The sequence below is a fragment of the Calypte anna genome, chromosome 5A, assembly GCF_003957555.1.
Source record: "Calypte anna isolate BGI_N300 chromosome 5A, bCalAnn1_v1.p, whole genome shotgun sequence".
NCBI lineage: Eukaryota > Metazoa > Chordata > Aves > Apodiformes > Trochilidae > Calypte > Calypte anna.
In genome coordinates, this window is record NC_044251.1 from 39,637,001 (window position 1) to 39,781,179 (window position 144,179).

Below are 144,179 nucleotides of genomic sequence, written 5' to 3' on the forward strand. Positions count from 1 at the left end.
TTGGTTTCACTCAGATCAGCTCCTGGGTCAGGTTTCAGGGCAGCCCAGGGAAGGTTTGCAGCAGCACAGGGCAAGGGCAGCTCTGCTCAGCTTGGGGCAAAGGAAAAGTACAGCTCAGTTTACCCTGGCACTAAGCTCACCTGAGATCAAGGAAATAAAAAGCTGTGAGGATAATCCAAGTCCACCCATACCTGATGTGTGATGAGTGGGGATGTAATTACAGCCAAACAGGAGCATCACAGGTACCTGGGCAACATCCTGCCCTTCCCCATCATCATGGGACCTTTTTCCTGGGGCTCTGTCTTGCCCTGCAAGAAGAAAAAAAAAATATATATATAAATCATCATCATCAAGGTCACAGTGTGAGGGCAAACAGCTCCTTTTTGGGCAAGGAGATGGAGGGAGAAGGGAAGGGTGATGGGGAGCACGTCTGGCCCCGAGGGAAGCTCAGGCAGACAGTGATGAATGGGCAGGAGGATGAAAAGATACAGCTGTATTTATTACCACTGGTCATTTCTGACAGGAGACTGTTAATAAGAATACTAATAGTCAATATTTCTTCAGCAGAGGCTTCATCCATTTTTAGCTTGCTGGAGCACCAGTAGATGAGTTTCTTCTGGGCTGTTTCCTGCAGCTGCTGCTGTGATGTGATGAAATCTGAGCCACAGCACAGTGGCACAAACTTTATTGGGCTTCCAGAAATCCAATTTTACTGTGTCCAATATTGTGAGTTGATTAAACCTGATTTGAATCGACAAACATCCCAGGAGGGTGGGTGGGAGGGTGGGTTGGGGGGGGGGGAGCTCGCTGTGAAAGAAGGGAAGGAGTTTTTAATAAACAGGCTGAGGAGATAAAAATCTACTTTTCTTCCAATAAAACACCCGTGGCAGAAAGCTGATGGTAGCGTGAAGGGTGAGAGAGAGAGAGAGAGAAAGAAAAATGTCTCCAAGTCAGTGAAGTCTCAAAGACACAGAGAGCACAAGAGATTAAAATGGAAAAGCAGACAGGAAAGCAGCCCCTGGGTGCAGGACCCATGAGCAGAGGGTGGAGATGGGGTGCAGAGCAAGGGGGGCTGCAGGAAAGCAGCACAAAACACCCCCCCCAACACTGACCACACAAATGAGCTGGGATTTCAGAGCCATCAAGGTTGATCTTGGGGTGGAGCAGCCTCTGGTGAGCTCAGGACAGCACCAACTTTTTCTTCAAGCTGCAAGAACCCAGCTGGGCTCAGACCCAGGCTGGTTCTGGGGTTTAAGGTGATGGATCACAGCACCCAAGGCACTGCTGGTGGTGTGGAAAAGCCTAGGAGGGCAAAAGGACAATGAAGGTGTCATCTGCTCCTGTTCTGCACCTTGATCCAGCTTTGCCCAGGGTTAGGATGAAGCTTTTGGGGTGCTGGGCAACAAAACCCACCCCGAGACTCAGCTCATCTCCCACCTCCTTCCAAGTGCAGTCATCTGGCATCAAATAATTGTGCATTCCCCCTGGATGTGCCCTCCCTACTCTCCAGGAGAGGATGAGGGGTTGTCCAGCCACCCCTCCTCAAGGCAATCCCTCCATCAGCCCTAAAAGCTTTTGCTCCTCCAGGTTAAACCTCCTGAGCCTGGCAGATCCCCAGCTGGCTCCTGCCTTACATTTACACTCCCTATAAACCCAGAAATCCTTCCTCACATGGAGCCTGCCTTGAGTATTAGCTGGCAGCAGTCAGTGGGCTATAAATTTCCCCCCCTTCTCCCTGGTAGAGCTGATGGGTGCTGTCAGAGCTGGGTATAAAACTTTGCTCCAAATGATTTAGGCTGGAGGAGGGAAATCAAACCCAAACAGAGGGCTCTGACGTGGAGTCTCTGCCCCAAAAACTGCAGGCTCCAGGTGAAGGGTTCATCCCTCACCCCTAAACCACCCCTGCCAGGCTGGGATACAGGGCATGTGCTGAGCAGCACCAAACCATGAAATCACAGCATCATTTTTGCTTGGAAAAGACCTCGAAGATCATCAGGTCTGCCCCTTAACCCACTAAACCACATCCCTAACAGAGTCTGGAGCTGGAAATGCCCTTCCTGGAGGTGGGAAGGAGGAGATCAGAACCCCAGCTCCTGCCAGAGCTTGGCACTGAGGAGGTTTTATTGCCCTGATAAAATAGATTGTCCTCTCCTCTGCAGCTGCCAGAGCCCTTTATTATTCAGCCCACATCCCTGCCTCTGGCTCTCTCCCAGGCAGCTCAATATCACAGCCAGGGCTGCCCAAAACGAGGGCTGGGACTTTTTTCTTAAGGAATAGATTGTCAAAACCTTACAAGCTTTTTTTGCAAAAAGGTTTAGAAGAATTTTTACAGCCAGGGGGTGAAGATATAAGCTGTTATTCCCCATCATCCTAAAGAGACCCTGGGCAGGTACTGAATCAGTCTCTGAGATGATGCTCGTGGCTGTTTGAACAAAAGCAGAGGGCAAAATTCATCCAGTGGCTCCCAGATGGCCAGGAAATATTTGGCTTTCCCCAAATCTCTCTGCCTCATCACTTGATTTGAACAAAATCAGCATTTGGCTGTTCCTGTCCCTCACCTTTAGGATTTGGGCATCCCACACAGTGGGCTTTGCTAAAGAAGAGTTTTGGGGTGTGGGGGTATCCAGGCTACAAAATTCCTGGCAGATGGGGCCACCCAGAAAATCCCATCTTGACTTCTTGCAATCTGCCCAAATCCTAATTGCATGGCAACAAGAAGTAGCTTGCACCAACCACAAAGATCCTGGCTGTGGTGGATTTTGGACTCTTGAAAAAGTTTCTGGCTTTAGCACAGGGCTGAGAAGGCAAAGCTCAGGATTTTTTTGGTAAAACTTGCTCTCTGAATGGCAGCCAGCCCTCACCCAGCTGCTCCCCACCATCCCTGCCTCCTCTCCAGCCACCACCTGCATCCAGGCAGCTCCAGGGGAGCATCATGCTGCAGCTTCCCATTTGGTACCTGTTACCCCATCACACACTCTGTCTGACACCCAAACACCCATCAGAGAATCCCAGAATGGTTTGAGTTTGGAGAAACCTTAAAATCATCTAATTCCAACCCCCTGCCATGGTCAGGGACACCTCCCACCAGCCCAGGTTGCTCCAAGCCCCATCCAACCTGGGCTGAGACACTGCCAGGGATGGGGCAGCCACAGCTTCTCTGGGAAACCTGGCACAGGGGCTCAGCACCCTCACAACAAACTATTCCTTCCTCACATCTCATCTCAGTCTCCTTTCTTTCAGTTGGAAACTCTCCTCCCTCATCCCATCCCTCCCTGCCCTTGTCCCCAGTCCCTCCCCCACCCTTTTTCTGGCCCTTGACAGACAAAACAAAACAGTGATTTTGTGCTAAGAGCTGAGGTTTATTTATAGAATCACAGGACTTTTGGGGTCAGAAGGGACCTTTAAAGCTTACATCTAATCCAACCCCACTGCAGGGATGTCCTCAACCAGACCAGATTGCTCAGAGCCCCATCCAACCTCACCTGTAATGTCTCCAAGGATGGGGCATCTCCCACCCCTCTGAGCAGCCTGGGCCAGGTTTCTTCCTAATATGCAGTCTCAATCTCCCCTCTTTCAGTTTAAAAACATTGCCTCTTCTCCTAATGATACATGCCCTGATGAAAAGGTGTCCCCAGATGGTCCTGACTCTGAGTTTGGAGAGATGCCATCCCTGTAAGCATCACCTCCCCACCTTTCCCCTCAGCTGGGGCCACCCACCCAAACGGATGGACCAACCTCTGAGAAAAATATTCCAGTCCCAGGCTCCATCCCAACCTCCCATTTGTTTTATTGCCCTCCTGGCTATCACAACCTAACCACCCAAAGGGATCAGCCTACTCCTCCTCTTCCATCCTCCCCCACCCATTTCCCTCAGCATCATATTTTCCCTCCATCACTTTCCAGCTCCCTCCCCCTTCTCCCACAAAACCAGGAGCATTTCCAAAGCCATCAATGTGGGAGATTGATGATCATAGAATCACAGCATTGGCTGGGTTGGAAGGGACCTCAGAGATCATCAAGTCCAACCCTTGATCCACTCCCACTGCAGTTCCCAGCCCATGGCACTCAGTGCCACATCCAGGCTCTTTGGAAAGATCTCCAGACACGGAGAATCCACTACTTCCCTGGGCAGCCCATTCCAATGCCTGATCACCCTCTCCAGAAAGAAATTCTTCTCATCTCCAACCTAAACCTCCCCTGGCACAACTTGAGACCCTGCCCTCTTGTCTTGCTGAGAGTTGCCTGGGAAAAGAGCCCAACCCCCCCCTGGCTCCAACCTCCTTTCAGGGAGTTGGAGAGAGTGATGAGGTCTCCCCTGAGCCTCCTCTTCTCCAGCCTCAACACCCCCAGCTCCCTCAGCCCTTCCTCACAGCACTTGTGCTGGATCCCTTCACAGCCTCCTTGCTCTTCTCTGGACCTGCTCCAGCACCTCAATCTCCTTCCTGAGCTGAGGGGCCCAGAACTGGACACAGGACTCAAGCTGTGGCCTCCCCAGGGCTGAGCACAGGGGCAGAATCCCTTCCCTGGACCTGCTGGCCACGCTGTTCCTGAGCCAGGCCAGGGAATGCCATTGGCCTTCTTGGCCACCTGGGCACACTGCTGGCTCCTGTTCAGCTTCCTGTCAATCCAGACTCCCAGGTCCCTTTCTGCCACTCTGTGCCCAGCCTGGAGCTCCCCATGGGGTTGTTGTGGCCAAAGTGCAGGACCCGGCACTTGGCCGTGTTGAACCTCATCCCATTGGAATCAGCCCAACTCTCCAGTCTGTCCAGGTCCCTCTGCAGAGCCCTCCTGCCTTCCAGGTAATCCACACTCCCCCCAGCTTAGTGTCATCTCTGATGATGAAGCTTTGACCTGCACAGTACCCACGTGTGTCTCATCCTGACACGTGCATCACCTACAAGTGCAAAGCCCCTGCAGGATGCAGGGCACTCACAGCAATGTGAAATTGTCAGGAATAAAACCCACAGCCCTGGAAGGAAGGTTTAAACACACATGTGCAAAGCCTCCCTGTCCCACTGGTGCTGTGGGGCCCTGAGTTACCAGCTTAGGGATCACACAAAAATTCCAGCTGGGTTCATGCTTCCCCAAAGCATCTCAGAACAGGCACAGGCAGCACCAAGATGCCCCAAGCTGCCTGGGGAAGCAGTCACTCCCCCCAAACCAGCAGAGGGATTTCACAACCCCATTTGTCTGTGTGTTGGTTTAAAGCACTTTTAAAATAAAACCAATTTATTCCAAGATGGCACAGAGCAACGCCCCAACTCCAGGGCAAACAGTTTGCAAAAACACCTTTTCAACCCAGGTTTTCCTGATAACCAGGTTTTCCTCTGGCTGAGGGATGGAAATCTCCAAATGGGACCTTCCTGTTTTCTGTAAGATGAGCATAGAACAAAACCTTTAATTCCCCAGGGATAACGTTACTTCTTGGCATCACTTTGATGCTTCAAGTGTTGCATTTTGGAGGATCTATCCCCAAATCCCTATCAGGGAAAGGCAAAATGAGACAAATCTCCAAATAATTCGACCACAATTGCTCCAGGGCTCAAGTCTCACCTCATCTGAGAACCAGCTCCCATCCAAACACATCAGGTTTTTCCCGGGAAAGCTGCATCTTGCTGCACACCAGTGGCCCCCAGGCCTTCACAGCAACCCCAGATTCTTGCAGCAAAGGGAGATTTGCTCTGCCAGGGAGAGAGAAGAGGGAAATGACACCATTAGCAGCTCTTTTGGCAAGAAGCAGGGAGGTTGCTTCCCCCTCCAGCATCCTCATTTCCCCCCTCCAGCATCCCCCCCTCTTCTTTGCCAAGTCCCAACCACCCAGGAGGTCATTCAGTTCATCCCTTTTTTTTTTGGTTTGTTTCTTTATTCCCTTATTTTATTTTCTTGTCCCCAAATCCCTCAGCATTTTCAAGCCCAATCAAAGCCCTGCTTCAGTTTCAAGTTGGTTGTGCTGTTTGTTTGGTTTTGTTTTTTAATTACTCATAATTAAGTGATTCTTGGCAGGGCAGCCCATAGCAACAGCCTTATCCCACGGGCAGGAATTCAGCTAGGAATTTCCTCTTAGCCCTAAACACATCTGGGAGGGGACAAAAAAATAATAAAAAAAAAAGGTCTAATCATTTTATTTATTACAGCAAACATTTCCTTACCAACACAGCCCCCTCACAGCACCCCAGGACCTTTATCCCAGCAGCCTCCAGCAAGACCTTGAGCTGTGCCTTCCTTATTTGTTGAACTCCACTTCTCCTCAAGCCACTGGGGAAATCCCACACTTGGGGGGGAGTTTGGGTCTATTTTTCAGTGCTGAGACAGCACGAGCTTGGCCTGCACCCACCCAGCAATGTGACTGCAGAACTGAGCATCCCCTGACAGCTCAGGAGGGTTGGACCACTCTCTCCATCCTCCTGATGCTCCCCAGGGAGTTGCAGGCAAACTCCGAGCAGCCCTTGCTGGAAAAGCAGAAGTGGCTTTGGTGAGGGGAGGAAAGCAATAAATCTGCAATGGGAAGCTCCAGGTGCAGCTCTTTTTGGGAACTGGAAAGCTGGAAGGGAGCTGGCTGGGCTCAGAGCCCAGAAACCAAGCGTGGCCTGGGCAGCACCCAAAGAATCATCATAGAATCATAGAATCATAGAATCCTTGGGGTTGGAAGGGACCTCGAAAGATCATCTAGTCCAACCCCCCCTGCCAGAGCAGGGCCACCTAGAGCACTTCGCATAGGAACGTGTCCAGGCGGGTTTTGAATGTCTCCAGTGAAGGAGACTCCACGACCCCCTGGGCAGCCTGTTCCAGGGCTCTGTCACCCTTACAGGAAAAAAATGTTTCCGGATATTCAACTTGAACCTCCTGTGCTCCAATTTACACCCATTACCCCTTGTCCTATCACTGGTCACCACTGAGAAGAGCCTAACTCCATCTCCCTGACACTCACCCCTTACATATTTGAAAACATTGATGAGGTCACCCCTCAGTCTCCTTTTCTCCAAACTAAAGAGACCCAGCTCCCTCAGCCTTTCCTCATAAGGGAGATGTTCCACTCCCTTAATCATCTTAGTAGCTCTGCGCTGGACTCTTTCAAGCACTTCCCTGTCCTTCTTGAACTGAGGGGCCCAGAACTGGACACAATACTCCAGGTGCGGCCTCACCAATGCAGAATAGAGGGGGAGGAGAACCTCTCTTGACCTACTAACCACACCCTTTCTAATGCACCCCAGGATGCCATTGGCCTTCTTGGCCACAAGGGCACATTGCTGGCTCATGGTCATCCTCTTGTCAACCAGGACCCCCAGGTCTCTTTCACCTACACTGCTCCCCAGCAGGTCAGCCCCCAACCTATACTGGGACATCTTGTTGTTCTTCCCCAAATGCAAAACTCTACACTTCCCCTTGTTGAATTTCATCATGTTTCTCTCTGCCCAACTCTCCAGCCTGTCTAAGTCTCTCTGAATGGCAGCACAGCCCTCTGGTGTGTCAGCCACTCCTCCCAGCTTAGTGTCATCAGCAAACTTGCTGAGGGTACATTCTATACCCTCATCCAAGTCGTTGATGAAGATATTGAACAACACCGGTCCCAGCACCGACCCCTGAGGGAATCCACTAGTCACACACCTCCAACCAGATTCTGCCCCATTGACTACAACTCTCTGACTCCTTCCTTTCAACCAGTTCCTGATCCACCTCACTACCTGATCACCAAACCCATACTTGATCAACTTATCTACAAGGAGCACGGACAGCAGAGTGGGAGAGGGGATTGTGCCCCCTCTGCTCCACTCTGCCTTCACAGTTGGTAGATTTTTTTTTAGAAAATCACTCAGACATTGGTGTCATTCAGAATTGTCTTAATATCTTTTCCTTTTTTTTTCTTTTTTCCTTAAATGTTCTATGAAACTGGCTTCAAAGCTGGCAGAGTTTTTTTTAGAATATCACTCACACATTGGTGTTACTCAAAATTGTCTTAATATCTTTTTCTCTCTTTTTTTTTTTTTCTTAAACATTCTATATTTGGCTATTTTTTTGGGATGTATCTTCTCTTTGGGTTTGTCTTTCTTCCTGCACATAGGCTGGGAAAAAAAAAAAAAAAAAAAAAAAGAGAGGAGAAAACAAAAGCTGCAATTCTGAAGCATTCACACAGCTCCAGATGTTAATCCTTCAACCAAAGCAGAATCAGGGGGGGGGAGGGAGGAAATCAATCAGGATGAAGCCACAAGAACTGGTGGAAAGCTCCAATAATCCATCTCTGTACCCAAAACCCCATCCAGCACTCAGGGCACCTCAGAGCTCCATGTGCTGTGCTCAAGAGTGGTGGCAGGGAGCAGGATGGGGTGTGTGGCAGGTACCTCCTTGCTCTGCTGGCTTTGGATGTGCTAGAAAAGCAGGAGATGGCCACAAACCTGCAGGTAAAATCCTATAAAAAAGCACTTTTAGAAGCCAGGGATGTGCTGCTCAGTGCAAGGATGGTGGGAGAAGCATCACCAGGGAATAAAAACTGCTGTAGTATTCTCCAAGGAGCAGCTTTGGCTTACAAATCCTGGAGCACTGGGAGGGGTAGAGGGGGAAAGAGGAGAAAAAAGAAACATAAGAAAGTAAAAAGCCAATGCTTGGGTGCAGATTGCTCGTACATGACCAGACTGGGGGAAGAAATTAATTCCTTACTGGTGTCAGTGGAAGCAGCAGTCGCTCATCCCTGCACATCCCAGCTCCACTCCTGTGAAAACTGGAAGAGAGAAAAACCTCCTGGAGCCAGGAGGGGCTGGCATGGTGCTGCTAAGAATATCCAAACAATTCATAGAATCCCAGACTGGTTTGGGTTGGAAAGGACCTGAAAAATCATCCATTGCCACCCCCTGCTATGGGCAGGGACACCTCCCACCAGCCCAGGTTGCTCCAAGCCCCATCCAACCTGGGCTGAGACACTGCCAGGGATGGGGCAGCCACAGCTTCTCTGGGAAACCTGGCACAGGGGCTCAGCACCCTCACAACAAACTAGTTCTTCCTCACATCTCATCTAAATCTCCTCTCTTGCAGCTGGAAACCCTTCCCCCCCAACCCATCCCTCCTGTCCCTTGTTCCCAGTCCCTCCTCAGGTTTCCTGGAGCCCCTTTAAGCCCTGGAATGCTGTTGCCCTGAGGATGTTTTCAGAATTTTCATGGAGTTGGTTGTTCAAGAGTAAAGTTTAAAATGTTGGGAATTTGGGCAGAAATAACCCTTCCATCTCATCTCCATCTCCCCTCTTTCAGCTGAAAACCCTTCCCCCTCATCCCATCCCTCCCTGCCCTTGTCCCCAGTCCCTCCCCAGCTTTCCTGGAGCCCCTTCAGGCACTGGAAGGTGCTCTAAAGTCTCCCCCTCAGCCTTCTCTTCTCCAGGCTGACCAATTGCAGATAGGACACTCCAAAAAACCAGAAAGATGTTTTAGTGTGGTTCCAGGATCACATAAAGCAAAGAGGGAAGGGGTGGCTGAGCCAGTAGCCCAGGCTGCTTCCCACCCAGTGCCTGTCCCAGGTGGAATCCCACACATATCTGCACAGGATTCAACTGAAAGGAGAAAGAAATGGAAGAAAACCTTGGTTCCACTGGGTGGTTGGAAAGAAGCATCAACCAAACATGCTCTTATTTTTCATGAGCTGATGCTCAGGTTTACCCACAGCCCCAGCATGCTGTAAGGAATGCAGAGAAGCTCCAAACACCCTGATATTTGAAACCAGGATAAAATGTTAATATTTTTGGTGCTAAATGCCTTACAGCATGGCCAATACCAACCTCTGGCTTGGGAGGGGAGGTCCCTGAAGGTCAGTGCTGAGCTGCTGCTTGGGGACCTCGCTATTGAGGAGCTGGAAATCCATCTGAACATCTCTGCTGAGCACATGGAGAGGCTCAGGTGACATCTCTACCACCTTCCCTAACCCTCAGGGAAGGTAGGATGGGTATCAGAACAAACAGGTTCCATTGGCAGGGTGGGCACAGCCCCAGGAATTGAGCTGATGACAGCTGGGGGCTTCAGGGTGAGGGTCTGCAACCAGGGGGTCCCCAAACCCACCCTGAAACCAAACCAGAAACCCCACCACCACCACTTCCCAGCTGTCCAGAGCTTTGTGGGTATGAAGAGGGTGGCTGGAAGGATGGGGTTTGGTCTCCCATCTCCCACTGAGGAGCTCAGGGAGAAAGGACACGTACAGATCTAGTGGAGAAACTTGAAAAAGCCCAGGAAAGCACAAAAAATGGCTTGAAAGCCTGAGAAAATACCTTGTGGAACAGCTTGGAAGGATCTCATCCTGCTTAAGCTTAGGGAAGAGAAGACTGGGAGTGGGTTGATGATGTCTGTGCACCTGGAGAACAAAAAAAAATGGAGAGAAAGGGCTCATGGCTCATTTTGAAAGAGGATGGCTGAAAAGCAGGGCCAGATCTTGTGAAATCAGGAGGTAAAAGTCAGTCATGGAGGGGTGAGGAAAAGCATTTCAGCCTCCAAGGGAAGTTCAGGACAGGTCTCCCCAGATGGCTCAAAAAAAAAGGATGAGGGAGAACTTGGGAGAAACCTGGTGGTCAGATACCAGCTCAATCCAGGCTCATGCAGCAGCCTGGGCTGGGGTTCTGATCCTTTGTGTCCTGGACCTGTGGATCAAAGGTGGCTCCTGAGCCCTGCTGGGAGGTTTGGGGAGCAGCAGGAGTGAGAACCCCATGGGTCAGGCAGGATCTCAGCAACCATCTCCTCCTCCATCAGCTTTGGACAGACCAGGAGGGTGTTGTCTCCAAGTGCTCTCTGCCCTACAAACCTCTAAAGGCAGCAAAACCCCAGCAAAACTGGTGGCAGTGGTTCAGCCCACTTGTGTCCCCCATCCATGCATCCCTTTCCCCTCATTCCTTCCAGCCTCAGCAAGGGAGAAAAATGGAGAGAAAGGGCTCATAGCTCATTTTGAAAGAGGATGGCTGAAAAGCAGGGCCAGATCTTGTGAAATAAGAAACTCCAGGTTTGGGCTCTCCATGCAGGATTCAGCTTTGTCCTGGGACTTGTTACAGGACATTAGGTTGGGAAGTGGATGCTTAGAGACCTGCATGGGGCTTCCAGCACACTGAAACAGAGAGATCCAAAACTTAATTCTGGTTTTTCCCCCCATATAGAATTTTCAGGCACTGGAAGAGATTTATATTCAACTAACTGAAGTTTCCCAGATTCCCTGTGTGTCCCTTGTCATAGAATCATAGAACTGGCTGGGTTGGAAGGGACCTCAGAGATCATCAAGTCCAACCCTTGATCCACTCCCACTGCAGTTCCCAGCCCATGGCACTCAGTGCCACATCCAGGCTCTTTGGAAAGATCTCCAGACACGGAGAATCCACTACTTCCCTGGGCAGCCCATTCCAATGCCTGATCACCCTCTCCAGAAAGAAATTCTTTCTCATCTCCAACCTAAACCTCCCCTGGCACAACTGGAGACCCTGCCCTCTTGTCTTGCTGAGAGTTGCCTGGGAAAAGAGCCCAACCCCCCCTGGCTCCAACCTCCTTTCAGGGAGTTGGAGAGAGTGATGAGGTCTCCCCTGAGCCGCAATCCCCCTGAGCCCCTGAGATGAGGCAGTTCAGGACGTGCTCTAGGGGGTGATACAGATGTTGATACTGAATCTATGATTCTATGATCTACAGCTTTTTAAACACCTCCAGGCACGGTGGTTCCACCACCTCCCTGGGCAGCCCATCCCAGTCCCTGGCTCCTCTTTCAGCAGAGAAATTCTTCCTCAGATCCTCTCTAACTCTCCCCTGCTGCCACTCCAGGCCATTTTCTCTCATCCTATCAACATTTACTTCAGAGAAGAGCTCAGCACCCACCTCCCCACAACCTTCCAGGGAGTTGTAGAGAGCAACAAGGTCTCCCCTCAGCCTCCTCTCCTCCAAACTGAACATTCCCAATTCCCTCAGCCTCTCCTCATTGGAATTGTTCTCCAGACCCTTCCCCAGCTCCATTGCCCTTCTCTGGACTCCCCCCAAGGTCTTTCTTGTAGTGAGGAGCCCAGAACTGAACACAGGACTTGAGGTGTCACCAATGTCACCTCAATGTGGTGACACCCATCAGCATCCACCTCACCTCCATCCCCCTCTGCAATCCAACCCAGACTGAAGGGGAAAGCCCAGGTTGCTCCTCTGGAAGGTTCAGCTCTTTATTTCAAGGGATTCCCAAGTTTAATTTGGGATTTAAGCACAGCTCCCATCCCTTCCCTGCCTCCTGCTGCTGCTCTTGCAGGGGACAGCTCAGCAGAAGGGGCAAATTCCTTGCTCAGTTCAAAGGTTGGGGCCTCCATAAGCTGCTCCAGCCAAGAATTAAGCATTGAGGGCAAAAATGTATTTCCCTAAAATGTATTTCACCACATCCATAATTTTAAAATGGGGTTGGGGTTCTGCTGAGCTCCTTCCTGCTCTTAAATATTTCCCTCATCTTGAGCTTTCAGTGAGTTAAAAAGAAATCTCAGGCTCAGACTCTTGTGTCAAACTTCTGTCTGCTTCACTTTTACATGAAAGAGATTTTCCTCCTAAAAATACACATCTGTGCAGAGAGACTTTGAAAGGGAAAGAAACCCAGTGATGACAAATGCTCTGGAAACCTCTCCCAAAGCTCATTTCCCAGCAGCAGAGTGAAGTAGTGACATTTTACAGCCAGGTAACACAGAGGTAGGAATCCACAAACTCTGTCAGCAGGGGGAAAAGTAAAAACAAAACAAACAAACAATAATAATAATAATAAAAATAAAAATAAAATAAAATAAAAAGAAAAAAAAAGAAAAAAAAAAGACCACAGCATCTTTCATCAGGTGGCTGGAAGAATGAGGGGAAAAGCTGCAAGAGAAGAGAGAGCATTAGGATGATGTTTAGTTCTCTCATCTCACATCAAATGAACTGAGAACAACCTGAAAGCTGTGGGTTTAAATTAAAAAAAACCAAATTTGAGGTATTGTCTGGTAGAACTGAGACCCAATAGTCACCTTCCAGTGTCTGAAGGGGCTACAGGAAGGCTGGAGAGGGCCTGGAGGGATAGGATGAGGGAAAATGGGTTTAAATTAAAGAGTAGATTTATCTTGGATGTGAGGAACAAGTTGTGTCCCATGAGGGCAGTGGCACAATGGCACAGGGTGCCCAGGGAGGGGGTTGAGGTCTCATCCCTGGAGATATTCAAGGTGAGGCTTGAGGAGGCTCTGAGCAACCTGATCTGGGTGAGGGTGTTGGACTGGGGGACCTGCAGAGGGCCCTTCCATCCCAAATCATTCCATGATTCTATGAACTGATACAAAATTGCCCCCACTTTGCATAAAAAGCCTTTTTTAGGTACTCTACGGGGTTGCTTTAGGATCTGAGGGGTGACACAGTTTGTCAAGCCTTTGGGGGACACCACCAAGCACCTCAGCTCTGAATGCTCCTGTTCCATCCTCTCTTGCCTTGGGGTCATCTCATCTAAGGATGAGCAGGAACCTTCTCCCCCACCAATATCCCCAGCAGAACTTCTCTTAGGTCCCCTACACAGAATGTTAGGGGTTGGAAGATTGAGTCCAACCCCCCTGCCAGAGCAGGGGCACCCAGAACACATCCAGGTGGGGTTTGAAAGGCTCCAAAAGGAGACTCCACAACCTCCCTGGGCAGCCAGTGGCCTTCACAGTGAAAAAGCTTTCTTATATTTACACAAATCCTATGGTCCAGCTTGCACCCCTTGTCCTAGAACACTCCTGAGAAGAGCCCTCTCCAACTGTTCTAAAGAAAGTGGGCTCATCCCTATGTTCTCCACACAACTCTTCACTCACAACACTGCTTTCCTTCAAATCTCCACAACTTTCCTCCACAACTCCAAACCCCAGAGCAGAAACTGCCCTGACCCAGCTGCCCAGCACCACTCTGAGCCCATTTCTGTCTCTGAAAGCACAGGACCCCTTCCACCCCTTGTCCTAGAACACTCCTGAGAAGAGCCCTCTCCAACTGCTTTAAAGAAAGTGGGATCATCCCTATGTTCTCCACACAACTCTTCACTCAGAACACTGCTTTCCTTCAAATCTCCACAACTTTCCTCCACATCTCCAAACCCCAGAGCAGAAACTGCCCTGACCCAGCTGCCCAGCACCACTCTGAGCCCATTTCTGTCTCTGAAAGCACAGGATGTCCCGAAACAAAGCTGCTCCCTGTTCCCACACTGCTGATCCTGGAGGAAAAAGCTTTCACTCTCCTAGTGACAAAAGGACCCAGCTACACACAAATAACCCAAAGCTTCTCCTTTTCCTATTCCCCTGGGAGCATCTCTCCTGGAAAATAACATTCTGCAGTGACAAGGCAGGCAAACACATCTGGAGACAGCTGAAGATCTCCTTCATTTCCCTTTCCACCAACATTTTTTCCCCTAATTCACAAAAAAAACCCCAAAACCAAACAAAACCACCAGACAATTCATTTTAGCTCATTAAAAAAAAAATAAAATAAACCAACAAAGCTTAGGTACTGACAGGGACTGCATACAAAAGGGGAATGAATACACAGATGCAAAACAAAACACTGAGTTACCAGGCTGGAAATTAATTTTTAAGAGTCACAAAGTGTATTATTCCTGGAAATTGCTTTTATTTAGCAATTATGTTAACACCACAGGAAGGCAGCTGGCATCAAAACCAAACCATTCAGTTGAAAAATCAGGGAAATGAATGAACTGAAATTTCAGGGCACTCACACATGAATACACTCCACTCCCTTGAATACTCAGGAAACCTCAAAGGCTCTGGGTTTTGTTTGTTGAGAAGAAAGGGGATAAAAGAGAAAGAAAAACTGTTTATTTTTGAAGTTATTTATATGTTTTTGCAAGCCAAACTTAAAGCCTGACATCAACCAGCAGGGAAAAAAACCTGAAGAGTCAGTGACAATACTGAGATATTTTAATATTTTTAAGGTTTGTTTTTTTTTTTTCTTTTTTTCCCCTGTAAAATGGCTTGTTCTTCCACAGGTACAACAGCAAAGAAACTATTGCAGTCCAGTTCACAAGGTGTATAAAAAAAAAAACAACAATTTTACAAATATACCCAGAAGTTTTAGCAGCTGCTAACACTGTTTAAAGGTAAACATCACTTCTCCATCACACAGGGTTTGCTCTCTGAACAAGATTTCTCCTAGGGCTGTGTCACAAGGAGACCTCCACATGGGTTTAATCCAAGAGGAAAGTGCTATCCATCCCTAACCACCATGACCCAAAGAGAAGGGACTTCTCCAGGTGACTCCAAGACTGTTTTGCTCACCAGAAAAGTAGACATATGGCCTGGTAAAAGGAAATCTCACCAGTTTCATCTGGTTGCCCAACCAACATTTATTTTATTTTTTTTTCTGCTGCCAATAACTGAGAATTCTGGTCAAGACAAGAAGTAAAGCTTCACAATCCTGCTGCAGTCACTGGGGTTTACACAGGGTCTGCAGAATTACTGCAGCTTCATCCTAAAATCCTAGGACTTTTCCTGGATCTTTGTCACAAGGAGACCTCCACATGGGTTTAATCCCAGAGCAAAGTGCTATCCATCCCTAATCACCATGACCCAAACAGAAGGGACTTCTCCAGGTGACTTTTTGCTCACCAGGAAAGTATAAAATATGCCCTGGTAAAAGGAAAACTTGAGTCACCAGTTTCATCTGGCTGCCCAAGCAGCTTTTATTTTTATTTCTGCTGCCCATAAATGAGAATTCTGGTCAAGAGAAAAAGTAAAGCTTCACAATCCTGCTGCAGTCAATGGGATGTGATTTGCACAAGGTCTGCAGAATAACTAAAACTTCATCCTAAAATCCTAGGACTTTTCCTGGATCTTTGTCACAAGGAGACCTCCACATGGGTTTAATCCCAGAGGAAAGTGCTATCCATCCCTAACCACCATGACCCAAAGAGAAGGGACTTCTCCAGGTGACTCCAAGACTGTTTTGCTCACCAGAAAAGTAGACATATGGCCTGGTAAAAGGAAATCTCACCAGTTTCATCTGGTTGCCCAACCAACATTTATTTTATTTTTTTTTCTGCTGCCAATAACTGAGAATTCTGGTCAAGACAAGAACTAAAGCTTCACAATCCTGCTGCAGTCAACGGGGTTTACACAGGGTCTGCAGAATTACTGCAGCTTCATCCTAAAATCCTAGGACTTTTCCTGGATCTTTGTCACAAGGAGACCTCCACATGGGTTTAATCCCAGAGCAAAGTGCTATCCATCCCTAATCACCATGACCCAAACAGAAGGGACTTCTCCAGGTGACTTTTTGCTCACCAGGAAAGTATAAAATATGCCCTGGTAAAAGGAAAACTTGAGTCACCAGTTTCATCTGGTTGCCCAAGCAGCTTTTATTTTTATTTCTGCTGCCCATAAATGAGAATTCTGGTCAAGAGAAAAAGTAAAGCTTCACAATCCTGCTGCAGTCAATGGGATGTGATTTGCACAAGGTCTGCAGAATAACTAAAACTTCATCCTAAAATCCTAGGACTTTTCCTGGATCTTTGTCACAAGGAGACCTCCACATGGGTTTAATCCAAGAGGAAAGTGCTATCCATCCCTAACCACCATGATCCAGACAGAAGGGACTTCTCCAGGTGACTCCAAGACTGTTTTGCTCACCAGGAAAGTACAAATATGCCCTGGTAAAAGGAAATCTCACCAGTTTCATCTGGCTGCCCAAGCAGCTTTATTTTTTTTTTTCTGCTGCCAATAACTGAGAATTCTGGTCAAGAGAAGAAGTAAAGCTTCACAATCCTGCTGCAGTCAATGGGATGTGGTTTAAACAGAGTCTGCAGAATTACTGCAGCTTCATCCTAAAATCCTAGGACTTTTCCTAGGGCTGTGTCACAAGGAGACCTCCACATGGATTTAATCCAAGAGGAAAGTGCTATCCATCCCTAACCACCATGATCCAGACAGAAGGGACTTCTCCAGGTGACTCCAAGACTGTTTTGCTCACCAGGAAAGTAGAAATATGCCCTGGTAAAAGGAAATCTCACCAGTTTCATCTGGCTGCCCAAGCAGCTTTATTTTTTTTTCTGCTGCCCATAAATGAGAATTCTGGTCAAGACAAGAAGTAAAGCTTCACAATCTTGCTGCAGTCAACGGGGTTTACACAGAGTCTGCAGAACTACTGCAGCTCCATCCTAAAATCCTAGGACTTTTCCTAGGGCTGTGTCACAAGGAGACCTCCACACGGGTTTAATCCAAGAGGAAAGTGCTATCCATCCCTAACCACCATGACCCAGACAGAAGGGACTTCTCCAGGTGACTCCAAGACTGTTTTGCTCACCAGGAAAGTAGAAATATGCCCTGGTAAAAGGAAATCTCACCAGTTTCATCTGGTTGCCCAACCAACATTTATTTTATTTTTTTTTTCTGCTGCCAATAACTGAGAATTCTGGTCAAGACAAGAAGTAAAGCTTCACAATCTTGCTGCAGTCACTGGGGTTTACACAGGGTCTGCAGAATTACTGCAGCTTCATCCTAAAATCCTAGGACTTTTCCTGGATCTTTGTCACAAGGAGACCTCCACATGGGTTTAATCCCAGAGCAAAGTGCTATCCATCCCTAATCACCATGACCCAGACAGAAGGGACTTCTCCAGCTGATTCCAAGACTGTTTTGCTCACCAGAAAAGTAGAAATATGTCCTGGTAAAAGGAAAACTTGAGTCACCAGTTTCATCTGGTTGTCTAACCAACTTTTTTTTTTTTTTTCTGCTGCCAGTAAATGAGAATTCTGGTCAAGAGAAGAAGTAAAGCTTCACAATCTTGCTGCAGTCACTGGGATGTGATTTGCACAAGGTCTGCAGAAGAACTAAAACTTCATCCTAAAATCCTAGGACTTTTCCTGGATCTTTGTCACAAGGAGACCTCCACATGGATTTAATCCAAGAGGAAAGTGCTATCCATCCCTAACCACCATGACCCAGACAGAAGGGACTTCTCCAGGTGACTCCAAGACTGTTTTGCTCACCAGGAAAGTACAAATATGGCCTGGTAAAAGGAAATCTCACCAGTTTCACCTGGCTGCCCAAGTAACTTTTTTTTTGTTGCCAATAACTGAGAATTCTGGTCAAGACAAGAAGTAAAGCTTCACAATCCTGCTGCAGTCAATGGGATGTGGTTTAAACAGAGTCTGCAGAACTACTGCAGCTTCATCCTAAAATCCTAGGACTTTTCCTAGGGCTGTGTCACAAGGAGACCTCCACATGGGTTTAATCCAAGAGGAAAGTGCTATCCATCCCTAATCACCATGACCCAGACAGAAGGGACTTCTCCAGGTGACTCCAAGACTGTTTTGCTCACCAGGAAAGTAGAAATATGTCCTGGTAAAAGGAAAACTTGAGTCACCAGTTTCACCTGGCTGCCCAAGCAGCTTTTATTTTATTTTTTCTGCTGCCAATAACTGAGAATTCTGGTCAAGAGAAGAAGTAAAGCTTCACAATCCTGCTGCAGTCACTGGGGTTTACACAGGGTCTGCAGAATTACTGCAGCTTCATCCTAAAATCCTAGGACTTTTCCTGGATCTTTGTCACAAGGAGACCTCCACATGGGTTTAATCCCAGAGCAAAGTGCTATCCATCCCTAATCACCATGACCCAAACAGAAGGGACTTCTCCAGGTGACTCCAAGACTGTTTTGCTCACCAGAAAAGTAGAAATATGTCCTGGTAAAAGGAAAACTTGAGTCACCAGTTTCATCTGGTTGCCCAAGCAGCTTTTATTTTTATTTCTGCTGCCCATAAATGAGAATTCTGGTCAAGAGAAAAAGTGAAGCTTAACAATCCTGCTGCAGTCACTGGGGTTTGCACAGGGTCTGCAGAACTACTGCAGCTTCATCCTAAAATCCTAGGACTTTTCCTAGGGCTGTGTCATAAGGAGACCTCCACGTGGGTTTAATCCAAGAGGAAAGTGCTATCCATCCCTAATCACCATGACCCAAAGAGAAGGGACTTCTCCAGGTGACTTTTTGCTCACCAGGAAAGTATAAAATATTCCCTGGTAAAAGGAAAACTTGAGTCCCCAGTTTCACCTGGCTGCCCAAGCAGCTTCTATTTTATTTTTTCTGCTGCCAATAGCTGAGAATTCTGGTCAAGACAAGAACTAAAGCTTCACAATCTTGCTGCAGTCACTGGGGTTTACACAGGGTCTGCAGAATTACTGCAGCTTCATCCTAAAATCTAACCCCTCACCCCCCCAAAAAAAACCCCTTCCTTCCCTTCTAAGTTTTTCCTTTCATTTCTTAACAATGAGAAAACCTCAAGAGACATTTGCAACTCCCTATTTTCCTTGAAGAGATAAGCAAGCCTGAAGGGATCTTTTAAATCCTCTTCCTTGTTTTCTTTCCAAGCTGTATTTACTTGTTTACCTGCAACTTCGTGGATAAATAAAGAGGAACCAAGAATTCACTGAAATCTGAGCAAACGAGGAGGAATTCTTGGCCAGAAGTTTTCCTACCACACTAGAAATGTATTTAAGTGTCTCTGTCAGCTCTGATGTTGGCCACATCACCACCACCAGCTCTCCAAGCTAGGAAAACTGTCAAGACTATGAGTTGGAGGTAGAGAAACATGAGAGTCTTGGAGAAGCCTCCTTCCACTTCTAGAAAAAAGAAAAAATGGGGAGAAAATCAGCTCCTGCAACAGCACTGAAGGGAGTGCTGCCACAGGTGAACCCCACAGTTTCCATCAGGTGGTGAGTGGAGCTGAAAAACAAAAATAAATCAGTTTTATTCAGGGCCTGTTGCAGCTTCTGCCTGGGATGCAATCAGCCAGGCTCTGAAGTAGAACCCTCAAAACTTCAGGAACTGCCACAAAACCACCAAAAAGTGTTTTTTGTTGGGATGATCCCAGTTTTCCATCTCATCCTGGAGCTTTCTAACAAACTAAAGGGAATCTTTGTCAGAACATCAGCCAGGTCTGGAGGAGAGGACAGCTACAAGGCTGATGGATTCCTGCCTTGCCTCTGCTCCAGGGTGGGTCTGTCCCCACTGGGACCAGCCTAACAATGGCTTTTGTCTCTTCTGAGCCTCCTTCCCACCCTCACACAGGAAAAAAGAAATGTTCCTTTAATTATTCTACCAGCCCAGTAGTAGTACTGTACCCTGAGGCACAAAGTGACCATGCTTCCAACAAAAAAAATCATGATTTAAACTCAGTACCATCCTCTTTTGGAGAACTTGGGCCACAATTCCTAAGAGCAATGCTCACCACTCAGGTGTCCATTCAGACTTCAGGATTTTATCAATAAAGGTGCTAAGAAAAATGAGAAGTATATAGCTCCAGTGTGCATGGATACCACACTTTTTTTTTTTTTTTCTTTTAAAGGTGAGGCTTGAAAAATACTTTTAGCTCTAAGTGATGCAGGCAGAGGTGGTTTTGAAGCAATCAAATAGAATCGACAATAGAAGGTGGGGAATAATAAAAATAAAAATTAAAAAAAGCCTTACAGAATACATTTGAAATAGGATGCAAGAAATATTGTCACACTGACATAATGAAATAAACCTTCAAAACAAAGTTTGAGGGTGATGCTCAAGTTTACTCACTCCAAACAGAACCAGTCTCACTTATCCAGAAACAACTTTCTGCTGTTGAGTTGGCAGAGCAGGGAAGGTGTGGGTTTGCCAGGACAAGGGATGGAGAAAAGGGCTGAGCAGCCAAATGGATCCTTTGATGAGAGCAGCAGATGTGGCAGACCTGTCTGAGGAAAAAAAAAATAATGCCACAAACTCATCTTGCCTTCCCAGTAAATCCAGCTCTGTGGGACTCACCCTCTATTTCAATAGAGGTTGATGTCAAAGTACCTGGATTTATGCAAAGGAACTGAGGAAGTTTGTTCCCCAGGCAAGAGGGAAGCATTTCAAGGCAGTATTTCTTGCATGATACAGAACTGCCAGCAGTGAAACAAAAAGCTCCCTTAAAACACAGGCTTGGGTTTTGTGTGGATTGTTCTTTTTTCACAAGAAGACAATTCCTTCAGACACAGCCCATTAGCCAGTCTTGCACCCCAAGCCAGCCCCTTCCCAAGGAAACGATGTGCTAGTGCCTCCTGTGAGGATCCTCTGGTGCTCTCCATCCCCTTTGCACAGGGTGCAACTGGGAAGCCCTGAAGCAGAGATCAAGGGAGTGCAGAACCTCAGTCCCAGAGATGCTTCAAATCCCCCTTACCCTCAGAGGGAGGCAGTTCTGTTCCAGTTCTGCTCAATATCTTTATTGATGATTTAGAGGAGGGGATTGAGTCCATCACCAGCAAATTTGCAGATGACACTAAGCTGGGAGGGAGTGTGGATCAGCTGGAAGGCAGGAGGGCTCTGCAGAGGGACCTGGACAGACTTGAGAGTTGGGCTGATCCCAACGGGATGAGGTTCAACACGGCCAAGTGCCGGGTCCTGCACTTTGGCCACAACAACCCCATGGGGAGCTCCAGGCTGGGCACAGAGTGGCAGAAAGGGACCTGGGAGTCTGGATTGCCAGGAAGCTGAACAGGAGCCAGCAGTGTGCCCAGGTGGCCAAGAAGGCCAATGGCATCCTGGGCTGGCTCAGGAACAGCGTGGCCAGCAGGTCCAGGGAAGGGATTCTGCCCCTGTGCTCAGCCCTGGGGAGGCCACACCTCGAGTCCTGTGTCCAGTTCTGGGCCCCTCAGCTCAGGAAGGAGATTGAGGTGCTGGAGCAGGTCCAGAGAAGAGCAAGGAGGCTGTGAAGGGATCCAGCACAAGTCCTGTGAGGAAGGGCTGAGGGAGCTGGGGGTGTTGAGGCTGGAGAAGAGGAGGCTCAGGGGAGACCTCATCACTCTCTCCAACTCCCTGAAAGGAGGTTGGAGCCAGGGGGGGGTTGGGCTCTTTTCCCAGGCAACTCTCAGCAAGACAAGAGGGCAGGGTCTCAAGTTGTGCCAGGGGAGGTTTAGGTTGGAGATGAGAAAGAATTTCTTTCTGGAGAGGGTGATCAGGCATTGGAATGGGCTGCCCAGGGAAGTAGTGGATTCTCCGTGTCTGGAGATCTTTCCAAAGAGCCTGGATGTGGCACTGAGTGCCATGGGCTGGGAACTGCAGTGGGAGTGGATCAAGGGTTGGACTTGATGATCTCTGAGGTCCCTTCCAACCCAGCCAGTTCTATGATTCTATGAGGCAACACATCCAAGTCCTGATCAGCTCAACGCAAGAGTTGTCACCCCAGAGCTGTGAAGCTGACACGCAGGGAGGTTGTGGCCTCAAGTCACAAGGGATGCTGTGGGGGACACATCCTTGGAGAAGCAAAATATTCCCAGAGATTCCAACCAAGAAGGAGGTGGAGGTGAGGCTGCCTCTCCCAGATGAGGTATGTGCTGAAAAAAAGAGAGAAAAAAGCTGCAGAATGCAGATGGGACCTGAGGATTTGAAGAGCAACAAGGAAGAGGCACCTGCAGGTTTATGGCAGAAACCAGGAGAAGGGACTGAAGGCCAAAGGTTGTTTCTTCCCCATTCCTGGGGAAAATGACCCAGCAAGGTTGTCTTGTGGGAATAAGGACCCAGACTATGGAATCACAAGAGGATCTCACTGAGAAGGCACTAGGGAAGAAGAAGCATATGGTTTTAGGTTAAGAAGATTCATCCTGGTTTCCTATCACTGAGTAGGACAAAAACTGCACAGAGTTTGGGATGTTAGAGAAAATGCTTCAGAGCTTTTTTTTTTTTTTTTTTTAACAGCAAAAAGAAATGTAAAGCTCTTTTCAAATCATTAAAATGCTGAACGTTTATACAGCAAAAATTGTATTAAAAACAGCAGCAGACAAAGTACATCCCATCACCACTGGCAAGGGACATGTAAAATGTTTATAAGGTTAACTATAAAACAATTTTACAACCAAAATATGAACAGGCCAATTCAAGTATATATATATATACAGAATATATTAAAATCATATAAATTATATATTTATACAAAGGGCACAATTATAGCAAAAAGCTATCACTGACTAAACAGAACTGAGCTTGAATTATTAGTTTCACCTAGAGATGTTATTTTCTCCCAAATTAAGTTTTTTTCATTTTTTTTTTAAAACCTGGATAGATTGATCCCTCAGGTACCAAGAGTCAAGAAAGCAAAAGGATAAAAAATAAAAAAAAAAACAACCAAACTGCAAATCAAAGAGTTTTCATCCTGTGTGAAATGAAAGTAACAGTGGGCGGGGTACATCTCTCATGAAATTCTGATTTAATTATTTCCATAGTAAATATTTACCAGCTCTCTGAAAAAGTCAGGAATTTCAAGTGAGCCACCTCAGATGTACCACCCTGGCACAGATATTTGATTACATTTTGAATACTGTTTTGATTTGCAAACATTTGGGGGAAAAAAAAAAAAAAAAGATACAAATACATCTCTATCTAGAAAAAAGAGGAAAAAAAAAAAGGTGACAGATGGCAGCAAGTTGAAAACTGAACAAAAATACTCAGTTGAACTAAAAATGAGGCTCTCCTTACAGCACTTTGGGTAGTAAGTGAGCTTAAAAATCATTTTAAATTGCTTTTTTTTTTTTAAATTCAAAACATAACAGCATATAACCACAGTCCATTCAAGCACTGGCAAAGCTGAACAGTCCCATCCTTGGGCTTAGATTTAAACAGGACCTAAGTGCTTTCCTGAATTCAGGTCTCTGTAAATAAGTTCTGTAGAAGTTGTACCTAAAACTTCTGTCTTGCTGAGGCACTACCCCCCCCTTCATTAATGCCAGTTTTTCAAGGCTCACCACATCTCAATGAACCCAAGGGTATGCAAAAAGCAATCAGAGCAAGTTAATTTAAGCAGAGATAAAAAAGGCCAGACTACACATACCCAGAACATTGACAAACTTAGTTCTGTTTTTTTAAGGAAAAAAAAAAAAAAAGTAAAGAGGTTTCATCAGACACAGGTTAAATGGGAGGGTGGGGAATAAAAGGAATTAAAAAAAAAAACCAAACCAGCCATATACCATACATAATGAACAGTGAATATCTATTTCTCTGAAAGGAAATCAATGCAAACAGGATCTCCTCAGTTTCAAGTAATCCTTGATGCCTTTTTGGGCAGCTGTGTTATACCATAATAGATATTTTAATAGCTTTTATAGTCTACAATTTAGGCAGCTAATTTTTCTCTTACATATCCAATTATCTCTAGTGAACATTCACCTATGGCTGTCCACACATTCTGTATTAGCTCCTTGAGAAACTATTCAAGTTAAATTATACTGTAAATTAAAGACAGTTACATTCTGTATGCTCCTCCTAGGTTTTGAAAAATAGGTTTTAAAGGCTTGTCAAAGTTTAGAAGCAAAAACCTTTCCATTAAAAAATCTCAGCTTAAAAAAATCATTAAGACACCTTGTTCTGATTCCAGGGTACTGATAAAAAGTGTTACAAATATACTACAATTTGACCAAGACAACTTCATGAATATGCTGCCTTTGAGCATGCAACCCCACCGATATCTGTCGAGTTCCAGGTATCAAGGTATCCCAAAACTCCACCACAGTTCCTCACAACTGCCTCGTCAGTTCCCCCATCCCCACCCTATGAAGAACATTATAAAAACCTCCGAGTTAGTGGCCAAAAAAAAAAAAAAAAAATCTTCACAGTAAGTTCAAGAAAAACTTTATTGTGGCAAAGCCTTCCATCAGTCAACCGGCCCCTGAAAAATGAGCTTGATGCAGTTGTGCTCCCCACTCAGCTGTGTTGCACAGAAGGGGCAGGCAGCGTGGAAGGCGTGAGTCCCGTGAGGCAGTGGGATCTGGGACCAGTATTTTGCAGACTTTTCAGAGCAGACGTGTCCACAGGGGGTGAAAGCATGAGTGGGGGGGCCAGCGTCCACGTAAAAACCCGCTTCGCAACCCAGCCAGAGGGGCACGTAGGGCCCAACGGTTCTGCACATGGGACATTCCCTCTCGTTGGCCTCCGTGTCACTACGGTGTCCCCAGTTGTGATAGCCATGGACGTGGCCACAGCTGAGGTAGGCCCAGGGCTGCTTCTCTTCCACCACGTCCTTACGGTTGATGCTGGGAAAAGCCAAAGTGTTCAAGCCCACGGGGCACTGGGGTCTGGCGGCGTTGATCTCCTGCCGCAGGGCTTCGATGTGCTTCTGAGTCGGGGTGTGGAAAAGCCCGTCTGCTGTCCTCCAGAGAAGGGTGGCTCCACACAGGTCGATGAGGGAACCATCCTGGAGGATGTTGGTCTCATTTTCTACCTAGGGGGAGGATATCAAGATAAGGAGTTAAGCCCGAGAGCTTTCACAGACAACTGGAGTTAATTCTAGAAACGCGCGGGGCTTCCTCGGCAAATCGCTGCTACCTGATTTTATTGTTTTCTTTTTTCCTCAGGGCTGAATCTACCTCATGTCTCCTACCCTAAATATTAAATATATTAATGTAATTTAATATTATAATAAGCACGGGTCTCTGCTGGAACAGGAGGTCCTAAAATTGCAGCTGTCCCACAGCATGGCAAGATTAATTATTACACAGCCTTCCTGCCTGAAATTCTTTGGGAAAGGTATTACAGGAGTTGTCACTCCTGGATTTACAAATCCCCTCTGCCTCTGAGCATGCTGCTTTTCCTCTCTAATAGTGATCCTCTGTCTGCCTTTGGCATGTTTCATAGAATCATAGAGTCCTAGAATTGGCTGGGTTGGAAGGGACCTCAGAGATCATCAAGTCCAACCCTTGATCCACTCCCACTGCAGTTCCCAGCCCATGGCACTCAGTGCCACATCCAGGCTCTTTGGAAAGATCTCCAGACATGGAGAATCCACTACTTCCCTGGGCAGCCCATTCCAATGCCTGATCACCCTCTCCAGAAAGAAATTCTTTCGAATCTCCAACCTAAACCTCCCCTGGCACAACTTGAGACCCTGCCCTCTTGTCTTGCTGAGAGTTGCCTGGGAAAAGAGCCCAACCCCCCCCTGGCTCCAACCTCCTTTCAGGGAGTTGGAGAGAGTGATGAGGTCTCCCCTGAGCCTCCTCTTCTCCAGCCTCAACACCCCCAGCTCCCTCAGCCCTTCCTCACAGGACTTGTGCTGGATCCCTTCACAGCCTCCTTGCTCTTCTCTGGACCTGCTCCAGCACCTCAATCTCCTTCCTGAGCTGAGGGGCCCAGAACTGGACACAGTTTCAGGTAGGTTCAGGATGGACTGAAGAGGAAACCTGCCATTCCCTAAGGGCTGTATTCATGGATTGTTCCCCTGGAATTCCCTGCCCATCTAGACTGGCAGAGGCTTCTCATGCAGCAGATTATCTTTTTGGGACTCAAAACTGCTACCTAGGACAGACCAGCTGCCCAGCTACTCTTTTTTTTTTATTTTTTTTGGCTTGTGGAAAATGTAAAGCACTTTGCAGAAGCCTGAACTCCTGCAGGGTTCCTCAGCAGCAGTGAAACTCTTCCACAGATGCATTAGGGATAAATGACAGACCCAGCACACAGGTACTTATGCACATTTTATCTTCACAGCAGAGGGAATTACCAGGGGAATTTCTGATGTGATCAGCTGAGGCCACACAGGCTCAAACTCTGAACAGTTAACCATCCCCACTAGTTAGGCCCTTTATTTAATGAGGTTTTCCATGCAAATACAACCCCAATGTGTGCTGCCTAAAGGCTTTTCTCATCTGACTAAGAGCAGGTACTTAAAACATTTTCAAGGGATTATGCCAAATGCACATTGTACTCTGTTGAAATATTAATTTATTTTAATGCCACAAACATATGAGCAACTCGTGCCTACTGGTCCCAATTCAATAATGCTTAAGATATATTAAAAAGGTTCTTTATGAAATTAAAAGATAACAGACCTACTGCCTGGCTATATACATGGAAACTAGGTAGAAAATACCACTAAGGCAAATCAAATACCCAAACACAAATACATTAAGTAGGTCACATGAAATATTCACATCTGCCTAAGAACACTATGAATTATAACCAATTTGGCATTCAGATTTTAATCCAGTTTAAATTCAGATTACCTGGGGATCACCCTTGCCCCAAACACCTAGATGGTACAATACAGACTAGAAAAAAAAAAAAAAGGTCACCAGCAGAAAAATCCAGTGGTTGAAGTAGAGATGAGGGAAGCATTTGAAGCACCTTTTTGATAATTCCTTCCCAAACAGCAACACAAAAAGCTCTCTCATATGCACTGTGTTCAGTTCATTATACAGTGTGCATTTGGTTTTATGAACCCAATCAAGGAATACTGATCACATCAATACCAGTGTGCCATGTAATTTTATTTAAATGAGGATTCAAGTCATTTTGGATGCAGGGAAAGGAATTTATTTGCTTGACTATTGCCTTTCTTCAGCAGCACTAAAAAAGGTGTTTTGCTAACCAAGTACAAGGGGTGCAATTGCAACATCATCTGTCTCAGTCCCCCAGGCAATATTTGCCTGCCACCATTCAAGTGACAAAGCAATTTATGTACTGCAGGCTGCCTCCTGAAAACAGAGCAGGAGATGCAAACCCCCCCTTCCTAACTCCTTTAAGCAACCAGTTTTCTGCAAAGCTGAGAAGTCAGGTCAGGTGAGGGCATGGGGTACCTCAAACACCAGCAGCCCAGTGGGAAACGCAAGGCACAAAAGCAACTTTGGCACCAAGAAGAGAAGGATTCTCCCCCATCCCATCGTGTGCCCCCTTTCTCCATCCTTAAACCTGAGCAGCTGGGTGAAAGCTGCAAAAGAAAAGGGGTGTCTTCACAGGAGCTGAACATCCTCTGACTTTCCAAATGCTGACACAGAGTACAAGAGGTGAACCATGAAGGTTCTTCCAGGTCTACAGGCAGGACAACAAACCAACCTGCCCAGAGACAAATGCCTTCTGGGTCCTTTGCATGCAAGCAAACTCCCTTTTAAGACATTACTGGAAAACCCAGCTCCCTGTGCAGTTACTTATGTCCCCATATCCCAGATGGACACTTCAGATTCAAGGCCAACATTTATTTAGTTCTTACAGTCTGTGCTATGTCACTTAGAAAAGTGACATTAGTAGAAAACTTAAAGAATGTTCTCCTGCACAAACAGAAACAGAACAAGCAGCACAGAATCTACTGCAACAGGCAGCTACTCAGATGATTTCATTACCCAGGGACAATGCTGTTACTCTGCAGTGACTCTCTGGCTCCATTCCATGCCAGGAAAACAAATATCCCTTGTTTTAGTATCAGTTCTTTTCAGCTCACCAGTTTTCCCCTTTGTTGAGCAGATCTGGTTTCCCGGAGTGTGTACACATCACCACAGACAGAGATCTCCCTCCAGACTCCAGGTTTGGACTCCTCAGTGAATCCTCCTTTTGGATGCATGACCAGAACCCCATTAGTTGTCAATCCATCCATGTGGCCATCAGGATTTTTCCATTTTGCTGCTTTTTCCTGCATGTGACAACCACCCCAGGAGAGGCAAGAGTTTTAGCTAGAAGTTCATGAACTCAAACTTTACACACTGAGGTTTCACTAAGCACTGTCTAAACACAACTCTTCCTCACTGTCCAGCAGTGGGTAAAAGAGATTTATTAAAAAAAACCACATTTTTTCAGAGTATCTTGTGCCAGAGCAGGAATGCTTTTTGACTGCACACCTTCAACTGCTACTCTCTGAAATATTATTATTATTTTAAAATCAGCTGGGTGCCTCTCACTGCAGAGATTAAGGCCTCCAAGGATCCAATCCACCCTGGAAGGGACACATCCTTTTCCACAATGCAGCTGACTTGTTCCTTGGTGCTCAGAACTGCAACTGCAGCTTCTATCACACCCAGCATCAAGAATTTATCAGGCAAACCTAAAGAGAAGCCAGCAGCAGCTACTGAAGGAGAACTGTTAAAGACAATTATGACCCTGAGTCCATCTTGTCATAAATCAAGCCCATAAAAACTGCAATTTCTACTTAAGACTGCAGCTGCTACACTGGAGCAATAAAAGTCTAATGACAGCATATAAGTTACCAACTAGTACAAAGGAATTTTGGGGCTTTGAAGAGAGCAGAATAAATCCCAGAGTTTGCTCATATAGAACATAATTGTTAGTAGTACTTACACCAAGAAATATATTTTTAGAAGAGTCAAAGCCAGCTGCAAAAATCCTTGCTGTGTAAGGTGGGCTCCTGTCACACACAATCCTGCAGGCAAAACGGGATATGGTGCTTTGGGTGATCTGGGTCTCATCATTATTTTGACTTCCAGAAATAGTATCTGTTACTACAAAGTCTATGGGGCTTTCTGTGGACCTCCCAACCTGCAAGAGTATAAAGATAATGGTTGAATTAGAAAAAAAAGCCAGAGAAACAGCAAGCATTAGGAATGGCATTTGGCAAAATTAATGTTGATGGCATCAGTGAGCTCCTTTCTATCAGATTTTTGGATGGCAAGAGCCAAGCAGGGACTGTTCTGTATTTTCACATTTTTCCTTTACAGAAACACATCACTGACTTGGCAAGACAATTTTTCACTTGTACAACTGCTGCACATCCTTGTCCAGCAATGAATTGTTGGGACAGAATGTCATCAACAGCATGAAAAGTATTCTCACCTTGATATTCCATAATCCAGCCACAGCAAATCACTTCCCTCTAGATTATTTTGGCTAAGAAACTCCTAGCTTGAAATGACAAGTTTTATTCACATGTCTAATTCTTAGTTATTTGCCATGAAAAAGGACCCAGAACTTGAGTTATTCTGATGCACCAGAAACAAAAAACTACTCACCTTCATGTTTTCAGAATTTATAGTTCCAGTACAGAAGAGTTTTCAAGTAAAACCCAAAGGATGATTAAATCTATTCCTAATCAGGTGAGTGCATGACTAAAGAAATTAAAACATTTCTCCAGCAGAAACAAAACACAGCTGATCAGTAGACAGCATTTTTCTGTTCCAATACTTATAAATTTTAATTCTAAAACTGCAAACATCTAGGCATCTGGAACAGAAAACTTCATTACAAAATGGACAGAGGAATCTGACTGCCAAGCACACAGTGAAACTTTGGATACTTAAATTACTTTCAACACCAAACTTGAATCTGAGGAACAAGTGGATCAGAATATTAATTTTATAGACACCTTCTGATCAAACAGAAGAAAAATCAAGAATATTCTTTACATGAAACTTCAGTATGAGGGATCTATATTTATATAAAATCACCTCCTCACTAAACATCATCTCACTGTCCCCCCAGAAGTTACATCTTGCTTCTCTTGGGTTCCAAAGGCAGCTGTGGGAACAGATGTATGGTTCCATCATTAACAAGAGTCTCTGCTAATTGCATTTGCTCTGTCTGCTTCAACAGTAAAGAAACATTATTCAAGAGTGATTAATACTTAACCTTGTCACAACATGAAGTGATAAGAGCACAAGGATCTTTTCTGTACTTCTCTCCTGCTTTCCCTTCTGCTCATTTTCTACAGAAAATAAAATGAGTACTAAAATACCCAGGAGACAGAGTTCAGAAACTGTTAAATATAGGAGATTTCTTATTAATCTAACTTGACAAGTTGAAGCTAAGACTTTGGAAGTTTTGTTTCCCCCCTTTCAGTCTTATTTAACAGCCTTCTATTTCCCACCCAATGCAAATCCTGTCAGCACCTCCCAGCAGCAGGAAATAAACAAGAACAAACATGAAGTTGGTTGATAACAAGTTTCTGCCTGTTGCAGGCTCTCAAACAGCCCCCTCTCAAAGCTTTTAGATGCAATTACAAAAACCTGCCTTATTTTCCCTTAAAGGGTGAAAAAACTCAAGTGTGTGCACCTCATCTTCCTCACATCATGTCAGTCAGCATGAAGGCTGAATTTGTTTGGAGATCTAAGCATTGCCATCTAGATATTAAGGTCTTGTGTGGTTTTATATTGAGTATTTTGACAACATAATTACTTTCATTATTTTATCTATTCTATATGACAAAGGTGTCTATATTCCTTTGGGGGAAAAAAAAAGTATTTTGTTTTCTTTTGGGTTTTTCTTTTCTTTTTGAGAAGCCTTCCAGAGGATCAGTCTGGTGTCTTCTGCTATATTTCAACAACATTCATAGAATCATAGAATTGGCTGGGTTGGAAGGGACCTCAGAGATCATCAGGTCCAACCCTTGATCCACTCCCACTGCAGTTCCCAGCCCATGGCACTCAGTGCCACATCCAGGCTCTTTGGAAAGATCTCCAGACACGGAGAATCCACTACTTCCCTGGGCAGCCCATTCCAATGCCTGATCACCCTCTCCAGAAAGAAATTCTTTCTCATCTCCAACCTAAACCTCCCCTGGCACAACTTGAGACCCTGCCCTCTTGTCTTGCTGAGAGTTGCCTGGGAAAAGAGCCCAACCCCCCCCTGGCTCCAACCTCCTTTCAGGGAGTTGGAGAGAGTGATGAGGTCTCCCCTGAGCCTCCTCTTCTCCAGCCTCAACACCCCCAGCTCCCTCAGCCCTTCCTCACAGGAATTCTGCTGGATCCCTTCACAGCCTCCTTGCTCTTCTCTGGACCTGCTCCAGCACCTCAATCTCCTTCCTGAGCTGAGGGGCCCAGAACTGGACACAGGACTCAAGCTGTGGCCTCCCCAGGGCTGAGCACAGGGGCAGAATCCCTTCCCTGGACCTGCTGGCCACGCTGTTCCTGATCCAGGCCAGGATGCCATTGGCCTTCTTGGCTACCTGGGCACACTGCTGGCTCCTGTTCAGCTTCCTGTCAATCCAGACTCCCAGGTCCCTTTCTGCCTTCAAAACGTGGTTATTTCCTCCTGCTTTCTGTCAATTCAAAATTCTGGACTTGAGACCAGCAGAGATGAAAAGACCTTGGGCACAAATGAGGAATTTTATGCTAATTTTAACTCAGTTGATGTTGCAGTCTGACTCCAGTCACTACAGACCTAGTTCTACAATTCAAATTATTCTTTACAGACTATTTCTCAATTTCCTTCTCTTTTCCTCTATAGCACAGAAGACTTTTTTTTTTTAGTTATTTTAGGCTGCACTTTGGGACTCTCCTTGTTAAGTGTGTCATATTCTGTATCATTTCACCAAGTTATTTCTAATAATAAACCATAAATCTTCCAACTGATGCATAAGACAGCTTCTGTTGTCTACACTCCAGGTTACTGCTGGGAGCTGCTTCAAGGCAGGCACTCAATCAATTTGCAAGTGTCTGCTGTCCATCAAAGAAGAGCTATTAAAAATGCTCACTCCTGAGACAAGGCAAGACCAGACAGCCTGCCAGCAGATGATTTAAACTGCTGCAGATTCCTGGACCTCAAAAGAATTGCACTCTGATGATAGGGAGAACTGGGACCATGCATCTTCTGAAGGGCAGAGGAAAAAAAAAATTAAAATCAAATCTTTGTATGGAATGTACTCACTACTTGTATAAACTTGTGGTTTTTAAGGTACTGGCTACACATTTTGGTTTATTGCAGTGGTATAAACATACAATCAACCTGTTCTTGTCTAATCAAACCATCAACAGGTTCTACTCCAACTGATGGATCATCCACAGAATGGTTACTTGGCTCTGAAGGAAACCTTCATTTTTAGCTGCCTATAGAGGCTGCAGCATATAGAGTTTGGGAGATGCCAGGCAGAACAGATTAATACATCCTTTTTGTTATGAAATGAAGAAACCTCTTAGACAAAGTTACATGTTGACACAAATTTCAGGGCTGAATTATATGTAGGAAAAAACCCCACAACTAAACACAACACAGCAGAATAGGTCTTCACGGGTTAGAAATGGTTGGTACCAAAGGAACCAAGCTACAACTTCTCCTTCCCTTTTCCCTGTCTCAGATCCCAGTGACCCAGGTGTTGCTAGGAACTTCCACTCTGAGCTAATTGCATCCCTTACTATGGTTACCTGAGTCAAGTCCTGCAGAACTCCTCTCCCATTTGACACAGGAGGAAGATGGAGATTAAAAAATAAATCTCAGTGATTTTCCCAAGATAACACATTAGCAGCAGCCAAGGAGAGGCCTCAATCCTCAACATAATCCTCCAGACCAGGCATTACCCTTCCCTTTTCAGCTTTCACATCTTTGCTGGTGTTCTCCAAAAGCCAGGAAGGCACACTTGGAAAAATAAAAAGCAACTCCAAGGACTGCCTATCCAAGTGATGCTTGAGCAGCAGGAAGGTTTTACTTGGTGAAGCAATGAAGACAACACAGAATTCACCATCATAGAATCATAGAATTGGCTGGGTTGGAAGGGACCTCAGAGATCATCGAGTCCAACCCTTACCACAGGGCAGCACAAAACAGCCCCCAGGTAACTTCCCTCTGGCCACCCACACTGAGATTACTAATGAAAAGCTAAGGGCTTATCCAAATAACAGACAAATCCTTCAGCTGCTCTGTGGTGTTACTTTAGCAACAAAACCTTGCCACAGTTTAAAAGTCCTTTTCCCATTCTCAGAAGAAAGCAACAGAGAGGGGAAAAAAAGGACACAGTGCTTGAGGAGAGGCTGAGATCAGCCACAGCCTGGCAGTCTACACATCTCAAGAGAGAAGAAACTAAGAGATTTCAGCAATATGGAAGCCTTAACCCTGCCAGAGTTATCTGAGGGGACAGAGACACTTTATGGGCACAAGATACAGCTCAAAAAGTTTGATTGTTATCAAGTGGGAGAGCTTGACCTCTCAGACAGATGTATGGCAGAGAAATGCTTGGAACACAGGTGAAAAAAGCAAGAGTTTTATGGGACACTTCACCAGGTAGCTGAGAGCTGCCAGAAGATGCAAGCAGGATTCAGGTACAGCACCAGTAAGAGATGTGCACCCCAGCAGCAGACAGAGAAGCCCAGCAGCCCTCTGGGTCAGGCAGCACAATTCCTCCTCTGCTGAGCATCAGGGGATCTCAAAGGGGAGCAAGGGAGGCTGTGATGTTACCTGGGCTATGTTATGAGTGACAGTGACATTAAAGTGACATCTCCAACATCCCAACTTACCTAATTCTTTATCAATAACCTCTCCAAGTAAAAGCTGTAACCACCAGTAGTCAATATTATGATATTATGCAGTCAAGAACTGCACTGTCTGTACAATATGACCACAGAAGCAGCTGTTCTGCAACTTTTCTATATTGATTTTTTTTTTTTTGGTGTGTGTGTGTATACAAGTGGAAAATTAACAGCTTTCCAAAATGGGTTTTCATAATTTACATGAAGAAGTTTCACTGGAGATACTCAAGGCACAAAAGCAGCTTGCAGAGATAACAAGTATCACACAGTAACCCAAAAGGATGGCTTGTATTTTCCTGTTACTAGTTAACATGGAGAAAGCTATTTCAGGTCACTCTGGCTGTGGGATCCTTTTCTAGCTACCTATTCATGCAGCACCACCTGAAAAAGACTGTTGGGTTTTTGGGTTTTTTTAATCAATCCCTATTTGGACCCAATTGTTCCCAAGTCACACTACGAAAAATTTTCATGAAGATAAAAAAAAAAAAACAGAATCCACATGAAGCAAAACCACTTTGATCTTGACAGAGCTATTTCCTCTTCTGTTAACAACACTCAACTGCTGACCCTTCAAAATGTGAAAGTCTGAATGAGAAGGGATAACAACTCATGACAAGATGCTCTAATTACAGGGGTCACTGACAAGACAGCCCCAATTAATGTGGATTGGAAAATGCTGCTTGTGTTTGTTTGCCTCAGAGCTTCACATTTAAGTTTGTACAGGATTTCTGCTCTCTCACTGCATATAAAAACAAGCATTGCACAAGAAAATTACTTAGGCTACCAGAATGTTAGCTGATGAGTACATGGCAGAGTGAAAACATCTTGGAGAGGAGGTACCAGAGAAACTCAGCAGTCTTCTACACCATTTAAGATATTTGCACACACTTCAGGAACAGTTTTCTTTATCGTTCTATCACCAGTTTGTCTCCTTTAGAGCACAGCTCCCACATTCCCCACCCTACCTTTGTTTTTTCATTCCTCCCTTCCCCATTCTTTGTCCTACTCCTATCCACTTACTTTTTGCTCCAGCTCCTGGATAAACAGGCAGGTTGGGGGTGTATACTTATGCTCATTCCTGAATCCAAACAGGGCAAACATTTCTTCCCAGTACTCTTGGTAAAGTGGCTACACTGCCCTTGCAGAAAAAGCAGAGCCCAGTGAAAGCAGTGAAGCAGTAAGGATGTTAACAGATGCTTGCACTGTTTGCAGAAGAGCAGATGCAAAATTTCCAATGCTCCCACATTAATGCAGCTGGGTTCCACCATGAAAGTCCCACAGCTCACAGGAAATACCCAGAAGAATATAATACAGAACTGTGGCTCCATATGTTCCTTTAAAAACCAATTTATGTGCTGCAGAGTCTTACCTGAAACATGTCTGTGTCTTTATCATGAGTATATTCCACTACAACAGTCTGGTTTCTGGATAATGTGTAAGAGATACTGTGCTGACCTTTACAGCTGATTGCCTGTTGAAAAAAAGAAATGTCTATTATAACACAGCTGCCACATAAATATTATAATCAAATTCATTTCAGTGTATGAACACCTTTACTACAATCAGGAAAAGCAGTGTATCATAACATTGTGTTACAAGGCTGGGTAAACACAGACAGAAGGAGGTTTTATTGTGTTTTTAATGGAAAACCCCAGGCTGCACTTGTTTGTTTCTAGTTCAGGAGCATTCAATACCTACCACTTTCATAGTTGAGACTCCAAACACATGGGGTTTTTTCTCTCTGGAATCATGTCAAGTTCCTAAACCTCACAGAACTTGTACCCCAAAGATTTGGGGTTTAAGCTTCTTTGTTTGGTTTTTAAAGAAACTGAAGAACACAACTGATCTCTAGTTAAAAGTGCCAGGATTTCAGGAATGTTATTACAGTTAATCAGATTTCTAGTTATATCAAAACCACCTCAACAATTTAATATAAATTATTATGAAGAGCAAGCACATTCAGTGGGTTTTGTCCTCATTAAAGGGTACTTTTTGCTACGTGTCAAAGCAAACTGACCTCTGTAGATATGGGTATAGTAAAGACTAAATACTTTTTAAAAAAAGACAAGAAAATGACAACTCCTGTTACTCTGCTCCATCAAACTAAGACTGAATTCTCTTGGTTAAGACCAAGAATTCTGGTCAAGAGAAAAAGTAAAGCTTCACAATCTTGCTGCAGTCACTGGGGTTTACACAGGGTCTGCAGAACTACTGCAGCTTCATCCTAAAATCCCAGGACTTTTCCTAGGGCTGTGTCACAAGGAGACCTCTTGGTTAAGACTTCCCAGGTTTACATCTGTAGCTTCTCTGCCAAAAAAGTTGATTTGGCTTTCAGACTCAGAAACAGTGAGAACCAATTTTCTGTGATAAACACATAAAGCTGTAAAAAAGGCTCCAGCAATCCTCTCAACCCCCAGAATTCAGCACATGACATCCTTGTGGCACTGATTGCTTCTCAAGCTGCAAGTCTAACACTCACTTAAATGATTAAGCTGTGTCAAAGGGTAATGGCACTGCCTGGAAATACACCAGGATGAGCATAAAAGCTTCAAGACAGGGAAACCAAGCTGAGGAACTACATCTGTGGCTATCAGGGAAATACAAGCAAGTTTAAGGCCCATATAACTGCACACAATTATGAAAGGCAATGATTGTTACTGCTCAGAAAACACTTAGCTATCAAATTAATAAGTTAATTAAAGCTTTCTCCAGCTTTCTGCTATGGGGGGGTAATTTTCTAGAAGAGATTCCCTCATTAGAGCTCCACTCCTTCAAGCCCCTCTTCCCTGACAAAATTCAGATGGGGATTATTGAAGCAAGCAACTAAATGGATTCTATTCATCCCTCTGTCACCTCTCCCAAACCATCCCAAAGCTACAGATCAATTATGAAACAAATCATCAGAAGTCTGACTGAATACTGGAGGTACAAAACCCACCAACATGCATACTAAAAACTACCAAGAGTTAGCAGAAGTGTTTGACCCAGAATTATAGAAAAAACAGATTTTTTTTGGTTTTTTGTAGATTTTGTGCATTTACAGCAACAGATCAGAGATTTTACACCATGCCTCTTGCTCAAAGCCCCCAGCAGCTCCAACACCTGCCAAAGATTTAGGCTTAGGGGATAAAGGAATGGTCAAGATGACCTTTTCCCTGTCCCTTCCAGTATTTTTTTTCCTGCAACAAAGCTTTTATCAAGCCATAAAGTCTAATTTCCCTGATTTTATTCAAACCATTGTACCAACAGCTGAAAAGAGAGGTAAAGATTCCTGGTGACCAGCAGTCCAGAGATTCTAAATTCCCTAGTTTGGATTTATAGTTTCTTTTGTAACAACCATGACCCTAACACGCAGGGTGTTCTGAGATGCCATTCAGCTGCAGCCACCAACAAGGACACTGAACTGGGGGACCCAAGTGGGTGCCAGGAGGTTTCCTTTAGGGGTGTTTGACGACTAACAAGGGGATCTCAAGCCCTGAGCAGGTCCCAGGTGTTCCTAGAATATAAATGAACTGAAGAGATGAACAAGGGACCCTTACACCTGGGTGTTTTCAGCATAACATGGCAATAATAAATTTACAGATTATTGGAGCTCATCATTTCAAACACAGAAAGGAAGAGCTTTCACACACAAAGATTTCATTTGTTTCCACAAAACTGTGTTGCAGCTGAGGGTACAAGAGAGGACAGACCCACCAGCAGCTCTGAACACCATGGTCTTGGCTCCATCTCCAGTCTGTGCAACACTGAGCAGCAGGATCAAAGGAAAATTCATGTTAAAATGCATGCCCTAAGCTTCTGATCTTGTCAGACAAGACACTGGGTCCAATGGGAACTTTGGTGAGACCCAAACTGCAAATTTTCAGGTCTGATGGAAAAAATAAGGGGGGGAATATGAACTTTCAGAATGATTTGGTGAAGTCATGTACTACAACTACAGAACGTGGGCTTAGATATGTTCATAACTCCCATTAGGCTGAGCAGGCTCAGTACCTCCTCTGAAATATCAAAGCAGGATATAATTTTCTGTGTTTTCCTTCCCCTCCCCTTTCTTTTCCACTATTTAAAGTGTGAAATTCCTCATTTCATTTCCTGGAATTGTTTATTATTGTTATAATTATTTTTTTTAATTAAAAAAAAAAGCTAAGAACATCAGGAGAAATGTTTCAACTTAGGTGCTTTCACACTCTGCACACAATTCCAAGACATTTCCCAGGTATTTTAACTTGCAGGTCTCAACACACTTGGCCACTTCCAAGTGAAAGAGTAACAGTACTTCAGGAACTGCATAAAACAGAAGAAATATTCACAATCACTGTGACAATGGACAAGTAAATACCTTAACAAAACAGTACTGTAAGTAGAATGCAGCCACAGGAAGGATTCTGACAGCTTGAGGAGCTAGAGAACCACACAAGCCCCCCAAAAGTCTGGAGATTAATCCCCTTAAAATTAGTCAGTAGCAACCAAAATACTGAGGTCACCTTTTCACTGTTTTTAACATTCAGATGTCTAAACTTTTCTTTTTTTCCTCCTGGTAGGATTCTCCCCTGAAAAGCCCTGATTCTGTCACATTATTGCTGTGAGAGCAGCCCAAGGTCTCACAAAACATACAGCAGCAGCACCAAATCCCAGCAGGTGACTCCTTCCAGCATTTCCAGCTTCCAGGCAGGAATTAAAACACAAACTAAGTGGGCACTGAACCTTTCCTGTCTCTCCTCTCCTCCACTCCAAAGCTGCAAAGATCCAGCAGAGCAGCAGGGTGTATTTTCAAAGCTTGTACACAAGAGTCCTCCACATCTTTGAGTGTGTGGGCCAACAGCAGCTTCATTTGTGAGCAGCTTTCTCGTGGCTTTTAGAAGTTGACTGAAAATCAGCAACTGAGCACAGGAAAAATGAACCAAAACACAGATTAGTTCCCAACAGAAATACATGCTGGAAAAATCTTGCTGATCTATAAAGCCTGAGGCTGCCAAACACAGTGGAAATGGGTGGCTCCAGAGTGGCCAGAGGATATGCCACCTCTTGTCCAGCAGAAATACCACTGGGGGGATACAACCTGGATTAATTCAGTCATCTTACATAAGTTTTATATGAATTCAAGTCATTCCTTTTGGAGGAAACTGATAGCAAAGGGGAGACTTAGCTGACAACAATTCTGTGGAGGGATGGAGGGAACAAATCACAGCAAGCAAGGCATTTCCCCAGAATAATTCCACTGCTAGGACTCCACGTTGGGGCTGAGGGATTTTAAAAAGTCCAAATGCTGCACAAAAGCAAGGTGGGAAACCTCATCCCTCACAGTAAACTTCCCCATACCCCATTCCAGTGATTTGGGGTCATCACAACAGCCATATGTTACCAGAGACTGAAAGGAGCTGCATCTGAGAAGATGCACAATATCAGAGCCCTCTAACATGGCCTAAGCAAGTATTTGTGTCACACTTTACTAATAACTCAAGTTGGCTGCAAATACACTTGGCCTTGGGTTTTTTTCCCCCCTGCCTCCCTTACACACACTTTTCATTCTTGTTCCCTTCTCTCCATTTTAAGAACAAACCCTTGTTCCAGCTCACTGCTCTCCCAATCAAAGCAGCAAGTAAAGGCTATGGCAAACCTGTCTTACAAATCTGTCAGGTCTCAGAGGAGCTAAGATCAAACAGAGATTGCTTTCCTGCAGCCACTCTGCAACTCACCCAGATGCTGGAATATCCCAGCCCACCTGAATTTTTTGGCCTCCCCTTGTTCCCCTGGCAAGTCCCCCAGTTTTATCACCATTTCAAGAAGTGAGAAAGTGTAATACCCTCTTCCTAACACATAAAAGAACCCTTAAAAGTAAGGGAAATAGGAACACAGAAAGGTTTCATTTGAAAACCAGTATTTCTTAGTACTCTGCTTTCTCAGCACAGATACATAAGAAGGAGGGAACTCAAAAAAAAAAAAAAAAAAAGACTGGAACAAGCTCCCCTGGGAAGTGGTCACAGCCCCAAACCTGCCTGAGAAGGTTTGGATGATGCTCTCAGGCACATGGGGTGATCCTGGGGTTGCCCTACACAGGGACAGGAGTTGAACTCAATGATCCTGATCCAACTCGGCAGATTCTGTGATTCTAAACCCACCCAAAACCCCAGCAGAGTGGGCATGGAGCCCACCTCCCAGCAGCAATGCTCACCATCCCATTTCCCATTTGCAAACACAGCATCAAGGACCAGCCCAAGAGATGCCACCTCCCTTTGAACCAAGGAGAGCAAAAGTGCCACTGTCCTGGAAACAGCTCTGAAAAACTTTGTTTCTTGCTGCCCAATGACAGATGAGTGTCAGACATCTCCAGAAATGCCCTTATGGACCAGAAAGCCACAAGGAGGCAAACCAGGAGCAGACCATCCCTTCTGTGAAACAACATGACCCAAGATATTAACTCAGTTAATTTCTTTTTCAAGAAGTTAACTCTACCAGAGGTTAACTATCCAAGAAGAAACCCACATTTTCCTTGCACTCCTTTATGGGCTATTCCTTGAGAGCTCTGCAAGCTCCTGTTTTGCACCCAGTGATGTAGTTCATTGTCTTTAACATTGCCTCTTGCATTAAGAGGCATTGTTTTGACCAACTACAGCCATAAGATGCAACAAACACCCAGACTTAAGGATCAAACCTGAAGGCTTGCAAACTACACACATTTCCCCCCAGACCCCCCACTTACACTGTTTTAGTGAGAGATTTTACATTTATTGACTACACAAACTTTGTAACCCTCAGCCAGATGTTCCCCATCTGGGAGCATCTTCTGGGGTGGTGCAGATCTCTCTCTCCTGCAGGCTGAAGTTGCTCATTTCCCTTATTCATCTTCAGCCCAAGAGCTCAAGAACAGGTCCAGGAGCTCCCAGCATGACTGCATTAACCTCACATTAGTAGGTCAAACCTTTTGCATAAGGCATGTGGGTGAACTGCAGATGCAGGTCCCAAAATTCTCCCAGCCTACAGGCTGCAAGGCTTGCAGGGAGCAGCTCTAACCCACTTCTAGAAATGGAGATTTTACCACTTTGATCTGATCTGCAAGCATTTCCTAGAGAAGAAAAAAAAAACCAACACCCAATACAAAACCCACACAAATCAAGAAAGCCTCAGCATTGCTCTATTTGCAAATTTCAGCCTCACAGTTCACTTGTGCCTGGCTAATTCCTCAAACATTATGAGAGGGAATTAACATTATTATGGTTACCAACTCTTCTGTGCCACAGAAGTGAAGGCTGAAATCCAGGAAGAAAAGAGGCAGATGTCTCACAGGAAAGGCTGCTCCATTAGGATGGGAGTTTGAGCTTAGTTAATTAGGTCGGATTAGGACAATAAAATGATTTATGGGAACACTTTAGTTTTCTTTGTGGGTAGTCAAGCTGACCAACAGCACAGTGATGTGTTTAAAATTAATGCCAGCAGTGCCTCCATGAGTTAAATGCTTTCTTACTTGGCTGCTGGCCTTCAATTTCTTTTATAAAGAGAACATAAGCAAGACTCAGGGACCTCAGACAAAAGGCCTTGCAATTTAAGAGAAAAAAAAAAAAGAACCTTTAGCTGGCAAAGAAATCCTTTTACAGTGAAGAACACATGGCATTGCCACTGGACTGCTGGGCAGGCTGACTGCCAGAGCCAGCAGAGGTTTGGTTACCCTAAGGAGACACCAAAAGAGAGGTTACCCTAAGGAGACACCCATGTTCTGCCCACATCAGAAACCTCTGTTCACTCAGGATGTTTCCCAGCAGATTACACCAGATGTCAATTGATGGAACGAGCACTTTTTTTTGCCATTTTGCTCCATCTCAACCTAAACCCAGCAGCAAGAGAATGAAATGACTTCAACCCCAGGTCTCAGTCACACTGAAAACTGACACTGACCTCTGGCTGTTGATACAGCTGTTACACACAATTCCCCTCCAGCCTTTTGCAAAGAAAACAAGACACGTTATCATGAAAACCTTATGGGCTTCACGTGCCTGAAATGGCTGCACCAACCAGAATCACAAGTCCAGGGGTGGAACAAGTCTGAAGCTGCTTCCTGCACAGCTCTGTTCAAGCCCATCATCCTTCAGTGTTCTTCCTTCCTTTCCTAATAAATAAATGTATGCATTACAACTGCAACATCACATGGACACACAGTTTTTCAATACCTGTCTGTGTCCAATGCTTCAGAGCTGCCAATATTCTCTTGACAACTAAACCAGTGTGAGGAAACAGTCAAAAAAGACCAAGAGTCAGCAAGGTAAAGACATTATTAGATTTTGTACACCTAAGGAGCATTTCTGACAAGACTTTTAAGTACATATACTGGTGTTGCAGCTATTTCTTTATATTTTCTATATTTTCTATAATTTATAATAATTTCTATAATTTATAATTTTAATAACATATTATAATATTTTATGTTTTATATTTATATCATATTTTGTTTAATATTTCATAATTTATACCATAATTTATAACATATTTAGAATATAAGATAATTTATAATAGAATTTTTATATTTCATATTAATATTTTCTATAATTTATATTTTCTATAATTTTCTATTATTTCTTTTTCTTCACTACATGGTAAACTGAAGAGAGCAATGCTTGCCTTCTGAAAAACCCCCACTTAACTGGAAAAAACACAATTACTTACTTGCTGGTTTCAGCTAATTTCTAGTCCATTTATTAAGCGATCCAAGGACTAGTTGCCCAGTTGCCTCCTTTGGACCTGCTCCAGCACCTCAATCTCCTTCCTGAGCTCAGGGGCCCAGAACTGGACACAGGACTCAAGCTGTGGCCTCCCCAGGGCTGAGCACAGGGGCAGAATCACTTAAAGGTAAAGTCTTGATTCACGCCCACCAAAGACTTGGGATTGACAGAAGAGCACCTGAACCCCTGTGTAAAAGCTGTGCCTGTTGCTATAAACTGGCAGCTATTTTGAGCCGCTTTTAATACTTTTGACTTATTAAGTGGAACAACTTGAGGTGGTCAGGAGTCCTAGGTATGAGTCAGGACTTGAGTTTAGTGAGTGGCTGGAACAGTGATGGTTTGGGCTGCTTAACTTGAACCTGTGCATTTTAGTCACCACCCACTGTGCATTTTGCAGACTGCATTTTCAACACTCCCTATTGTCTGAGGAGCAGCCTACTCTGGTATTCTGCTGTTATTCCCCGAAATAACAGCGTGTAGTCAAGTGTCTGTCAGCCCTGACCCAGCTTTACAGTAGCTGAAACAGAAATCTCCTCAGGTTGTTGCTCCTCGCTTGCTGCAGGACTCAGAAGAACTGCGGGAACAAAAGTTATTTTCGCTGCCTCTTGTGGAGAGAGGGCTCTGCGAGCTGGATCGGCTGCTCGGCTACAGTAACAAATTCAGCAAAGGGGGGAAGAAAAAAATCATTTAACATCTGCCTAGCGAGCTGATAAATGGTAAATCAGTGGAGGAGCAGCACACCGCCTCGCATATGTGCTTGGAGCAGATGGCTTTGACGTGAGCAAGAGACAAATGTGTTGTCCCCTCTGCCCCTCTCCCCCTCAAATCTCCAAGCTCAGCAGGAAAGGGTACATAAGAGCACACTTGTGGATGCTTTGAAAGCCATAAAAGCTTGAAGTGTAAATAAACTGGAGTATTTGCTGAAATAGTCTCTGCACAGGCGCTGAGCCGGGGTACCCGGAGTTTCAGGGAGGGGGGGGGGAGAGAGATTTGGATTGAAGAGGAATGGCCTGGAGGTTACACACACATCAGCTCCTTCGTGATGACTGACATGGCAGTGCCACACATACCTAGTTCAAGGCCAAGTGCTGGGTCCTGCACTTTGGCCACAACAACCCCATGGGGAGCTCCAGGCTGGGCACAGAGTGGCAGAAAGGGACCTGGGAGTTTGGATTGACAGGAAGCTGAACAGGAGCCAGCAGTGTGCCCAGGTGGCCAAGAAGGCCAGTGGCATCCTGGCCTGGCTCAGGAACAGCGTGGCCAGCAGGTCCAGGGAAGGGATTCTGCCCCTGTGCTCAGGCCTGGGGAGGCCACAGCTTGAGTCCTGTGTCCAGTTCTGGGCCCCTCAGCTCAGGAAGGAGATTGAGGTGCTGGAGCAGGTCCAGAGAAGAGCAAGGAGGCTGTGAAGGGATCCAGCAGAATTCCTGTGAGGAAGGGCTGAGGGAGCTGGGGGTGTTGAGGCTGGAGAAGAGGAGGCTCGGGGAGACCTCATCACTCTCTCCAACTCCCTGAAAGGAGGTTGGAGCCAGGGGGGGGTTGGGCTCTTTTCCCAGGCAACTCTCAGCAAGACAAGAGGGCAGGGTCTCAAGTTGTGCCAGGGGAGGTTTAGGTTGGAGATTCGAAAGAATTTCTTTCTGGAGAGGGTGATCAGGCATTGGAATGGGCTGCCCAGGGAAGTAGTGGATTCTCCGTGTCTGGAGATCTTTCAAAAGAGCCTGGATGTGGCACTGAGTGCCATGGGCTGGGAACTGCAGTGGGAGTGGATCAAGGGTTGGACTTGATGATCTCTGAGGTCCCTTCCAACCCAGCCAATTCTATGATTCTATGATTCTAAGCATCCTGTGAATCACTGTCCTCTCAATCTCACCTTCCAGCTTTTCCAACCATTAAAACATTTGTCTTCCCCTTTCCCTTTCTTCCACCCGTGTTCAGCTGCATCATATTGCAAGTGATGCTTCATCCACCTTTGAAATCAAGTCTGTAGTTTTCTGCCTTTTAGTCAGTTTGCTCAATTTCCTCCCCCGAGCAGACAAGAGCCAGAGACAGCTCAGAGCCACAACACCAAGCTGAGACATCAACTGCCTACAGCATAAATCATTTACCCCCAACTCCAGAATGCTCCTCTGAGCAAATCACTGTGAGCACATTGCTGCTACACTTTTTATTGCAACTGCTCTGGAGCCCAGGGTTGTGGTAGTGCTGTGCTGAAGACATTCCACCTGCTTTGGAAAGCCAGGACACAAGAGTTTCATCTATTTAAGATGTGACATCAGCTGGTTTGAAACAATTCTTTCAGACTGTTTCAGTCTATGTGTGTATTTCTGCAGTTTTTGCAGTGCATACATAGGTAGCTTACTCACTTGCTCCAAGAGGTTTTATCTTTTCACTATCTCAACTGATCCCTGCAGAGTATTTAGAGATCCACCCAGTGTCTTACAGGTTGTATTTCCATCTACCTGTCAATACAGATGACAACCAAATGATTAAGAGACTTTTTGGCAGACTCATCTTTTCCTCTTTCAGCTCACCATGCAGCCATATGACTATTAGAAAAAAAAGAAAAAGAAACAAGACAACATAGCATAGGGGCATGAATTTACCAAGTGGTTTCACAGAGTATTTTATAGCCATTTGTGAAAATAAGTAAAAGAGTGCAGAAGAGAACTACAAAGTTGATCATATTCCTTCCAGGATACTGCTTTAAAACAAGACCTTTTCCAATAAAGACACTGAGCACTTGAGGTCCTCTGTCTGCAACAAAGAAAGAAAGGGAAAGAGAAGCAGCTGAGCTCTGCTGAGAGCTCCTGGTCGTGCTGCCAGGACTTTGGTAGCACTAAGGGCTGCTACCTTCAGATAATGGAGCTGGTTCTCATCTCCACAGTAAAAAAGCCTAACAAATCTTGTTTAAAAGTAAGAGAAGCTGAAGGGACCAGCAGTCTACTGAAAGAGACTTTGCACAAGGGACAGCTGAGCTACATCCACTTCAGGGAGAAATGAGATTAAATGGTTGACTGAAAAAAACCCATACAATAAGATCTGTGTTGAATTTGATGTTTTAGGTACTCAGATCGAGACCAGTAAGATGTGTCTTGATGTGTGGCCTTCTGAACACAAGATTTCTGCCCCCTTGCATTAGTTCACTAATGGTAGGGGTTTTCTTCTGAAAGATTACAAGCCTATACATCTATACATGAAGGCATAAACATGATTTCACCACTGCAGCTGGAGCAGATCCCCCCCTAAACTCTTGATACACCCACAAAAATATCAGTAATTAGAGAAGGATGCACCAGTGTTTGTAGCTGAACATTCTGGTGCCAGCAGTCTACAATTCCTTTCTATACATCAGGAACAAAAGCAGCAGATGCCTGGCTATACTTCTGTATTTGGATATGCCAAGCCCACAAAATAGCCACAAATTGGAATCCTTAACTAAAAACCAGACAAAAAAAAAAGTATAGTGATAAAATCCCCTCAAGGGCTTCTATCAATACAGAGACTGAAAGATTTGTACACTCAGTGCATCAGCAGGAAAGGCTTCTGTGAATCAAAGCACCCATGAGCACCAACCTGAGCCTGCCTGCCAAAGGAGAGCACGTAATAACAAGCTGAGAAGCTGCAGATCATTCTGTAGCTTCCAGAAACCATAAATTCTATCTGACACAAATCAATTTTACATTAAGACAGCCAAAGACTCTCCAGACAGTTCCCTTAACAGACCTGTTAAGAAGCTGCACAAAAATCTCTCAAGGGGGAGGGGGGGGAAGTTCCTCTTGCCAAAAAGCCATTTAGTGCTTACAGAGAACAGTTCTAACTTATAAAGCCCAGCCAGGGACAGAAGGTGCTTTCTAGGCTTCACATTATAGCTGGAATATTGTCCTGATGGAAAGCACTCTTCCATAGAAGAAATCCCAACCCAATCAGATTCTTTTCTATTGGTCTGAGATTCCTACACAAATTGCAACAAGTCATCATTACAAACTGGAATTTGTAGCATTTCTCTTCCTTCCAAGTTCTGTGAGTCTACAGTAAACAAAACTTACTTCTAATCTTCCCAGTTATCATCTATACAAATCAGCAAGCATCTTCCTGTGGAGAGTTCAGGGCTTAGGTTTGTTAAACACACCTTAGTGTATTTAAAAATACACACATCCTCTTTGTTTGAACTGTTTAACTGAGCTACTTAAGGGATTTAAGTCAACAGGATAACACCACACAGCAGTCACACACATTCATTTGTGCTGCTGCACATGTGTTTAAAAATCAACTTGTTAGCAAGCAGGAATCCTTCACTAGGTGGGAGTTGCCAAGCTCATTCCAAAACCTGACTGACTGTAAACCCCTCTGGTGATGCCTCTGTGCAGAACTGGAAAAAAAGTCTGGCCCTGATTCCCAGACTTTTTTTTTTTTTTTTTAATTATCCAGGAAAAAAAACACAACCCAGCCCTTCCCACAGGAGGTGGCAGAGCTCTGGGAGTAAGCAGTAATTCCATTTTACCACCAAGGATGTGTCCCCTTCTGAGTCACCTACCTGGACAAGTAATAATAAAATTTAGGATTCTTTTATCAGAATGTTTTGTCCCTGGCTGTCCCTCCAAAATTTTTACAGTCCATGTTAACAGCTATGTTTACAAAATACATTCAATACTCAGTAATAAGGAGGTTCAACTGCAAGCCAGGTATTTAACTGCAGCACCTATTTTCTAACTTGAGTGCTAGGGGGAAAAATTCAGTCCCAGCAGTGCACTAGAGAGTAAAACAAGAGTAAAACACAAAAGAACTGAGAGCACTTCAGCCAAAATAAGGGGGATGTTTGCCATGAAATAGCTTTGATACCAGAGCAGAGCCAAAAGAGAACTTGCAGAGGTCAGGCCAACATAAACAGCTACAAAAATGCCCTCCAAAGTTCATTCTCCCTGATCATGCAGCTACGTTTTCAAACCCCGTGGTGTGAAAAGGGGAGCAATTAGCACCCAGGAAAATGAACACCCAGGGAAATTCAAGCCTGAAGACACATTTAACAGAGTGGCCACATCTGTTTCACTTCAATCAGCTAAAGACCACCACAGCCCATTACTATTCCGAGTTGGCAGCAAAATCCCTCTCTTCTGTTGCTTTGGAATGGAATAAATTTAGCTTACTCTATATTGTACTGAAGAAGATTCTGCAGCACAATTCCACGTGTTTAGAGAAAGTAATTAGAGGATTAGTCGCCTCTATTGGTCTCAGTTCCTGTTATTTTCATTGTATTCTCAAATTCAAATCTCCTCTCTTTCTCAGTAAGATTGATTCAGACAGCAGAGGGAGGAAAATTTATGTCCCTAAAATTTAAATCTATCCTGGCAGCTGAAAAATTCAACCCACAAAGATTTAAAATTCGTAATACTGTAATTTCTTCAGTTTGAGGCTTTTTTTTAATAAAAGGTATAGCTTAAGATTAGAGCTGCTGCAGCAAAATTATGGGATTCTGTGAAAAAGACCCAGTACCCAGTGATGTATGGGATTTGGGGGTTTATATTAAATGAAATAAATGCCAGGAAACAATATTAAGCAATGACACAATGCACTTGGCAGGCCCACAGAGTAAATAAGACACAGCTTTAATTAGGCTATAGAATACAAGTGCTTCTGAGTGTTAAGCAGCCCACATTTATATGGAGAATAGAAAAGGCTTGTGAAATTACATAAAGCAAAAAGCACTCTGAGAATTTTACCCCCCACCCCCAGCATGCCTGGGTACAAGTTCTTTCCATACAAATTAATCATATTTCCCAGTATTAACTGATCTAAATCATGTTTTTACTTTGGGTGTTTTAAAGGATTCGATTTCTGAAATGAGTTGTTTGCACCAGGTTTTAACAAATTGGAAAAATCTTTGCTGGGCTGAACTTTTCTCTCCTGGTAGAGCCTCAAATCTCAGCCTTGTGACAGTTCAGAGCACTGAGCAATCAGAACTCTTAGGCTGCCCCTAATAAAGATGATAAACGAGTTGAAAATTATTGCTTACATTTAAAGAGCTCATAAATTCACATACATGTTGCTGCGAGTTTTAATGGCAGCCTTTGACACGTTTAAGAGTGAAACCACCTCACCATCCACCATTTTACAAGTTGGCAGAGGAGGAGGCATAAAACCCCAACCACCCCAGTGGTTTATCCCTTCACCTCCCTCCACTGCAGCACAAACACCCGTGCAGGGTGAGACTGCCCCGAATGACCCCGAGCTGCGTTCCAGTTCCAGCCCTGTCAACTGCCAGGAGAGTTTGCCCCAAGTTTCACACTTGTGACTGAGCCATTCCTTGTTTTCCCTTGCCAGCAGCACGTGAGCTGGAGATGGGCAGCTGGAAAGGGCTGCTACAGATTCTGACACGTTTTGCACACAGCTGAAGAGATCACTGCTTACTCAGTCCTCTCTTTGCAGCCCAGGATCACAACTGCTTGGGGAGGAGCTCCTGATGCCCACCATTTAGTGTATTTTAATCACAGAATCCCTGACTGGTTTGGGTTGGAAGGGACCTAAAAAATCATCCATTGCCACCCCCCTGCCATGGTCAGGGACACCTCCCACCAGCCCAGGTTGCTCCAAGCCCCATCCAACCTGGGCTGAGACACTGCCAGGGATGGGGCAGCCACAGCTTCTCTGGGAAACCTGGCACAGGGGCTCAGCACCCTCACAACAAACTATTTCTTCCTCACCTCTCATCTCTCTTCCATCTGGAAACCCTTCCCCCTCATCCCATCCCTCCCTGCCCTTGTCCCCAGTCCCTCCCCAGCTTTCCTGGAGCCCCTTCAGGCACTGGAAGGTGCTCTAAGGTCTCCCCATTGCAGCCTTCTCTTCTCCAGCCTCAACACCCCCAACTCTCTCAACTTCCTCATGTCCAGCCTCAATCTCCCCTCTCCAAGTTTTAACCCATCTCCCCTATCCTCTCCCTACCCCCCCCCCCATGTCCAAAGCCCTCCCCCAGCTTTCTTGTACCCCCTTCAGATATTGGAAGGTTGCTCTGAGCTCACCTGGGAGCCTCCTCTTCTCCAGGCTGAACAACCCCAATCCCTCAGCCTGGCTTCCCAGGGAGCTGCTGCAGCACTCCCAGCATTTCAGTGGCTCTGCTCTGGATACCTCCCAGGAGCTCTGTGTCCTTCTGATGTTGGGGACTCCAGAACTGGACACAGAGCTCCAGGTAGGGTCTCAGAGGGGGAAATTTTTGACAAATGTAATTTGAAGGACAACCTTTCATCCCCACACCCAGGTGTGAAGCTTACTGTGTTGTCTATTCACATTACACAGTTTTTTTAAGCTCATTTGGCAGATGAAATGAATGCATTTTAACTGCTGTGTATTACAGACCAAGAGTTTGATGACTCCAGAATAAAAATCACACTGCAGAGAAGAAAAAAAAATTTCCCAAACAGCCCCAGCACCACTTTTTAGAGAGCTGCTGAATAAAAGCATTCCCAGAATTTTCTGTATCAGCTGCACTGTCTCTTTCTTCTGCACCCTCCTTCACCTCCAGACTTGCCTGTCCTTTGGGTTCTCTGGACCAAATATCTCGTAACATTTGGAAAATGTATGAATCACATTATATATGTGTAGTATAGAATTAGAAACACTGAAATCATGTTGCTTTAGGTCAAACGTTGGGCAAATTCCAGTAGACTCTTGGCACATCTGGATGGCTTCCAAAGGAAGCCTCAGGACACTGTACAAATAAATGAAGTCAACTGTGTGTGGGTGAATCAGAAAGCAGCTATAGGGACTCCTTGGAGTAGACATGATCTACAAATAAATGATCAGATTATCTAATGCAGGCAAAAGTAGAAAAATCAGGAACAGTTTTAAATAAATAATAGTAATAATAATAATAATAATAATAATAAAGAACAAAAAACCCCAAACAGCAAACAGCAGAGACCATGAAGACCAAGTTGCAACAACTGATCAGCCCCCACCTCTCTTGAGCTAAAATACACCAAAAAAAAAAGTATTTTAAGAATAGTTAATGTGGGAATCCACACTGAAACCACTTGATTCTTTCACAAGGTATGAACTGTAAAGCTGTAAAACCCAGCAGGAAGCCTAATTAATGACAACAGATGAAAAGGGCAACAAATGGCAGATAAAGGAGTAATTAAGAACCTGTGTATTTTTAGAGCAGGTAAAATAAATGCAAATCCAAAGAGCATCTTGAAAATCAATATAACTGAAGAATGCATCCAAATTCAGATTTAATAACTGAAAAAAGCTTATCAGTTTTCATAACAGAGTAGTAGAGATTCACCTGAAAACCAGCAACTAAACAGTTGGAGAAACTGTCATGGTTTAACACTGGCCCGGCAATTAAACCGAATAACAGAGGCTCTCTATTAATCTCTCTCTCCTTGATAAAGAAAGGAGAGAGAATAAGGGAGAGAGACTTATGGGTTGGAAACTAAACTACACAACTTTAATGAAACAGTAATGATAAACAGGAAAAATTACTAAATATATACAAATATACAGGAAAATGGAAACCACATTCCTCCCCCCTTTTCCCCAATAACTCTCACGTCACCACCGAGGCTGCAGGGCAGCCCTGGGAAAGTCCAGGCTGGACTCCTGGAGTCGGCAGCAGTCGGGAACCAGAGGCAGGAACACACAGATATGGGCTGGGATGGATCAGGACCACAGGCAGACGAACGGACGGGATCCTTCCAGGATGCCGAGAAGGAAGGGAGGAAGGGAAATCAGGAAATCCAGAAGTCTGGAAATCTGGAAATCCGGAAAAGATCTGGCTCGGCCCTCGTGATGCCTCAAATTTATACTGAGTGTGACGTATATGGGATGGGATACTCTGTTTGGTCAATTCTGGCATCTATCTTGTCTGTTCCTCCCCAAAGAAGGGCTCAGGTGGGACCTCTGTATCCTCCTGGACGGTAAAATGTTTTCCTCAGAGCTGAGCAGTGTCCTTGGCTCTGCACACCAGTCTCTAGCAGTAACTATAAACATCAAGTGTTATCAATCCTAGAAACACACATTGTCTGAGAAACTTGCTGTTAATTTCAGCAAGTGCAACTACTTACAAGAGACTTAGCTAAAAGCAAAAGTACAAGACAGAAAATCACCTTTATCCTGGCCCAAACCAGGATACAGAAACACAGTGTAATGCCAACACAAAAATTCAGTTTCTGTACAGGCTGTAGACAAGTAGCCAGTTTTACGTAAATAATTCCTTTCCTAAAACAAAGAACCCTTACTCTGTTCTTCTATAAACAGGTAAGGGAAGGGTTTAATCTGGCTCAATAACTTCATGCACTCTGCACCTGCAACATGACTTCAAACAACTTACTGCCTCAGCATGTCCTGTCCTATCAAAACATTAATTTTTATATTGCCAATCCCATGCTTTACTTAATCTCTGGGATAATGGCATTCATTCATTTACCAAAAGTCTAACAAGGGAGGTCATAAGCAGGAAATATTTCACAGTTAAAAGGTTTGGGTTTGGTTTTTTTTTTCAGCTACATCAATTCATCCTGCTGCATCAACCTCTATTATTATTAGAGCCATTATATGCAAGTAATTTAGAAGAGCTTTTATCAAAGCATCTCATTTTGGCCTTTTGGTTTCTGTACACAGCAATTAATTTAAAATTACTCTCACTCAAGAGATTCACCCTCTGACTGTAAAGTTAGGTCAGCAAGTGGGGATAACACAGGGGTTTAAAATGATGGCAGAAGCTGTAAACCAAAATTTGCAGTCGATTAGAAACCACTTCTTTACTTTCCATCCAGTATCATTCCAAATTACAATTCCACAGATTAAATACCAACTTCTTGGTATTTAAATACCAACTACTTGAGTATTTTTTGGTATCAGGTTTTGCTATTGAGACTCTGTAAGAGCAGCCAATAATCCCTTAAATCTCTACTCCATTAAAAAGGGATGGTACCTGCTTTGTCTAATGAAGAACCAGACACAAAAAGCCCTGGAAGCTGAGAGGGTTTCTCCACATCCATGAAGGCACAAGGCTTTTACCTCCTTCCCTGCCAGATGATTCCTCTGCAGACAGAGCTGAAGCTACAAATCACAGATGGGCAATAAATCTGCTTTCTTCCTTTAATCTTCCAAGACTATTGCTTCCCAGGTTTTCTGTTCACACTGTATGCACAGACACTCCTCTCTCAGGAAGCACTATCATTTTCAACACCTAAAAAAACCCCAGGACTCTAAAGTTTGGTCTTTACTCACCAACAGCTCCACAAGCTGCTTTTACAAGACCCATTGCCCTCCACCTCTGGTTTCACACACAGCAAACAGTGGCTACTGCAACACACATGAACATTTTCCATCATTCTCAAGACACCACCTGATCTGCCTGTGACACAACTTACTTCACCCACACCCTGACTTTAAAGAAAACAGTGAACACTGCCTTCAGAATTACCAAATCACTTTGGAAACGTCTAATTCATCTCTCCAATAGACCATCGAGTTTAAAAATCTTAATTAGCCTTTCTTCATCAGCTCCAATTTACCCCTTAGAATCATAGCATTGGCTGGGTTGGAAGGGACCTCAGAGATCATCAAGTCCAACCCTTGATCCACTCCCACTGCAGTTCCCAGCCCATGGCACTCAGTGCCACATCCAGGCTCTTTGGAAATAGCTCCAGACACGGAGAATCCACTACTTCCCTGGGCAGCCCATTCCAATGCCTGATCACCCTCTCCAGAAAGAAATTCTTTCTCATCTCCAACCTAAACCTCCCCTGGCACAACTTGAGACCCTGCCCTCTTGTCTTGCTGAGAGTTGCCTGGGAAAAGAGCCCAACCCCCCCTGGCTCCAACCTCCTTTCAGGGAGTTGGAGAGAGTGATGAGGTCTCCCCTGAGCCTCCTCTTCTCCAGCCTCAACACCCCCAGCTCCCTCAGCCCTTCCTCACAGGAATTCTGCTGGATCCCTTCACAGCCTCCTTGCTCTTCTCTGGACCTGCTCCAGCACCTCAATCTCCTTCCTGAGCTGAGGGGCCCAGAACTGGACACAGGACTCAAGCTGTGGCCTCACCAGGGCTGAGCACAGGGGCAGAATCCCTTCCCTGGACCTGCTGGCCACGCTGTTCCTGATCCAGGCCAGGATGCCACTGGCCTTCTTGGCCACCTGAGCACACTGCTGGCTCATGTTCAGCTTCCACCTTCATCCTGTATTGGTTCTTCAGCACACTGGGTTTCACTAAAATCTTTCAGTCTGCTCCATGCTAATCTGATTTCATCCAGATACTAAAAATCTTCCTAACTCTCTTGGTCCAATAGGTTTTTTTGGCTTCAGCTTCTTGCTCTCCTTAGTGATTCTCCTGCTATAGCAGAAAGCCTTTTAGCATCCTGGATTTTCATGGCCACGGGATGCTCACCAGTCTTTGAGAAGCAAAAGAGACTTCAAGGAGCTTCACACAGCAGACGTTGAAACTTCCAGACTGTTGCTGCAGTTCAAAAGCAATTTTGTGAGGCTCTTTCCACCGTGGGAATGGCAGCTCCTTGAGTAGCTGTGGTGAGGAACTTGTAGAATAGGTAGTTCAAGCTGCAAGCTTCCATTTGATGCTCTGCAAGTCTAAGTCTCTCTATTCCCTCCTTCAAATCATTTTTTGCAGCTCCTGTTCATCCTCTCCAGTGTTTCACAAACCTTCTGAAAACCTGACAGCAGAACTGCAGGCAGGGTTTCATTAAGCAGCTTCAACAACACAGGCTACACCATGGTTCTGTTCCCTTACTCCCTGCTGCTTTCCCTTTTCATCCAAGCTGAGAATTCTCACCTACTGCTCCTCATTGTTAGAAACTCCACAATAGCCCCTTCCAAAACTCTGAAACCCTCCAAATATGTAGCTTGGATAATACTACATTTGGATTACAAATAACATGTTTAATAAAACAAAACCTGTATCACCAAGCCATCTAGAAACAACTCTCAGCAGCCACTTTTATTCCATTTACCCTTCTGACAGTCACACTGCTACCCATTTGGGCAAATGAAGTTTGTGGGGTTTGGTTTTTTGGGCAGAGATTTTTTTTAATTAAAAAATATTCTTTAATATGATGCATTTTAGGCAGTAAATTGCATATCACTACAGAATCCCATTAGTAATCAGCTCTGGAATTTAACTTTCCCAAATAATTTCCTGGTATTTCAATTTATTGCCAGCTGGTAATTGTTTAAGATAATTACACCATAACTCTGTTCTCTCTTCTTGAATTTAATACCAGAATATCATCAACTAAACCCAGAAATCCCAAAGGATAAAGGAAATATAATGTTCAGTCATCTGCTCTACCATCCTTGGACACAATCCTGACTTCACAGGACCAGACAATACTGGGGGATACCAGAAGTTTCTTATTTTTTAGCTGAGGGGATAAAATAAGCTTCCTCTCATTCAGCACTCTTATCACCAGGCAGCTGAACCACAGGAATATTTTAAGATTATACACAACACAGTCTCAATACAGTTAATCAGCTTGCATGCTGGGCCTGCTGTAAATCATTAAGATTATTGACAAAAGCACATTAGCCACAGGACTGTGTTCACCAGTATTGCCATTCCAGGCATGGAGAAATAAAAACTCTGGTCCCTAATCATGCAGTTTACCTTTTCAGACTCTTGGCTGACCATTAAAACACTTGAGGAATTCCCCCACTGCTTTAATCCCAGTAATCAATTACAAAGCCAGTGTGTGCTCTTGTTCTGTCTCTCCTTGGCCACCAAGGATTCTTGGAAACACCCTCATGTAAAAGTGTTTTTTTTTTTTCCTAGTACTTACTCAATAGACCAGGACTTGCTTTATAACCTTCCAGTGAACAGACACACACTGGTCTGCTCTTCTCCTAAAATACATGGGACAAAGCTGTGTGACCAGGGATGGAGAGGCAGTGAAGAGCTGAGCTCTACCCACCTATTTTTAAGGGGATGGAAACAGAACCAGGCCTTCTGATAATCCTAAACAAGCTCCAAGAATGCCTCAATACTCATGAAAGGAGCTCAATCTAACCAAAAGGAATTAGATCCTGGCATTCACACTGTGTTCCTGCCTCCATGAACAAGAGGGTAAGGAGCTGAGAAGACAGCATTCCCCTGTCCCATTTCCCCCTGTGCTTTCTGAAAGCATCCTTTATGAGGGCAGGTATAAATAAAGGTATTTATTTACACAAATCCTCAGCAAGTCAGAGAAATGCCAGAAAAAGTTTCTTCTCAAGTGATGACTTAAGAGATTCCTTGTGTTATTATGTAGGCAAGCAAGGAATTTCTTTGGATCAGAACCTGTTCAATGACTTTCTCAGAAATGCTTCTTAAACTTACCAGGGATTGTGTTCTGGGTGCTCTAAATTGTTTGAAACCCAGGTGAGAACCCCACTTGCAAAAAAATTAGGGCTATCCTTCATATATTCCTGTCTTCAGTTGAAAAGGAATAAAATTAGGCACAACATCCAAACATTTAATTCTCACTGGTCATGGGGCATGGCTTCTCCCTTGTCCTTGCTGAGAAAATCAGGACTTGCATGGTACAAAAACCTACATATATTCTGATATATTCTCATTTAAGAAAAATATATTGGGTATATCACTCTACATAATCCTTATTTCTTAAAAAAAATATATATATATATACACACTTAACAATAACTTTCATTTTCCATGCAAAGACAGAGCACTGTGAAGTGCAGATAGCTACTTGTATTCTTTTCAAAACATCAGATATTGACTTAAGAAGAAGTTACAAATGCACATATGAACTCTATTTGGGCCTGGTTCTGTTTAATATCTTTATCGACGACTTAGACGAAGGGATTGAGTCCATCATCAGCAAATTCGCAGATGACACCAAGCTGGGAGGAAGTGTGGACCAACTCGAAGGCAGGAGGGCTCTGCAGAGGGACCTGGACAGACTGGAGAGTTGGGCCGATTCCAAGGGGATGAGGTTCAACAAGGCCAAGTGCCGGGTCCTGCACTTTGGCCACAACAACCCCATGGGGAGCTCCAGGCTGGGCACAGAGTGGCAGAAAGGGACCTGGGAGTCTGGATTGCCAGGAAGCTGAACAGGAGCCAGCAGTGTGCCCAGGTGGCCAAGAAGGCCAATGGCATCCTGGCCTGGATCAGAAACAGCGTCACCAGCAGGTCCAGGGAAGGGATTCTGCCCCTGTACTCAGCGCTGGTTAGGCCACACCTTGAGTACTGTGTCCAGTTCTGGGCCCCTCAGTTTAAGAAGGATGTAGAGGTCCTGGAACAGGTCCAAAGGAGGGCAACCAGGCTGGTGAAGGGACTCGAGCACAGGCCCTATGAGGAGAGGCTGAGAGAGCTGGGGCTGTTCAGCCTGAAGAAGAGGAGGCTCAGGGGAGACCTCATTGCTGTCTACAACTACCTGAAAGGAGGCTGTAGCGAGGTGGGAACTGGACTCTTTTCACAGACGACCTTCAACAAGACAAGAGGACACAGTCTTAAGTTGTGCCAGGGGAGGTTTAGGTTAGATATTAGAAAGAATTTCTTCACGGAGAGGGTGATCAGGCTATGGAATGGACTGCCCGGAGAGGTGGTAGATTCTCCGTCCCTGGAGACATTTAAAAAAAGACTGGATGTGGCACTCAGTGCCATGGTCTAGCAACTGCTCCGGTGGGTCAAGGGTTGGACTAGATGATCTCTGAGGTCCCTTCCAACCCGGCTAATTCTATGATTCTATTACCCTGACCTGAACTCAACTCTTCAACACTGGGAAAAGCATCATTATCCACTCTATGGAAAAAGAACTAAGCCCCACTGAAGTACATTAGGAAAAAAAAAAAAAAAAGGTGCATTTAAATGCAAATAAAGAATTTCTAATATTAATTAGAATAAAGTTTAATCATTTAAAGGGTCTTGAAAAATCTGCTGCCCAATTGGCACATTCTTTTACAGGGGAAACCATAAGCAGCAGACAGTTTTGGTGTCCATTACCCAACACGTTTTTATTAGTCATGTGCCAAGGCTCTAAAGTTTGATTTAATAGCTGAGGTTGTCAAATGAAAGGAGGTTTACATGTTGTGAAAAGACAAAGTAACTGAAGATGATGTCACTAGGATGAATAATTAACAGCCTGGAAGGTCTGAAGCATTAAATACTTGCCCTCAGGCTTGATTATCACATCTAAAACTTCAGGCAAGCCTGCTTAAACACACACTACCCCATCATGAAAGTGTTGTTATAGCCTAAGGTTTTAAGTGTTAAGGTATTAAATGCCTGTCAAATTGTATTAAGCAACATTAGGAATCCCCCAGTTTAAAGCCATTTCAGAGACACAACTGTCCCTGTCTTTAGCTGATAGCTAAAGAGCTGATGCAGCAAAACACTCAATACTTTTGCTGCACTGCTATCAAATGAGTGGGTTTAGATCCTGGAAAAGTCTGGCAGAACTCACACAGGTTTTCCTGTTGCTACAAAGGGAGCAGAAAAGGGTGGTTAAACGTACCAGCTGCAGAGATGAAATCCTGCACACAAAAAAAAGTTTCACCGTGCTGGGAAAGCAGAAGCAGCTGAAGAGGAGTCACTTTAATGAAGCCTCCTGGGAGCAGAAAGATGGAGATAATTGCAGCTGTGGATCCCTGCACATCAACCTAACTCCTGTGTGGAAGTTCAAATGTAATTTCACAAATTAATTCAAGATTTACTTTTTTTTTTTGGTCTTTTTAGATAAAAACAAACAAAAAAAACCCCACACAGCCTTTACTGCTAAAGCCTTTCTGAAAGAACAAGCAGCTTAAGTTGTAAGAACAAGAAACAAACATTCCTCGTGGAGTTAAAAAAAAAAAAAAAAAGCTGAGTTGTTATAAAGAAGCTTCTCCAGTGCAAACCCTACAGGAAAAAATGAGCTGAGATTCTGTCCATAGCTGCAAAGACTCATTTTATTTGTGACACCAGGAGCTCACAAATCAGTGTTGTGCCCCAAGACATTCAGGTAGATGACTGACACTTTCTGCTCAGACTTGCTTCCAAGCAAAATAATAGTTTGGAGGAACCAAGAGCTCTGCATGAACAGCTTGTATCCTACATTTCTCCCTTTGGTTGCAGAGGGCCTCAGTTATCAAGGAAAATGTAAGAATAGCAGAAGAGTTTGAAGGCAGCTGGAACAGGGAGTTTTTAATGCTTGCCTCTGTGCATCTCACTTAGCCACGCATATAAAGTCTTGATTTCAGTCTGAAATAGTCAAGTGAAGTGATAATGGACTGTAACTAATATCACTATATATATTTATATATATTTATATATGTTTATACATATTATTATAGCAGCATGTTTAGAGCCCAACATTCCCCTTCATAGAATCATAGAATTAGCCGGGTTGGAAGGGACCTCAGAGATCATCTAGTCCAACCCTTGACCCACCGGAGCAGTTGCTAGACCATGGCACTGAATGCCACATCCAGGCTCTTTGGAAATATCTCCAGACACGGAGAATCTACCACCTCCCCGGGCAGTCCATTCCATAGCCTAATCACCCTCTCCGTGAAGAAATTCTAATATCTAACCTAAACCTCCCCTGGCACAACTTAAGACTGTGTCCTCTTGTCTTGTTGAAGGTCGTCTGTGAAAAGAGTCCAGTTCCCACCTCGCTACAGCCTCCTTTCAGGTAGTTGTAGACAGCAATGAGGTCTCCCCTGAGCCTCCTCTTCTTCAGGCTGAACAGCCCCAGCTCTCTCAGCCTCTCCTCATAGGGCCTGTGCTCGAGTCCCTTCACCAGACTGGTTGCCCTCCTTTGGACCTGTTCCAGGACCTCTACATCCTTCTTAAACTGAGGGGCCCAGAACTGGACACAGTACTCGAGGTGTGGCCTAACCAGCACTGAGTACAGGGGAAGAATCACCTCCCTGGACCTGCTGGTGACGCTGTTCCTGATCCAGCCCAGGATGCCATTGGCCTTCTTGGCCACCTGGGCACACTGCTGGCTCATGTTCAGTTTCTTGTCAATGCAGACTCCCAGGTCCCTTTCTGCCTGGCTGCTCTCCAGCCACTCTGTCCCCAGCCTGGAGCTCCCCATGGGGTTGTTGTGGCCAAAGTGCAGGACCCGGCACTTGGCCGTGTTGAACCTCATCCCATTGGAATCAGCCCAGCTCTCCAGTCTGTCCAGGTCCCTCTGCAGAGCCCTCCTGCCTTCGAGTTGGTCCACACTTCCTCCCAGAAACTTCACAGAAACATGGACTCTTCAAACAGCAATGCAATAAAAATCCAACTTTTTCCTGCTTTAAAGCTAAGACCTATTTATTCAAAGGCTCAAAACTAGGACTCAACAAAGATTTTAAGGCAGAACCAGCACTGTTCTGAATTACTTTCATGAGCACAGGCATTGGAAACAACTAACCATTTGTAGTTCTACAATTCAGATTATTCTAATGCCTTCTCCAGCTCTGATGCTATATGTGAATATTCTGTCAACACATCCCCTCCTTTTTTGTTCTTAAAATCTGTACCCAGAGACAAGGAAAGAACTATGGCAAAAAAACAAGTTTCTTGTTTTGCCAGAGCAAGAGGAAAAAACATAAAAACAAAATCTACCATCTCAGAGGAAGGGGTGACACAGTGCAAATGGTGGTGGTATAAACACAACCTGAGCCACGTGAAATCTCACAACTCCTGAGCATGTTGGACTATTTTTTCTTTATGTATTCCAGTTCTGCAACAGGAGTGAGTTCTAAGCAGAGTGCATTCATGTTTTATGTATTAAATGCAAAATGAGAAGGAAAATTCTCTTAAAAACCAAAAAATGCAGCCCGTGAGCACAGTTTTAACAGTTTTCTTTCCCAAAAGAAGATGCTCAGTAATGGTTAGCTAAAAAGCTGAGCAAAGACATCTTGCTGATACCCATCATAGGCCAACTAGAAAAATACAAAATAAAATAAAATAAAACAAAACTGGTGTCCCTTACTTCCCAGTGACAAAGGAGCAGCAGAGGATGGGTAATTGGCAGGGGACTGAAGAGGGGAGGTGTCCTAGGAAGAATAAATGCAGAAGGGCTTTAACCCATCCTTTCAAACCAGTTCACTAAATCCAAGACCCACCACTTTTAAGCTGTTTTCCCTATTTTCATAAGATGCACATGAAATGAGGGAAAAAAGACAAATATCAAGCTTCTTCATCAGCTTATTTCCTCATTGTATTCTAATAACCTTTGCTGAGAAGATGACATGTACCCTTCCAAAACTATGTCACAGCCTGATCCTGTATGTCAGTTATTTAAAAGTTTAAGACAAACCCCTCAGCCTTGACTTTTAATGCTTTAAAATCTTGGCTAAGTTAGTTCTTAACTCCTGATGTAGCAACTTTGCACCTGAAATGCCCCAGAGAGTAAATCTTCCCTCTGTTTACACATACAACCAACCAAACTGCATGCTTGATGAGCAGACAACCTGCTCATTGTATTCTAATTGTATTCTAATAACCTTTGCTGAGAAGATGACATGTACCCTTCCAAAACTATGTCACAGCCTGATCCTGTAGGTCAATTATTTAAGAGTTCAAGACAATCCCCTCAGCCTCAACTTTTAGTGCTTTAAAATCTTGGCTAAGTTGGTTCCTAACTCCTGATGTAGCAACTTTGCACCTGAAATGCCCCAGAGAGTAAATCTTCCTTCTGTTTACACATACAACCAACCCAACTGCATGCTTGATGAGCAGACAACCTGCCCCAGAAAATCTTAATTTCTGCCATTTTAATATAATCACAATCCCTGTTTTAAAGATGAGGTGTTTTCACCCCACCCCATGAGAAGCAAACCAGAACACTCAGTGTACAAACTACTGATAGAGAACTACTACAGGAAGGCACAACCATAAATTAGAATACAGCACTAAATGCCAAGACATTTAGTACATTTTTGGCCTTTCCGCTTCTCACACTGCAGGCAAAGTTATGTCACTGAATTCCATCCCAGGTGAATCTCATTCCACTCCTAACCTTCCCCCAGCCTGCATGAAACAGCTTTCAGTCATCAAACTGGTTATACCTAGTAGAGAAATACATTAAAATGGCTGAAATGCTTCATGAAAAAGGGCTACAACTGCAAGCTTCATGGCCCCCCTTCCTTGAAGTCCTTATTTTCATAGCAAGAGAAGAGTGGTATCTAGACCAATGCATAAACACACCACAAAAAGCCCCAAAATAAAGAGCATAAGCAGCAAATCCCAATTAATGTCAAGACTTTGATCAGTCATTGAAACGAGACTGCAAGTTCTTAATGTTTAAATGACATTTTCCATTGTAAAGAAACCCCACTTCTTATCTTCATTGTCCTTCCAATAGGAATGGAACCACAATGGGAAAAGTTATACAAATAACACAGGAGTGACACTATGTACCTGTAAGAAGGGTTTCAAGTGCTCTCTCCTTCCTGCTAATCAAGGCTGAGAAAAAACCCAAGGCTCAGACAATCCTGGAACACTGAACAGGCTGATTAAACAGCAACAAGGTACTTGTGATTTCTCAACTTTTGCTTGTACTAACAATGCAATTCACAAGCTGGCAAGTGAAAGCCAGGAAAGCAATGCCTGTAACAGAACAATCAGGGCTGACAAGGCCAGTTCTTTGTGTAAGTGCACTCAGTGTAAGCACAATTAACAATTCTGAGCATGGCATTTCCTTGAAGAAGATTTTCCTGACTCCAAAACACAGGAATCTTGGTAGGAGGACAGAAAAAAAGTGACTCTGCAGACACTCCTTGGCAGAAAAACCACTGAAGGACAACAGATTACAGGAGGTTCCCGAAACATCAAACTTCCCCCAAACCCAAACTTGGGAGAGTTCTTTCTGGAGTCATTTTCAGCTGGAGTTAAACCTGCCATTAAGGCACCCAAATTGCTATGAGCTGCTGCACCCATCAGGTGCCTGAGCTGCTGCTGAGACCTTGAGCAAAGCAGTTGGCTGAGGGAACTGGGGCTTGAAGAAGAAGAAACCTCATTGCTCTCTACAATTACCTGAAAGGAGGTTGGAGTGAGACAGATGTTGCCTCTTCTCCCTGGTGACCACTGATAGGACAAGAAAAAATAGGGCCAAGCTCTGCCAGGCTATAGGATTGGATATAGGAAACAATTTCTTCATGGGAAGAGTGGTTAAACATTGGAACAAGCTGTCCAGGGAGGTGGTGGAGAGCCCATCCTTGGAGGTGTTCAAAAGACAGGTGGATGAGGTGCTGCAGGAGTTGGTTTAGTGGTTAGGGGTTGTAGGATGGGTGGTTGGACTTGATGATCATAGAATCACAGAATTGGCTGGGTTGGAAGGGACCTCAGAGATCATCAAGTCCAACCCTTGATCCACTCCCACTGCAGTTCCCAGCCCATGGCACTCAGTGCCACATCCAGGCTCTTTGGAAAGATCTCCAGACACGGAGAATCCACTCCTTCCCTGGGCAGCCCATTCCAATGCCTGATCACCCTCTCCAGAAAGAAATTCTTTCTCATCTCCAACCTAAACCTCCCCTGGCACAACTTGAGACCCTGCCCTCTTGTCTTGCTGAGAGTTGCCTGGGAAAAGAGCCCAACCCCCCCCCTGGCTCCAACCTCCTTTCAGGGAGTTGTAGAGAGTGATGAGGTCTCCCCTGAGCCTCCTCTTCTCCAGCCTCAACACCCCCAGCTCCCTCAGCCCTTCCTCACAGGAATTCTGCTGGATCCCTTCACAGCCTCCTTGCTCTTCTCTGGACCTGCTCCAGCACCTCAATCTCCTTCCTGAGGGGCTGAGGGGCCCAGAACTGGACACAGGACTCAAGCTGTGGCCTCCCCAGGGCTGAGCACAGGGGCAGAATCCCTTCCCTGGACCTGCTGGCCACGCTGTTCCTGAGCCAGGCCAGGATGCCGTTGGCCTTCTTGGCCACCTGGGCACACTGCTGGCTCATGTTCAGCTTCCTGGCAATCCAGATCTTTGAGGTCTTCTCCAGCCTTGCTGATTCTATGATCTGAGCCACCTTCTCAACACCTCTGCCCTGCAGACAGAACCACAGAAAGCTCCACCATCTTCACAGACCCTGAGTGTCAGGCTCAGACTCCAGCCCAGCCTTAATGTCCCTGATGTTCCTCTCCACAATCTCCACAAGCAAGAGTTGCTGAAAGAGCCAAGCTGCCAAAGTGATGGATTACCCCCACTGTGGTAACCTTTGAGCACTGTTGTGGTGTTTTGTTTTTATCTAGTGCAAAGTGGCTTATTCAGAGCAATTCTAGGCAGGGCTGTTACCCTGAGAGCTGGGAGCAAGATGAGATGATCTCTGGAAGCCAAATAATTCACATTAATGCTCTGCTATCAACACTGCAGTGAAGCATTATGTGGCAAACAGTAAAGCAGAAAGGATTATTGCTTTGTGAAAGCTGCAGTGTTTGCTTGTTGAGGCAGAACAATCACCTCTCAGAAACTCTATAGCCTAAAATCCTACCTGAGGCAGAGGTACTCGTTGTTACATTCCAAAAAATCTTTTCAGAGATTTGTTTGAAGCCATCCAACCCTTTGACCTAGAAGGGTTACTCTGCACTCCTGCTGTAAAGTGGGTCGGTGCTTTTCAGGCTAAACGTGGTTACTCTTGCTACCACCAAATAAAAACAAAATTACTAGCTCAGAAAAGATCCTCATACTGCCACACATAGTGATGGTGTTCCCACTAATCTGTATTTGGTATGTATTTATCTATTTCTATCATTATGGCTAAGTTTTAATCAGAGTAATTTCTACATGTAATTCCTGGACACTTACCCACACAGTCACAAAGAACACTCAGGGCCCTATTTTTAAATCCCAGCAAGCACATCTTCATCTGAAGAGAGAAAGAGACTGCAGGAAGGGAAATCACTCCTTAAAGTGATGGAATCAAGCCATGCAAGGCCACTGCTTCACCTCCACCATCACACAAATCATCTCCAAAGCATTAGACAGTATTCAACAGCAAGAATTTACAAAATGAGAAAAGCTGGAGCTAAAGGAACAGCAGGCAGGACAGCAAGCAGTTGGCAGATAGCACTATACAAGGAGAGAAATCCTAGAGCACTAAGCATTAGAAATAAACTTGGCTGTTGCAGAGTTTTGCAAGGGAGGTACAGGCTGATTTGTCAGGATTTGGGGATGTTCCTCATGGCCACTCCTCAGGAAAAAGCCATTCCAGACCTTCAAGTTTAGAAGAAGTCCCACAGTAAACAGAAAGAAAAGCATTCTGCCAAAGGGTTTTAATACTGGATTGTAAAGAAGTTGTTGTTGTCCAGCATCCAACATTGGAACAATGTACAGGGTAGAGAACATACATTCCTCTTTTGATTTACTGAATGAACTCAGTATTCAAATTTTACAGTAAAAAAAAAATTATATCCATTGATCTAAAGCTCAAAAATTTCCAGTATTCTTTAAATAACAATTGGAATGCTTTCTTGTTTCCCAATCACTAAAGTATTTCCATGGTAAAAGCCATAAAACCAGTTTAGAAAAATATCTGTAAAGCATATTTAACATCATCTAAGTATGTACATTACATAAGTATTGGACAAAACACTTCTGGACAAGTTTTGAATTTCAGTAAAGAATGGGGCTAACTAAATAACCTGATCTTTTCACATTCTTCTTGAGACCTTGGGTAAGTTCACGCATCCAAAGGAACTTCCCTTCATTAAATCCTTTTCTATTGTTTCCAGAAAATGAAAAAAAGTTCCTCAGAAAGACTCCTGGTTTTTTATATGCATCACATAATGACACAGTAACACTCCCAACTCCACCAGCAACCATTATAGTGCAAAAATACTAAGATACAGCATTAAAAACCAAGATATTTTTAACCAAGGAAAACAGACCTTCTCAGTAACATTAAGATCACAATAGAACAGCACTTTAAGATCTTAAATGTGGGCTGTCTCTTAGACATAACTTCAAACATTTTGTTTTGACTTGGTTTATTTATTACACTAAAGCAGCAATAGACTTTTTGTGTGTGTGTGTGTGAGAAAATGCCAAACAACAAGATGTGAGAAAGTTTTAAGGAATGAGTTAAGAAGAGCACTTTGAGCTATTAGAAGTTTTGCAACTCAGCTTTCCAAGGCCAGTTTTTCATTTTGGAACAAAATCAGAGCAGCTGCCCATGCTGAAGCAAGGTCAGCTTTGTTCCTGCCTACCTCCCACCTGGACCACCAAGGCACTGCCTTCTTGCTGACCTTCTGCGGTGGAAGATTCTTTGGTGGGCTGGATGGAGCAGAGAGAAAGTGCTGTGGAAAACCAAATGTAAGTAGAAGAAAGCAGGGAGGAGGACAAATTTCTGCATGTCTTACACAGTATTGTCTGAAGTTTATACAAGTAAATGGCATTACATGAGGACTAGCAGTCAAAAATCATCCATAAAGCTCCCCCAAAGTTCCTTTGAGTCCTCCTCCCAGTTTCTGTGGGTTTGCACTCTCCTATTCAGTACTTCTTCCAAATATTTGTAGAACATTTAAAACCAGTAATACTTTTTTTTTTTCATTCATGCAGTACAGATAAAAAGTTTTGCTTTAATAACACTCACCAAGCACAAAAAATTCACCTCTCCCTCACCTTCTCTCAACCACATCATCTCCTTAATTGCCTCTTGGGGAATTCTGAACTGAGGAGGAGACTGCATGTTAAGCAGATGCAGCCAAAATACTGTGAAGGGAAGAGCTTCAAAGCAAGGTTGGGTTGGTTATCTGGGTGATCAGCTTCTGTTCACCCATACAGTGAGAGACTCCAAGCAGAACCTGCAGACCCAGTTGGGGGAAAAAGTCTCCCAGAGTCCACACTCAAGCCAAGAACTGAAGTCCAGCACCTTGGTGTTTCAGTCCTAGTGGTGTTTTATGTGACATGTAATTAAGGGTAATGTCAGGAGCTGAGATTCTTTAGGAATCTTCTGTCATCTCAACACAAAAAGCCCCACAATGGGTCCTGAACAGAGCTAGGAGAAGCTCACCAAAACCTCTGGCCATTTGTGGTAGAGATGGGGAGCTGGAGAATTCAGTTGTGTCCATGTGAAGAGACAGCAGAACTCAACTCAGGAGTGCAAACAACTTAAAAAGACAGGGAGGGAAAAGGTAGAATAATCCCATTCAGCTGAAAACAATCTTCAGCAACAGCAACTGCTTCAAAAAAGCTCTCCCTGGGGAAGGGAACAGATGCTCTCATCTCCACACCCTCCAACCCTCTACCCAAAGAAGAGCTTCTATAGAGAGTTCCCCCAAAAAACCTGGAAGCTGCTAAAGGTTCAGCAATACCCTGATCATCCAGGATGTAAATGTGTGTGTCCTGGCTCCCACAAGGTCCTGATTCTTGGAAGAAGTCTGATCCTACAAATAAAAGTCTCTCTTCAATCAAATTTCACTGAGATTTGAGACAAGCCAGCAATAAACACACAAGTTTGCCTGGCCACAGAAAGAGCACAAAGTGTGGTTTATGCCACCAGGAAAGTCCCAGTTTTTTTTCAGGTTCCCCTGCATCCAAACTGCAAACTGGATCTGCTTTGCTGTCCATGCCTCCCATCAGGTACATTCTGAGAGGAGAAACAGAATAGTGCAGCTACAGGTAGATATAACAACAGCCCCTGGAATTTCTTTGGTCACATGGAAGCCATGAAAAAAAAAATTAATAAAAAAATCTCAAATTTATGTTTGCTTCCCCTCTCTTTACCCTGGATTAGGGCAAAAGAGAAAGAAAAGTAGGTCTCCATATCTTAAAACAGAAATGGTTCCCAGGGAAATCTCTGGAACCATACAAAAGCTGTAGTTGTCAACACCTAATGCTGAGTGCACAATAGGATGATCCCAGTCCAAGGCAGCCCACCAGTTCAGCCACTGATCCCAGTCTCAGGGCCACTGGTCACTGGACTGAAAGCTGATTCTGACTTCAGTGCACCAAATCCACAGCTTCTCAGCTTGACAGAGACTGAAACCCCTTCTTGCTTGCTGATATCCAGAGAAGAAAGCATCCATCATTCCCTGACTGCAGGGAATTCAGGGTAGGAAAATCCTGAGCTGGAGGAAAGCAGAATGCTGTATGACCAAGAGCTGGGCTTTTAATGAGCTTCCTTCAAGCCCAAGTGATAGGCATCTGCTGTTACTGAAATTAGAAGCTTAGAGTATAAGTTACCACACACATTATCTCACACCAGGCATCTGCAGAGTCCAGAACTTCCTGAAATACTGGGAGAAGCAGCGTGGACAAGAGACATATGGAGAACTGAAAGATGAGTCTGTACACAACACACACAGTCTCACAGGGAGGTCACGTAAGTCCAAGCTCTGATGTAGCCCCAATGGGCCAGACAAGTTTGTTTGCTCATGAGATGATCAAAAGACAGAGAGATCTTGCAGGAGCAAAGCCACAGGGCTGAAGAATTCTGCACTGCTCTTCTGACTGCCAAATGCAGGTAACAGAATTCCTGCAGGAAGTGCTACAGAGCTTGGAGCCCCTGGCAAATGAAGAATCACCATGAGCACTTTGCTTGGGGATACAGCCCTTAAAAAAAAAAGAGATTTATCCTGTATGGACTCCCAAAACTTCTGTGAGGTCTTTGGTATTGAGTAGGAGCAAAGAAGCAGGATCCCCAAACAAATGAGTCCTGCATGTAAAAGAAAGCATAAAGATGTCTCAGACAACAAACCCAAGCAGTGGAAAAAGGAATCTTGTAGTCTCACAAGTCAGCCACCCCTCTAGTACTTCACTTACTTAGCAGATACAATTACTCATGCTACAGATGTAGTTGTAAAAGGCTCACCACAAGAGAAATACTTAAGATTTTGTTCTTTCCATCAACAAAACTGTCAAAGCACTCTAGAAAATAAGTATTTTCAAATCTGTGAAACAGGAATAGCAGCTGTTTGTTTCTTTGAAAAGTTACTGTTGGCCCAGGAAGCTTGAATTGCTTTCTGTGTTTTCCAAATAATTGTCCTTCTCACCAGAGCCTCAGAGCAGAAGAGTCTCAGCTACTCTTTGATGCAGCTCCAACTCCACTGTTCCCAGAAAACTGTTCCCCTCTGCTGTGACTGAGCACATGCCACCTGACTTTTCCAAAATAAAACATTCAAGACAACTTTATGTGCACATCACAATTTGAGAGAAAAGGAAAAGCACCTACATCCTTAGCTGCATGGCCCTCTTGTCACCACACTTTCTTCTGAACATGAAACAACTCATATCAATATCAGTAGCAACAATTACTTCAATTTCTTTGGAAGAGGGTAATACAAGAAAAAGATGTGCACTGCCTTATTCCTCATCATAGCCCAAGAACATCTGTATTCAGTTATGGGGTACAAGTTTCAGTCAAGGACAGGAGCTCTTCCTCTTTTATAAAGCTCCACTCTACAGCCTAAAATCCCCTCTCTCTCTCTCTCTCAACAGGGGCTTTGCAGTTCAAAGCTACCATTAAAGTCACACTTCAGAGTTCTGTGAAGTCCCCCTGTTACAGTGGTGATGAAGAACATTCCCAGAACAGCAAGCAGGAATTCCTGTAATCCCAGACTTCTCTAATGGTCCTGTGTGAGCCCTTGGAGTCCTCAGGCTGTTCCTACCTGTGCTGCAGCACAGCCCAACCAAACACCTGGAACACAACAGCAAACTGTCACCACTTTTTAATATAGGTTCTCCCTTAGCAATGCCACCCTGCAATGAGGTGTTATCCCCAAGGCCAAAGGGCAGGACCACCACCCAGGCAGCAGCACTGCACTCAGTCCATGCAGCTTCATTTGAACTGAAACCAGTTTGGGGTTTTCTCCCAACTTTCAGCAAGTTCAGACCAGCCCAGCTCTCAGAACACATGCACTGCTAAGACCAGATCAGCTCCAGCCAATTAAAGAACCAATTAGAACCAATGCCTAACAGGACAGAACTTCACTTCCAAAATTTCCACTCTAAATCCTGTGGAGCAGGGGGGAAGCTCACAGGAAAGTGTCAAATTGGAAAAGGGGAGTTGTAAACAAGTAATACATGAAGCTGAAGTAGGGGAATTGCCACCTTCCAGTGAAATGAGCAGCTCTGCTGCCTCTGGTACCAATCCTACCTGCAGCTTTTCCAGTGGGATGAACAACTGAGGACATTTCCTGATGGGCAGCAAAGGTTTGCAGCAGCATCTGACCTTACACCATAGAATCTGAAAGCTGAAATACAGGCTCTACTTTACTCAACTCTCCATTTCCACAAGACCAAACTCCCCCAGGCTGAGGTGGAAGCATATGGGGAAACTCAGTGCCCCCTTTTCTTCTTCTTTTGTGATTTCTGCACTTACTCTTTGCTTTCAAAAGGCACCCAAATTCAAGCAGAATCTGATCGAAATATCGACTTATTAAAGCAGCTCAAAGAGGGTTTACAAGGAAAGCATTTTATTTAAAACTTTCATCTACCCTCTGAAGGAAAAGCATGGGAAAAAAACCCAAACAAAACACATTTTAAAGTCATAAAAAAAATAGCTGTTGTAGTCCTCAGCAACTTTTAATTCCCCATCCTTCACTCAGCATCTGGTTTCTGTTAGAAAACACTGTAAAGTGATTTTCCAAAACCTTTGACATGAATTCTGCTCAATAGGTCCCAAAAGCTGAGGAAGGGGAGCTTCAAAGTAACAGTTGTCATTTATTAAGCCCAACTAATGGGTCTAACCATTTTCTTCTGTCTAACCATTCCCTGCTATTCACACAGGCAATGGGATAGGGACTTGGGGTGTTCAGATGATACTCATTTAGCAGAAGAAAAAGACACTCTACACCAAAGAAACTATTATTCAAGTAGATTCATTCTGATGCACCAAGAAAAAGCTGCCTCTGCACAGCTCTGGACTCTTAGATTTGGTTAAATACTACAGAGCAAATCAGTGCTCTCCTTACACCATAAATAAGCCCAAAAGGAAAGAGAAGGCAGTGACAGACACGGTGCCATCCTGACAGCAGCTGAGCTCTACAGCTCTCTCATTCAGAATGAGGACCAAAAAGCTGCCAGTGCCAAAAGGATTTCTGGTCTTTTTACTCAAAATTCACAGAGTATGTCAAAGCAGATGCAATATCTACAGTAAACAACAAATCCCACGAATCCTACACTTCCATTTTCTCTCGTCACTCAAAGCACAAATTGCAGCTCTCTCCCAGACCTAATAATTATTCGTGTGGCTGCATTTTGTTCTACTCCAGTAGCAGCATGAAAGTTGATTGGAACTGCAGGAACCCAGCCAGCCACTGCACAAGCTGCTGTTGTGACAGCACGAAGCAGAAGCCAACCCTGCAGGTAACTGGACTTGGAAGTCAGGAAGATCTTCCCCAGTCAGCTTGAAATAGTAATTTCACAGGGCAGAAAATAGGTTGTCTTTATCTACCACTGCTTACCAAAAGAACCATTTCATCTGCAGACAGACAGACATCATAAATACCAAGACATTTCACCCTAAAAAGGTATTAAAGGTGTGTGGGGGGTTGTACTCTGCAGTAAAAGACATTTGCAGTTTTCCACCAGTTTCAACAGAACTGGAACCTTTTGTTCAGGTTCCTATATCTAAGACTCCAAGCATTTAGGTACCAAAGAGCTTTCACTTATGAGAAGGGAGCATTTCTAGTGCTTGCTGGTTATATTGTCTTGCTTGCTGACACACTATTTGGGAAAGACTCAAATACCATGCATGCTGTTCCAACACAACTCATTCATGCTTCCAGAATCATCCTAGGGAACCCTGGAGGGCTGCTGTCACCAATTCATGCTTCCTAATGCCATATTTCAACTCAAATGCACATAAAGCTCCTTTTTCATTTTTCTCACCTTCATCTCCCAAAGGAATAACCCCAAAAAGCATCTGAAACCAAGAGAGGAATCTAAATGCAGATGTACCTGGAGTCATGGGGAGATTACACCCCTTATCTGCAGTGTCACCACTAAAATCCCAGCTAATGCCACCTGACAGCATCTGTCTTGTATGGAAGTTGGGGGAGTTCTCTCCCACAGTCCCACAAAAAGAACTCCTACAGCAGGGAGTTTGTGATGGTTATGAAGAGGAGGAAACAGGAATGCTCATCCAGCTGTGTTAGCACAGGGGAGAAGGGTCAAAAACTAACAACCCACTGAACCAAGAGGCTGTGTACAGGAAGATGGACAGCTTTGCTCAGCAGAAATTGGGATCACCCAGTTTTATTTAGACAGGGCATATTACTCATATACTTAGGATATGTAACCAAGTTACCCTGTCCTGATATATTATTCTGTAAGAGATATTAAGCTGGTTTTCATTTTAGACACCTCTTACCCTGTCAGACTTGTATACCATAAACCAAAAAAAAAAAACCCCACAAACCCTAATAATAATAATAATAATAGCCTTTAAAAACTTCACTTATCCCCTCCAAAAGAAAAATAAATCTAATAAACTCCAGTTTAGCATTCCACCATTCCCAGGTGATTATTCTCCAAACCTACATCCTACTCAGACTTGAAGTTCACACTCCTTGGAAAATTTCTGCACAATCCTGTAATCATCTCAGACACCAGAAGACCCAGACTTGAGTGTTACAGCATTAGCAATTGTGTGTGGGAGCAACAGTTAAGACAACTCAACTGAACAAGAGAAACACTGCAATTAACTTCTGACTTTGCTAAATAGTTTTAAGAGCTTAAAAATTAAAAAAAAAACAATCCTAGTTATGTCCTAATGAGCTAGTAACAAACTTAAACCTAAGAATTCAGTAGTCTGAGGAAGATTTTTAAAGATAATATGGTCATGCCTTGATGAGGAGTTCTCCTCTTCATCATGAGACACAATGCAAGGAGTGGCCTCTCCTGAAACTCAAGGATTTTGAGCAAAGTGGATTATTCAAATCTTAAATAAGGTTCAGACAGTGAACACTCTCACACTTGTCCCCTTCCTCTGCAGACACAAACACACAAGAGACAGCATAAGACTTCCTTCCTCACAGTGGTACTAATTCTGATAATGGTAGAGAAAGTCAATCTCAAAAGCTCTGAGTTTTGTAAAACTGGGAACACTAGAAAATTCCTTGAATGGTGCCTAAGTGATTTAATAGAACAAGTTCTAAAGCCAAGTGCATAATGCTGAAGAGATAAATGCATATTTTATTAGTCCTCTGGAAACAAAATTGAGGCCACTTATCCCATGCAGTTCTTGATCCCCAAGTATACCCTAAGAAGGCCAAACAATACTAAATTTTCTTCAGCACCTCCAGAAGGCAGAGTGGCAAAAAACAAACACTCCAACAGGAAAAAAAAACCCCACAACAAAAGGCACTGATTCATATGCATTTAGCTCAACCAAATTCACTACTGGAGCCAATGCTACTCCAGCTGTCCTTGACACCTGCATAGCAGGGACAATGGGACATGACAAGCACCCTCTCACCATCCACTGCAGTTTTCAGGCTGACACACAAACTTGGTGACACTTAGAGTTCCTGAGTGTCCTGGTTTGGACCAGGATAAAGGTGATTTTCTGTCTTGTACTTTTGCTTTTAGCTAAGTTTCTTGTAAGTAGTTGCACTTGCTGAAATTAACAGCAAGTTTCTCAGACAGTGTGTGTTTCTAGGATTGATAACACTTGATGTTTATAGTTACTGCTAGAGACTGGTGTGCAGAGCCAAGGACACTGCTCAGCTCTGAGGAAAACATTTTACCCTCCAGAAGGAGTAAAGAGGTCCCACCTGAGCCCTCCTTTGGGGAGGAACGGACAAGATAGATGCCAGAATTGACCAGAGGATTCCATCCCATATACGTCACACTCAGTATAAATTTGAGGCATCACGAGGGCCAAGCCAGATCTTTTCCGGATTTCCTGCTTTCCTGCTTCCCTTCCTTCTCGGCATCCTGGAAGGATCCTGTCCATTCATCTGCCTGTGGTCCTGATCCGTGCCAGCCCATATCTGTGTGTTCCTGCCTCCAGTTCCCGACTGCTGCCGACTCCAGGATTCCAGCCTGGACTTTCCCAGTGCTGCCCTACAGCCTCGGTGGTGACGTGAGAGTTATTGGGGGAGAGAGGAGAGGAATGTGGTTTCCATTTTCCTGTATATTTGTATATATTTAGTAATTTTACCTATTTATCATTACTGTTTCATTAAAGTTGTGTAGTTTAGTTTCCAACCCATAAGTCTCTCTCCCTTATTCTCTCTCCTTTCTCTATCAAGGAGAGAGAGATTAATAGAGAGAGTCTGTTATTCGGTTTAATTGCCGGGCCAGTGTTAAACCGTGACACTGAGCTGCTGCATTAACAGAATTAGCAGAAAACCAGCTATGGACCTCATTCAAGCATCTATGTCACAGCACTCACAAAACAAACAGAAGAAGTCAGTGCTTAACCCACCTCTGCTAAATCCACCACTCTAAAAGCATCGTGCTCTGAAAGACATCAGGTTTTCTCTCTACTCAAAGATTCAGTTTGCCAAGTGACAGAGCAGCAAAGTAAAACAGAACTGGTAGCTGAAAAGCTAGAAGTAAGGCTGTAAAGGGAGGAAACTTGTTAATATCCTGTGCAGCACAAGCTCCCACTGTTTTATCTGCCTTAAATAAGAGGCAGAGAGCAGAACAAAGCTTTTGAGGTCAAGTTGCACATTATTTTCTAAGAACAAAGCAGCTCCTTTTCTCTGTTAGTCTATGCTTCTGGAATCATTTACAGAAACTGTATGCAGAAGCCACTCCCAGTAAAACACATTTAAGGCTCTGGTGCTTAAGATGTTAGAAAAGCTAGAAAAGCATCTTAAACCAAAATCCACTCCATCACTGCTCTGGCACACATCCACCTTGCCCAGACAACAGCATAAACACACAAAAGCTCTTTTAGAAGGGTTCAGAGAAAGTGCCAAAGATTATATTCAACCTGCCTTATCTACCTGAACCCAAACCCTGAAAGGAGGGGCTTTAATATCTCAAACCCCCCTGTTATCTTTATAAGGGCACTAATTGGTACAGCACACACATTTATCTGCAATACAGTAACAACACAGATGAACATTAACCAGATACCTCCTTGTGTCTGCCAGGTGCTTAAATATTTTGCAACTCAAATATTGAAAGACAATCTGCAGTCCAAGTGCTTAAGATTATCCAATGAGAAGGTATTTCCAGCAGCTTTCTAAAACACTTTTTTTTCCCTTTGTTACATTTTAAGCAACCAGAGTTACCCACATGCAAACATATACAAGAGGTGTTTTATTCTGAGGTTGATTTCATCAGGAAGATTTAACTGGCAAATAATTTCATTCTAGGAACAGGAACACTGAAAAATATTTACATAAATGTTTAATCCAAGGGATTTATCTGCACTAGGCAGGCCATAGACAATCTTTAAGAAAAGCAGCTCTGATATTGTGTATTTTTAAAGGTTTAGGTTTATCCTGTGTATGGTATATATTATAGAAGGAAACAATCCTACACACTGTACATATGAAATTATATCCTTCTTTTGGTCTAAATTACACAACAAACTTAAAGTACCACAAAATGGTTTGGTTTAGAAGGGAACTTTTAAGGGCCATCTAGTCCAGCACCTTGGAATAAGCAGGGACATCTTCAACTAGATCAGGTTGCTCAGTGCCCTGCCTAACCTTGGAATATCTCTAAGGATGAGGCACCAAGCACTTCCCTGGGCAAACTGGACCAGTGTTTCACCACCCTTATCATAAAATATTCCTAGTCTGAATCTTCCCTTTCAGTTTAAAGCCATCAAAAGTCTGGCCCCATCTTTCTCATCATAAGCTCCATTTAAGTACTAAAAGGCTGCAATAAGGTCTCCCTGGAGCTCTCTTCTCCAGGCTGAAGAAGCCCCAGGTGTCTCAACATGTCCTCCAGCCCTTGGATCATTTTTATGGCACCCTTGGGACTCACTCCAACAGGTCCTTGTCTTTCCTCTGCTGAGGACTCCAGAGCTGGATGCAGTTCTAAGAAAGGTGTACATTCTCTCCCTAGCCCAACATATATATATATATTTGGGTGAGCAAGTGACGTACACCTCTTACAAACTAAACATTTTTGTGAGTGTCACCACAGAACTTCCACCCCAGTTTGTCCAGAACTCTAGCTGCTTTTTGCTTATAGACAAAAGGGTTTGAGAGAAGAGATAGGATGACTTTTATGCAGCTTGAAACATGGTTCCACTACCAGAACTTTAAACCAGACAGTTCTAGATGTTAATAAATTTACTTTACTACTTTTCCTCCTTCATGTACAATAAACTTCAGGTAGAAACACAGACAAGATCTTTATTAGCAGTAGAAAAGCAACAGAAAGGCTCAGAAGGATCACTAAGTTTTCTATAGCATGGCTTATCTTCCTGAAGAGGAAGGAGACAAACCAATCTTAGACTCCAGTGAGGAAGAAACTGAAAATGTGCATCACATAACCACTTTATAGCTCATATAAAATCATTAGCATTGACAAAGTCAGCTGGCAGAAAGGTGAGATTATCTCATACCTAAGGTTAAAGACTATTTTAACACAGTACATGGATTTAAATTAAAGATACATATTCCTAAAAAGAAAATCCACTGCAGACCTTTCATCAAAACAAATCTACCACAGAATGAACTGGCAACAAGGTCAATCAGCAGTAATACCAGAGCTGTTCTGCACAACTCAACAACACCAGATCATCATCAACAACCCAAGATCATCAGAGAACCAGGATTTCCTCCACTCTCACATACCTTTGATGCTTGGGGAGTAGAAATCACATGAACAGTGCTGGGCTTCACTCCATTTGCCTTAGGGCGTTTGTAAAGGGCAAATCTGCTTTTCCTGCGCCCTCTGTCACCATTAGGGAGGGATCCATTATACCTAGAAAACAAAAAACAAAACAAAGTTTGGCATAAAAGTCCACCAATTTGCAGTACAGAGGAGCAGTCTGCTCACAATATCCTGATGTCATCCCATGCATGCTCAAAACCAAAGACAATAACACAGTCATGGTAAATTTTGTTTCCTGAGGCATTTTATTTTCAAGGCAATGGTTGAAAGTTTATTCACTATTAATACAGTCATCAACAAATCAAATGCTGAGTTGTGCAGCCACAGAAATAGAATCATAGAATCACAGAATCATAGAATAGGCTGGGTTGGAAGGGACCTCAGAGATCATTGAGTCCAACCCTTGATCAACTACCGCCACAGTCACTAGACTATGGCACTGAGTGCCATATCGAGTCGCTTTTTAAATGTCTCCAGGGACGAAGAGTTCATCACCTCCCCAGGCAGCCCGTTCCAAATACTTCTTCACCTCTGGAACTAAAGGAAATTGGGAGGACAAATCCTAAGTCTTCAATGTATTTTCAGCAAATGAAGAGTTTTAAAAATGTCTTTACCCTGCCAACCCTTCCCACATCTCATGCAGGAATGAAGAAGAGGAAAAACAGAGGAGATAGGGATAAACACAGCAAGTTAGGGGCTAGTCAAAAAAGAGAAAGGGAATGATACTTAACTCACATAGGGTTTTTTTTTAGTTGGTTTTGTTTATGTTTTGGGGGTTTTTTTTCATCTAATCCTAAAGGATCTATTAAGGAAATCTTAAATTTCCTTAATCTCTTAAGAAAAGAGGATGCAAGTGGTTTTAATTTCTGTGAATGTATCCAAAGGCTTGCTAATTACTTCCTTTATCAGGTGTAACACATCAACCTTTGCCAGTTTTTTTATCTCTGAGGAAAGAGACCCAAAGGATTAATTATTCAGAGAAGTCTTAAGGCTCAGAGGGACATCACTCCTTCCCCTGGGAAGGAATCAACTGGAAACTTCTTTGCAATGCACAAGCACTGAATTCACCACCACTCCACCCTGAGGATGTAGGACAAGCAGATGCTTCTATCACAGCACTGTCACCTGGAACATCCTTGATAACTCTCAGATCATCTCCCAGAGCTTTACTGCATGGAAACCTCTTGCATCCCTGATCCTCAGAGACTTCAGACTTTGGGCTGAAGAGCTACAGATGTTATCCCACTTAGAAACCTCATTTCTCTTATTGGTGGGGTCTGCTCTAACCTGATCACATATATTCCTCTCCTACAGTCTTTATGATTAAAAACTAACATCCCAGTCAGGAAAATTAATCTTAAAAGGAGAAGGAAGATCAAGATTTGCAGGTGACTGCCTGCCTGCAAAGCAGGAGAGGTTACAATTTAAAAAAAAGATAAAAAACAATTCTTCAGAGATACACTTAGAAATAGTTCAGCTCTACAGATGCAGATTAACATCATTTGTAGCCCTGCAGAGGGCTGACAGTCACCCCCTGCTAGGGCTGTGAGAACAGTCTGATGAGAAGTGCTGACAAGGAAAAGCAATACAGAAACTCAGGTTCTTTTTTTTTTTGTTTTTTGGTTTTCTTACCATTACATTCTGTATGTAAATAACTGTGTGCAACAAGAGAATGCACTTGGAGAGCCTTCTAACCTTTTGCAAAGCAACAAGAAATGAGGAGTGGATGAAAGCAACTGGTTTTGGTGTCCAGGCTGACAGCAGGCAAGGATCACCTGGTGGCAGGCAGGAAAATAGTTTAAAACTTAACAGGTTTAAACTTTAAATAGTTTAAATCTTAACATGTACAGTGCCTAAATAGCAGTGATCTGAACCACAGGACTGCTGAATGGTTGTCAGCACAAACCAAAACAGATTTAAGGGTGAAATAATTTCCAGTTTAAGCACCCTAGACCGACTAATGCATTGACACCAAGTTAAGAGCTTTTCAACAGGGCTACAACTGAATTTTCACTCCCATTTTCATAGGGAATTCTACTGAATTGTGCTGGAATAGCCAAAGATATTCCCTAATGCAGCAGAGAAACAACAGGAGGACAATCACTATCATTTGATGCCAGGCCTTCTCATAGCCTGGAAACTTGCTATTAAGCCAACCCAAGAGGAGAGCCATAGCACAGAGTTAACACAGCAGATCCTTGTCCCAAGAGACCAATTCCTAAAGAGATGTATCCATACAATCCAAATAAAAGCCCTTACAACAGGAATTATTTGATTCCCCAGCTGGAATCTTCCTGGATACACACACAGGCTTGCTGCTTTCAGAGACACTGCATTCCCAGGAGTGTGCCAGCAAGCTTCAACTTGCCTGAAGAAAACCTTCTTCCTACAGGTATTTCTATCTGAAAACCTGAGAAAGCAGTAACTCCTTCACAAGTAATGTAGCTACTGTCATCACTAGATGGATATTCTCTAATTTTTTTTTTTTTTTTTTGGTATTTGTGCTAACTGTTAAGCAGTACTGAATTTAAGTAGCTCCACTGAAAGGTAAAACCAGGCTAGTGGGGTTATTTTGTTTGCAGGATTTTTGGTATTTTTCCTGGTGTATATAAAACAATTGTAACTGGGAAAGGTTACTTGGTTTCATTTCAGGGCTCTGTGGGATTTAATTATCTTCTTAAAAAGAGAAAAAAAAAAGAAGCCCGCTCACCATTTAAAAGCCTTTTGGAAACTTTAAATAGAAAAGAAATGAAAGTACAGTGAAAGTTTTAATTCATTCACCCTGATTAGCACTGAAGTTTTCATGAAGGCTTTCCCTGTGCCTGTTTCTAAGTTTCTTTCTCACAAAAAGGCAGGAGCAATTAGAATCATAGAATCCTAGAATTGGTTGGGTTGGAAGGGACCTCAGAGACCTCTTAATAAATAATAAACCTCTGGTTTATTAAGACTTGAAAAAAACAAAAGACAAAAACCACAACAAAAAAACAAACCTAAAAATAACTGTTTCACCTGTGCTGAGGTGTTTGTGTACTTCCAGTACCCTTGCTGATCTAGTAGGTTTCAGGTAGTTCTTTACAACTGAAGAAAGAATAATTCATAGAATTGGCTGGGTTGGAAGGGACCTCAGAGATCATCAAGTCCAACCCTTGATCCACTCCCACTGCAGTTCCCAGCCCATGGCACTCAGTGCCACATCCAGGCTCTTTGGAAATATCTCCAGACACGGAGAATCCACTACTTCCCTGGGCAGCCCATTCCAATGCCTGATCACCCTCTCCAGAAAGAAATTCTTTCTCATCTCCAACCTAAACCTCCCCTGGCACAACTTGAGACCCTGCCCTCTTGTCTTGCTGAGAGTTGCCTGGGAAAAGAGCCCAACCCCCCCTGGCTCCAACCTCCTTTCAGGGAGTTGGAGAGAGTGATGAGGTCTCCCCTGAGCCTCCTCTTCTCCAGCCTCAACACCCCCAGCTCCCTCAGCTCTTCCTCACAGGACTTGTGCTGGATCCCTTCACAGCCTCCTTGCTCTTCTCTGGACCTGCTCCAGCACCTCAATCTCCTTCCTGAGCTGAGGGGCCCAGAACTGGACACAGGACTCAAGCTGTGGCCTCCCCAGGGCTGAGCACAGGGGCAGAATCCCTTCCCTGGACCTGCTGGCCACGCTGTTCCTGATCCAGCCCAGGATGCCATTGGCCTTCTTGGCCACCTGGGCACACTGCTGGCTCCTGTTCAGCTTCCTGGCAATCCAGACTCCCAGGTCCCTTTCTGCCACTCTGTGCCCAGCCTGGAGCTCCCCATGGGGTTGTTGTGGCCAAAGTGCAGGACCCGGCACTTGGCCGTGAAAATTTTTTAAAAAAAATACGAATTTGTGTCATCCTTGTGCAGGGGCCATGCCAATCTTCTCTGTATCATTCCAGTTTTAGTATATGTGCTGCCGAAGTGAACACTTGAGTGGTATCTTCACTATTTGATTTGGTTTTATTACAGACAGGCAAGTTTTATTTTGATCTGACATTGGTAAAAAGAGCTGGGACAAATATAAAGCATACATCTGCATTTTACAGGAGAGAAAAGAAAGAAAGAAAAAAGAAAAAAAAGTGGCAGAGAACTTGCCTCCTTCCTTCCACAGCCAGCAAACACCTTGATTTATTTTTTTTTTCCAGGACAGGCCTCTCAACTCTTTCACCACAAACCAGCCCTCCCCATGGCACTTGGGCCACACCTGTCCCTGCCACTACCTAAAGAATCTGCACACCAAACAAAGCCATATGAAAGCCATGGGATCTCCTCAGCCAGAACAGGACCTGCACCCACTCACTCACCCCGTGTCTCCATCCTGCCAAGTGTGCAGCTCAGTTGCTCTCCAGACACCAAGGCTTGAGCTACAGCAAGATGAGAAGTTCTCTTCTTCTTTTGTCTCTATTGTTCCACGGAGCAGTGCCTGGAAGGAGCAAGAACTTCCTCCTCCTGGGCAGCAAGCAGCAAGATGGAACTGGACATCCAGAATTAAGACAAGGACTAAGGCCACTCATTCCCTGTCACTGAACACTGGGAAACTCCAAGCTTCCCCACAGCCAACAGGAGTTTCCTAACAGAACAGAAGCTCCTTGTTGAATCCTCTCACAACCCCTCTCCAGAAGCATCACCCAATTTCCCTTCACCCTGCACCTTTCCATCAGCTGCAGGAGCTGATGCACCTTACAGCCCAACCCATGCCATATTTTTGCTTCACAAGATGGCCAGCACTACCAGAGACAACCTGCAGCTGGGATTCTCCATCCCACCAAAAAGCCTACAACAAATCTGTTTCCATCTAGATAAAGGAGAAGAAATTACATGTCACAACCAACCTTTTCTGACACCATCCTGCTCACACACAGATTTACTGGAAGAACACTTCTAAAGTTCTCCAGATGTTCCAAAACATCAGACCAGAAGCCCTATAATTCAACCCAATGCTTCTCAGTGATGGCAATAGTGGGACAAGCAGCATTAGGAAACCTCATGGGATAATTATCTCTGTTGATAGCACTATTCCTTGCAAATCAGGGAGTGGTGCTGGCATAGGGTATGGGCACCATAATTATCAAAGCCAGTTTCCTACAGATTTACATCAAACAGTCAAGGACCTCGGTATATAATGAAATGCAAACTACAATTAAGTTTTTCCCATGGTTGGGAGATGTAATGAAAGCTTCTTCTCTTTGTGGGTTCATGGCTGTCTGGAGAGCAAGACCACACATGCTCTCTCTCTCCCACAGTCCAAACACTGTGGCAAGTTCCTATTTTCTACAGTTCTCAAAGGAACCTACCTGACTACTTCAGAGATCATCAACAAGTCCTGAACCCTCTGTGGGACAGCTTGTTCCACAAGCTTTTTGGTTTAGGTTGGTTTTAAAAAGGAATCAGGCTTAGCCAGCAGCAAAAAATAAACAAGATTTCTGTTATTTAGGGTAAGAGCTCCAAAAAATCCTCACCTGCACCTCTAAGTTAAGACTTCAACTTCACCCTCAAAATGAAGGAAAGTATCTACTGGTTATGAGACAGAGGCAGCTGGAAGTAGCTGATTTTTTTTAACAATGCTGTGAAAATAAAAACTATCTTAAAACTTAAATACTTCTCTATATCCATGGAACCTACGTCTGAAAAGAGGGCAGACTGAAAAGTTCATGGGCAGCATTTCTTTGTCACAAAAAGGAGTAATTTCACTTTGCTGCTACCAGTCCTATCACACCTCATCACGTTAAGATGAGAACCATCCCATTTCACAGAGCCAGCTCTAAGCAGATGAGAAACTACAATTCAGTTGTTACTACAGCTCTAATGCTTAAGAGAAAGCACATCCTCACCATGCTAAAAATGAAACTGGAGAATTATTAGCAACAACTTCACTGTGAAGTCAGACTTGAGTCAATTTTTCCTTTTAAGTCCATTCTGATTCCATGGTTAGAATCATAGAATTGGCTGGGTTGGAAGGGACCTCAGAGATCATCAGGTCCAACCCTTGATCCACTCCCACTGCAGTTCCCAGCCCATGGCACTCAGTGCCACATCCAGGCTCTTTGGAAATATCTCCAGACACGGAGAATCCACTACTTCCCTGGGCAGCCCATTCCAATGCCTGATCACCCTCTCCAGAAAGAAATTCTTTCTCATCTCCAACCTAAACCTCCCCTGGCACAACTTAAGACCCTGCCCTCTTGTCTTGTTGAAAGTAGTCTGGCAAAAGAGCCCAACCCCCCCCTGGCTCCAACCTCCTTTCAGGGAGTTGGAGAGAGCAATGAGGTCTCCCCTGAGCCTCCTCTTCTTTAGGCTGAACAGCCCCAGCTCTCTCAGCCTCTCCTCATAGGGTCTGTGCTCGAGTCCCTTCACCAGCCTGGTTGCCCTCCTTTGGACCTGCTCCAGGACCTTGATATCCTTCCTGAACTGGGGGGCCCAGAACTGACACAGTACTCGAGGTGTGGCCTCACCAGGGCTGAGTACAGGGGCAGAATCACTTCCTTGGACCTGCTGGCCACGCTGTTCCTGATCCAGGCCAGGATGCCATTGGCCTTCTTGGCCACCTGGGCCACTTGGTTGGTACAATACATTAGTATATACTCTGACCTGAATGAGCATGGGCCAACACTGCTGCCAAATGCAGCTGTCCCACCTTTCATTTGCTTGTTTATTCCTGCTGCTTCTCTCCCTGCTTCATGTGAAGGGGGAAAAAAAAAATTGTTTGAAATTTCATTTTAAACCACATCAATCCCTCAACTCTCCAGCTCAGTGCAAAGCCACAGAAGCACTTACATCAGAAAGCAGGGGGAAAATGTCACAGAGGGCAGGAGAGACTCCTTTGGAAGTACTGCAAGGCTACAGTAGTCGTGGCATCTACAAGATTAGAAGGCTGAAGATACATTTTTCACCTTAATAATATCCAGCCCCAGAGCTTTCTGAAGTCCTGACTAACTGGAAAGCCCTCTTCTGCAGAAGTATCAAATATTTACTCACTTCAACACAGATTCAAAGGGAAAAAAAAAAAAAAACAAACCACAGGCTCGTTTATATCAAAAGGCAAACAGAAAGCTTAAACATTTGCAACACTGACAACAAGGTGAACTTGTGCTCCTTTTATGTAATATTGCTCCAGTGTTTCATACTCTTTGCACCACCCTCCCTGTGCCATACTCAACAATTCATTTTGTGTCTAGAACTGATGTGCTATTTCAGCAAAATAACTTGAATCATCTGGGATTTTCAGGTTTGTTGCTTTTTATTAAAAAAAAAAAAAAGTATTTATTCCAGATTCATTTTTCTCTATCAGACCTTCATAAAACAAACATGAAACAGCAGTGACTGTCTGCCAATTATCTGAGAATTTCAGAGAAATAGGACAGTGAAGTTAGCTTCAACCTTAATCCCACTGGGAAGTGTTGCACAGTAGGGAAAGCAAAGCTAAGCAGCACTTCTGTACCAACAGGACAGCATGGGTTTATTTTCTCCTTTGAACTCCATTCTCTGGTACTGTGCATCAGTATTAAAGACATAAACCCCATATGAATTTAAGGCTAAGATTGTCTCCAGCTGATTACATGCATCAATTTCTATTTCAGAAGCAGGCTCTCCCACCAGAGGTGTTGCTTATCACCAGCTTGTTCCTGTGGTGAATATTTGGCAGTGAATGCAAGACTGCTTCTTGAACACCACAGTGCTTCACAGATGACTCCAAGAGATTAAAAAGCCACTTCATGTTCAAGTTTCTTGGAGACTGGAAGAAAGATATTGTTGTCTTCAACATCTCCCAGCACTCAAAACTTCATTTTTCAGAGGCAGAACAAACCTGGACTGACCAGAAGTTTCCCTTCTGTCTCCTAAAGATACTTTCCCTGCATCACTTGGAGCTTTAGCACAGCACAGCTGCTTCCTGATTTTGCTTTTCCCTATGGGAGTGACAGAGCCCTGGCCCAGGCTGCCCAGGGAGGTTGTGGGATCTCCTCCTCTGGAGACATTCAAACCCCACCTGGATGTGTTCCTGTAGGGATCTGGGTGATCCTGCTCTGGCAGGGGGGTTGGATGAGATGATCTTTCAAGGTCCCTTCCAACCCTTAACTTTGTGCTTTCTATGATCACAGAATGACAGAAAACAGAGCTAGGTGGGTGGAACTTCAAGGCATCTCACCTAGTCCAGCCCTACTCAAAGACTTGATCCAGTCTCTCCACATTTCCATTTCAGTTAATCTGGAAAATCCAGGCCTCCCCACCTTGTTTCTTTAGAATTCAAACTCAGCAAGGAGACTGAGGTCAAAGCAAGACTCCTGCACTTCCTGCCACATCTCCCAAAGCACCCAAGCAAGCTGTTCCCTTCTCTGCACAGCAGGCTCACGTGCCAGGTGATTTGATTCCCATCTGATTTTTCTTTTCTTTCTGCACTCCATTGTACAGCAGCAAACTAAAGAGGCATTAAGAGGTTTTGTTTCTATAACAACTATAGTAATAAGTAGCTTGTGGGTAAGTAAAAGGCTTCCATCCTTTCAGTAACAAGAGCCACTGATCCAAGACCTTTGGTTTATGCAACTTAGGAGGAAGTCCTGAATGAAAGGCACAGTCCCACCTTGGACTGCTGGCTAAGACATCTCTAAAGACATAAATGCTTCCTAATCACCCCCAGCAGCACAGCTTAACAAAACAGCCTTCCTGCAGAGCAAGAATATCCCAACCAGCAAGTTTTGAAGTCCCAAATAATCTCACCTCTTTCCCCAATTAAGAGCAATGGTTTTGCATCTGTGAACTTGATTATCCCTGAGAAAGGCACCTTGGAATAATTAGTTGTGGCTCTAGTCAGCTTTTCTTGTTGTCCTTTTTTGATTCAAATGTTTGTTGCTATGACTTGAATCTGTAAAGTCATTTTCCCCTCAAAAAAAAAAACTCTAGGAAGTATTTCCTTCTCCAGTACTTTTGGAATAACCATTGGCACAGTGATCAGTCCCCAGTGTTCACTACAAACCTTCTCTTCCCCAGCACCACACTTCACCACCTCCTGCCTACTGCTACCTGTACAGTCCTGGAGACTCCAAAGAGGTTGCAGTGGTTCAGAGAAATGCAGTCTGACCTGATATCCCCTACAGTTTAAGCAGGTTCTTCAGAGAGAAGGCTGATTTACATCACTGTAGTTATCATATTTATCATAGAATGGGTTGGGTTGGGAGGGACCTTAAAAATCATCCAGTTCCCACTGCCATGGTCAGGGACACCTCCCACCAGCCCAGGTTGCTCCAAGCCCCATCCAACCTGGGCTGAGACACTGCCAGGGATGGGGCAGCCACAGCTTCTCTGGGAAACCTGGGACCTCAGCACCCTCACAAGAAAGAATTTTTTCTTAATGTCTGACCTAAATCTCTCCTCTTCAAGTCTGAAAACATTCCCCCTTGTCCTCTCGCTACACACCCATGCAAAAAGCCCTACCCCAGCCTTCTTGGAGGCAGAAACCTCTTAGGTAGTGATTAGGGGTTATTTTTAATCTAATTTTTTTTTTTAGCTCCCTTCATAAGTTGCTCCTAATTGCTCCTGCTACCATTAGGAATGCAGCAGTCAGCCTGACCAGAACCTGTACACCACAATTATGGTCCTTTTATGTTCAAACACAGCCAGTCTCTTTCCAACCAGAATTAAAGTGTGGATTAGCTGAACATACACACACCAGGAAAACAAAACTAATCTGTCAGACACCTAAGACAGACAGAACCTACTTCCCTCCTTCACAAGGTATACAAGTTATGTAGAACCTTATCTACTATAAACACAGGAAAAAAATAAATATATCAGTAGCTGGGGTTCTCCAGGGGGAACTTTGCTTCTCTCTTGGTGCTCTGGAACTGAACTGGTTCCTCTTTTGGTTTGCAAGCTCCTGACTGAGGACAAAATTCCTCAAAAAAAATCCTGTTTCTGGCTGTTATGGCCCCTTCTCATTCCTGCAGCAAGCAACGGAAGGATCTGGCACATCACAGTCAGGATTAAGCCAGAGGCTGCTTTTTGAACTATTAACTCCACATACCCTCCACTGTCAGCAGAACCACACCATTATTATAACAACTGTAATGTAGTAGTTTAAAATGAAAAAAAAAAAGTTTTTTAGGGACAATATTTCTAGAAAATACAGCTGATTAATCTTTGTGCATCTTCAGGCATCTAGGGAATTCAAGAAAAAACACCTGATCTGCAGTAATTCCATTCTATACAAAAAGATAAAGGATGCTACTGGCTTGCAGGTATCAAACCAATTGTGCAAGAACTGCTTTCTATCAGCTTTATTTACACTACATATTCAGTTCCCTTCAGAAGTCCCAAACCTCTCTGCTATTTTGATCCTCTACCCCTCACTGCTGGGAGTGGGATAAAAATACACAATAAGAAAACAGAGAAGTGAAGGAGCAAAAACAACCAGCCTCAGGTGTCAGGGCTTTATAAAGACAGTTAAAGACAACTGAGGGCCAGGCAGGAGCAAAGTTGGGACACTTGTGTAAACTATGCTGATATTTCCTCTACTTGCTATAGACAAATCTTTATCACTCTTTTTGACCAGATTTTTCTTAGTGAATGTTTGTTACTTGCCCCAGATTATTTTTCTTGGGATATAATTTGTACCTTCTGTTTTGGGGGAATCTAAGACAGCAGATCCTTGCCAGCAATTCTGAAAGAGGTGAGTTTCCATAGAAGCTTCAGTTGGCATTGGAACCTCACTCTAATTAGAAGAAATGTAACATCTTCAATGACATGTGTTAATGACAAGGTGGAAAAAGGTATTTTGAAAGGAAATAGGTATTTTGAAGGGTATTTGCTACCTGAGCTTCTGCAGAACAACTATGTAAGTGACACAAGAGTTTGATTAGAAGCTGATACTCTGGAAGAGCCTAAAGGACCACGCTGATGCAGACTACTGGAGAAGCAGGATGAGCTTCAATTAAAGCAGTCAAATAACCTGACAGTTCCAAACAACTTAATCACTGAAAAACTCCACGGGCAGCCCAGTTAAGCACTACAGCCAGAGAAAGGAATGATTATAGCCTCACCTACAACACAGGTTTCTTAGAGGCCATCCATGACCATGATACTAGTAGGGGGAAAGTGCAGCTGCCTTTAAACAGGGGGAAAAAAACCAAAACACCAAACCCACACCTTTAAGATACTATTATACCAATTGTGAGAAGTCATATGCTAGAAGAGCATTAGAATGCAGGGGGGTTTCCTTTTAGAAAGCAAAGGGCAAGGAAATCTCTTCTTTCACATAATGACTTCTTAAAGCATTCATTTAACAAGGAGGCAATTTTATTCAGTGCTTGAAGCCCTTCTCCAAAGCTGTCAACTGAAACCATTCACCACTGCACAAACCCAACAATGCCAGTGGCACAGCAAAATACAGGGTATAAACTCATCAAGTTCATTTCAGAGCATGGTTTTTTTATCCTAGATAAAAGGGCATAAGAGGTGGGCAAAGCATCATGCTTAGAGAATCCTCTTTCCAACCCTAAACCTCTCATACTTCAATGCTATTCATCCGAGATCTATAATCTAGCCAAATGCCACTTAAATTGTTTGATAGAGCATTTTGTTAAACTAAACACAGACAGATAAAATGGAAAGTGAGATCTAGTGTTTATTGCATTCAAAACAAGTCAGATAAACATAAAATCCCTTTCACAGTAAAGTATTATGCACAGCTGGGCTTTCATGCAAAGAGACAAAGAAGTGAAGGAGGAAAACTGTTTATCCAAAACACCAGGGGCATAAGGCAGGCTTCTGGATGGAAACAAATACTAGATCAAAAAAGTCTGAAAGTCTCAAAATTAAGACTAATTAGACTTCATTTAACACAATGGAACAAAAGACCTTAAAACACCTATGCCCTGACATACCAAACATGCTCCCAACCCACCTATTTGGGCTTCATAGATGCTTGAAGGTGCTAAAGCAAGCTGTTCAAATTTCCATCTGAGGACTGAACAGCAATACTGCTGTGTTACATCTGAAACTTTATAACATGAAACATTACAGAGAAACTACGTTTGACTAAAAGGACCATTTGGGCCATAAAATAAATATGCACAGTTCAGACAATTCATTTCCTAAGCAATTAAATGCTTTCCCTAAAACACTATCAAGAATTACCTGACAGTTCACATTTTCATTAGAAGAAATGAAAGCTCTTCTAACTTCAGTTATCCTCCAAATACAAGCCATTGTAATATCCTTTTTGTGATTCCACAGACAACAAGTTCCAGGATGTCTGCTACTTACAGCTTTTTCAAACACTCAAGCATGACAAGAATCTTCTTAGGTTTATTCCAGTGTCATTTAGCACAGAGGAAGAACTCAAATTTGCATCCATTTTGTGGATAGAGATGGTCTCATAGGCAGTGTGCCCAATAGAAAGTGAAGCACTCAACTACTCTATCCTGACCTGCAGTATCAGTGTCAAATCCTATCAAATTTAACATCCCTTACCTTGGAAAACAGAAAATAAAGAACTGGGTTTCCTCTGCAGCACCTGGAAGCATTTCTGCTTCTGAACACAGCAGCTTCCTTTGTACTACAGAGGCACAAGAAGTCAAAGGCAACTGCACACTCTGCTCCAAGCATCTCTACAGCAGGGAAGAGAAAAGCCAGAGTTACTTTTTCCCCTTCTAAGGACCCAGCAGGATCTAAAGTTTGTAAGATTTCAGGTGTAGGTTATTTTAGAGTGCTGCTCCACTACCACCTAGATGAATCAGATCTACCAACCTAACTGGGAATCAGTGTGGTCACACTGAACATGTAGCATTCAGTGTGAGTTACTGTCAGAGGTTCCTGCTTTTAATTCTTATACTCCAAATTATATAACAGAGAAAAGAATGGGAATTCAAAGACTGGAGAGCACCGTGAAGCAATGCAGCATGACACCTCAAGCAGCTAGCAAAGAAGAAGAGCAGTTCTTTGGTAACAAGTGTGTATGTACACTAAAAAAGGGGTATGAATTCTGGGCCCCTCAGTTCAGGAAGGATATCAAGGTCCTGGAGCAGGTCCAAAGGAGAGCAACTGGGCTGGTGAAGGGATCCAGCACAAGTCCAAAGAGGAGAGGCTGATGGAGCCCAGGTGGCCAAGAAGGCCAATGGCATCCTGGGCTGGCTCAGGAACAGCGTGGCCAGCAGGTCCAGGGAAGGGATTCTGCCCCTGTACTCAGCCCTGGTGAAGCCACAGCTTGAGTCCTGTGTCCAGTTCTGGGCCCCTCAGCTCAGGAAGGAGATTGAGGTGCTGGAGCAGGTCCAGAGAAGAGCAAGGAGGCTGTGAAGGGATCCAGCAGAATTCCTGTGAGGAAGGGCTGAGGGAGCTGGGGGTGTTGAGGCTGGAGAAGAGGAGGCTCAGGGGAGACCTCATCACTCTCTCCAACTCCCTGAAAGGAGGTTGGAGCCAGGGGGGGGTTGGGCTCTTTTCCCAGGCAACTCTCAGCAAGACAAGAGGGCAGGGTCTCAAGTTGTGCCAGGGGAGGTTTAGGTTGGAGATTAGAAAGAATTTCTTTCTGCAGAGGGTGATCAGGCATTGGAATGGGCTGCCCAGGGAAGTAGTGGATTCTCCGTGTCTGGAGATATTTCCAAAGAGCCTGGATGTGGCACTGAGTGCCATGGGCTGGGAACTGCAGTGGGAGTGGATCAAGGGTTGAACTTGATGATCTCTGAGATCCCTTCCAACCCAGACAATTCTATGAATTATTCTTTCTTCAGTTGTAAAGAACTACCTGAAACCTACTAGATCAGCAAGGGTACTGGAAGTACACAAACACCTCAGCACAGGTGAAACAGTTATTTTTAGGTTTGTTTTTTTGTTGTGGTTTTTGTCTTTTGTTTTTTTCAAGTCTTAATAAACCAGAAATTAGCAGTGCAGCAATGCAGAGAACTAGACTCCCATGTATCTTCTTCAGACTTAAACCACCCTGACAACTTACTAATTAACAGCAATCTCAGGTGTTTGATTTTATCATAATCTATAACAAAGTTAATCAGTCACCTGCAGCCAGGAAAAGCCTTTAAAATTTTAATGTTTACTGCTGATGAGCAAAAGTAATTCTCATCTATACAGTTTTATTACAGCAAAGTGTTTCAATTTCACACTATTACCAACCGAATTTTGAGACTTTTTTTTTTTTCTTCTTCCATTAAGAGGACTCCCCAGAATGTTACATCAAATCAACTCAGACCAGGTCTCACAACCCCAGGGTTATTTAAAATTTATGAGGGATCTGCACAGACTTAAAATGTTTCCAAGCCCCACAACCGCCAAATTCCTCAAGTTTTTCATTTCTAGATGCTCAGAGGTTGTCATGTCTGGAGCTGTCTCACTGTACAGCTTTTTGCAGCAACTGCCTGAGCACAAGATTTTGCACTAGAGTTGTCTCCAGATGGGAAGACACTCTGCCCTCAGTGACACAGCAAGACAGGGTTTTATGGAAGAGAACTATGCCAGCCTGTGTTTATATACAGCTGTAACTACTGAAACCCCAACACCACACTGAAGGCTCTACAGGGGCCAAGTTTCCTGGCAGCCCAACATTTTCACTGATTTACAGTGCTAACCCAGCCTTGCCTACTTCTCATTACATATTGTACAACCCCAAGTTTCACAAAACTTGTATCTACACATCACAACAAATATTAAGTAACACCTGCTAGTGGCAGAATGGTTTGTGAAAGAGAAAACAAGTTTAAAGCTACATATAGTTCCATTTATTTTTTTTTTTGCTTTGGAAATCCAGCTCTTTTCCTTAGCCAAAACCCACAGAGACAGTCAGCATGCTAGTACTATTTTTGCTCACCAGCTTTCAAAAAACAAGCCACCCCATATGTGTCTCTGTTTATCCAGATTTTGATTTTAAAGGCAAGTACACCCTATGGGGCAAACCAGAGCAAGAAAACAGAGGATCTGTTTAAAGCAATGTTTCCTCAAGTACAGGCTATAATTCCAACCAGTATTATAGGACTCAGAAGTAGTATTTGCAAGCCAAATGGAAATTCAGCTGTAGAAATAAAACTTGGGAGCCCAGGACTTGAAACTGGGAGTAGATTCCCCAGCAAAGCACATCTGAAAAGAAACAGTTGAGGAGACACAAGTAATGGATTACAGCTGGCTGGCTCAAGAGATTCCTAAATACTGGAGTATTCATACCTGACCATGATACACTGCTTTCAGCTGACCAGGGGAGTAGTAGAATCCTAAGAAATTTTGCACCACTCTCCCCTGTATGAGGATGCACAAGATCATTTATCATCTGTCTCAGGTAGGAAGCTGAATCAGGGGAGGTTTAGGTGAGGTATCAGGAAAAGGTTTTTCACCCAGAGGGCAGCTGAGCACTGGAACAAGCTCCCCAGGGAAGTGGTCATAGCCCCAAACCTGCCTGAGTTCAAGAAGGGTTTGGGTGATGCTCTCAGGTACATGGGGTGATCCTGGGGGAGCCCTACACAGGGGCTCAATGATCCTGATGGGCCCCTCCCAACTCAGAAGATTCTCTGGTTCTATCTTTTTATGTGGCTTTTGCTGATAGCCATGTTCTTACCTTTTCCCCCTCACCTGACTAAAGATCCTGTGAATGCATTTCAGAAACTAAAAAGCATATTCCCTTGCTACTCTGTCAATACATTTTGCATTATACCCATACAAATATCCTACAGCTTTACCAAAACCAGAGGACAGAGCTACAGCATCTGATTCTAATAAATAGAAATCTCTCAGGCAAGAAATGCCACCTCTCCATCACCCCAAGGGGCAGCCAGAAGATAAGGAGGTACAGAAACACCCACACAGTCTGTTTCCATATCCCTGTCTGTAAAACTCAGAGAAGCAAATCTTGTGGAACTGCCCATTAGAATAGAACCAACCTGAAGTCCACTCCAGATGCATTCACATTTGGACAAATCCCAAACAAACTTCTCCTTCCGTGGTTTTGGCAAAGGACAAAAAGGCTCAACTGGACTATTTTGGAAGGGAGGCTTTTCACATACAGAAAATTTCATGTTTATGTTGTGTAACAGAATACCAGTCAGTTCTGAACCGAGCTCATGTTTGAGAGGTAAAAGTATGAGGCTGCTAAATCACAAGGGACATTATTTTGCAATTCCCTAAACAAAAGTTTCAGGTTATGTTCAAAATGCCTCCAAAAAGCTGGTTTCTCATGAAAAGCAGCCCCCTGGGTGTTATTCTCCTGGGATATCTTTTCCCACTGAGAAAGCAGAGATGAGCTGATCCAAAGCAAGAGCAGGGATCAGCACAAAACCTGCCTTCTGTACCATGTGCTTCATAAAGCAAACTTAAGGTTTTTCTAGTAACCCAAAAAAACACCAGAGGATTTTTCATCCCAAGGTATTGTCCTGTCTTGCACATACAACACAATGAACATTGACCATACTGAAGACTTCTGCACAAAAAGATGTGACAGATTTTATGGTGTGGCCCAGGCTGCCACTGGGGATTACACCACCCTTCTACATCCAAACTTCTTCCCCATAGTTGGTTGCCATGCCCAAATGTTTGTGTCCATTCCCATCCACTCCCAGTTGCCATTCCACCATCCTGCAGGCAGGAGAGGTGAAGCAATCATGGTGACAAGGAAAACAATGAAAAAAACAAGAAGTTTCATAAGCCAGAGAACCAGCAAAGCATGATTTCCTCTGGGTACATGTCTTACAGTTGGATTCCTTTTTTTGTCTACTAAGGTGACAGCTCCAATTGAAGCTTTTCCTCAGAGGTGAGAATCACAGTCACAAGGATCCCAAACATCTAAGGAGGTGGAGGGGCTCATTCATCTTCAGACTCTCCTCAGCAGAGCTCAAACAGCATTGGGAGGCTTCAGAATAAAATCAGTTCAATAACACTTCATTTCCAGTTACAGACTACAACCTCACCTGTCACTACATCTTTCAGGAAATCACAAAGTATTCATCAGAGGCAGATGGGAAATGACTGGACTAAGGAGCTAACAGTGCCAGAAGAGCTGAGGATGTGGTGTCTTCCAGCTTAGAGAGCCAGGAGCAGTAGACAATCCACATACCTGATTTCATCTGTTTGGGTCATCACTGCCTTGTTCTACTCCTATACAATGCCCTTTACAGTCTCCAAGAGGCATCAGATTCTCTGCTAACTCAGTTTATCCCACACCACTTCAGACACTTACAAGCAGTTCTTAAGTCACCACAAGCAGCCTGAAACAGAAATTTATTTGGAACATCTCTAGAATTTAACTAGGCTTAATTTATGCCAAAGACAAGACACAGCTGAGCAGTCATTATTGGGATTTTTGCTCTTACAAAGCAAGGAAAAATAAAACAAACAATAGAAAACAGGAAGGTAAAAGATCCTGTCAGATACTGCATGCTTTAACACTTTTTTTTTATTTTGACAACAGCTGTCACACCCTGCACAGGTCTGTACAAATAAAACTGCTCTTACTGTAGCACCATGTCTAAAACCCAGGAATGGAAGAAGGAGAAAAATGAAAAGTTTAAATCCCTAACCAAGCCACTCTCTAGACAGTCATCAACACAGGTGGGAAGTTACCTCCATTTACAAGCAAATTACAGCTTCCCATCACTTAGAGGCTTCATTTAGTTCATCCTCAAGTAAGAACAGGGCAGGGGGACAGGGAGAAGGCCACTTTGCACATCTGGTTTTAATGAACAAGCTGTTGTTTTTACAAATGAATACACTTATTTTTATGGATATATAAAGAACATCATCCATGCTTATCTGCCAGTCTTTCCTTTAGTTTTACTCAACTAAAGGTTTTGCTTTCTTGAGTTGTGCATGACAAGCTGATCCTTAATGCATTTCTCACACTCTACCAAGCATCACACTTTTACTGTCTGACATATTCATAACAAATTTCATCAGTTCACAAAGCGGAGACAGCTGTTTTCTCTCAACTGTCATCTCTGCCCAAAACTTACAAATCAGCCCATACTCTTTCTGGCTCGGGTCTGAATAGAGTCTGACTGGAATCCAGCCAATCCCAAATCCAGTTCCTTCCTGCCTGCCTGTCTGCACTGGCTGCAAAATGCCCAGAGGAAAAAGAGCAAATCACTTATGCCACAGAAAGATCCACTTAAAGCCTTTAAAGTAGTGTTCTTTTACAATTGTTCTCTTTATGCTGAGACTTCCACAAGGTAAATAAAGCCTTAACAGAATCATAGAATCATAGAATTGGCTGGGTTGGAAGGGACCTCAGAGATCATCGAGTCCAACCCTTGAACCACCGTTGCGGTTGCTAGACCATGGCACCGAGTGCCACCCATCTTCTCTGAGGAGTTTAAGGTGCAAACTAGCAATATACCATCAGAGGCCAATTCCTTGCACATAATAAACTAGAAGGTTATGCTGAGCTTGACTTAAACTCTACTAATCACTTAAACCCCAGCTTTGCTTACAGAGGAACAGTTCTTCATATTTTATAGTCTTCCTTTATCCTTACATGGAAAGGTATTTGCTATATTACACCAGGCTCTGCATGCTGGCAACTCAAAACTTGGAATAAAACTAGACATGGAACAAGTGCTGCAGCTGGAAGTGGGATTGTGCAACCAAAGAGACAAGGCAGGGCTCAGCCAGCAAGGTAACAGCAGGATTTTGAGCTCAAACGTTGAAAGGAAGGCACAAAACAGAAGTCAAAAGTTTAGACTTTTTTGCTCTGACAGCAAGCAGACTCTGAAACTGCTCCAAACAACAGCTTATTTATCTCTCAAAGGCTAAAGGAGGAACATACATACAGCTTTGGGAAAAACTGACAAAGTCTTTAAATGCGTGCAGTGGCTCACAATCAAAAAGTTACAGAAATGCTTTAAAATTGAGGAAAAAGAATTTTCAGTGTTCCTCCCAAAAAGCAAATGAGGAGCCTGCAGTCTCTGCCCCAGCACTTTCAGCAATGACATTTTACCTAAGTCACTCAGACTCCAAGCACTGCAGCTTCCACAGACTCTGACCATAGAAGCAAGGTCTTGTAACCTCTAGAAACACCAGGACTGCCCCAAGGGCTTTGCCAGTGGCATTAAAAGGCATCTCTCATGGTTCAGACCTTGCATTAGTCCAGTGAGGACCAACTAAAAACAAAAGAGTAAAAACAAATATGCAAGACCCATCTGTTTGGCTGTTGCCAAAATGCCTTCTCCAGATTTAGCTCTGGTGGAAGAGGTTACTCAGCTACTCACATCAACCAAAGCTTCCCTCCTTATACATCTGCCCCAAGAGCAACTTGTTCTATTTGCATAATTTGCTGGTAGTTTTCTGATAAAAACCACTATGGGTTGGACAATCCATTTAATTCAATCTTCTGATAGAATCAGATCAGGGAACACTCTTATACAAAGACATTCTGTCTCCAATGTTGTTCTGCCAGAGGGGGTACAAAGCTGCACCAAGGCACTGTAACCTCTCCCATCACCCACAGCACTCAGGAACAGCACCTGTGCCCACAGCCTGTGACAAAAGGCCACACACCAACCTCATGAACTCAAACCTGATGCACCAGGAAATTATTCCAGCAAATGTTAAGATTTGAAAGGAATTCAAAGCACATTTGTTAGCAGCAATCCTATCCAGTCTGAGGGATTCCTGCCCAAAGCCAAATTGATTTTTAAATCCAAGTACTGAGTTTTACAGTTGTTTGCTCTCAGAGGTCAAGCATGGAGTAGGAGGAAGGTGAGTCGGAAGTTCAGTAATGTGTTGGTTTATTAGTCAGTGTTCCACAAAAAAAAGTCATCTGTGAGATACAGAGCCCTATCACAGGATGGGTGGGGAAGCAGGAACCACTTAGCTCTTAGTATCTTGTCAGCAGCTCCATCTTTCCTGGGAAAGGACAGACACTTCAGTTTCAAAGGCTACAACTCCACCATTGCTAAATCAGCCATCATCAAAATAAAGTCATGGTGTTGCACGTGAAGAAATACAGCTGTGCTTACATCAAAGTTTCAGCCCATTAACTTGTGTCTAGACTAAACAGTTCTTGCACTCTTCCTAAAGGCATGTGCTGGAGAGTTTGCACATTTGGTCTCCAGTTTATTTGTAATCCACAAGAGGAGATTTAAGCTTTTATAGGCTTGGGTTTGTTTAGTTTACTTTCATACAGTGAGTAATTGTCTTCAGAGTCAATACCACTTTGTCTTCACCCATGACATTCACGTGCCTTAAGAGGATACACCTCACAAGTCTGAAATCTGCCCCTCTGTTCAGGCATTACTACAACCATCCAGTCTAAGGAAAAAAATTGTTTCATGACAGTTTATGGACTTCTTTGATTCTAAAATAAAAAGAGCATACATATTTGAGGGTGAAGAGTAATTTGAAAAGCCATTAAATGCATCACTAAAGTTGAATATGAAGACTGACTCTCAAAAGTGTTTCTCAGAGAAAACTATGCCAACTTTTTGCTGAATGAAAAGAGGAAAAAGGAGAAACTGGGGATCAGTTAACATTACAATACCTGAGGATCTCCTTTTTTACTTACTATGTGCCAGCTCTGTTAAATTTTCTTGCCTGTTCTGTTTTCCTTTGAGGAGTCAGCATAGTAAATGCACACTAATTTAGTAGTCCTCTACTACACAGCACTGTAGTTATTTCCTAGTTTACATAAGCAATACATATAACAGATAAACTGTAGGTATTTATTGCCAAACCCTTCCTAAGAGCATGTGTCTTCATACCATTCCCTAACAGAGAAACCCTTCTGCTACATTAGATTAGAAACAGCCTCTCATCTAGTTCATCCTCCTAGAAGCATGCAAGTTCAGGATATGCAGTGTGCTGAAATCAGTATTCAAGATGATACTGTTAAATGGGGAAAAAAAACAACACACCTAAAATAAATCACTTCCAGAAGCACATACCAGGGCTTACTCACTTCCCTTCCCTACAGGAGAAACAAATTGCTATTGATAGAAACATGCCTAATAGGTCCTTCAGCAATTGGCACCTTCATATCATGCCTAATCAAATTGAGCTCATCTCAAAAACCACTTTACTTTTAATACAACAAACTCTTCAGCATTGCAGATGATGTCTGTATCCATTTTCACAACGGCTCTGTCATCTATATAGTATTTCTGTCATGAAAAAGAGGAAAGCTTTCAGCTGAATTGTTCTTTTTTCACCATGAGTGAGTAACTGCCACTACTACAAAGCTTCATGCACACTTCTGACTTCATGGTTAACCTTGGAGGAACTGGACAGACAAAACAACCAAACCAACTCACTGCAAAACAGCTGATATTTGATGGTTTTAGAAACAGAAACTATTCTGATTAGAACAAGTAAAAATTACATGGAGCCAATGCAAGGCCAGTGTCATTCAGTTCACACATTCTCACAAGCCAACAGCCCCTCAGTAACAAGTTTTCAAATACTGAACATTTATATTACAACTGTGGAAGCTTCACTGGGCAAAAGTTTCCTCTAAGGACTGTCTTCTCACACAGCAAATGTGCTGTTTGTGGGAAGGGCAGAATCACAGAATCATAGAATTGGCTGGGTTGGAAGGGACCTCAGAGATCATCAAGTCCAACCCTTGATCCACTCCCACTGCAGTTCCCAGCCCATGGCACTCAGTGCCACATCCAGGCTCTTTGGAAATAGCTCCAGACACGGAGAATCCACTACTTCCCTGGGCAGCCCATTCCAATGCCTGATCACCCTCTCCAGAAAGAAATTCTTTCTCATCTCCAACCTAAACCTCCCCTGGCACAACTTGAGACCCTGCCCTCTTGTCTTGCTGAGAGTTGCCTGGGAAAAGAGCCCAACCCCCCCCTGGCTCCAACCTCCTTTCAGGGAGTTGGAGAGAGTGATGAGGTCTCCCCTGAGCCTCCTCTTCTCCAGCCTCAACACCCCCAGCTCCCTCAGCCCTTCCTCACAGGAATTCTGCTGGATCCCTTCACAGCCTCCTTGCTCTTCTCTGGACCTGCTCCAGCACCTCAATCTCCTTCCTGAGCTGAGGGGCCCAGAACTGGACACAGGACTTGAGGTGTGGCCTCACCAGTGCAAGAAGAAAGATGTTTGTTTTGTTGAGCCAGTCAAATCATTGAAACAGAATGGTTTAGGTTGGAAGGGACCTTAGAGATGTTCTAGTTCCAACCCCCCTGCCATGGTCAGGGACACCTCCCACAGCCCAGGTTGCTCCAAGCCCCATCCAACCTGGGCTGAGACACTGCCAGGGATGGGGCAGCCACAGCTTCTCTGGGAAACCTGGCACAGGGGCTCAGCAGCCTCTCAGCAAAGAATTTCCTCCTAATACCTAAGCTGAATCTCCCCTCTTCCAGTTTAAAGCCATTACCCCTTCTCCTACCACTACATGTCCTTGTAAGAAGTCCCTCCCCACCATTCCTGTAGGGCCCCCTTCAGGTATTGGAAGGTCTATATTGAGAGATTAAACTCCCATTTCTGAAACATCTTACAGATTTCCTGCTTGATGCACAGTTTTTAGGAATTAAAACTTGGCATTTATGATTGAACTCTCATAATTTAGTAATCCACAGTCTTGGGTTATGTCCAAATCCAAAGGCAGACACCCAGATACTGACTGCTGAACTCCCTGCACCATGATGTCTACTTGGACTTCAAGAAAACCCACAGAACAGTTTACTGACTGCTGCCCTTACCCTTCCTCAGTCATTCTTTAATTTCAAATTGCTTACCCAGAAGTGCACCCACTATAAAGACCTCAGCAGTACACAGAGACCCAGCAAGAGAGTACTCACACAGGAGGGTATAGTCAAGGTTAAATGTGTGAGTCAGACCACAGCAGAGGCAGAGCTGGTCACCCAGAGAAGATACAGGATGCTGTACCACAGCTAAAGAGCTGGAACAGCACTGCTACACCTATTCCATCACACACACCCACACAGCACTCTAATCTACTGCTATGGAAGACCCTGCTGCTCTTGACTGCACTATTTGTTTAATGAAGGCCAAGAACTATTCTAGGTCCCTAAGTACTAGGATTAAAACAGTCTAATCCCAGATGTTACTTACAATGTGCCAGAGAACTTAAAAATCATTTCCCTGAAGTATGTGAATGACACTGTGTACTAACCTGCACAGAGGTACACCAGCAGACATCTAAAAAAGCATGAGGCAGTGGTAAGGTGGGTATAAAATTCTTCACTGCACCTTGTGGGGGGAAACAAGTCAACTAGAAGAAAAGTGGGACCCCCTCAAGGCAGTATGAGCACCTAGAGGTGATAAAGTGAAAAATGCAAGGACACCATTTAGTGATCTGTTTGTAAAACAAACAAGATGAGAAGCTTTGCCTTACAAGCCTCTGGGAGTGTGCATGCTTTCTATGCCAGCAGCCCTGCTCCTGTCCCTTGAGGTTTAAGCATGTGACAAGTCACATGCAAGATTTTCAGTGGTGACCTTGGGACAGTGTGAGAATAAACATAAGGATGTTTGTTGATAAAAGGAAATAAATGAGATTTAGGGTATCAAACAGTACAAGTAGAGCAGGATCTGACAGTACAAAGCACAGCTGGAAACCAACTGAGCTTCTGCTTCAAGCTGGGAGTTCAGGCTGAACCCTCCTCTATTTCACTTGCCTGACTGACCACAGGACAAATAAGCCTCAGGTATGGCAGTGTAGAACAACCCAACACAACTCTAGATAACATCATAAGAAGCCTTCTGCTAAGCATGAATGAAACTGCAGCTGTCCAACAATTCAGAGGAGTCTTCTAGGGAATCTTTCATCCTCATCACATACTCAAGACAAACTCAGAATCACAACGTGTGCAGACAACCCCAAGAAGAAATACGACAAGAGGAGGGCTGGTTCAGCCTACCTCAACAGCTGTTGCCTACAGGCACATCTCTAGTGTTTTGCAAGCAGCTGTAAAACTTCTCTGCTGGCACTGAGAACCAATAAACACTACCTTCAGCAGGGCATGTTGGCTCAGGCTCAGTGCTGGTCCCCCAGCTTCTCCTTAGCTTGGAGTACAGGAAAAAGAAAGTTTCCTCTTCTCAAAGTCTCGAGTTGAGAGGAGCTATCACTACTGAGGAGTAAGGACTAAGCAAATTAGGGAGCAGCATTAACTCCATAATAAAGGAGTAAACCAGCCACAGTTTAGATTGAACAAGACAAGAAAAAGTTCCTGACTTCTCAGGAAAAAATCTGTTCTCAGGCAAGCTTGCAGTCACAGTTGGAAACGCCCGCTGTGAAGATGGAGCATGAAACAGCTTCAGCAAACTGCTGCTTTTAGCAACAAAAAACCCAAATCTAAACAGCCTAGAAAGTAACTTCTAGGTTTATGTGCATATTCTACAGTAGAACTAAGTGGACTTTCATGGTACCTACTCATTTATAAATTTCCATTGAAAATGGAAAGCTGTGCATCCCTGATTCTGCCAAGACAGGAAAGGAGCAGTTCTTTGTTTACAGATGAGATGCACCGATAAAAGGCAACAGTGTCTTGCACTTCCCAGACTTGTACACTCGAGTAAACAGCCCATTTTCCATATTTCAATTTAAAATAATAAGTCTTCTACTTCCAGATGTGTGACCTGTTGCCTGTACACGCCAAAGGGATTACAGTTTAACTTCCAGAATGCCCTCAGTTTCCTTTTTATAACAAGCATTAAAACATGTAAATGTTTGTAGAACTGTACTGGTTGGAAAACATCTACAAGATCAAGTCCATCCATTAACCTCTGGCTCTGCTTTGCTTCAACAAATACAGACTGTAGCTTTCCCAGCTGGAAGTTTCTACACTCTGATTTTACACTAGTGTCAAGATGCTGTGAATAAATCCTACAGCTGGGCACAAACCTCAGCCCTGAAAAAGTCAAAACTACTTCAAGGAACAGGACAGTCACAGAGAACCAACTCGGGTATGTTGCAAAGCCATTGTTCTATCCCACCATACACAAGTTTTTCCTGAAAAACCCATGAATTTCTTCTCAGATATAACCCTCTGTGCTATTTTTTCCTCCACTGCAGTCAATTTTCTGTTCAGACATAATACTTGTGGTGTTTTGATTAATCTGTAAGCTCTGAACTGGTACTGATCATGTATTCTCAATTTGCAGCATATTAGATCCATCACAAAGCAAGCACAAGACAAAAAGGTCTCCAAGAAGCCACTGTCAATATTAAATAAAAAAAAAAAATCAGTTTCATCAGAGCAGCAGCCTTCCAATTCTGACTGCTGGAGCCAATGATCTGAGAGAGAATCATGACCTTGGACATATTTACTGAGTGGTTAACATTATTTCCTAGAGATACTCCTTTAAATGAAGTCTAAAGAACTGTAAGGCTGAAAAAGCAGAACTTAAGCATTGTCACCAATATTCCTATACTATGTAGTGCAGAAAATTGCAGAATCATAAAATAAAGCCTCAGCTTGACACCAAACACCAAATCCATTTAAGAGCAGTAGAAGTGCCAAGTTTAAAGCCCCAGCAAGGATAACCCTCCCAGGGACTTCAGTCCAAAGCCAGAAGCAAACAGATATCAAGGGCAAGCAAAGATGTTGCCCCTGCATTTGTCAACAACACAGGAAATTTGCATCAACTTCTGCTGTGCAGTCCAGGAAGATTAAAAAGAGCTGGGGGAAAAGCCAAACAGGTAAGTTAAAAATCAGTATTTGCTTAAAAGTAGGAACATTTCAGGAATGTCTGGCTTGTCAAGGAGGTAGAGGTTAAGGAACAACTTTGACCAGTCTGAAAAAGTCTGTACAAGAGACAGGAGTCTAAAAATTAAGGTCCCTTCAGATTAATACAAAAAGATATGTTTTCATGTTTCAAATCTCAATTTGAAACTGGTCCAGCAATCAGAACAACTTCCCAGAAGTTACTGTGAAATTTATGGCTGCAAACGTAAATATGAGCATTTTATTCTGCTTTTTTCAAAAGCTTCAACTGAACCAGAACTCCAGTCTCTCCATCCAGCAGTGCCCAGTGGTTCACACGAAACAAAGCTCAACCAACAATTCCCAGTGGCTCCTTTAGGCTCCCAGTTAGCCAGCTCATTGATTTTACAGGTTGACTCCGGAAAATGTATACAGAAAATATTGATGATTTCAAAGTGATCACTGTAACAACACTGAGAAGCAGCCCGATGAGTTAGATCTGTTTAGTTCAATAAAAAATGTATTAAATACCACAAAACCCATTAAGCATGTAAGACAAAGCCTTCCTCAGCTGAGGACACACCAGGCTGCACCTCCTTGCCAATGAGTAGCTAATAGTTTTTTGTTAGTAAGAAGTATTACATTTACTTGCATATACTTACTCAAAACACAACAAATCCCTTAGAATTGGTTGCAAAACACTACACTGAAATTATCTAATGTCAGGTACAAAATCCTTTTGCTGCTAGAGACTGATTAAAACTTCTGCTTCTTTGGTATTGCTCCTTCAACTTACATAATTTTAATCAAGTGACTTTTCTGAGTAGTTAAAGCTGCCCACTGACATCATCTACTATTGGAAAAGTCTCCAAAGATGTATTTATGGCCTAAGTTACATATTTAAATTCATGCAGCCCCAAAAGAAGAGGGATTTATCTGCATCAGGCCACTGATACCTTCCTTCAGGGACAGTACCCCATGCAGCCAAGGAGGAGCAGCCAGGACATAGCCATGTGTGTCTGAAAACAAACTCTGAAGAGTGCAAATAAAACTTTGGGGGAGAAAAGGTGGCACTGGGAGGAGAAGGGGGGGGGGTACTGGGAGGAGAATCGGGGGGGTACTGGGAGGAGAATCGGGGGGGTACTGGGAGGAGGAGAATGGGGGGGTACTGGGAGGAGGAGAATGGGGGGGTACTGGGAGGAGGAGAATGGGGGGGTACTGGGAGGACAAGGGGGGGTACTGGGAGGACAAGGGGGGGGGTACTGGGAGGAGAATGGGGGGGTACTGGGAGGAGAATGGGGGGGGGTACTGGGAGGAGGAGAGGAGGGTACTGGGAGGAGGAGAGGGGGGGTACTGGGAGGAGAATGGGGGGGTACTGGGAGGAGAATGGGGGGGGGTACTGGGAGGAGAATGGGGGGGGTACTGGGAGGAGAATGGGGGGGTACTGGGAGGAGAATGGGGGGGGGTACTGGGAGGAGAATGGGGGGGGTACTGGGAGGAGAATGGGGGGGGTACTGGGAGGAGAATGGGGGGGGTACTGGGAGGAGAATGGGGGGGGCACTGGGAAGAGGGGAGGGGGCACTGGGAAGAGGGGAGGGGGGCACTGGGAAGAGGGGAGGGGGGCACTGGGAAGAGGGGAGGGGGGCACTGGGAAGAGAGAGGGGGGCACTGGGAAGAGAGGGACAGTACATACACCTCAAGAGGTTATTTTTGCTTTCCCTAGAACAGTTCTTAACTGAAGTTGCACTGCATCCCTAACCATAAACCAGACAAGCCAAATGAAGTCTATAAAAAACACCACACTAATAGCCTCACACTCTATTCAGGTACTTGTTACTGTGTTCAATAGTTCTTCAAAATTCCCTCCAACCCCATGTGTCCAGAAATATACAATGGGTCATCATTACTTTGATGGGACTTCAAAAAAAAAGCTTTTTTCTTTTTCAAAACAAATTAGAATATGAATGTTTCTGCTTCTCTGAGAAATCTATAGCCTTTTGTGAACAGATGATGCGACAAGCAGATGTACACAATCAGATTCACAATCAGCAGATGAGCTCTTCTTTCCCAGCCATCTTGACCTGTCTGCCTTGATTTACATAAACTCTCTTTATTCACAACAGCATTGATTATGTAAACCTCGACAAAACCTTAGCTAGACATGCACTGTCACATCACTTACAGAAACTACCTAACAGAGTACTAGGAGAAGGTTATTAGAAATGTATTTGCTGCAACAAATGACTTCAGATGCCTTGGGCTTTACCCTCTGATCACATTAATGCACAGACAAGCAATCACTACTATTGAAAGACAAGACAGAAGCTTGGTTCCGGTGGGAGAACTACCCACTGCCAAAAAAATACCTTCCACTTGATACAGAGGTCAAGTACAGAACAACTCTACTTTAATACTGCTGAGCAAGAGCAAAAGATAAAGTTTTGTCACCTTAAAAAAGACTCAGTAGTTTGCCAGGTAGCTGAGCTCCTTTGTTTATCATGCTTTTCACCATCTAATTTAAGTCTCACAGCTCAAGACTTAAGTTATTCATCAATATCACAATCAATGCTTTTTTTTTTTTTTACTAAAAAACCACAAATCAACAAACACTGCCTCAAAAGAACTTTTTTTTTTTTTCTTTAAATCTTGCTGTGAGGTCACTACCAATTTTAATCAAGCAGTTGTAACAGGAGCTGCAGTGCTTTGGTTCTGCAGTTCACAGGTCTGGGTTTCACTAGGGGGAGGAGGGGGGGATTTGCATTGTTTTATTTAAATGGAACAAAATTTTAACACAAAACAGGTATTATGAATATATATTTAGGGTACTGAACAGATGTTTAAGCTGTTCCAAGAGTTCCTAGTCACAAATGTTGAGTCACCAAAAAAATCACAAGTGTGTTTATATTATTTATGGCACCACATGTAACATTTAGGACACTTCTGATAGAAAACACAGCGAGCGACTCCGGGAGCATCTTAAAACCTCAACCTCCCACCCAAAAATGGAAAAATGCAGTGATTGAAGTCGCAGCATTTCCTGGACTGTTTCCATCCCAGCCTTACCTATTTCTACATCACATCCACCCAGCACATTATGGCACCAAATGCCCCATTGTTTCACTGCAGCCTACACTGACCAGCCTGATTCAGCTGCCTCTTCCCCGACTCGTGATTCTACTACAAGAACAAGAAGCTTTGGTTGCTTTTTTAGCACCCTGAAGATATAACGACAGTCGTTTGAGAGAACAGCTGGTACTCAAGTAAAAAAAAAAAAAAAAATGAAGCTCAGTCATATAAAGTTTATTTAAATTTTATTGGCGTGTTTCAACACACAGCAGTGAAGATCAAGACCTCTGGCAGAAGTGATAAGCTGAGATCAATGCATTTCAATATTAAAGGAAAAGCACACCAGACTTTGCTAGGTTAAGATCAGAGCCAAAACATTTCATACTTCTGTACTTTCAACTGCTGCTAAAAATAGGAAAGCAACAGAAAGGAAAATGCTTCCAGCTGTGCACAAAAAGCCTCTGCAGCACAACATCAATTTATGCACTCTAATTTAATTAAAGATTCAACACTATACTATGACTTTATTGTTAGAGACAGTGCTGCACAGCTGAGATTACCCTCCATTTCCACAACTGAAACAGTGAGAAGGTTTCTTTATTAAATTTAGCCTGATGCAGATATTTCCCCCAAATCAAGCTACTCGACTTAAATTCAACTCTTTCAAGTGCCAGCCATGCCATGTTCAGGGTAATAGCTGTATTTTATTTGACTGTAACTATATCTTGACCTAGTCCCATGATAAGAAATATTTAGCATCCCTTAAGGAAAAAGCTACACCACTGGACACGAGTACCTGTCTTGAGTGCTCTTTTTATCTGTTCCCAGACACTGAAGGAGTTACTCTGCAGACATGAACACAGTTCTTCATTAAATTACTTAACCAAAACAACAACAAAATATCCCCAACAAACCAGAATAAGGTTTCCTACGACCTTGCAGCAAACCTGCAACAAGATTCTGGGGGAGGATGCACAACGCAGCAAGGCTGTAGCTGCTCTGCTCCACGGCTGGTTTGAAACCTTTCTATTGTATTTATCGCTAAAAATTATTCCATTAACCATATGTTCCTACACACTAAACTAGCAAAATTAAGCATCTCTTAGAAGGTTCACAAGGGCTCTCAGCAAGCACGGCTTAGAAGCTTCTCCCCTCATCCTCTTCCACAGTGTACAGCAGAAAGGCTGCAAGCTTTACCAGCAGGGCAAGAACATAATACCAAGCGGATTACTTGAAGATCCGTATCAAGCTGAGAAAATAAACGTTTCCACAACGAATCTGAAGTGCTTCATCCTCCTACCACCCCCCACCACCACCATACACCCGCCGCCCCTTTCCCTCCTCTCCCGCCTCTCCTCCTAATTCCAAAGTCATCTCCCCTGCAATCTGCAAGGAGGACGCCGTCTCTGGGAGCCAGGGGAAGAAACCACCAGGGAGAGCCTCAGAAACCGGCTCCTCGATAGCAACCTGCGAGCGGCACCGGCGCAAAGACGCAACCGGGGGTCTCCTCCCTCCTCCCCCCTCTACTCCCCCAACCCATCCCCTCCCCGGTCTCTCCCGGCAATTCCGCATCCCCTCAACCCTAACGCAAAAGTTTTCCTCCCAACCCGGCCCCGCAGGCCCCTCGGTTACGGTGCCCCACAGCCCGCCCGCCGCCGGCCCTCCCACCCCCCGAGGCAGCCGGAGCCGCGGCGGGAGAAGCGGAGGGTGGGAAGGAAGCGGAGGGGGGAGCCGAACCGCGGTCTCCTCACGGGGAAAGTTGCGGGGGGACCAGCGGCTGCCCCCATAGAGCAGGACCCCAAGGGCTGCCAGCCCCCCCTCCCTGAGCGGGACCCCAAGGGCCGCTTTCCCCTCACAAAGAGACCCCAAGGGCCGCCCCCTCCGAGCGGGACCCCAAGAGCCGCCTCTCTCTGAGCGGGACCCCAAGGGCCTCTTTCCCCTCACAAAGAGACCTCAAGGGCCGCCCCCCTCCATCACCGCCGCCTTCCCCTCACAGGGGGACCCTAAAGCCCCACATGCACACAGGCGTTCGGGCGGGGGAAAGGCGGGAAGCGGAGCTGCTCCCCTCACCCCCTCCTCCTCTGGGGTCTCTCTCGCCTCCGAGCTCCGCGTCCGAGCGCGGCCGGCGCAGAGAGGACGGGGCACCCCCCACCTACCCACTAACCCACCCCAGGACGGGTCCCCTGCTGATGCCCCCCCTCCTTCCTTCCCTTTTTCCCTCCCCACCTCCCGCCCGCCGTCGCCCCTCCGCAGCGCTCACCCCAGCACCACCAGCTCCCCGTACTTGACGGGTTCCTTGTTAGGCGCGCAGTGCTCCTCCTGGCTGGGGGAAAACATGGGGGCGGCCGCCGCCGAAGTCACCCGCTGCTACAATCCCATCCGCTGCAGAGGGAAGGGGGGGAGAGTGTCGGGACGGGGGCGAGGAAGGGAAGAATCGAATCCTGAGGGGAAATAAAGGGAAGAGGAAGGAACGATCCCCAAGCGCTGCCCGCACTGAGCCGCCGGCTGCCCGACAACAGCCACTACACCCGGGAGGGGGGGGCGGAGGAGGAGCGCCGAGGGGGATGTACCAACTCCCCGCGGGGGGGGAGGAGCAGAGCAGCGCATCCCTCCCCTCCTCCTTCTCTCCCCTCCCGCCGTCCCCACCATTCAGACCACTCGTGATCCCGCCCCACGGGCTCCGGTTAGAGCGTCTGAGGAATGGTGAGCGGCGGGGTGTGGGGGGGGAAGCGCTGAGTTCCACCCTTTCCTTCGCATCGTCTCTTCCCCCCCCCCGCCAGCCTGTCAGTGGTACGGTCCCGCTGTGTTATGTAAACATAGAGTAAAGGGGACGGGGCCGCGCTTAAAGGGGCCGCGCCCCGGGGCAGGGGAAGGAAAGGGGGGGATGGGATGGGATGGGATGCAGGGGTTATGGCCTGAATGGCTCATCCCCATGATGGGGGGACCCTCTGGATGATGGAGAGAAGGCCGGAGGGGGTGTTCTAGGTCTCTTGGCCAAGATGGGGTCCGAGGTTCCCCATCTGGGGTTCTAGTTCAGCTCCTGCCCCAAGGGTAAGGGAAAAGCCCCGCTGCAGAGCTTCAGTGGAGCTCGGTTACTTTGCTCAAGAACGAGTCCAGAGGATGCCATGGAGATGATTTGAGGGCTGGAGCAGCTCTGCTCGAGAGTTGGGGGTGTTCAGCCTGGAGAAAAGAAAGGTCCAGGGAGATCTTAGGGCACCTTCCCGTGCCTCAAGGGGCTCCAGGAAAGCTGGGGAGGGACTGGGGACAAGGGCATGAAGGGATGGGGTGAGAGAGAGTGTTTTTAAGCTGAGCAAGGGAAGACAGATGAAATCTGAGGGTGAAATCTGTCCCAGGTTTCCCAGAGAAGCTGTGGCTGCCCCATCCCTGGCAGTATCTCAGCCCAGGTTGGATGGGGCTTGGAGCAACCTGAGCTGGTGGGAGGTGTCCCTGACCATGGCAGGGGGGTGGCACTAGATGGTCTTTAAGGTCCCTTGCCACCCAAAACCATTCTCTCATCCTATGATAACCCTATGACTTCCAAGGACTTTTCCCCCAGCCCGTTGCTGCCTCGGCATTTCCCCCAACTCCCCCTCCACTCCGAGCTTCATTTCCTTTCTCTTTGGTACCCCATACAAGCACAAACCCAAGAAAGATGAGCTCTGTATCGATCTGCATTGAGGGTGGAAATTCTCATTAGCTGCTATTTGAGGTCTCCAACCCATGAGCCCCTTAACGAAGACAGAAGTAATTGCAGCAGCCATTAGGCTGCTCCAGGCTTTTGCTGGAAAGCATCCCTTGGGCCAGCATGGGATTGAGTCCTGCTCCTCCTGCTGAAAGCTTTCCCTCTGCCTGAAACTGTAGTTGGCTATTAATTTTCCTGGTAATGTTATTTTTCTGTCAGTGAAATGGAAAAACCCAGCCAATCTCACCGGGCTGCAAAACGGAGATCTTCCCAGGGGCTGTGGGAAGAAGACAAGATTTTATTAAAGACAGAGGGCTGAATTATTACAGATTTATCTTCTTTATTGCTCTAACAAAATAGAAAAGAAAGCCAGGTTGTAAGTCACTGTCACAGAAAACAAATACAGCCCCCAAAACGGTGTGAAAAACAAACCTCCTGGCTGCATCCTCTTCAACTTCTCCCAATTTCACCTCCCTCTGAAAGCAAGAACCTTTGCAGCTTGGCTTTCACATGGCAAAACCAAACTTTAGCCCTCTTCCAAAAAACTCTTGGCTCAGCCAGGCTGCCCACTAATCAAACCTCCCATTACCATAGCTCCTTTTACAGTGTCTGTTCCTGCCCTCCCAGCCCTCCTGCAGGGACAGAGGGACTTTGAAGATCTGAGTTTGCCCTTTTTTCCCCATTTTTAGAACCCTATGTCTTGTGGAGAAGAGGGAGAAGCTGTGCAGAGACTTGCATGTGAAGCTTGTAGCTGGGGAGCTCTGCATCCTTTTGCCAGGCATTTTTTTCAGCATCCAAACCTTTTGGAACGTTTTTGGGATGTTTGCTGTAATTCCATACAAAAATGCAGAAATTATTAACTACAGAAAATGCACTGGTTTGCATTGCTGAAAAATAAATGTGTAATCCCAGAAAAAAAAAAAAAAAATAAAAAAAAAACCTTTGTGGGACTGATAGGGGAATATTTGTACCTGATGCACATGTAGGAGGCTATGTACCTGTTATGGGACACAGTGAAATAACCCCTGCCACTTGAGTTGAAGCATTATCTTTTTCCTTGGAAGGATGCTCCATTTGGACATACAGAGTCTCCTCACTCTGTGTCTCCCTGCAGGGTATTTTAGGCTGGCAAGTGATGAGCCCCAGCTCCATGAGGTGTTTTAAGGGCTTCTGGGTCTTCTCTTCCCAAAGTGTAGGTTATCTCATTACGACTTCTTAGGACCTATTGCTCCCACCACTGCAAAGTTGCTTTTAATTTTTAATTTCTTTTAACTTAGATTAATTTAGATTTAATTTTAATTTTTTTTACTAATAAAATGGAACCAGGAGCCACTTGGGGTACATGGCAGCTTTGCTATATGTTGCTCAGCTCCCTGTCCTGCTCAGCTCACAGCACCTCTGTTTCCTCCAGCTCCAAAAATTCCTTTTGCAACAGATACAGGCAACACTTGGCTGGCATTTTGCCTCATTTTGCCTCATTGCAGTAATTGAGAAATGTACCCACACTTTCAACCATCATGTTTCATCTCAGAATGCCTCCCAGTCTTGGATTCAGGATGGTTTGGGGTAGCTCCCTTGTTTTCCCCCTAGAAGAGGGAATTGCACACAACTTGGAGCTCCTTCCCAACAACACCAAGGATGTGGGAGGGAGTTTGCTCCCAGTTTTAGCTCCAGCATCTGTTTGGCTGGTTGGGGGGATTTCCAGCCAAGCCAGAGGAGCATTAGAATCAATATCTGTAAAGAAATCCCAAACATGAAGAAAAAAAAAAAAAAAGAAGACATAGTACGTGGCCATTTATTTTTAAAATGTAATAAAAAGTTATTTTAAATGCAGGAAGATTAATAAGGCTCTAATTCAGCAAAGTAGTTACAGATGTGCTGGACTTGAGCACTTTTGTGAATTGGGGCTTAGGGACTGGGCTTGAACTAGAGAGAAAGTACTGGGAGATGTGAAGAGCCCTGGCACCAGATCTGCAGCTTACACTGCACATAAAGCTCATGGTGCATGGGATCAGTGCATAAATGGGGATAACTGAGGGTATAATTAGTTTGGATACGAGGGAGAAATAGTTTGGTGTGAGGGTGCTGAGCCCCTGTGCCAGGTTTCCCAGAGAAGCTGTGGCTGCCCCATCCCTGGCAGGGTCTCAGCCCAGGTTGGATGGGGCTTGGAGCAACCTGGGCTGGTGGGAGGTGTCCCTGACCGTGGCAGGGGGGTGGCAATGGATGAGCTTTAAGGTCCCTTCCCACCTAAATCATTCCATGATGCTATGATAAAGGTTTCCATCTCCAGCCATGAATAAAAACATTTCCAGGAATAGGATCAGGCTGATGTTCAGCCACCAGCGGGGATGGTCAGGGCTGGGAAAGCTGCTCTTTGGATTTTTTGATCTTGGTTTTGGTGTTCCAAAGCAGAGAATAAACTCCAGGAAAGGAGAAAATTGTCACAGCACCAAAGTTAAGGTCAAGCAGGGATCACCTGGGTGGGGACAAACTTCTCAGGCTGGGGAGTCCCCAGCTCATGGAGGATTGAGGGTTTTGAGCAGCCCCCAAATGAAAACAGGAGAAGAAAGAGCTGAAGATGTTTTAGAGTTAGGTTTTTATAAGCACACAACAGGAAAAATATGATGAGGTTGCTGATAATGATGAAATACTGAGCTTAGCATGCTTGGGGGATCCTTTCAGTCCTGTGACTCAGGGGTTCAGTGCTTAGCATTAATTGGAGCAAAAAAAAAGAGTTGTTTGGGATTTTTTTAACATCATTTAAGAAGCTGTCTATGTGCTTTGAATCTGCTTTTGTCTTAACATTCCACCCTGCCATGCCATGTCATGGTCTTGATCCCCCTTCCCAGAAAGGGGAATTACATTAAAAAAACAAATTGGAAGAGCTAAAAGGATAAAAGAATTTTAAGTATCGTGGCAGGAGCTTAAAGATATAATACAGGTTCCAACTTCATGTGTAACACTCCTTAGCAAAGACCCTAAAGGATTCCTTAAAAGCAGATAAGTAGCAAAATGAAGAGGGCTGTTAGGAACAAAAGAAAAATAACCATCAAAAAGCTACATCCAAATGAGGAAAATGGAATATAACATAACCACTGGTAAAGCCAAAACCACCATAAGGCAAGTGAAAAAGATCTTGCAGACCAGTTTGTCTGAGGCATAAAAACACACGTGAAAAGCAAGTTCACCAGGGACTCACTGGGGCCAGCAAGCAGGGGAGGTGTGAAATAAATTGTGGGTGAAATCAAACCCTGGTGGGTCAGGGGAATGAGACCCCCCCTGTGTCTGAAACAGGAGCTGGAGATACCTAAAAAAACAAACCTCCTTTACCTGGGATGGGTCTGATGAGCTGCTTACAAGTGTCAGACCAGGAGATGTAGCGGGAGGAGCCATTCTTGCTCCTGATGCTCGACGAGCTGCTGGTCTCTTCCAGGACTCCAGCCACCACACAGCGCTTCCAGGGTAGAAGTGTAGTGGGAAGAGCCTTTCTTGCTCCAGAGGCTCGACGAGCTGCTGGCCTCTCCATGCCTCGCACCAGAGTGAGCTGAGGTCTTCTGTGGGTGTGTGTTCCACCTTTATTGGCCCCCTGGCCTTGCTCATGCCCAATAGGGGCCTGTCCTAATCAGGCACAGGTGGACTCACACCCACTCATTGGCAACTCAAGGCACCTGGTTGACAATGTTTCTCTACAAGGAGAGGTCTGAGAATAAACAGGTAAAATGAGAGAGGAGCAAATTGCCAAGGTGAGATGTTACTGGCCCAAGATCTGTAAAAAAAAAAATTCAAATATGACATGAATAATGAACAGTGTTATGTCCACGGTGGGTGGGAAATGGCAAACTTGACAGTGGGTTCTGAAGAGGCAAGTTTAAGAGCTGTGACCCAGTCTGACCTGAACAAGGCAAATGAATAGAAAATACCATGAAATATACATAAATATGGATAGAGAGGGATGCATTTCACAGGTCTGATACACCAGGGAAATGGTAAGAGGGGGTCTTTTCAGATAGCAACGTTTCCAGTGCATTCACAGCCTTGATATCATAAAGATGATTTCATGTGTATCATGGACCTGGGGTTCACAGAAGCTTTGTCACCATAAGATCTGTAAAAGCAATGAGACAAAGAAAAGGCTTCATGGCTTTGCAGCTGACTGCAAGAGAAACCAAAGGCTAGGAAAAGGTTTTCATTTTGGCACTGGGGAGAAGCTGTTGCTGGGATTTTCTGGTGTTTTATTAAAGTCCTGGCCAGGCAGATGACTTCTAATGGGAATGTTTGCTGAGAAGCCAAAAAATTTCAGCTGACTGCAAGAAGTCATGGAAGGAACTAGCAAGAAAATGTCCAAGTAAAGTACATAGGAGAAGATGACCTTAGCTATATCTGTCTAATGACTGGCTCTAATTGAGCAATTATCATTCAAGAAAGACATCCTGAGGTTTTGCAGTCATTTCTCTTGAAAGATCAGCTCAGAGATCCACCTCAGTCTAAAAGACAAATGAAATGTGCCAAGAAGCTTCTGTCCATCTTTTCCAGTAACTTGAGTTACTCTGGGGGGATGCCTGGAATCCCTTTTCCTACGGTGCCCCATTGCTCACCCATCTTCCCTGGACTCCCTTCCCAGCTTCTTTCTTGAAGGACTTGTGGTACCACACAAGGAGGTAGTAAGGGGAGGATAAACAGTTTTTGTGTCTGCCAAAATCAGAAGCACTGGCAAATTTCAGCATTGCCTTTCCTACCCTCTCAGAAGAGCCAAATTCCCTCTCAAATCCCAGCGTCCCTCTTTGCAGGATGCTCTCACCTGGGAGTGCACTTTCTCCCAGACATTGCCCCTTTTCTCTTTTCAATTTCACCCCCATTTGAGGGTTAAAGGATGGAGACAGATTCCTTATGAATTACTTATACCTAATTCAGGAGAAATTCTGCTACCTTGACCTTCATCACAACAGACCAAGCAGGTGAGACTGGTTCCCTGGACTTGGCCCACGTTATCCCACTACAGAAACCATCCCTGGTGATGATGCTCCCCAGGAGAACAGCTTCAAGAGCAGATGGCTGGGTCCCCATCCACAAAGAGATATTCAGCCATCCCATCAATCAACCAGACTTTCCCCATCAAATTTAATGCAAATTGCAGGATAGAAGGCAGGAGAGGAGCTCTGCTTTGCAAGTGCTGAACCTCTGGCAAAGCTCAGATGCATGGTCCCAGCCTGGCTCTGGTTTGATCCACACCAACCCATGTATGAAAGGCTCCTGTCAGCTAATTGCATTGATCCCTGAATGTGCTGAAAGCTTCATCTGACTGCAGGAATCACACAACCAGTTTTTGTTAGCCAAGGAATCTGCTTCTCAGAGTTCTGGGATGATGGGAGCTCTGCTGTGTCAGCACACTGAACCTCAGCCCCAAAACATTCCCAGTTTGCAGGCACCAGCAAAGTGTGAACACCCACAAAACCACTTAAAACTAAACATTATTTTCACACATTTCTGCTGCAGAGAATGAGATGCAGTTTAGAAGTTATTACATATTAGAAATGAGAGACCATCCCCTGGCTGCCATTCAGCCAGCAGATAACCAGCAGGTTAAGGCAGCATCCTCCACACAGAAACATGTAAAGCCTGGTTTGGAAGGAACCTTAAAGACCATCTAGTTCCAACCCCACTGCTTAGACAGAGACAACTCCCACCAGACCAGGTTGCTCCAAACCTTGTTCATCTCCAGCAAGATCCAACCTGTGCCCTTCCCCAACAGGACTCAGCCCCGTGGCCAAAAGCACCGAGCATCCACCACCTCGTCTCCCCAAACTCCTCAGCACTGCTTACTGCAATTTTTGCCACCTTGATAAGTGCAATAATTTTAGAAGAGAAGAAAAAAATCACTGTTTCCCTAACAGCTACAGGATCTGTGGTTAATAACCACTTGGGAGTTCAGATGTCCCCAGCAGTAAGACCTAGCAATTAATCAGCTAACTCCTCAGCATCTTGTTAGGGTTAAGAGGTGCCAGGTCATATCTGAATATGTTAAGAGCAGCATTTGTCCTTCCAAGTGCATACATCAGTAGAGCCTTGTAACTACCTCTAGCATTTGATGTTCTTTTCATTACAATAATTCTCTAAGTGCATTGCCAGGTGCTCCTGGCAGCCTTCCAGGTTGCTTTCAACCAGGCGATAGCTAAACTCTGAAAAAAAAAAAAGCTGTCTCTGCCCCTTGAAATCTGAACATGAGAAAACAAAACAAAAATAAATACTGATAGGGAAAAAAAAACCAAAAACACCCTGCCCAAAACCCAACATCCTTCTAGGCACAGCTGGAAGGGAGATGCAGCAAAAGGAACAACATCTCATGGCATCCTGTTAAATCAGCTCCCAAAATACTGGGTGCTCAGGGATGAGGGATATAAGTGGGTATAGATGGTCACTTCTCTGCCTGCTCAGTACAGGGAACCAGTATGTCCTTAGCTTTGTAAACTGGGAGGGCTGTTAGGATGGGCTGGGACACTGCTTGAGTTGATGTTATTAAGGGCTCATTAGCAGTTGAAACTCTTTCACAGCAGTAAGGTAATGGCTGAGAACTCCAGGTCTGGTAGCATCCTGACTGCTACTGGCTTTCATTGGAAATGTTAGGAGATGAAGATGCCTCCTACCTCATAAGGCAATGCCTTTCCTTAACAAAGGTGCTGTGTTATCTTGGAAGATGCTGAGAGCTCCTCAGCTTTTCCTTGAGGAGAAGATGCTGGAGGGAGTGGAACATCTTCTGATAGGGAAAGGCTGAGGGAGCTGGGGCTCTGCAGCTTGGAGAAGGCTGAGGAGTGAACTCATTAATGCTTATAAATATATTTATAATAAAGGGTGAGTGCCAGGAGGATGGAGTCAGGATTTTATTGACAGGAAGCTGAACAGGAGCCAGCAGTGTGCCCAGGTGGCCAAGAAGGCCAATGGCATCCTGGCCTGGATCAGGAACAGCGTGGCCAGCAGGTCCAGGGAAGGGATTCTGCCCCTGTGCTCAGCCCTGGGGAGGCCACAGCTTGAGTCCTGTGTCCAGTTCTGGGCCCCTCAGCTCAGGAAGGAGATTGAGGTGCTGGAGCAGGTCCAGAGAAGAGCAAGGAGGCTGTGAAGGGATCCAGCACAAGTGCTGTGAGGAAGGGCTGAGGGAGCTGGGGGTGTTGAGGCTGGAGAAGAGGAGGCTCAGGGGAGACCTCATCACTCTCTACAACTCCCTGAAAGGAGGTTGGAGCCAGGGGGGGGTTGGGCTCTTTTCCCAGGCAACTCTCAGCAAGACAAGAGGGCAGGGTCTCAAGTTGTGCCAGGGGAGGTTTAGGTTGGAGATGAGAAAGAATTTCTTTCTGGAGAGGGTGATCAGGCATTGGAATGGGCTGCCCAGGGAAGTAGTGGATTCTCCGTGTCTGGAGATATTTCCAAAGAGCCTGGATGTGGCACTGAGTGCCATGGGCTGGGAACTGCAGTGGGAGTGGATCAAGGGTTGGACTTGATGATCTCTGAGGTCCCTTCCAACCCAACCAATTCTGTGATTCCATGATTCTATGATTTTCTCAGTGATGACCAATGATAAGACATGAGGTAATGGGTGCAAGCTGGAGCATAGGAGCTTTTACATAAATATGAGGGAAAATTTTTTCATTATAAGGGTGACAGAGCCCTGGCCCAGGCTGCCCAGGGAGGTTTTGGAGTCTCCTTCTCTGGGGACATTCAAACCCCACCTGGATGGATTCCTGTGGGACCCTGCTCTGGCAGGGGGTTGGACTCAGTGATCTCCCAAGGTCCCTTCCAAGCCCTAACATTCTGGGAACAGGGAAAAGTCCCTGTTATGTGTCACTGAGGTTTACTGGTTATGTTAAATCAGGGAGGATTTTGTATGGAAACACCAGAAGAAGCTATGAAAATATGGGGAGGCTTTTCTGTTTGTTTGTTTTACAAAAAGCACACCTAGACCTGCCTTTGCCATTAAGGGACAGAAGACAAATGAAAAAAAGCCTTTGAGCTGAAAGAAAATCAACATTAATTCATATCTATACATATATATACGTTAGCAATCATATATATATATATATATATATATATCACACATCTACAGCAACAGTGAACATACTATTGAAGGAACAGAAAGCACCACTTGCTAATAAAAATTATTATCTGCCTTGTGAATGTAGGGATGCCCCATTTCAGGTGTCTTAGTCAAACTGAAGCATCCAGGAAAGCAAAAGCAACCTTATAAATCCACATTTGGATAGGTAGAGCTTGTGGCAAAATCTCATTGACTGAACAAGTGAAGGACAGAGCCTAAAACTCTGGTTCTTCCAAGGGGGAATGTGATATAAGTGATGTCATTTACAACCCCCTGCCAAGCTGATTATACAATGAACATCCCAAACCTGCAAAAAAAAAAAAAAAAAGAAAGAAGAAAAAAAAAAAAAAGAAAAAAAAAAAACATATTTTCTTCTCCACAGGCTCTAAAACCCCCAGATTTCCAGGCACGCGACAAAGCTGATGGTAGGAACACACTGACATCTTCTTGAGGCAGAACAGGCTGTGACAGCCCCACGTGTGAGTGGGGACTTATTTTGTCTTCTGCTAGCCTGATTTGGGGGAACAGATGGGAACAAAGCCATAGGAATCCTCCTCCTTCAAAACCTGGCCCAACTCATTAAGGAGGCTGAACACAGCTCAACCCTCTGCTCGTCCCATCTGCAGCAGCCAAAACCTTGGTGACCTGCAAACCCACCACCTGGGACCCCCCAACCCTCCCATCACTGCTCATAAATCTTTATGTTTGAGACATGCAGCCAGTCAATAATTTCAGGATGCAAATGGAGCAGCATATGGAGGCCATAGCAGGTGAAACAAAGGCAGAAGCCATGGAGCCGTTTCAGTGATCAGACACAGAAAGAAATTCTAATTATGCAAAGGTCACAGAGGGAGTCTGGTCCCACATTTACATATTTTAGTGCTCCTTTGCCTGGATCCTCTCAGAAATGTTTGTGTGCATGTGGGTAAATGCTCCTCTGTGGTTTGGGTAAGATAAAAGAACAGAGAAAAAATGCAGACATCTCTGTTTCATGCCATGTGAGATCTCTAAAGCAAATTCCAGCATCTTGAGGCTTCTTTTTTTTTTTTTTTTTTTTTTTCCATAGAGTTATTTATTCATTCTTTGACTCCTGGTGGCTCCACACAGTTTCCAGCAAGCAGTCCAGATAGACACTTCTGCCTCCCAAAATTCACATGGATTTTCATAGAATCATAGAATAGGCTGGGTTGGAAGGGACCTCAGAGATCATCGAGTCCAACCCTTTTGTGCAGCACTGATGTATCACACAATCATGGAATCACAGAATGGTTCAGGCTTCAAGGGACCTCCAAAACCATCAAATTAGAATGCCATGGTCAGGGACACCTCCCACCAGCCCAGGTTGCTCCAAGCCCCATCCAACCTGGGCTGAGACACTGCCAGGGATGGGACAGCCACAGCTTCTCTGGGAAACCTGGCAAAGGGGCTCAGCACCCTCACACCAAATTATTTCTTCCTCACATCTCATCTAAACCTCCCCTCTTCCAGTTTAAAGCCATTACCCCTTGTCCTGTCACTCCACACCCTTGTCCCAAGTCCCTCTCCAGATTTCCTGCAGCTCCTCCAGGTACTGGGAGATGACAACAAAGAATCCCAGGAGCCTGTGGAGTGTCACCTCCAGCCTGGCCACTCCATGACCTCCTCTAAACCCACAGAGCATGGCTGGAATGGGCAGGGTGAAGAAGACAAATTCTGACCTTATTTTTTTCCTCCTCCTCCTCCTTGCAAATGTGTAACAGTGAGAAGGGACATTGTCCTCAGGTCTGTGGGAAGCACAAAGCAAGGGCTGTGCCAACCTCCTTACAAAAATTCAAGGCTGTCCTCATTTTTCCTGGAGGTTTTGGTGATATGCACACATCTATCTTTGTTGTGTGGCCTCAGCCCCAGCACTGCCCAGTCCAAGAAAGCTCCAGTCCTGCTGCCCACACAGAAAGCAGCACATTTTTACATGTCCATTAAAAATTAGACAATTATGAAGAAAGTTTGAAAATTCCTTCTTGAAGAAAAACCCTGCTTTTCTTTCCAGCAATGCTGCTACTGCTGAGAACTTCAGTGCAGGTCAACTGCTGGTCCTGACAACTCAGTTTTGCCCAAAAGCAAATCCAGAGGAGGCCACCAAGATGATCCCAGGGATGCTCCAGAGCCAGGCTGAGAGAATTTGAGTTGTTCAGCCTGGAGAAGAGAAGGTTCCAGGGAAACCTTAGAGCACCTTCCACTGCCTGAAGGGGCTCCAGGAAAGCTGGGGAGGGACTGGGAACAAGGGCAGGGAGGGATGGGATGAGGGGGGAATGTTTCTAAACAGAAAGAGGGGAGAATTAAGTTAAGCATTAGGAAGAAATAGTTTGGTGTGAGGGTGCTGAGCCCCTGTGCCAGGTTTCCCAGAGAAGCTGTGGCTGCCCCATCCCTGGCAGTGTCTCAGCCCAGGTTGGATGGGGCTTGGAGCAACCTGGGCTGGTGGGAGGTGTCCCTGACCATAGCAGGGGGTGGCAATGGAGGAGCTTTAGGGTCCTTTCCAACCCAAACCAGTCTGGGATTCTGTGGTCCTATGAACATCAAGCCCTCGCAGCCTCTCTGTCTGGTTCCTGATCCCTGCAAGCTGAGGGAAGGCTGGGATGCCACGTTCCCCAGGAAACTCCTTTACTTGTGTCATTTGCAGATTTTCTTTTTAAAATATTCTCTCTGACCACTGAGGTCCCTGGCTGGAGCCTGTGATTTTCAGAAAGGATTAATGCTGTGGGAGCTTTTATCCAGATGCCACCCAAAGAGGTTTTGACCTGGTTGTGTGCTGAGTCATTTGCCCTCCTAAACCTACCACTTTAAATCCTTTTTGCTTTTCTATTTCCAACCCTATTTTCTTTTTTTTTTCCTTTGTTTTTTTTTTTCTCCCCTTATAGGTATTTAAATGCTGAGCTCACGAGAGATACAAACAATTCTTTAAACCTGACTTTTAACCTGACTTTTTATTTTAGGTTGGGGCTGGGGGGAAAGTAGGGTGCCCACAGTCATGCAGTGAAATCCACGTTCATGGAAGTGCCTGGGATGTTCATTAAGGGTCCTCACCTCTCCCCATCACTCAACAACATTTTTTGGATGAATGTAGAGTTGCTCTATTAGGGTCCTCTCTGAAAACTTGTGATTTAAGTGACATTTGGGAGGGCAGAGTTACACCATTGGTAAATACGGGGGACATGCTGGGTTTCCTCCCATAGTCACAAGCAGGATTAAGGCCAAAGAGCTCCTTCCTGCCAAAAAAACAGGGAGAATAATCCTGTCATAAGCTATTAATACCGAATTCTATTGGCACTTGGCAGCAAACCACCAAACCCACAAAGTTGTGTTTAATTTGCTGGTAGAGGACAAACTGTGTCTTCTTCACTCAATTATACCCAGATGATATTTCAGCACCAAGCCCTGGAAAAATCATAGAATCATAGAATCCTAGGGGTTAGAAGGGACCTCAAAAGATCATCTAGTCCAACCCCCCCTGCCAGAGCAGGGCCACCTAGAGCACTTCGCATAGGAACGTGTCCAGGCGGGTTTTGAATGTCTCCAGTGAAGGAGACTCCACGACCCCCCTGGGCAGCCTGTTCCAGGGCTCTGTCACCCTTACAGGAAAAACATTTTTCCAGATATTCAACTTGAACCTCCTGTGCTCCAATTTACACCCATTACCCCTTGTCCTATCACTGGTCACCACTGAGAAGAGCCTAACTCCATCTCCCTGACACTCACCCCTTACATATTTGAACACATTGATGAGGTCACCCCTCAGTCTCCTTTTCTCCAAACTAAAGAGACCCAGCTCCCTCAGCCTTTCCTCATAAGGGAGATGTTCCACTCCCTTCATCATCTTAGTAGCTCTGCGCTGGACTCTTTCAAGCACTTCCCTGTCCTTCTTGAACTGAGGGGCCCAGAACTGGACACAATACTCCAGGTGCGGCCTCACCAATGCAGAATAGAGGGGGAGGAGAACCTCTCTTGACCTACTAACCACACCCTTTCTAATGCACCCCAGGATGCCAAAATGCCACCAACTCTGCTCACCATGGCCCCACAACTCCATCCCAGGGGGGATCCAGCATTGCCTGTTCTCTGCTACTCCAAAGGAAGTTTCAGGAGCTCCTGCTTGCCAGGGCAGCCCCTGCACAATAAATTAAAAGGTCTCAAGAAGGTCTTTCAACCTCCACTGCCACCCCACCATCCCCAAGAGCCAACCCCAATCCTGGCCCCCATCTGATTTGACCCCATGAGCATGCCAGAGTAGGAAGAACAAGAAGAAACAACCTGATGCCCCATTAGAAAAAAGGTCAGGGTGGATATTTGACTTTCCACTGGGTTTTTCCACCTTCCTCCCATCCCAGCCTGATGTGATCTGGGTTCCTTGTTGCTGCTGGACTTTGCCTGGTGCCTTCCTGCCTTTCCCAGCTCCCCACCGGACATGAAGCCTTCCCTTGTCATCCAGGATGTTGTTTTCTATTTTAATTCAAACCCTTTTAACTTCTTGTCATTTTTAAGGCAGCAGCCTGGAGGAAATAGATTATCACACTGGCGATACTGCAAGACTCCAGTCCTTGGTTAAGAAGATAAAACTTCTTCTTTTCAGGGTTCACCACATTCCTGAGCTGGCCACAGCTCCCAAAATAGGAAATACATTCTGTAAAACTTCCAGCTTAGTCTTCAGATCCTTCATGGAGATGGGGAAAACCAAGAAGGGAACATCTCTTATTTTAATCTATACAGCCTGGGAGACAGCTATGGCTTTTCAGCTTAATTCTTTGAGTATCTCTTGGTTTACTGATGTCCCCTCTGCTGCCCCAGTAGACAGCTTCCATGGCATGGTGACATGAAAAGCAGGACACAGGGATGCAATGAGGACTTGTACAACCTCCAATGACTGAAGTAGGGATTGCTGCTGGTCTTAATTCTATCCCCTACTCCCAGTGTAGAACACAAACCTTTACTTTTGGTTTGCAGAGGCAAAGCCTGCAATTTATTTTCTTGTTCTGTCTCTTTTGAACAAAACTGTTGTTAGGTCCCACTTTTCCTTTGTTTCCAGCACATGGAGATGTGTAGAGAGCCTTAGGAGTACTTCCAGGCAGCCAGAGGAGAAACTCCAGAGCAGCTCCAGGGAAAATGCTCCCACGTTCCTGAGATTCCTCTACCAACGCTCTACAGACAGACTCACAGCTTTATTTGCAAAAACTGGGAAAGCTTCCAAAATCCCAGCCTGGAAAGCCTTCCACTAAAAAGAAAAAAAAAATAATAAAAAGAACAACAAAAAAAAACCCCACATACAAAAAACCCCAAAAAACAAAACCCAAACCCTACACACAACTCAGGAAAATCACATTTTCCTTCACTGTGGAGCAAGAGACCCTTGGAAGCAGCAAAACCCCTGCAGATGTGTCCCCATGAAGCATGACATGCTGTGTTCACCACTGCTTCCCAGCAAGGCCCAGGACTTTTGTGGTCACACACAGCTCTGGGTTGTGTCTCCAAGGAGAATGTGTTCTTCATCTGCAGGAAAATTCAGGATGGGAATAAGCAGTGTTTGGTGGGAGCCCTGGTGGAGCAGCATCTCTTGGCTGAGTTCTAGCACTGATTTTTCTTCTGTCTTGCAGCATGAAGCAGTGGATAAATCCCATGCACCTGGATGGCAGATGATTGCACTCATCCCAATTTTCACAGCAAGTGGCAAAAAAAAAAAGGGGAAAAAAGGGTGTTTCTGATTGCCAAGGGTTGATCACACATGATCCCTCACATCTGCAGCCAAGCCAGTGAGGACAATCCTCTCTCTGCAGGGTTTGATACCTTGATGCAAACTCTTGGACTGATGGGAGCAAAGACCAAGGAATCTCCTGCTGGTGGCAGGAATTTGGGATGTGGGCTCAAGGCTTTGTAGCAGATACTTGATTGCTGCTCCTTCATGTTTTATTGCCCCACTGGAGGCAGGAAAGCAGTTTCCCTTCTGCCACAGGATTATAGAATCATAAAATTATTTGGGTTGGAAGAGAACTTTAAAGGTCAGGTCAGGTCCAACCCTTCCTCCTCCAGGTCCAACTCCTCCTCCTCAGGTTGTTCAGACCCTCATCCAACCTGACCTTAAATATTCCAAGGGATGGGGCATCTACCACCTCTCTGGACAACCTGGGAGGTGGAATTCCACTTTTCCATCTGTGATTTGCTTGCCACAGCCTTTCCTGGAGCCACACATACCCCAGGGGTGTGACAATGCTCCAACCAAAGCAAAGCAGATGGGTGGCACTGGTGGACAACCTCTCTTTCCAAGGCAGGACAGTCACAGAGGAGCCAGACTGGATCTCTCTGATGGGCTGTGGAGCCTCATCACATATAAGCACTGAACATTCAGGCAGAGAGGTCTGGCAGACCCTGTTTTGCAAGTGCAAAGGTACATCTTGTGTTATTGGCAAACAAGAAACCTCTCTGTTAAATTCCCAGGGTTTCCTCAGTAGATCTTCCTATTGCTCTAACTGAGAAGCATCCCAGTGCTTGTGTCCATGCTTGTAGCTGCAATGGAGAACTTTCATGTAGTTGAATCATCAGCAAAAGCAACAATTGAGGGAATGGACAAGCCTGGCTGAGATGAGAGGGGTGAGGTCATGATGGATGTGATGGGTCATGGGGAAAGGCCAGTGTCTGGACTTGGCTCTGGCAGCATCAACACCTAAAACACCTCAGGCCCAAATACTGGAATTGTTTGAGCACCCTGTAAACAGCACAGATCCACAATGAAGCCAGGAAGCAAGATGAAAATAAAAATATTTTCCCACCCTATGTCTCTTCCCCAGCCCTCTCCACACCCAAAACTTGTTTGTGTGTCTGGAGCTGGTACCCAGGCACCTCCCTGCCAAGAACCAAAGCACTCCCATTAACCTCTTGGGTATCACAGAATCATGGAATGGGTTGGGTTGGAAGAGACCTTAAGGATCACCCAGTTCCACCCCCCTGCCATGGTCAGGGACACCTCCCACCAGCCCAGGTTGCTCCAAGCCCCATCCAACCTGGGCTGAGACACTGCCAGGGATGGGGCAGCCACAGCTTCTCTGGGAAACCTGGCACAGGGGCTCAGCACTCTTACACCAAACTATTTTTTCCTAATGTCCAACCTAAAGCTCCCTTTTTCAAGTTTTAAACCATCACTTCACTGCTTGAGTGCAGAGCACGCAGAAAGGGTGAAGCCAGGGGTCCAGAGATCCCCCAGCCACTGATGTGCCCACTTCCCATAGGAAAACCTCAGTGCCCTTGAAACCTTCCCCTCCTGGGTGCCTCCATCCCATTTGCTTTAAATTTGGGCTGCCTGACCACCCACGAGCTGGGTCCCCCCCCACTTTCTGAGCAAAATCCTTGCCCTTGGGGTTGCACATTGCAGCCAAGCCCCACTGGAGATGTTATCAGGGAAGGGAATTATTTGCTGCTGGAGAAGGTACTTGTGCCTTGCAGCTATTCCACTGCACAAATATCTGAAGTGTTGCCCATAGCTCACTGAGGGAAGTCTGGGAAACCAATTCTGCTTGGAGATAGTTCTACTTGTAGACTCTCATTTTATGTATTTCTGTTTCCTTCCTCCTTCACCACCACCCCCTCCTTCACCCCCTCTTCTCCATTTACATCTAAATGGATCTTTGTTTTTCTCCCAGTCAATATTTAGCCACTTGTTCCTCATCCAAGCCTCCTGGTTTGGTTTTAGCAGAGCAGAGACATTCCCAGGGGAGATCCAGGCCCAAGAAAAACATGGATCTGGTGCCACCCAGCTCCTCCAGGTATTCAGGGTCCACACTGGGCACAACTTTTACAAAGGGATTTGCAGCTGTGCCATGAAAAAATTCATATTACAGGGAGCCAGGAATAAATGCCACATCCTATATCTCACTATTCATTATACTGGGTTAAACAAAAATCCAAGCCTGTGTCCACTTCAGAGGTGATTTGCATCAGTGTCATACAACTTCTTAGTTAAAGACTCACCTCCCAAAGACCCTTCTCAAACAAGGATGTATTTCCAGTTAATTGTTTTAGATTCTCTCTCTTGCAGAGGCTCACATGAGCTCCAGGAACAGCCAAGGAAACCTGTCCATTAACAGATTGATTTCTACTGAGGTCTCAGCTGCTCTTTGTCCAACTATTGTCAGAGCAGCCAATGGTGCTCAGCTGATTTACAAGGCTCCAGCTCTCATGCTCCTTGCTTTTTCTGGCTCTTTACACCAAACATATATATATATATATATATATATATATATGTTTGCTCCTGGGCTTGTCTATATGCAAAAGTATTATGGTCTTATCTGCAAGCTGAGCTGCACCAGCTGGAGCCCAAAGCTCGCTGTTAATACAAGATCCTGTTACATCATCTGCTCTAAACTAGATTTAATTCATGTTTGTAAATAAGCAGCTACATTAAGCAGGAGGGGGAAAAAGATCTTTTTTAGGCTTACACAAAGCATATGCACAGACCCACACTGAAATAAATACAGCTTGGGTTACAACCTATACGCACGCAAGTTTTTTCCTACCCAGAGACCCAATTTTCCCAGATGGAGAATCCTGTAACATGAGACCTCAAAACTAATTTCACCAGCTTGAGTTCACACATGGATGTGGTGGGTTTGGTTTGGTTTGGTTGCCCCAAGCCTGTTCTGCCTTTTCTCAGCTCAACTGGGAATGGGACCAAGTTCCTGGGGAGCAGCAAAGGCTGAAAAGCCAGGGATGGAGAGTTGGGTGCTGGTCCTGAGTGAAAACAAGGAGGCTTCAAGCATCATCTCAGGATCCCAGGAAAATAGAAACAGACTCATAGAATTGCAGAATGGTTTGGTTTGGGAGGGACCTTAAGGATCTTCGAGTTCCAGCCATGAGGATGAGGAAGCATGATGGATGAGGATGAGGATGGATGGGGATGAGGATGGTTGTCCCACAGTGTTTGTCCTTCTGGGAATTTTACAGCACCCTTGGCTGCTCCCTGAGCTTCCTACCATGTCCTTCTCCTCTGCACAAGGATCTTGCTCTTCATGCTGCTGTCTGAATCCTACCTGACTCTAAGAGAGGTTCTGCATCTCCTACAGCTTTAATGTATCCACCTCTCACCCTGCAAGACTCAAGAGCAACATTGAGCACATGCACATCTCTGCTGATTTAAGGTCCTGCTTGGGATCTCCGTGGCTTCTGGATGTTGGGAAGTGGTTTTGCAAGACAAATAAACATCATCCCTCTGGGATCTGGGCTGATGGCTTTATTTGAGGTGCTTTTAGGGAGAAATATTCAACGTACTATTCAGTTCTCTGCTGATACATGTTCCTCCTGAAAAATTGTGCTCAAGTCATGGGGAAAAGAAACAGATTTGGTTGGAGAGTTAGTGCCCACTGCTTGGGATTTATGCCACGGACCTAGGGCAACTAGGCTGTGAAGGGATCCAGCACAAGTCCTGTGAGGAAGGGCTGAGGGAGCTGGGGGTGTTGAGGCTGGAGAAGAGGAGGCTCAGAGGAGACCTCATCACTCTCTACAACTCCCTGAAAGGAGGTTGGAGACAGGGGGGGTTGGGCTCTTTTCCCAGGCAACTCTCAGCAAGACAAGAGGGCAGGGTCTCAAGTTGTGCCAGGGGAGGTTTAGGTTGGAGATGAGAAAGAATTTCTTTCTGGAGAGGGTGATCAGGCATTGGAATGGGCTGCCCAGGGAAGTAGTGGATTCTCCGTGTCTGGAGATATTTCCAAAGAGCCTGGATGTGGCACTGAGTGCCATGGGCTGGGAACTGCAGTGGGAGTGGATCAAGGGTTGGACTTGATGATCTCTGAGGTCCCTTCCAACCCAGCCAATTCTATGATTCCATCAGGACGTGGCTGCTGTGGGCTCCTCAGCAGCAAGATAGGAAATTCCACGTACCCTGAAGTGTCCTTGGAGAGCAGGGACCTCCAGGATAAATGCAGTGCCAGTGCCTAACTGGAGGGTTTTATTTCTGTGGGAGGAGGAATCTCATTAACCCAGACTTCAGAGGAACCCAGCACTGCCAGGCAGAAGACAAATGCAGCAGGGCTGTTGTCATTCATCAAGTGGGGAGTGACCTTTGCTATCCATTAGGATGGAATGAAAAGCTTGGGGCTTTAACTTTGTTAGCATGCACGTGGCTGTCTTTTTAGATCTGGGAGTCGGCGCAGGGCTGAGATTAATCAAGTTGTGCCTTTTCCTGGTGCTTAAAGAGTATTCTTTTATGATTTGATCTCAGCGGGGCTCGAAGGCAGAATTATGCTGAGCCCAGCTGCAGACTCATCCTGCTGTGGTCAGTGGCTGGAGCCAAGTGCCAGCTTGATGTTTTTCAATCAGATGGCTTGGCTTCAAGTTGCTTTTGGTCAGAATTAAATCTGTGTGTGTATAAATGTTCTGGAGATATCAGCTAAAGAGGATGGGTGCATTTACCTCTACAAGTCACCCCATGAGAAGAGGGTGAAGGGGTGAGTTTTTCACTTGGAAAAATGCTGGTGTCCCAAGGAATGGTGACCATCCTGAGAAGAGACAGAGGAAGGCATCCTGGTCATCAGGAAGAACTCAAGGAGGATGATCAGCCATTGGAATATTCTCCCCAGGGAAGTGTTGGATTCCCCAATGTTGGACACTTAAAAGGCTGGGCTGGACAGGGTGCTGGCTCAGCTTGTCTGGAGTGGGCTTTGCTGAGAAGGGCTGGAGCCTGGAGGTCCCTTCCAATCTTCCAACCTGGTGTTTTATGATTCTAAGGTCAGAGCAGACTCCACAAAGGGCATCAGGGCAGGGAGAGAGATGGGTACCAGTGCCTCTGCTCCTCCTCCCAGGAGTGGCTGGGGAAGGGGCTGGCACACCAGAGCAGAACACAGCTGGAGAATTTCACTCCCTTTGCTTGAGGTCCAAAGAAAAAGGACTTGAATAGAAAACAGCTTGTTCTGCAAAACCTCCACAGGTTTTGAAGGAAATGAAGGGACCAGTCTTGAGTCAGAAATGTTCATGGAGGGGTGGTTAGTAGGTTGAGAGAGGTTCCCTTCCCCCTCTACTCTGCCCTGGTGAGGCCACATCTGGAATATTGGGTCCAGTTTTGGGCCCCTCAGTTCAAGGAGGACAGGGAACTGCTGGAGAGAACCCAGCAAGATGCTGAAGGGAGTGGAACATCTCCTGGTGAGGAAAGGCTGAGGGAGCTGAGGCTCTGCAGCTTGGAGGAGGCTGAAGAGTGACCTCATTAATGCTTATAAATATATTTATAATAAAGGGTGAGTGCCAGGAGGATGCAGCCAGAATCTTCTCAGTGATGACCAATGATAAGACATGAGGTAATGGGTGCAAGCTGGAGCATGAGAGGTTCCACATAAATATGAAGGAAAATTATTTCATTGTGTGGGTGACAGAGCCCTGTACAGGCTGCCCAGGGAGGTTGTGGAGTCTCCTCCTCTGGAGGCATTCAAAATCCACCTGGATGTGTTCTGTGTGACCTCCTCTGGCAGGGGAGTGTATGAGATGATCTTTCAAGGTCCCTTCCAACCGGTAACTTTCTGTGATCCTGTGATTTCTCATCCTGCTCTCCTTGCATCTGGGGTTTCACCATCTGTGTCACCACCAGTGTCTCTCCAGGCCTTTTGTACAGAGACAGAGGAGCACAAGGAAAGCCATGCACTGCTTTCCATGATCACCCCATGACTTCAAAGCCTGCAGCATCCCTTCTCTGTATGGTGCTAAACACAGGGCTGAGCATCACCCCAAGGGATAAAAGAAAAAAAAAGCCCTACATTCCAAAACCAAAGGGCAGGAACTGTGCTCAGAGCTGACACATGACAAGCCCTGCTGACCACCAAGCCCTTCCCATGGCAAGCAGCAGATCTGCCCGCACAACAGCTCCTTTCATCCTCATCTCCCAAAACCATCCCCTTTTGGGGCAGACACACAGCTCTCTTCATCTGAGTGATTTTGCCTACTGCCTTTGCCTCTGGACAGGCAAAAAAAAAGAAAAATTACTCCAGTAAAGTTCAAAGAGCTGCCAGCACTCAAAATTCCAACTTCTAAGACATGATTATAAACCTCTAGTGACAATATTGCCCATTATCATTTGTAAAGGGGGGGAAGGAATCTCTTTGCCTCTGATTTGCCACCCTGGGTGCAGTTATGGGACATCAGGTGTAGGTATTTCATGTGAGGCTCAGAAAGGCTGGGTGTGAATTTCACTGCCTTTGCTTGAGGTCTGGGACACACCAAACCCATCCCATTGTGCTCAGGGCCATTCTTTCCACCTCAGAAACACAAAATGTCCCCTTCATGGGTCAGAACTCAGCCCTCCAAAGAAAAAGGAGCCAGAAAACAACTTGTTCTGCAAAACTTCCACAGGTTTTGAAGGAAAAGAAGGGACCAGTCTTGAGCCAGAAATGTGCATGGGGGTGGTGGTTAGTAGGTTGAGAGAGGTTCCCTTCCCCCTCTACTATGCCCTGGTGAGGCCACATCTGGAATATTGAGTCCAGTTTTGGGCTCCTCAGTTCAAGGAGGACAGGGAACTGCTGGAGAGAACCCAGCACAGAGCCAGCAAGATGCTGAAGGGAGTGGAACATCTCCTGCTGAGGAAAGGCTGAGGGAGCTGGGGCTCTGCAGCTTGGAGGAGGCTGAAGAGTGACCTCATTAATGCTTATAAATATATTTATAATACAGAGTGAGTGCCAGGAGGATGCAGCCAGGATTTTCTCAGTGATGACCAATGATAAGACATGAGGTAATGGGTGCAAGCTGGAGCACAGGAGGTTCCACATAAATATGAGGGAAAAGTTTTTCATTGTGTGGGTGACAGAGCCCTGTACAGGCTGCCCAGGGAGGTTGTGGAGTCTCCTTCTCTGGAAACATTCAAACTCACCTGGATGTGTTCTTGGGTGGAGGAGGCAGAGGAGTTGGAGTAGCTCATCCATCGAGGTCCCTTCAATTCTGTGACTGTGATTTTGGTCCATGCTCTCTGTGCCATCACAGGGTTGCTCCAGGGACAGGCAGCACCCATCCATCCCTTTCCTTGGCTCCCCAGGAATCAGCCAGCTCAAGGCTCCCTCCAGGTGCTGCCACCCCGCAGCAAGGGCTCTCAGAGCTGCTGGAGCTTTTAAGCATTAAAACCCAAATAAGCTTTGCTGGAAGCTGCTGCAGTTTCAGGAAAGCTGAGTTACAGTCACTCCCAGCCCACTCAAAACATTTCTTGGGGCTGGGAGGTTTCTCCTTCAAACCCTACACAGACACCCCCTCATTTTTCCCCTTCTTCTCCCTTCTCCCCCAGCTCTATCCTGGGCTCTGCTGCTGAGGCTGCATTTATATGCAAAGCTGTGACATTCCCCAGGAGCTGGTAAAGGTTAAATCAGGGCTGAATCCCTCACCTGGGAGGGAAGCAGCTGCTTCACATCACAAAAACACAGAGGGGGGGCAGAGAGACCTCAGCCCTGCTTTGATTTGCCCCCCAGTGTGGGGCTGCTGGATGAGCACAGGACATGATTTTTCCTCCATACTGCTCTTTTTTTTTTTTTTCCTGACTGTTCTCCACAAATGAAGCTCTGACAGGCATGAGAGAGGGTTTAATTTTCCCCATGTCTTGCTGTGTGTGTGTTACCTGCATGGGGATCCCTTGGCTTTTTCCCCCCTGAGTGTATAACATCTTTGGCATGCTTTGTGTAGCCTTGGGGAGTCTAAATCTCTTCCCAAAACTCCCCCCACAAACTGCACATCCCATCCTTACCTTACCCCAGATCAGTTCCTCCTCTTTGCTAAGAGAAAAGCCAGCTGAGAGGAATGTACAGAAATTACCCCAAAAGGCTTTTAGCACAGCCTGAAAACCCTGGGCACCCTAAAGCATGGGTCAGAGCCTTATCCCTGCTAAGGGGAAGGTTCAGCCCTGCTCCTGGTGTGGTCCAAGGGAGCCTCAGCTCTGCTGTAGCATGGGGAAGGAAGGCTGCAGGCAGGCATCATGCAGAAAAGGTCATTTCTCAGCATGGCTCTGCTTTGGAGCTCTATTTTCTGCCTTCTGACAGCATTAGCCCCAGCATCCAGATGTCCAAAGTATCACTAGAGAGATGGACCCATCAAACTGACCCTCGCTTCTGTAGCTTAGGGCTTGGCCAGTTTGCAGAAGCAGATTCCTGGGAGCTGCTTTTACCCAAGCCTGACCTTGCAACTTTAGAGCAACCAGTTAAAAATATCCATCCCATTCTAGAGCACAAATCCTAAAGGCTGAGAGGGAGCTGGGGGTGTTGATCCTGGAGCAGAGGAGGCTGAGGGGAGACCTTCTGGCTCTCTGCAACCCCCTGAGAGGAGGTTGGAGCCAGGGGGGGTCGGGCTCTGCTCCCAAGGAACAAGGGATGGGAGAAGAGGAACTTTGGGCCTCAAGTTGTGGCAGGGGAGGTTTAGGTTGGAGCTGGGGAAGAATTTCTCCCTGGCAAGGGTTGTCAGGGCCTGGCCCAGGCTGCCCAGGGCAGGGCTGGAGTCCCCATCATCCCTGGAGGGGTTTCAGAGCCCTGGGGATGTGGGGATGTGGGACATGGGGTGGCTTTGGTACGGCTGGGTTAATAGATGGAACTGATGATCTCAAAGGTCTTTTCCAACCAAAATGATTCTATAATCCATGCAAACACCAGGAGCAGCACCTCCTGGGAATGGCCTGGATTTTGGAGAGCTGGGTGAGGGCTACCGAAAAGCTGCTCCTTGCTCTCCCTTGCAAAGCCCTCTCCCAGCCATTCCTTTTCTTCCAGACGTCTGTGTTATTTCTGTGGTGTGTTGCCAGTTAAAAATACCCCTTGCCAGCAAGAACTGAGTTATTTAGGGCACCCTTGTTTATCTTTGTTTGAAAGGAGCTGTTATCAGCTGCCTCCTTCCTCCAAAAAATCATCTTCTGCAAAAAAAATAACATTGATCCTGTGCCTGGTCCAGAACCCTGGAGAGATTTTCAGGGCTCTTATGGGCTTTCAGCCAGGACTGATGTCACCAGTGAAAAAGGAGGAGGACTCAAGTGCCTATCAGATGTAGGGTATGGGGGAGATCTCCCCAATCTCTTGTCTGGATGTCAAAGTTTGTGGCTTTTGAAGGGGTTCCAGCAAGAACACCCTTGGATGCAGAAATACCAAGAAAATAAGGGTCTGGTCATCAAGGTGATCATCTTGGGAGATTTTTGCTGACTGATGTGACACCAGGTGCCCTGCAGACCCCAGGATCTGGTTTGGAGTCAATAAAACCCATAAATACTTAATGGGTGAAGCTGGAGCCAGCCAAGGAACCAGTAAGTGTGGTCATGGTCACTGTGGCACCCACCAAGATGAGAAGGGTCCCTCTGGTCCCTTCCATTGGCATGTAGAGAGGGGGTGCTCAGGTAACCCAAAGTCCCCTGAAGATCCTGGATGAAAAGAATTCAGAGTTTTTTCATTAGCAGCCACAACTGATTGCAGCCAGGGAGCATCCTCCAAACAGCATCCTGTAACTTGGTAGGTCAGGCAAAATTATCTCCTCTCCTCCCTGGCAACCCTTGGTTGTTTGTGTTTATTTCAGGACATTTCAAGACCTGAAAACGTTCCTGGGGAAACTATAGCACCCTGTGTTCAGCAGTGCTCAGCAATGAATCAAGCCTTTCTTTTCACCCTGCATCATATCCCTTTTTTTTTTTTTTTTTTTCCCCAGGCTAAAGTCATCAAGGGAGTAAAAATCTGGAATCTAACCACAGGGAGCATGCAAATATTTTAAAAACTGTTTTAAATCAAGGCTTTGCCTTGCTTTTTTAATTGCCTCTTTGGTCAAGGCTTGAACATGCTGCTGCATTTTGGAGCAGAAAGCAGCAGCTGGGTTTATTCCATCCACTCTTGGGGCAAGCATGGAGACAGAGGCACAAACTGTGGTCTCTGATATTCCAGAGAGAGAAAGGAATTTATTAAATCCTCCTTTTATATATATATTTTTTATTAACCTCACCTCAGGGGTGGGGTTGATCCAGCTCATGATCATTTGGACCCATCCCCTGCCATCCCACAGCTGCCACTGCACATGGGAGGAAACTCAGGAGCACCAGAGGTGACACCAACCCTCCCAACAGCTCATTACTTAATTCTGGGGCTTTTTTGTCCACCCTCAGGCACTCAGAGGAACCTGGTGCCTTCATTTCCCACCCATCCTCCCCCTCAGCATCCCCCGAAAAAAAAACCAAAGCCAAGCAATTAGGGGGGGCTGGAGCAGCCTCCCTGCTTTCCAAGGTAAATAATGACTTTAATTAGGAACTATGTCTAATTAACCACGAGGAGCTGATGACTCAGCTGACTCCAAAACCTTTTGGCTCTGGTTTTGTGTTTTTGCTCCTTGACCCTGTGCCTGTGTGCATCAGTGCAGCCCTTGAAGCCCAGGGAAATATGAATTACACCAAGTCCTTCAGGTTGGCTTCAAGAGAGGAGGGGAAAACCCCTCCTGCAAGGGACTTCCAGCCTCCTGGAAAAGAGATTACTGTCATCCTCATTTGAATTTTCAAGTGCAAACAAGCTCTGTGGATTGAGACATTAGATTTAGACTGGGGCTGGTAAATAATGCAAGGTTTGCTCTTTTTATCAGCTTGCTCTGCAAATCAATTGGAGGGCTCAGAACCACCTTGTCATCATAAACAGATGAATTCATTAATGCCCATTGTTTCCCTTCACCTTTTAATGGAATGTAAAGCAAATAAACACCCAAAGAGTGCTCACTGGGACAGAAAACCCAAGCTAGGAAGGACTGGGATCTCCTGCTGGTTTTAATTTGCCTGGAAATAAGAGGAGACAAAGAGAAAGAGGTGGCAGGACCTGGGTGAAGATGACCAGCAAGCTGGGGAGTTGCATCTCACCTCCTGCACATATCCCAAGGGAAAGAAATCCATCTTTTGGCTGCTCTATCCCAGACCTGCTGGGGGCAACTTGTGAGGCATCTCAGGAGGGATGTGTCCAGCTGAGCCCTCACCCCTTGTCCTACAAGTGGGAGAGATTTCCTCTGGTTTAAAGGCTCCAGACCAAGTGTTATGTGTGCAAAACCATATTTCCTTAAATATTCCATGCATCCTCTGACAGCCCTCACTGTGTTCCCCCTCCTGGGAATCACCCAGCCCCAGCCAGAGCAGCTGCACTGCTGTAGATGTGTTCAGCAAATATGGTTTTGGCACTGAGCTGAGCCACTTCTCCTCTGCCCTTTGGATGTGCAGGAGGGGAAAGTTGCCAAGTGTCAGCTCCCTTACCCATCCCAGAGTTTGGGGAGCAATCACACATGGTCCCAGCCAGCCCCTGCAATGCTGGTGGGAGGCTGAGGTTTGTGTGTCCCCTTCCTAGAGTAAAATTCCAGGTGTTGGGAAGTCAGATCCAGACACAACGTGGGATCTTGTGCCCTTCCCCATGTCCCATGGGTCCTCCTGGGACTTCAGGAGTGGGAACAAGGGGAAGAAAGCTGGGGTTGGGCTTTTTATGTGGGTGTGTAGTGAAAGGATAAGGGGAAATGGTTTAAAAATTGAAGAGGGGAGACTTAGGCTAGAAATCAGGAAAAAAAGTCTTTCCTGTGAGGGTGGTGAGACACTGGGACTGGTTGTCCAAGGAAATTGTGGCTGCCCCATCCCTGGCAGTGTCTCAGCCCAGGTTGGATGGGGCTTGGAGCAACCTGGGCTGGTGGGAGGTGTCCCTGCCCATGGCAGGGGGGTGGCAATGGAGAAGCTTTAAGGTCCCTCCCAACCCTAAACCATTCTATGATTCTATGACATCCAGGTGCCTGTGAGCATGGCTGGCTGGTTTCCATTGTAGATAATGCTCTTAATAGGTTTAAAATCCTTAAAAAAAAAAAAATATCACTTTTTGCCCACTTGCTCAGCAGCAGGAATGACCCTGCTGCCATCCCTGTGGTTGGGCACCTTGCCACAGCCCTGGAGCATTTACACAGGGATTAATCTGACCCCATAGAGTGCCTTCCTCACACAGTGGCACTGCCACCAAAACTCAAGCTCATTTGCACATATTTATGGGCAGGGGAAAAAAAAATATATATATATATCTGTTTCCTGATCCAGAACATTCATCTCTAAATATTTACAAAGCATTATTTATCTCAACGAAAGAGAGATTTTTCCACTCAGCAAAGCAGGCATATGGTAGCAGCATGCAAGAGGAGATGAATTGCAACCAGTAATTCTAAACAGATTTAATGCCAGCCATAATTATTTCTAATCAGACAGAAAGTTCCCTGGGTGACAAGAGAACATCTACCATTTGAAAGTGACTGTGTCAGCCCACGTTGTTGGATATTATTTGCTCAAATATCTTTGGTGTGACTTTTGAGACTTCAGTGCAACTTCAGCTTCCCCCCCTTTTTCCATCTCCCCCCTTTTTCCAGTGAAAAAATAGAGAGAAAAAAAAAAAATCAAAAAAATCAAACCCAAACTCTAAGTCTTCTGTCATTGATTTCAAGGATATCTGTTCATTACAGCCTTGTGTTTAGATAGTGTACAAAATATTCCAGGCTGGATGCCTGGATGTGAAAGGCTCCCTGGTATTGCTGCTTGGAGCTGCTGGGAAGAACACAGTGAATCATTACAACATCTCCCACTTCAGTACCAGCCCAGGAAAATGGAGAACAAAATGTACTGAGAAGGAAACATTTTGGAAAGAATGACACAGGAGGAGGGATTTTGCCAGGCTTTAGCTTCTCAGAGGAGTTTGATAGATTCTACAGAAGAACTCAGCAGGTTCCCAGCCCTGGATCTTTATCCCTTGTGCCACAGGTCAAGGGGTTTTGTGTCACCTTCCTGTCCTCACACCCACAGGAGGCAAAGCTCACAAATTCCCTTTCAAAAGGGCTCCAAGCTCCCAGGATGATTTATTTTGTCATGCTGAGAGAACCCACCTCGAGGAGACAGAGAAACTTTTGGCATCTCTTGCACTCAACCCATGAAATCACAGAATGGGTCAGGCTGGAAGTCACCTTTAAAGGTCACATCTTGCCCTGCAGTCAGCAGGGACATTTCCAACCAGACCAGGCTGCTTAAAACCCCATCCAGCCTAAGCCTGGGTGTTCCCAAGGATGAGGCATCAAACACCTCTCTGGGACACGTTGTTAATTCAGTTTTATCCATGATTTTATGCTCTCTGTTCATCACCTCCCAATTTCAGCTGTTTTGGGGGAAGAGAGGAGCAATTCCTTGTCCCTGTAGCCTGTGTCCCCACCATGCAGGGGCTGCTTAAAACCCCATCCAACCCAAGCCTGGGTGTTCCCAAGGATGAGGCATCAAACACCTCTCTGGGACACGTTGTTAATTCAGTTTTATCAATTTTCTTATGTTCTCTGCTCATCACCTCCCAATTTCAGCTGTTAAGGGAAGAGAGGAGCAGGAGCTTGTGTCCCCACCATGTAGGGGCTGCTTAAAACCCCATCCAACCCAAGCCTGCGTGTTCCCAGGGATGGGGCACCAACCACCTCTCTGGGACATGTTGTTAATTTAGTTTTATCAATGATTTTTATGCTCTCTGCTCATCACCTCCCAATTTCAGCTGCTTTGGGGGAAGAGAGAAGCAGGAGCCTGTGCTCCCACCATGTAGGGGCTGCTTAAACCCCATCCAACCCGAGCCTGGGTGTTCCCAGGGATGGGGCATCAACCATCCCTCTGGGACATGTTAATTGAGTTTTATCAATGATTTTTTGCTCTCTGCTCATCACCTCCCAATTTCAGCTGTTTTGAGGGAAGAGAGGAGTAGATGCTTGTCCCTGGGGTTTGTGTCCCCACCATGCAGGGGCTGCTTAAAACCCCATCCAACCTGAGCCTGGGTGTTCCCAGGGATAGGGCATCCCCCACCTCTCTGGGACACGTTAATTGAGTTTTATCAATGATTTTATGCTCTCTGCTCATCACCTCCCAATTTCAGCTATTGGTGGAAGAGAGGAGCAGATGCTTGTCCCTGGAGCCTGTGTCCCCACCATGTAGGGGCTGCTTGAACCGCATCCAACCTGAGCCTGGCTATTCCAGGGATGGGGCATCAACCATCCCTCTGGGACACATTGTTAATTGAGCTTTATCAATGATTTTTATGCTCTCTGCTTGTCACCTCCCAGTTTCAGCTACTGGGGGAAGAGAGGTGCAGGAGCTTGTGTCCCCACCATGAAGGGGCTGCTTAAAACCCCATCCAACCCGAGCCTGGGTGTTCCCAGGGATGGGGCATCAACCATCCCTCTGGGACATGTTAATTGAGTTTTATCAATAATTTTTTGCTCTCTGCTCATCACCTCCCAATTTCAGCTGTTTTGAGGGAAGAGAGGAGTAGATGCTTGTCCCTGGGGTTTGTGTCCCCACCATGCAGGGGCTGCTTAAAACCCCATCCAACCTGAGCCTGGGTGTTCCCAGGGATAGGGCATCCCCCACCTCTCTGGGACACGTTAATTGAGTTTTATCAATGATTTTTTGCTCTCTGCTCATCACCTCCCAATTTCAGCTACTGGGGGAAGAGAGGAGCAGATGCTTGTCCCTGGAGCCTGTGTCCCCACCATGTAGGGGCTGCTTGAACCCCATCCAACCTGAGCCTGGCTATTCCAGGGATGGGGCATCAACCATCCCTCTGGGACACATTGTTAATTGAGCTTTATCAATGATTTTTATGCTCTCTGCTTGTCACCTCCCAGTTTCAGCTACTGGGGGAAGAGAGGTGCAGGAGCTTGTGTCCCCACCATGAAGGGGCTGCTTAAAACCCCATCCAGCCTGAGCCTGGGTGTTCCCAGGAATGGGGCATCTCCCACCCCTTTGGGCTACGTTGTTAATTCAGCTCTATCAATAATTTTGTGCTCTCTGCTCATCACCTCCCAATTTCAGCTGTTTTGGGGGAAGAGAGGAGTAGATGCTTGTCCCTGGGGTTTGTGTCCCCACCATGTAGGGTCCCTCTCAGCCCGTGACACAGCACCTGGGGCTGCTTGTGCCCTCAGCCAGGGAGGGGACAGCAGAGCCATGCCCTGGCACTGGGACCTCTGCTCTTCTCTTTAGCCTTGAGACCATGACCCAGTGTCGCACTGGGGACCCATCCCAAGCCCTGGGTGGGCTGGCATGGGTGGGGACAGGTAGGTTGAGGTCCCTCAGTGCTTGTTTTCACCTGGGGAGGTGAGGAGTGCCAGCAAAGTGATGCCAAGGAGAGGCTGAGCTGGAAACACAATCTCTTTGCCAGCCAGGGGAAGGAACAAGATCCGGGGAGGTGAGCTGGGCACACAAATAAGGCTAATGGTATATTAATGAAAAGTAAGATCTCCCTAGGAAGGGCTGATCCAGCTGGTGAATAAGCCCCTCTAACAAGCTTAGGAGCTGCCCTCACCTGGGTTTTTCATTATGAGCTGGGAGGGTGCAGCAGCCCATGGACCCTCCCCACAGTGCTGGGCTTAGAGCTGGTTCCCTGTCACCAAGAGAAGAACAAATCCCCAAAAACAACACCTCAGAAAAGATTAAGTTATGTTCCTGGCAGGGCTCAGGGTTTCCAAGTCCTCTCCAATTACAGTGACAATGCCAGGGCTGGTGGTGGTGGTCAGAGTCAGGAAAGCAGCAGAGGGATTGCTGCAATTCCAGGGTTTATCCATTTAGTTGGCAGCTTAAGGGAATCAGGATCCCTGCTGGAGGGTGTAAGAAACACCAAGACTTGGTTGCCTAAATCAGCACAGACTCAGTGTGAGGGGTTATCCTGACCCTGCCAAACCCTCAGCTAAAGATCAGGGGTGCAGGAGGAAAGGCAGCATGGAGAATGGCAAAAAAGAACATGAGTCCAAAAGAAAAATGCTTTGGGTCTTCCATACTCACAGATTCCCAGGGTGTCAGGCTCCTTGTCCCAGAGAAAACTCATCCAGGAGAACCACCAACACCTACAAGACCTGAGGAGGTTTGGCTGGAGATGTCTCAGAGCTTGATGTCCCTTCCAGGAGAGCCAAGGAGTTCAGGAAACCTTTGCAGCCTCATTTGGGGGATCTAGCACAGACTCCATAAAAGCAGGTCCAATCCTTTAACTCTCAAGACTCTCCCATATTTTTCTAATTGATCAAAGGAGGTGATCACCAAAGCTGATGAGAAGCAGCTTTTCATCTTCTGAACTGTTAACAATACCCATCTTACTCAGCCAGAGCTCTCACCTGCACATGAAAATTGCTTCTAAATGTGATGGACATCCCTGATCCTCCAACCATTGGTGTGCAGAAGAGATAAATGGGATTTTGCTTGCATCCCTGTAGTCTTTGCACTTGGTGAGGCTGGAGCACACAGCCAGCATGCACAGCCTGAGATGAGACAGGGGTTCTTCCAGCAAGGAGAAAGCTGAAGGGGAAATCATCCTATGCCTCTGAAATGATATCATCAGGCTGGAAAGGTCTAGGGCTTGAGGTTTAATAGTCAAGATTATTTTAGGCAAGTTAAAAAAGAAGCTACACTGCTTCATCCCATGAGCTTAGCCAAGTGTGAGCAGATGATTTGTTCTCCACCTTGGCTGGTGGCAGCCCTGGGCTCTGGGATGCTCCTAGGGAGAATTTTGGGAGCTGATGGGAGGATCTTCCCACGTAACCCTGGATTTGACCATAAATACCCTCCTGCCCATGCCAACCCCAGCAGGACCCTCTCCTGCCAACAACCTCCACCACCACTGCCCTTGACTCTCAGATGAACCACAGTCCCTCAGGGGCTGCCTCTGGGTTTTGCCATGTTCCCCAGCAGCTTCTTTCAACTTCCTGGGGATGAGCAGATTTACTGGTGCTGGGATTGGAGGAGGAATGATCCCTCTTTATTACCAGCATCAAAGCTCTGCTCTTCCAGGGAGTTCATTATCCCTCCTGCCCACCCTGCCTCCTCGTCCTCTGTAATAAGATGAGCAGCAGAAGTCAAAGGCATCATTCTGGGGAAAGCTCTGAGGAACTGCTCATCAGACTTGCCCTTTTCTAATGAGAGCCATCTAATTTACATCCTCATTTAACACCCTACCCTACATCTCACCTTCTCCCTTTCTTTCTCTGAAACCCAACCCTTTTTTACAAGAAACCCTTTTCCCTTTCCATCTTAATCAGGTCACTGTGACCCCAAATAAGCTTTAGCAAACCTCTTTGTGTCCAAACAGCAGAACCTCCCAAGGGCTTTATCCAAACACCCTCATCACGAGGTTAAGCATATTCCAGCCCAACCAATTAGCAGAGCTGAAAGCTTCGTCCAATTAACAAATCCCAAATGCCCAAGGGGAAAAAAAAAAAAAAAAAAAAAAAAAAGAAGTAGGGAAATCATTCCTAAGACTGTTCCTGCTGTGGATAAAACACCCTTTCCCCCAAGGGAAGCCTCTCCCACTTTCCTCGTGTGACCTTTCCAAAAATCCCAAGTGTGGCTGGGAGCCCACAGACCTCCCTGTGAGGCCCCATCCCAAAAAGCACCAAGAGGACTTCACGATTCATCTGTGGAGGCTTTCAGCTTGCAGGAAATATTCAAACCAAGGGAAAGAAGGGGGAAATAATTTTTGCCCATTTCTGGTCTGCTGTTTTATAAAGCACTGATGTAGTGTCAGGGGTCCCAGAAGCAGCACCCAGCAGCTCAGGTTGGTTTGGAAGTGCCCTCACCTCCCCTACACATCCTTCTCTCCCCCATCACCCACCAGCATCCTTCATCCCAGTCCCTCCAAGCTCCTGCTGCTTCATCCAAGACTCAGCCCCATGCAGCTGGAGCCTTCTCTTGCAATGTTCAGACCCTTCCAAACCCTCCAGTCCATTCCTGCCACACCAGTTGAAGCCCTGCTGGTTTCACCACCTTTTGCATGATCCTAAAACCAGCTCCAGCTCCCTGCTAGGGCATGGCCCAGCTCCCCAGCCCTGCTGAAAGGAGCTGGCTCAGGCACAGCATGGATCCAACCCATGGCCAGGTTCATTAACTCTACTGAGCACTCAGGGACTAATAACAGCATTTCTGCTACAGAATCAGACAAGCATTTTGGTTAGAGCCCAACCATTAACCCAGCACTGCCAAGGCCACCACTACACCATGGCCTTCAGCATCACATCTGCATCGTTTGGATGGAAATCCCTCCAGGAATGGGGACTCCACTGGGCCAGGGTCTGAGAACCTTTTCATGAAGAAATTGCACCTCATCTCCAGTTTAAACCTCCCTGAAGCTGTTTCCTCTTGTTCTGTCACTTGTTACTTGGGAGAAGAGCCCAACCCTCCCTGGCTCCCACCTCCTTTCAGGGAATTGTAGAAAGGGAGGAGGTCTCTTCTCTCCTCCAAGATGAACATCCTGAGTTCTCTCAGCCACTCCACATAAGGTTGGTTCTTCAAGCTCTGCTCACCAGCAAAGGACCCACAAAACTCCCTTATGGGTGGCTTTGCATTGCTGCCCCTCTGTAAATAGAGCAGAGACCACCCTGGGAAGCTCCCATGCTCATCCTTTATCTCCATCCCACCAGGTGCAAGGAGGCTTTTTCAGATATGCCAATTCTCTTTTATTTTCTTTTTGCAAATAAGGATGGGATAGACACAGAAAAATCTAAAGAAGTGATATTAATAATCACCACTAATATTACCATCAGCTCGGGGTCAGCAGGACACTTCTTGGACTCAAGAACCTTCATGGTTGAACTGGATGATCTTAAAGATCATTTCCAAGCAGGAAAGGATTCTCTGTGCTTCTGGATCCAAGTCAGGGAGCTCATACACACCCCCCAAAGGGAATTCCCAGCTCTTCCTCCAGTTTCCTGCTGGCAGAAAGGGCCCTGTCAGATCTTTCATCAGTTTAACAAGCTCTGCCTCAAAATTAGCTCTGAGATCTTTCACCCCCAGCATTTCACTGAGCCCCAGAAGTCCCAGGATCCTGTCACCCTGTGCTGCTCTCCTCCTGCCAAGGAGGAGATTTATTCCTGCAAGTTCAGAGCCATTTGGTTTTCTGCTGACATTGCCCTTTGAGTTAAATCAGTTTCTTTCCCCCCCTGGTGTTTACATCCCTGCTGTATTTATAGACAGGCAGCACATCCTCTCCCAACCTCCATGGCCAAACACAGATGATGTTTTTCATCTCCTTGCCTAAAATAAGCCCTTTTCCCCTCATCCTTTGGCACCTGCTGTGACTTAAACTCAGCCTTCCCAGGGCAAAGCCCAGAACTCCGTGGCAGATCCCCCAAAATTTCCCTGGCATTTCACAGCCCACTTAAACATTTCTTCATCTCTCTTTTCCTCTTTCTGCTTTAGGGTCACATATTCCCTTTCCCAGCAGGGTAACATGTACAGCTACACACAGACAACACCCTGAGGTCTTTCTCTTTGTAATTTGCACTCAGGAGCCCCTGGATTAGTGGAAAATCTGTTTCTCCTCCCAAATTTCTGAGGTCACCCCATGCAAGATGGCATTTGGCCCTATTCTGTATCACCTCTACCCCATCCCCTTCTTTTCTCAGCTTTTCCCCAGCCCACACCAACATTGCAACCCCAGTTGCACACAGACAGCACCCTGAGGTCTTTCTCTTCCTTGTAGTTTGCACTCAGGAGCCCCTGGATTAGTGGAAAATCTGCTTCACTTCCCAAATTCCTGAGGTCACCCCATGCAAGATGGCATTTGGCCCTATTCTGTATCACCTCTACCCCATCCCCTTCTTTTCTCAGCCCTTCCCCAGCCCACACCACCATTGCTGACCCTTAAACCCCCCTGCAACTGATGCTCTGGGATGGCAGCTCCTGCCTTTCCCTTGCCTAGAAAGTCTGCTCCCTTTCGAAGAAAAGAAACCAGATGACAGCAGGTTAGCCTGGCATCATCTAGAGCAAAACCTGTGCCATGGTGTAGCCCATTTTCTCCTACCTGCTGACAGCCAGCAGGAAAAAACACAAGGGACAGCAGCTTCATCCAGGCTTCACGGGCTGGGGATTTAATTTCCATATAGCTCATTAATTCACCCAGCAGCGAGCTTGCTGCCCACACTATGTAACTCCAATTATTCCCTCCATCCCCTTTCATCCATCCCACAGCCTCCCAGCCTTGCAAGCTGAAGCAAATAAAATCATCCCCATGACTAGCTCTTTTTTTCCCCTTTTTTTTTTTTTTTTCCAAGTATTTTCTGTTCTCCAGTCAGACGACACCACCTCTGACTTCTCTGTCCACAAAGGGCTACCTTAAGTATTTGATGTAAACGCTGCAGGGGGAAATACTCACTCCATTTCAGGTTATTATCTCACCAGAATACCATATATTATCTAGCAATCTCCTGCTGAGCAGAGAGCCCACTGTATCATTGCATTATCTTGTTTGGAGTGCACAGATTGCTCACTACCGTGGTGCTGCCCACAAAAGACACACTTAAAAAAAAAAGAAACAACAAAACCAAAAACCACTTAGGCTGCTGATCATATCCTGGTGGGGAAAATAAAAAAAAATTAAATATGAAGTCATCCCTAAAGGCTCAGGATTCGTCACAAACACACAGAGTCTCCACATCTGGGCAGCACATCTGCTCTTTTGCACCACGCCAGCACCCTGCACCCTGCAAAAGGCAGGAAAATCCAGGGGTCAAGGAGGGCAAGAAAGGAAAAGCAGGTGAAGAGAAGGTCCTCACCTAATTCTAGGAAGGTGTTTGAAGTCAGCCACCAGGACAGGCCCATGTGCTGGGGTCCCAGTGCCTGTCCCCAGCAAACCACTCCTGACCTTCACCCATCGTTTGCCTTCTGAGCAAGAGCCAGAATGTGGCTATCAGGCTGTTTACCACCAGAACAGAGCCCAATGCTGCAGGGGGGTTGGTGTGGCTTGTACCAGCCCTGGGGTGGCTTCTACCATCCCTGGTGTGGGCAGCAGGAGCAGGGCAGGGATCATCCCCCTGTGCTGGGCACTGGGGAGGCTGCACCCCAAATCCTGGGCTCAGTTCTGGGCCCCTGAGGCCAAGAAGGACATTGAGGGGCTGGAGTGTGTCCAGAGAAGGGAATGGAGCTGGGGAAGGGTCTGGAGCAGAAGTCTGCCCAGGAGCAGCTGAGGGAGCTGGGGGTGTTGATCCTGGAGCAGAGGAGGCTGAGGGGAGACCTTCTGGCTCTCTGCAACCCCCTGAGAGGAGGTTGGAGCCAGGGGGGGTCGGGCTCTGCTCCCAAGGAACAAGGGATGGGAGAAGAGGAACTTTGGGCCTCAAGTTTTGCCAGGGGAGGTTTAGGTTGGAGCTGGGGAAGAATTTCTCCCTGGAAAGCTCAGAGATGGGAAAGGTGTGTGGTCTACAAGCTGAGGAAGAGAATGATCTGCATGCAGGGTTTGGAAGAAATGGAGATAAAGTGTTGTAGGGAGGTGGGTGTCAGTCTCTGCTCCCAAGGAACAAGGGATGGGAGAAGAGGAACTTTGGGCCTCAAGTTGTGCCAGGGGAGGTTTAGGTTGGAGCTGGGGAAGAATTTCTCCCTGGCAAGGGTTGTCAGGGCCTGGCCCAGGCTGCCCAGGGCAGGGCTGGAGTCCCCATCATCCCTGGAGGGGTTTCAGAGCCCTGGGGATGTGGGGGTGAGGGACATGGGGCAGGGGTGACCTT

At 45.3% G+C, this 144,179-nt stretch overlaps 1 protein-coding gene and 1 non-coding gene across 2 annotated transcripts; both read right to left on the reverse strand.

Moving 5' to 3' along the window:
• Nucleotides 1–24,562: 24,562 nt before the first annotated feature.
• On the reverse strand, nucleotides 24,563–107,473 carry PELI2 (pellino E3 ubiquitin protein ligase family member 2). The gene is made up of 6 exons (XM_030452048.1): nucleotides 107,198–107,473; nucleotides 76,234–76,363; nucleotides 35,274–35,375; nucleotides 29,013–29,210; nucleotides 28,162–28,350; nucleotides 24,563–25,176 (listed from the first exon to the last, which is right to left on the reverse strand). Exons 1-6 carry the CDS (start codon nucleotides 107,272–107,274, stop codon nucleotides 24,610–24,612), a joined length of 1,263 nt encoding a protein of 420 aa, XP_030307908.1. The 5' UTR covers nucleotides 107,275–107,473; the 3' UTR covers nucleotides 24,563–24,609.
• Nucleotides 80,111–80,217, reverse strand: LOC115598494. Its single transcript, XR_003987700.1, has one exon. It is a non-coding gene; the product is annotated as a U6 spliceosomal RNA (small nuclear RNA).
• Nucleotides 107,474–144,179: the final 36,706 nt, after the last annotated feature.

Excerpts from the sequence above, each read along its gene's own strand:
- PELI2 (XM_030452048.1), bottom strand. The coding sequence starts at position 107,274 with ATGTTTTCCCCCAGCCAGGAGGAGCACTGCGCGCCTAACAAGGAACCC. Across the intron at positions 35,376-76,233 it reads CTACTCCCCAAGCATCAAAG|GCAATCAGCTGTAAAGGTCA; the intron begins GTATGTGAGAGT and ends TTTTTTCAACAG. Across the intron at positions 25,177-28,161 it reads CTCAACAAAGGGGAAAACTG|GTAGAAAATGAGACCAACAT; the intron begins GTGAGCTGAAAA and ends TCCTCCCCCTAG.